General features: G+C 44.0%; 5 protein-coding genes across 5 annotated transcripts; 2 read left to right on the forward strand and 3 right to left on the reverse strand.

The window, feature by feature from the left end:
* Positions 1 to 4,370: 4,370 nt before the first annotated feature.
* On the reverse strand, positions 4,371 to 106,110 carry LOC120840931 (neuronal acetylcholine receptor subunit alpha-7-like). The gene is made up of 8 exons (XM_042290419.1): positions 106,044 to 106,110; positions 105,481 to 105,620; positions 55,372 to 55,416; positions 54,313 to 54,357; positions 45,515 to 45,624; positions 40,280 to 40,536; positions 4,537 to 4,731; positions 4,371 to 4,426 (listed from the first exon to the last, which is right to left on the reverse strand). The coding sequence occupies exons 1-8, from the start codon at positions 106,108 to 106,110 to the stop codon at positions 4,371 to 4,373; spliced, it is 915 nt and encodes a 304-aa protein (XP_042146353.1).
* On the reverse strand, positions 73,119 to 77,840 carry LOC121836189. Its single transcript, XM_042291009.1, has 2 exons — positions 76,327 to 77,840; positions 73,119 to 75,501 (listed from the first exon to the last, which is right to left on the reverse strand). Exons 1-2 carry the CDS (start codon positions 77,600 to 77,602, stop codon positions 73,343 to 73,345), a joined length of 3,435 nt encoding a protein of 1,144 aa, XP_042146943.1. The 5' UTR covers positions 77,603 to 77,840; the 3' UTR covers positions 73,119 to 73,342.
* Positions 106,111 to 109,097: 2,987 nt separating the features above from the next.
* On the forward strand, positions 109,098 to 114,230 carry LOC8029729. The gene is made up of 4 exons (XM_040214894.3): positions 109,098 to 109,279; positions 109,392 to 109,571; positions 110,789 to 110,966; positions 113,175 to 114,230. The coding sequence occupies exons 1-4, from the start codon at positions 109,098 to 109,100 to the stop codon at positions 114,216 to 114,218; spliced, it is 1,584 nt and encodes a 527-aa protein (XP_040070828.2). The 3' UTR covers positions 114,219 to 114,230.
* A 694-nt stretch (positions 114,231 to 114,924) lies between these two features.
* LOC121835877 lies at positions 114,925 to 117,574 on the reverse strand. The gene is made up of 6 exons (XM_042290420.1): positions 117,347 to 117,574; positions 117,000 to 117,204; positions 116,490 to 116,889; positions 116,264 to 116,397; positions 116,091 to 116,155; positions 114,925 to 116,030 (listed from the first exon to the last, which is right to left on the reverse strand). Exons 1-6 carry the CDS (start codon positions 117,572 to 117,574, stop codon positions 115,635 to 115,637), a joined length of 1,428 nt encoding a protein of 475 aa, XP_042146354.1. The 3' UTR covers positions 114,925 to 115,634.
* Positions 117,575 to 140,846: 23,272 nt separating this feature from the next.
* Positions 140,847 to 144,139, forward strand: LOC115317080. The gene has a single exon (XM_040222053.2). The coding sequence runs from the start codon at positions 140,847 to 140,849 to the stop codon at positions 144,108 to 144,110; it is 3,264 nt and encodes a 1,087-aa protein (XP_040077987.2). The 3' UTR covers positions 144,111 to 144,139.
* Positions 144,140 to 144,179: the final 40 nt, after the last annotated feature.

Here is a 144,179-nt window from a genome sequence, read left to right on the forward strand (position 1 = left end):
AGCTCGTCACGGATCCTATATCTTGCAGACCAGGGAACGAAAGGTAGTAATAGGAGTGGCGTGATAATTGGCGACGAAACACGAGAATTATTCTAGGGATTAAAAGCACCGAAACGCGGTACGTGCCCCGGAAGGCCATTAAATTAACAAAAGCTGCGCGTTACGAACGCGCCCATTAGCGGATATTTTTAAAATCATGTATTAATGGCATCCTTAGCCTCCTCATAAAAAAACACCTTATGACTCAGCCGAATCCTGGACATCCGCCTTCAATGATGTGCCTTTTTAAGCGGCTCATCATTATTTTTATAGATTTGATGCACGAAAAAAAAAGAAAGAACGAGAATAGAACGGGACATTCTCATCGAAGAGACAGAACGCGTCGATATTATAACCCGTAGTACCACTTGTCCACACCTGGATAGAAAAAAAAATATTTAGTCACTGACAGCTTATAAAAGACGAAGGGAGCGGTTTCTTATGTTAATGACGCTTTTTGCTGTGTGATTGGTCCGTCGGCGTTCTTATTGAGTATAATGCTGCAATCCCGTTGGCTGCGAGGTGATATTGAGATGCATGTGGCTGGTTACTTTTTGTTTTTGTGAGTTTGCTATCCCAGATCAAATCAATTACGTACAGTAAAAACCGCATGACCCCACAGGTTATTTTCTTTGAGCGTGATTGGTAGGCCGACGTCGCCATGATGGCGCACTTTTCGCGCTACCTGATTAGCTCTCTCGGATGCTGCACTCTAAAAAAAAAGTCTGTCCGTCTACTTTCACGCACAACACTCCGAGAGCCAATCAGCTCAACTTACGGAGGCAGGTCAGCGAATGACGATGCCGAAACATATGTTTAGACCAAAAAAAGCAGTCTGAGTTGTGACATTAAGCTACGCAGGCGTGACGTTTTGCATTGCTTAATGTCACAACTCAGACTGTTTTTTTTTTTTTGGTCTAAACATATGTTTCGGCATCGTCATTCGCTGAGCTGCCTCCGTAAGTTGAGGTGATAGGCTCTCCGAGTGTTGTGCGTGAAAGTAGGCGCACAGACTTTTTTTGAGTGTAGCATTTGCCTGCGGCCGGTCTCTTAGTTCAAACGGAATATAGACTATAGATATACCTTCGCAAGCATCTCGATCTACAATCCTACTCTGTTCTCTTTGTTCGGACCTTCATCGTTGGGAGTTCATCTGCGTGACTTCCAACTCGTTGGTCGGTTCACACGAAATTGCGGAGGAACTCTCTTTTTTTTTGTGTGGCAACAAAAAAACGCCTTGGGCGGTTTACACTCGAGTGCAGCGGCACCGCCATTCGACGTTTCTCCAAAACCTCCTAGCCCTCCGAAATCCACGAGTCAGGTGAACGAGAGAGTGGTCGATAAACGGAGCTCTGCCGGATCACCTCTCTGCCTTCTTTGTGTGATCTTGGGTTCATTTAGCTTTCTAGAGGAAGCCAGGTCTTTTTGTTGCCTGCTCCACTCCTTTTTTACGACTTCTCCCAGTTCGGACCGACCAGCTGTTGCTACGCTTTTGGGATCGGCCGACAGACTTGGAGACTTGGTCAAGACTTGATGGCCTTTCGATGTTTCCCGTAAAGCCTTTGTCAGTTGCTGTTTGCTTCTAAGTTTTATTTTTTCTTGTCTCTTTTTGGTCCTAGGCTTTGTTAGAGTGACTTTGCGATTGCTCCGCCATGTTGCCACCCAGATAGATGAATGTTTTGTGTCATCGATATTGATATTGAAGTCTCTTAAAAGAAAGAAAAATTTTTAAGGTATTTCGTGGGTTATAATCTCACGCTTGAAATTTAATGTGACTCGTTGGAGTTGTAGCTTGCGGCTGACAGATTTCTCCACGTTACATTTAATATGTATGTATTAAATGCAAAAAAATAAATAAAAGAAACTCATATAAATTCTTGTCGGTCAACCGCAATCCCAGAACACAATGTGCTCCTCGATAACAAAACAGAGAAGCTAAATCGTTGTTTGTTTGGAGAACGCGAGGTCGGTCTGTGCATGTATGACGACAATGGTCCACGCTGTAGAAGATACAATTAGCCAGTGCAGTACGACTGCTAGTCTGGAGTCTTCGGCGTGTACTCATGCATTAGTGATCGGAGCACCGCACGCCGGAACGATTCTCATTAAGATCTAAACGGACAGGGTGGAGATTGAGCTCAAGATGCCTTGGTCCTGCAGCGTGGGTTTTCGCTCCAAGTACAGCAATCTGCGGTGCGAATACGTTCAGGAACTAAGCTCCCAGATACTATTTTTGCGGTGCTCAGATGTTTTATTAGGCGAAAATACAACAATTGAACACATGAAATCTCCACAATACAAGCTAAAGGAAAACAAAAAGGGTACATGTAGCAAAAAGCTTAAAATGTTACGTCGCCAAAATAACAAAGCGACCGACCAAGGTGCCTGTAGATTCTTGTTCCTCTGACCTTACCGTTCTGTCGTGTACTGTGACGTCGCGTTATCAATTATATAATTATCTCTTTATAATTTGTTTCGTATTAGCAGTTCTTAGAGTACCACATTTTAACTTAATAATCAAGGTCTTTGATTGTTCCCCTGGAAAGGCTTGGAATCCGGATTGAGCTACGGTTTTCTTCTAGCTTCAGTTGCAAGCCTCGTTTCTATCGTAATCATTTTGTTTTCCTGCGTTCAGGGGTATCGAACTGCGTCGAGATTTCTATGCTTTTGTGGGCTGAGGTATCGACGTAATTTTTTTTTTTTTTTTGCACATCACGAAAAACTAAAGTCGCAAAGTCAGGATACAAAAAATAAATAAAAAAACATCCCTTTTGAAAAAAAAAAAAGGTGAATACGCAACGCGCGTTGTTTCTCCACCAGTTCAAGTCAACTCTAAGCAGAAGATATCGAACGCGTTGGTGAGGATCCCCCGAGCACGGAATGTATTCAGGAAATTGAAAATGCATCTTTGCTCGCCTGGCGCTTTTTCGCTTAGCTTCGTTACACTTCACGTCTCTTTCGAGTGTTCGTATTGAAGATATGGAAGATACGCGCCCGTCTTTATTCTTATGCTGCACATTGTGACCTAAAGGGGGCGTTGACGGGGGTTGGGGTGGAGCACTTGGTTTTAACGGATCCTGACTTGTTTGGTATGCACGCGGAACTGTGTTGAGTTAAGCTATATGTATTTGCCGCGCTGTTTGCCTATCGATGCTTTAAAAGGTTCAGCTTTGGTCGTGGATTGGCGAAAGGCTTTCTGGAGCAAGAAAGTTTTTTGAGCGTGCGTGGTATTGATGTGAGCACAAAAGCACCTTCTCTTTATTTTACTTTAAAGTCTCCTCCTCGTTTTTTTTTTTTCTTATCTGGAAGTTTTGCGGTTTCATTTTATCCTTACTAAGAAAGGATCATTTGCTTTTTTATTTTTATGTGAAATAATCTTTTCATTTAAAGCACGTTGAAATCACAAACGATTCTTGAGGCAAAAAAAAAATATATTAATGTGGCCGGAAAGTATTGCAGTTCTGTAGCTTCATTTGGTCGCTGGTCTCTCGAGGCATATCTGATTTTATTAGGCACGTAGGATTCATACGTTTTCAATTTAAGTTCTTGCAATCGCTGGCTGAACTTTGTTTGAAAGAGCAGTAAAAGACATTCGAAGAGCTGTTCAATTTGGTCGAAAAACTTATACCTCCAAGGCATATTGCTTGGCAGACAAATGTGAAATTTTATATGAGTAGTGTGAGCCTAATTTACATTTTTATATCTTACATTGGGAGATTGTGAAAAAAGGCTCAGGCCGAAGGGTGTTCTGGGAATAATCAATTTTTCTGATGAAATGTGGTCAGTATTGTTAGTTGATCATATGTAAGTGCCAGTCCATACACACACATCAAGGTTGACTTCACATTAGCAATTTCGTATAAAAGAGAGCTTCGGTCCAAGAAACAGAAGCCTTAAAAATGATTGCGCTCCTTTGATCTCCCGGATAAGAGCTCCGGTATGCAGAATGTATTGCCGGTATACTATACGCAGATCTGTGCAGTTTGGCAACCTAACATCACTGTGTGAAGTGGTGGCGTCACGTGAAGTTACGTTACGTAACCTGACGTAACGCACCCTTGTAGCGTGACGTGACATCACTCCCTGACTTCGCAGCTCACGGTTACTGCATGTAATAACGCTCCTGACACTGCGACGCTTTTGTGATGTTCCTTGGAGGGTGCAGATTGGCCGCTGCTGTTTCTTTAAGGAATCTAAAGAAAGGCTGGCTGGAAAAACCAGATATCCGAAGGCTTTTTTTACCACCCTTTTACACTAATTAACTGAAATCCTTTTTTTTTTTACAATAATCTTATTTTTGCGTTTTTGTCAAAGAGGCATTAATCCAGTACTCATTTATATTCTACCTTCCGTATATTTTGCCGTTTATGATTATAAGCACAGTTGCCTTAGGGAAAATCTGGAGAGCTTAACCGTCAGTGAACCGGGGAACCAGTCGACAACGACGAATTTCCGCTCCCACCAAAAGTAGGGGAGGAAGGAAAAGTGGGAACTTACGCAGGGTGAGCCCCTCTCCAGTGTCGGGAGGCAGGGTGAACCCGAGGAGGGTCATGGAGGAGATGAGCACGCAGGGGATGATGAGATTGAAGCCGTAGTACAGAGTCCGCCTCCGGATGTGTATCGTGTACGTGATGTCGATGTACGGCTCCGGACAGCAGGCATACTCTTTCTCGTTACGGATACCCGGCACGGCTGCGGCGTCAAGCCGAGGGCCCCCAGGGTACAGTCGCCAGGGGAGGGGAAGAAAGGGAAGAGGCGAAGAGTAGGAAAAAAAAAAGGAAGAGAAACGGAATCAGGAACACGATCCTAAGGGCCCTTCAAAGGGGAGTACAATTGGCAGGATGTTTTCATTGACTCAAGTCGCAGTTCGTTAGTGCCGGAACAGAGTGATATGGGGGCACCTCTTTATGCTTCTTCTTTATAGCTCGGGTTGAGAATTGGTATGCTCCTCTGCAGGTGTTCGGTTAGGTAAGAAATATATGGCAGTGCCCTCCACCCCTTCCTTTCTGCTCAATAAAAATGCAGAAGCTTTTATCAGGTGGTAATCAACGGTGTCGAACACGATAATAAGAACAATTTGGGCGAGTAATATTAATTTGGGTGTGATTGTGACTTTGCCATTATGATTTTGTATCCAGCCCTTGGGGGGGGGGGGGGGGGGTGTACAGTCTCGTGAAAAAAAGTATATAGCTTAAATGCAAACCCTCTAATATCTTAAAACGCCTTCCAGTCGCTCACTGTGATAAACTTATTCAGACTTTTAGCCAATGTTGGGAAGTACGTGAAGTACGTTGCACTTAAAGTAATATTTTAATTACGCTTAGAAAAAGAAAACATTTACTTTTCTTAAAGTCCAACTTCCGAGTATGCACTTGTACTTTAATTCAAGTATGTTTATGGTGCCTTTTTTAGGGAAGTGCAACTACCGACTTCAAAATACATTCCCAAAATTTTGCATTGTTTTTGATTCACAACATGATGCTTTGTGAACAGGTAACTGCCTTACACGTTTATTGAGTCCAACTGTTCGTCAACGAGAGTAAAACATCTACACTGTGGCTACTTGATGTTATCTAATATTTGCCATTTCCAAAAATGACTGATTCACCCCCGATTAACCGATGTAGGAATGCATACCGTTTAAAAACAATGCACAGTAAAATGAATGGGCATCATAAAACAATAGTGGTAACGAGCTTACTGTTTTAAGTATCCATTTAGCGGGGAAAATATAGGAAGAGAACTAAACATGGATTGTGCTAAAAGTACTTGTAGTTTGCTTTGAAAACACATTGCATATATATTACTTCACTTAAAGTACATTGTGCCCGGTGTACTTACTACATCACTTGATGTACATAACTTCACATTAACTTTGTACTTTAATTCAAATACTTTTTAGGTACTTTCACGAACACACGTCGGATGCGTATATAGTGCTTAGAGGATATATTGTTTGAATAGAGTGAGCTGAGATATAACTAGATGTCCGTGTTTTGGGACAAATCTGAAAAAAAAAAATGAAAAAACTTTCGCCGGTAACTTTTCTGTCAGTTCGAATTTACCCAAAACGCTTCGAATTTTGAGGTCACAAGAATAAAACAAAAACAAAAAGACGATGTTTTATAAACACACTTCAAAAGAGCACCGGGTCACAGGTGCTGAGGTCATGCCACTTAAGTTTTCTTTGAAATCTATAACTATTAGCAAAAGGGGTGTGCCTGCTAGCACGTCAAGACAACGGGTCATAGTACCCGGATTTTTTTTAAATTTTATTTTAAATATAACAACACAGTAAAATAAACGACTAATTTTAAGGAATTGGAAATCCAGCAAAAACCAGCTTCGATAACCTCACAATTTCACCAAAAAATAAATACACACAAAAAAAAAACACGCTTCGAATTTTACGACTGTAGTGGACTATTTCACTCTCGCAGGTATGCGACGCGAAGAGAAAGGATATCGAGACCAGTTTGATAGATAGAAAGAAAAATAAACTTTAGATTTCGACAGATAATACAACGATTAAAACAAAAAGCACAAGATTTAAGCGCGAATGACATAAGTACAAAAAGAAAAGGGAAAAAAAAAGAAACGATACTAATGGAAGTCATACAGTTCACGGATGCGACGAGCTTCATCAGAGTTCATTTTCTCGTTGGTGGTGCAGCGGCGGAGTCCGGGTTTGGTTGTGCCGTCTTGGCGGAACGAGGTCCTCCGTAAAGCTGCAAGACTTCGACATGGGGTGAAGACCTTGCGTATAGCTGCAAGCCTTCGCCCCCGTGAGCTTGATGATTGCCCTGTCCGTCCCGAGAACGTTTTGTACTTCGTCTTCGTCTCTCGTCTCGGTCTTTTTTCTCGTGCCAACTGCTTGCTCTTGTCTTGTTCTCTTCTTCATTTTCTTGCTCCCACCTTGTTGACCCCGAAATCACCACAATCACTCCCCACTTGAGAATGTTGTTCAGCTGAAACAACTTCTAGCACGTTGAAGTCATATTGTTCGCAGTCTATCACAACACAATGCACATTGAAAAACACATCACTTTTGACAGACACAAAAGTACATACATTTACAAAAGTCACTTAATTAGCACCGCCGGGCACACATACAATCCCAAAAATTCAGTAAACTCGTGATATTGCTCCTTTACAAAAAAAAAAATTTTATTCAGCAACAGACATGCGGCTCATGTAATCAGCGCCCACGTTGTTACTACCCTTAATGTACTCAACAGTAAAGTCATATTCCATCAGCATTAGGCTCCAACGTAATACGCGACTGTTTACATGCTTTGCAGAATTGATGTAAACGAGTGGCTGATGATCACTTTGCAGAATGAATGGTGTTCCAAATGAGAACACATGAAACTTCTTAACCGCCTAAGTAATAGCTAGTCCTTCTCGTTCCACTGTCGAGTAGGCAGCTTCACGTGGAAACAGTCGACGACTTGCGTACGATACGGGGTGGAGAACATCATTAAGGCGCTGCATGAGTACGGCTCCTATGCTTCTCGACGAAGCGTCAGTATGCAACACGAAAGGTTCTGATAATTCTGGGGCTTTTAAGATGGGCTGGCTGGACAATAGTTCTTTTAGTTTGTCAAAAGACGCCTGTTCGCTCTTCCCCCAATGCACCTTGTTTGGTGCTCTTTTACGTGTCAACTCCGTAAGTGGGTGAGAGATTTTAAAGTACTGGGGTACGAAATCCCTATAGTAGCCCGTAAGGCCAAGGAAAGATCGCACTTCCTTTTTTGTTTCGGGTCGATCGGTAGCTTGAATTTTCTCCAGGGTTTCGACTTGAGGGCGCAGGAGACCATGCCCAACGATGTGGTCAAGAAATTTGACAGATGCGAAACCAATTTTGCTCTTTGTGGGACGGATCGTTAAACCCGCCTGCTTCACGCGCTGGAAGAACAACTCCAGAGTCGTTAAATGCTCCTCCCAGCACTCCGTGGCGATGAGGACATCATCAAAGTAGTGGTAGATGTTCGAGACCACCTCGACCACTTTTCTCATAAGCCGGGTGAATACAGCTGGTGCTGTTTTGATGCCAAAGGGCATAAATCAAAACTGATAAAATCCAGACGTGGAAGAAAAAGCTGTCATGTGCTTTGAACCTTCGTGCATCGGAACCTGCCAGTATCCTTTAGAGAAGTCAAACTTCGAGAAGTACCGGCTTTTTCCCAACTTTGCAAACATCATGTCCACTCTTGGGATGGGTTCACTGTCGCGAATCAGGACCCTGTTAAGTTGTCTGAAGTCAATGCAGAGTCGCATTGTCCCGTCTTTTTTCTTTACCATCACGATGGGTGCTTGATAGGGTGACTCGGAGGGCTCAATGATGCCCCGTTGTAGGATTTCTTTTACTTCCTCCTGTACCGTTTCTTGGATGGAGAATGGTATGGGGTACTGATGGACTTGAATAGGAGTGTCGGTCGTGACTTTCAACTTGCACTCTACCAGGTGGGTCCTTCCTGGGACATCTGACAGACTTTCCTGGTATGTTGTCAGGAGTCTGGAAACTTGTGCTCGTTGATCGGCAGTCAGCTCCCTTGATATTTTCACGTCTCGATAAGTTTCGTTTTGTTGCAGTGTTGCACACGGGAGGTCTTCTTCCTCAACATTCCCATCATGGAATGCGACCGAAGCTCGTTGAGGTGTCTGATCAACGATTGTCCTCTCTTCGTACTTTTTCAGCATGTTGATATGGAACAAGCTGGTTCTTGTTCCAAGGTCGATGACGTAGTCAACGTCATTTCGTCTCTCTAAAACAGTGAAGGGGCCTTTCCAGGTCAGGATCAGCTTGTTGGTGTCGGATGGCAAAAGGAGCAGGACCCTGTCTCCAACAGTGAGCTGGCGCCTCCTTGTCCTCTTGTCATAATAGGTTTTCTGTGTCATCTTCGCTTTCTTGAGCTGCTCTTGGGCTATTCGGCACGTGTCGTCTAAGCGCTTCCGAAGCTCGACTATGTAGCCGTACGAAGTCTTTGTCTCGTCGTCGATACTCTCTCCTGACCAGAGCTCTTTCAATATGGCCATGGGTCCTCTGACGTATCTACCGTACAGTAGGTCAAAAGGTGCGAACCCGAGGGAGGTCTGTGGCACTTCACGATATGCAAACAACAGTGGTGCCAAGTATCTGTCCCAGCTCTTGGGGCTTTCCTGACACATTCGTCGGATCATTTGTTTCAGCGTGCCGTTAAAACGTTCCACAAGGCCGTTTGCCATAGGATGGTACGGCATGGTTGGCATATGTTTAAGCGAAAGCAACCGGCTGAACTCCCTCATGAGCCCAGACATGAACGATCTGCCGCGATCGCTAATGATTTCTCTGGGAAATCCCACACGTGAAAACATCTCTAGTAAAGCCTCGGCGACTTTCTCCGTTTCGATGCTTGGTAACTCAACCGCATCAGGGTAGCGCGTCGCGAAGTCAACCATGGTGAGTACATAGCGGTTTCCCTTCTCAGATGTTGGAGATAGGGGTCCCACAATGTCGATGGCGACCCGCTGGAATGGTGTTTCGATGACTGGCATGTTGCCCAAAGGTACGCAGCCTACTAGGTGCTTTGGGACAGTTCTCTGGCAGGTGTCGCACGAATTTACAAATCGAGTAACGTCTCCTTGAACTCCTGGCCAGTAGAACTCCTCGAGGATTCTATCTGTCGTGCGTTTAATTCCCTGATGTCCAGCGAGAATCCCCTCGTGTGCCATTTTTAGCACAAAGTTCCGGAGATCGCTTGCAACAACGAGCTGTTCCATCTCCTTCTTTGATGGCAATTTGTACCGCCGAAACAGAATTCCGTTGGTCAGTGTGAACTCAATGTCAGCTGATCTTGTAGCAACTTTGTCCCCGACCGCTTCAAAACATCTTTGGAGAGTACTGTCTTCTTTCTGCTTGGCGCTCAGCTCCGTCGAGTTGATGGCCAATGGATTCACTACCGCCACAGGTAATCGACCAGAGTTTCGGGAGGCCAGTTTAGCTGCGGCTTCGGCCTGTGACTCGTTTGGCTCTGTGGCAGCCGATGAAAGATCCATCTCAATGGGAACTGGTTCAGTTATTGAACTGCCACAGTCGCTTGCCTCAGTAACTGGTGCTGTCCTCTCTCCTTGAAGAGGCGTGTCTTGCTGAATACTCCATATAACGTTACGATTGGAGGCATCCCGCACACCATCCACGTTTCCTAAAACGACATCATAGAGAGGGTTTTTCATACAGGTCGCTGTCACCTTGCCTTGGAAATAGGGGGAATCAATGTCAACCACCGCTTCAGGCAGACACAATTCTGTCCGGTCAAGCAGGAAGATAACGCGGTTTCGTCCTGTAAGTTTGACGTCAGGAACCAGGGACCGCTTGACTATGACCGAGTTACACCCAGTATCTCGCAGGACGGTGACCTGATGACCCTCGAGTAGTCCTGTTGCCGTGGGCATGCCGTCTGCTTGAACGTCAGTTCCTGTTTTGTCCTCTTCAGCTTTCCCAGCAAGGCGTTCGGATGGACGACTTCCAGATCCGTAAACGTTACGATCCTTCCGACGTGTCAGAGAACACGACACCTGTCCACCATCGTCTGTCTTCCTCGGACAAGCCTCAGCTTTATGCCCATTCTTGCGACATTTCCAGCAGAAATTTGTCTTCTGATTGGGTCCTCTTGATTTGGCCCAACAGTCTGCTGCCCGATGGCCTTGTTTATTGCAAAGAAAGCACTGCAGATTTCTCTTTGCACCTTGAGAATCAGACATCCTAACTTGCCCTGTCGGCTTGTCAGTCTCTTCTTTCTTTTTGCCGAGGTTGACGAACCCCTGGGCCTCGAGGTAGTGGTCTGCAGTTTCTGCTAGCTTGTCGAGCCCTTGGCAGCCCCTTTCCTTTATAAATATTGCTAGTTTCTCGTGGCATTTGTTCAGAAACTCTTCGGAGACAATTTTGCCCCGAAGTGCGTCATAAGTGCGCTCCGTCCTTGCCATCTCCTGCCAATGGTCGAAATAACCTAATTGACGACCAGAAAATTGTCTTCCCGTTTCGGAGTTCTCTGGTTTCGCCTCTCTGAACTTGACACGATATCCTTCCTCAGTATATCGAAATCGTTGGAGAAGGGTCTGCTTCAGTTTAGCATAGTCCATGGCATCGTCGGCAGCCGTGCGTCCTATTACACTTAACGCTTCTCCTTTCAAACATGGGCTCAAGGACAAGGCCCATTTTTCCGGCGGCCATTCTTGACTTGTAGCCACCCGCTCAAAGCGTTGGATGTATGCATCCAATTCATCGCTCCTTTCGTTAAAGGGGGGTATAATTTTATGTGGACTCCGATACCCCTGCGCGACATTAGGAGACGTACCCTCATCAGATGCATCTCGAACCCGAGTGATCGATCCTCCTTGCTGCTCTTGTAACCGCAACTTCAGCTCTTGCACAGTGCGTTCTGCTTCTAAACGAGCACTCGTTTGAGCTTCTACTTCTCGAGCCCTGTCTCGTTCTGTTAGACGCTCCTCTCTTTCGCGTGCGCGTTCTTCGTCTATCCATTGCTTTAGCGAAGACCCTGAGAAACCCAATTCTTTTTGCCAATTACCGTTAACTTCTCAAGATTCATTCTCAACCGACGCGGACACTAGCGAGGTGGAGCTCTTTGAGGTGGAAATTAAGAGCAGTCCTGTCGCGGACGCCAGAAATGTAGTGGACTATTTCACTCTCGCAGGTATGCGACGCGAAGAGAAAGGATATCGAGACCAGTTTGATAGATAGAAAGAAAAATAAACTTTAGATTTCGACAGATAATACAATGATTAAAACAAAAAGCACAAGATTTAAGCGCGAATGACATAAGTACAAAAAGAAAAGGAAAAAAAAAAAAAAGAAACGATACTAATGGAAGTTCACGGATGCGACGAGCTTCATCAGAGTTTATTTTATTCTTTATTCTTTATTCAGGGAACTTCTGCAGCGCCTAGAAGGCATTATTGCAGGGGGCGAATAATAACGAAAAGAACATATCAACATTTGCAGCACAAACTATACATTCCTGTAAAGCGTTCCAGTCCTTGACCGTCCTCACAAAAAACGAATTTTTGCAGAGCTCCGTCCTAGTACAGTATTCGCGTATCTTGTGCACATGATCATTACGTTTGGAAAAATAATTTGGTTTTAAGAGGTATGATGAGCTATTAATACCAGTAGCTTCATGATAAATCTTGTATAAAAATTTCAACCGTAAATTTTTTCGCCGAAGATCCAATGACGCCCATCCTAGTGATTGTTTCATGTTAGTTACACTAGAAAAACGGTCGTACTGGCCCAGGACGAAGCGTGCGGCACGATTTTGTATTTTTTTCCAAGCCATCAATGCGATTTTTTTTGGAAGGGTCCCACACAGTGCATGCGTAATCTAGAAGTGGCCTTACATAGGCAAGATATGCTAGTTCTTTTATTTTTTGTGTAGCGTTTTTTAGGTTTCTTTGGACAAAGCCCAGTGCGCGACCCGCCCTCATAATGACATCATCAATTTGCGAATCCCACGTGCAGTCGGATGACAAAATGACTCCGAGGTATTTTACTTTATTCTCATTCGTTACTAGCTCATTGCTTAAATAATACTGTGTGTCAAATTTATTTTTTTTACGTGTGAAGCTAACATGAACACATTTCTTTACGTTAAGTTGCATCCCCCATTCACCGCACCATTGTTCTATTCGATCTAGGTCAGCCTGCAGTTGTCCGGAACCCTCCCCGTTCTTTATACGCGCATACACAGCGCAATCATCAGCAAATAATCTCAGCTGGGAAGTTACGTTGACATGAATATCATTGATAAATATTAAGAATAACAATGGCCCCAGAACCGACCCCTGTGGTACACCAGACGTAACTTCAACAAAATGAGACGCCTCGCCGTTTAAAATTACACATTGCTGACGCGAACTCAGGTATGACTGAATCCATTTTAGTGTGGTAATATCTATGCTCAAACAAACAATTTGTGAAGTAAGAACGAGTGTGAACTTGTGCCAAACACTTTCCTATATTCAAGAAAAACACAATCAGTCTGTTCACCCTTATCTACGGACATGACAAGATCATGATAGAGCTCGGTTAGTTGCGTGACACAAGAATAACCTCTCCTAAATCCATGTTGTGAATCTATGAAAAAATTATGGTAACTAAGATGTTGCATTATCTGGCTGTACAAAATGTGCTCAAGTAGTTTGCAACAAATTGATGATAAAGAAATCGGCCTGTAATTTGTAACATCTTTTTTGGGTCCCTTCTTGTGTATTGGTATTACATGAGCTACTTTCCAATCATTCGGTAATGACCCCTCAAGCAAAGACTGGTTGAAGATTATAAAAAGATATGGGGCAATGGCGTGAGCACAGCGCTTCAGAACCCTAGGCGAAATTTGATCAGGGCCAATCGCTTTAGTTTCGTCTAAATATTTTAGTAGCTTTAGGACTCCCTCGACACCAACCTGAACTGGAGGCATATCATCGTATCTGTTTGTAAGCGTTACTGGCGTTATATTGTTCGCAGGCAAAAATACCGATTGAAAATATTCATTAAAGACGCAAGCTTTTTGACGGGCATCAGTAATTAGTTCGTTATTTACTAATAGGTCAGGTATTCCCATCTGGTCATTTCCGCAACGTTTCGTAAACTTCCAGAACTGTTTATTGTTATTTTTCATTCCGTCTTCGAGCCGCTGTAGGTAATCGCCTTTTGCTTTCCTCACGGTGACTTTGTGCTTTGTCGTCAGTTCTTTCAGTTTCCCATGGTTTACTGCTGACTTTTTCTTTTTGTACCGTGCGTAAGCACGCTTTCGTTTTTTTGTTAATCGTAGAACACTTCCGTTGATCCATGGTTTGGCTCTATTTTTTAATTTGGATGCATCAATACATGGTATGTATTTCTCTGTTAGCTTTATCACTCTCTGCCTGAACAGTAACCACGTGTTGTGCACATCTGTTTCTTCGGCAACGCATTCAAACGAAAGAAAGCCACTAGAAAGCTCAGAGCTAATGCCTTCATAATTTCCCTTTTCATACAAAAACACCTTTCGATCTGAACTCAACTTTACACGTGCAGATTGAAAACGAAGCGTCGCGACTACAGCGTCATGGTCGCTTATGCTCGGTATGACATCGGTTCGTTTAACAATGTCGGGATGATTGCACAACAACAAGTCGAGTATGTTGTGTCCGCGCGTAGGTACAAGTACATGCTGGGTAAAACCTAGACTATCAACCATGCACTTCATATCAATATTAAGTCGAGTCATTGTTTTACAGGCACACCCGTCATCGCTCCATGTCAAGTCTGGCAGATTAAAATCGCCACCAAGTACCACACATTCGTTGGTAACACTAGAAACTATTTCGTTTAGGGTGTCTATACAAGTAGAATCAGAATTTGGAGGCCTGTAGAAAACTCCTACGGTAAAACATAGGTTATTGGGCAGCCTGACCCGACACCATACGGATTCTATGTTTTCAGCTAGATCGAGTTGGTGGCTTTGCAAATTATTGTTAACCAACAGAAAAACCCCTCCCCCGTGTAACGACCTATCCTTTCTGTAGACGTTAAAGCATCTAGGAATACTTCATGATCTAAGATAGAGTCGTCAAGCCATGATTCAGTGCCGAGAATGATATCGGCTTGAGCAGATAGGATTAAACCCGATAATTCTTCTACTTTATTTTTTACGCTTCTGCAATTCACGACCATCACAGTGATATCCTTTTGCACCGCTTTCTTTGAATTCGTTTGACGTCAGTTACGTTGCACAGGTACAACCTCCTCTCTTTCACTGTTCCAAGTAAACATTTTCCCATTAATTACAAGCTTATCGTTCGTTAGATTTACTTTGCTGATACCTTCTTCCCTTCTAGCTTTTGCGTATGTCCAAAGATGGCGGCGCTTTTCTCTTACTTCTATTGAGTAGTCGTTCGACAGAGACACCGTTGTACCCTTTAATTTAAACGCGTTCTTCAAAAGTGCAGCTTTTTCGTCTAGAGAAGAAAAGCGTATTAATATTGGTCGTGTTTTATTGTCCAGATGCCTTCCGAGCCTGTGTATTTTTTCTATCGTTGATACCTTCACGCCTAGCTTCTTGTCAAAAATTTCGGAAACCACTTTCTGGTTCAACGAAACAGGTGATTCAGTAGAGTCTTCCGCCACACCGTAAATAATGAGGTTGTTATGCCGGCTCCGGTTTTCAAGGGCGTCAACCCTTGCAGCCATTGCAGTGACGTTTCTTCCTAAATGCTGGACATAATTCTCGCATCTCTTAAGGTCAGGCTCTAATTTTGAGAGACACTCAACTTTAGTTTCTATTGAGGATAGCCTTGATTCTGTTTGTCTAATGTGTTCGTCAAGTTTACTTTTAATTTCTGATATGCTGTTGTTTAGCGTCCTCTGGCCATCAAGAATCGCTGCCAACTGAACTTCCGTCAGCGGGCCAGGGTTGAGTTCCACATCCCCGCTCAAAAGAAGGACGAGGAAGCAGAGTGAATCAAAACAGGCGGCAACACACTCCAATAAAGCTTCTGGGCGAGGCAGCACTACAAGACAGACATAATTGCTTTTCACACTAGTAAAGGAAGGAGTTTTACCAACCTGGATAGCAAACAAGAGCTGGTTTAGCCGTGGCCGCATCGTTGCAGTGCTGTCTCGCCCACTGAGTACGACGACGAAAGGGGCGGTGCAGGAAAACTTTGCCCCTGTCGATGACGATGGTGCTTCATACAAAGTTGTAGATAACACCGGCGGAAATGTTCCAGCGGCCGCCAAAACACACGGGAGCTCGCTGTCATCGGCGTAGTTCTTGAAGGACGTTGCGTTGAAAATGCGACGTCCTTCAAGTTCTCGTTGGTGGTGCAGCGGCGGAGTCCGGGTTTGGTTGTGCCGTCTTGGCGGAACGAGGTCTTGCGTAAAGCTGCAAGACTTCGACGTGGGGTGAAGACCTTGCGTATAGCTGCAAGCCTTCGCCCCGTGAGCTTGATGATTGCCCTGTCCGTCCCGAGAACGTTTTGTGCTTCGTCTTCGTCTCTCGTCTCGGTCTTTTTTCTCGTGCCAACTGCTTGCTCTTGTCTCTTTCTCTTCTTCATTTTCTTGCTCCCACCTTGTTGACCCCGAAATCACCACAACGACAAATGAACTCCGAAAACACGGAATCCTAAATGTAACCCACTTATCTTGACTCATCGTCAAATGCGATGCAAAAAATATCTGAGCTCTTTTCAGTTCTACACAGAGATAAAATAAAATGAAAGAAAGCATTGTTTCACAACTTATCTTGAGGTAATTTTTCGAAATATTCTAGTATTTGTTAGACTGATATTTTTTTTATAATTTTTCACACTGTAGGTAACAAACTACGGGGTGCTGCCACCTTGCGGAAGTGCTTCTTTTCGCTCGTGTCGCCCTGCTCTTTCTCAGGCAAAATTTATTTAGACTGGAGTAAAACTTATAAAGAATGTCAACATTTGAAGTGCCCAGTGTTCTTCTTTTAATTTTTACAAACGTATTTTATTAGCGGTAGGAGTGCACGAACTTCAGCCGCATCACCAGGGCCAGCTTGCTAGAACAGCGTCTCAGCCGAGACTGGGTGAAAAAAGCACTGCAAAGGATGGGGTGCGCCAGCGTCTTGAGACGCGTTTTGAGTCCCGCTCAGCCCGTGCGCTGGTTTGGCAGTGCTTTCTTTCCCCGCGTCTCAGCTGAGACGCTCTATCTAGCAAGCCGGCACAGGGGACACAAAACATTTTTGTTAAATTCATGTTTGCAGTTTTTTTTATTAGAATACGTTTCTGCATTTCCCCACAAATTCTTCCAGTTAAAACATGCCAACTCAAAATAGTATTATATGTTTCCCACCTGCTAGTAAAATTCGTGTGGAACCTTTATTTAGTGCCATTACTCACTAGAACCAGCCACATTCGCACACTTACTCTAAAAGAGATTTGGTTTGTCCGTTATCTTTCAACGGCAATGACCCAGCAGCACACCCAGGCCAGGAGATATGTCGATGTTATAATTCGTGAAATGTGTTGTTAACGATAGTTACAACAGATAATCAGGGGGCCCTATCAGATGGCAGATTTTCTCCATTGATGTGCCTAGTCATGCAGGCATTCTAATAAAAAACTAATGAGACATTATCAAGACCGGTGTACTAAACGGCCTGACTCCCTAAAGGTATTACTAGTGTTGCTTTTTTTTTTTGCTACCGCGATACTCGGTACCACAAAATTGGTTAAGAAAAGATCTAGTGCAAGAGGAGAGCGCGCCAGAAACATGACTCTCGCTCTAAAATTTCAACAACAACGGCGGATAATTGGCTCACGACGACTGCATCTAATTGTCCCGCGAACAAACAATGAAACTATTTTCCCGCACAAAATGTCGAAATACGCTTCCCTAATTTTGGACCTTCCGAGGCAAGGCAATCTTGAACGTTCCAAACCGTCGCCATAAATGGCCTAATCTGGTCACAATTACGATTTGGAAGGTAATATGGCGAGCAAGTTTCCCTCCCCCTTGCTCAGACTTATGCGAAGAGAACGTTCATCTGCTGCTTTTGCAGGGGTTGTGGTGACGTCAGAACACCAAGCTCAGATTGGCTCTGATTGAAGGATAGTGGGTAGACCTCAAAGCAAGGTGCCTTGAGGTCTACCCACTATCCTTCAATCGTCGACGTACTGACGTCACCACAAACCCTGCAAAAAAAAACAAAAAAAAAGCAGAGGAACGTGCGCTCCGCATTGTAATTCATGGCACCGAGTTTCAATTGGAGAAAATTGTTGGGTCGACAGAAAGACTTTCTCCTGTGTCAACGCATTGTATCCTCCAATCTGAGCGGGAAAAAAAAAGTGTTTTCTTCTTGTGCGGAGAATACAGTGGTGAGTTCCGTCGTCGAATGCTGAATCACTGGCAGTTAAAAAAAAAAAAAAAACGCATGGGATAGCGTGTTTTGTGCCTTTCTATAATCACTCCGACTTCAGTAAGCTCGTTAGCTTATAAAAAAGCGCGAACATAACAAGTTCCTCCTTGAGTTTATTAAGTTCTCAGTGGCAATAGTTGTATAAATGGCTGCTTTGCCTTTTTTGCGGCTTTCAGAAACCCATCGGTTTTTTTTTTTTTTGTTACTAACCAGGACTTGACTTTTGAGAGAGGGGAGTTTGAGATAGTTTAAAGCGTACATTATTACTGTCAACTAACAAGTAACATATGCGCTGCGACGAGGGAGGGAAAAACTTCGGCCGAATTGTTATTGAGTATCATTCAATGAAAAAGAATATGTCTTTCCAGGCGGAACTTTGTCGTCGCCCCCTGATCCCTCCTTCTCATCTTTCAGCGGCGCAATCTGTTTGGTGTGGAGACAGATACCTAGCATTTTCGTACTCCCATTGTCCGGCGCAAAGGGACACGTCTTAATTAACCTTCTTGATTATTCATCAAATCTGAAATAGGAGGCTCTTATGCAAACCTTCAAACATTTAAAAAGAAAGAAAGAAAGAAAACTCAATATTCTTTTTGATTGCGTGCATCCTCTGAATTGACTTGAGCTTTTCTACTTGCCACGAGTGGCGAATCATGACTGCAAACAAGATTTCGCAACCTCAACACCAAGGGTACATAAGTATCGTACAAATAAAAAATTAAAAAAAACGATAGGAAAGAGACGGCTCTCCGGAGCCCGTTTGATATTAAACGCACAGATCGGCGGCATTGGCACGCCTGTTTCAGCCGTGGCAGCCAAAGTTTCTGGAAAGCTGGGAGCGCCGGTTCATCGATTTCAGATCGTCCGTGTAAGTAATTATATTTATATTAATTGCGCTTGTGTTCGCTTATACTGCAACTAAAACTAACATATTTTTTTTACGTAAATGCGCGACGTTGGTGGGCCGATATTTTTGACAGAACTTTAAAACTTTTTCGATCTTTGTTGCCTCAGTTTACTTATTCAGCTCGAATTTCTCCCGCAGAAGATGCGACTGCGTGAAAGAATGTACTTCTAGACTCCGTTTCACTTCGATTCAAGGCGATGCGAAGGTAGCACGCGAACACCCGGCTGCAAGAACATCGAGCATTGCGAAAGCACGCCCGCCGTTGCAGCAATCAGACTACGAGCTCGCGCTGACTACTTTCTTCGCTCGGGCGAAGCAGAGCTTCTGGCCGGCGCCATTTCCAGCGTTCGAGCGTGCTGAAATGCGCGCGCTTGCTTTCCGATGCTACAAACACGTCTTACTATAATGCCTGGGGAGAGGGTGCGAGGCTGTCCCTGTGTCCTGCGCCTTCACCGCGCCCCTTCCCTCCTCTCTTGTCACCTCTGTCACGTGAGCCGCAGCAGCGCGCGAGCTACACGCTGATAAGCATCGAGATCCAGAAGGGCGCGCCTGGCCGCCGCTTTTTTCATTGTCTGCTTGTTTTCAGTTGCAGTTCGAACTTCGCTCGTCCTACCTGTTTCGATCTGTCGCCTAACCCTGCGATCTTATTAGAATGTCTCTCGACAACGTATTCGATGTGCACCAAAGTTATCAGTGTTCGCAAAGTCCTGGACGTATATCGGCAACAAGCGATTCTTCAAAGAAGTCAGGAATTCTTACGGGTTGGTTGGATTCGGCAAATGACAGCTTGTGCGCCGCATCGTGTCGAAACTTCCAACGAGCCGTTCCCTCTCGTTTTCGTGTTTTTGTGGTTGTCCTGCTCTGACCGTGTCGACATATATCACAGATTACATCTTTCAAGTCCGCTATTATTATGGTAAGTGGACTGCAAATTACTTGTTGGCTACGATTGACCGTTTTTCTACGCCTACTCTTCCAGATTATCTATAGAATTATGCAGCGTCTATTCTCGCGGCAGCCGGGAGAATAATTTCCCCGAAAGTCTACCTTTATAGTCTAGGATTACCTTGGTTCTTGTTTGCTTTGAAATCTTCTCAGTTGCATAAAAGCTTAGAGTGCCTCTCACATTTCACAGATCGCTTGCACGTTTGTACTTGTCTGCAGAAGAGGTTGTAATAAACTTCGAGGAGAATTGAAAACAATCTTATGTGTCTGTTTTCCTGTCCATTTGCAAGCACCTACGCGAGCACATTTGTTCTACGTGTTTTCTCCATGTTATAAATAAGTTTATGAGTTTCGGGACGTTTTAAATAGGTTTAAGATAGCCAACCTTCCAGAAGATACCCATTTAGGGCTAACGCATAATATGCATATCCGAATGGCATGTTCAAACGTGTGGTCACGTGCCAGGTCCAAGGGGCACCTGTATCAAGCGGGCATCCCTATCTAACGGGTACCGTTTCAAACAAGTAACGTTTCAAAAGGGTACCGGTATCCCATAATCACGTTTGATCCAAACGGATGGACAACTTTGGCACCCAAACGGATCGACATATTTGGCGTACCCCAAAAAGGGAAGAACTCCTTTTTGGTGCACGCATTAAATCGCCTCAATTTTATTTCGCGCTATAGAAATCCATACCCAAATGACACACTAATTGCGTGGCCTATCATATAATGAAGAAGAAATGCTGCAAAGGTTCATTCTTTTTACATATAGATGTACAAGTGCCATGCCCCTTAAGGAATACCTTCATTATTTACATATAGATGTACGCGCAAACAAAAATTTGAAAACTATTTAGTAATACATAATCCAAAGTCAAGGTTACCTGATATGCACTTCCCATAAATAAAGCAGGAGATTCGGGTAAATTAAAATGTGCACAAAAAGACAAAATACAGGAAAACATGATCAAAGCAGAATCTCGATGGCGATCCTGCCCAAGTATATATTGATCGGATTAAATATATATATATATATATATATATATATATATATCAATCTCAGCAAACCAAGGTCTTAGTTTTGGTTTTTCTTATGAGGATCACGGTAATTATGTGGTTAAACTTCTTAGAGTTATTAAATTATAAGCAGTGTTGTGCTGTCTAAAGGGAGCTGTTCAAAATTCAAACTTAAAAGTCATCAATCACGCTTTTTGTTCCTTATTGAGTGACTGTAAATTTTTAGCTCCGGCGAGCACTTGAACGAGATGTGGCCTTAAAACGGCTGCAAAAGCAGTGATAAATAATTGCCGTGTTCTCGTATGCGAATAAAAACTTTTCTTACGAATTTACGAGTGCGCATTAGCAATCGATCTTGAGACAGCTCGTCACAGCATGCATGGAAAGAAACTCCGACGAGATAGTCCACGCGCTCAAGGAAACTATCAAATCCAGTTTTTAAGTTTAACCCTGCGACCAGGCCATGCATAATTTCTGAAGAGTACATATGTAATATTTTATTTCTGCTCCGATTGTGCAGAAAATTTTTTGAGAAGACGCATAAGTGGACAACACTTTACTTCATCTCATAATTGATCTACTTAGTTTTGAGTTGCAAGCTAGAGAGAGCGATAAACATGAGAAAAGTCCTAAATATGGTTGCTCTCTCGATATTGCCCTGTTTAGTCTGTACTGCACTTCGGTTAAAAGGGGTGGCTGCTTTCATGACCTGTACAACGACCAATATGCTTGACCTCTAAGCCATTTTCATGCAGCTCATTCTGTTTCTTTGTGATGCTTGTTAAAAGGCCATATACAGTTCGGAACCGTTTTAAACAAATATTTGCTTTGTTATACTCACCTTTTGGCGATGCGTTTTCAAAACTAACCACAGGTATAGCTCCATGTATTTTGTTTCTATTTTAACGTGAGCTCTGCATAAAAATGACCCATTTCATGCCTAATTTACCGCGAATTTCAAAGATACACAATTTTCGCAACCTACAAAAAACACCTTGCAAAAAAAAAAAAAAAAAAAAAAAAAAAAAAAAGCTCAAAATGTAGTGTGTTTATACTGGTAATGGGAGTCAGATTCTGGGCACGTGAAAGTTAGGATTCAGTCTCAGAGCGCAGTAAGCTCATCTTTCGAAAAGAAATTGTTACCGCCACTTTGTAATTAAAGTGGCAGCACAAATATTTTCAGACTTTGACCCATTTTTTGTAGGAAGCCTTATAGTATCATTGTAAAATAAAGAAGTGCAGTCTTCTAAACATCGGACATATATGAAAGAGTCATTCCTTTTCGGTCACGAGAATTATCACTTTTGTGATACAAATATTTGAAGTTTACTTTAATTTTTAACGTGACAAATTTTTTGTTGAGCAATGATGATGTAGCTGCCTTCTTATTAAAAAAATATGCGTCATTGGAAGCTGAATCATCGTGAGTACTCAGCTCCTCTAAAATATTTTATGTCTACAAATTAAACATAAACGTTTCTCAAGCCACGGTCCAGAATAACGTGTCATAAACTGAATATAAACATCTTTTATTTCTCAGTTCAATATTTAATACATACTTTTTAACCGATTATGTGTGAACTCCGGACGGGCTGGTGTAAACAAATCAAATGTTTAATCCTCACCATTCGAAGTTTTCTCAATTTCGCACCGACGAAAATCCGCGTTCCTCCTCCGCCGCGAAAAGAACATCGATGCAGCGAATCTTTTTTCTTGCACTCGAAAGCGAACGACCGTTTCCTTATGCCAAAAAATACTCACAACAATAAGTGTTAGGAAAAACAAGTCTATAAGAAAAGTAAAAACCCTGTAATCTTGGTGTGAGAGAACTGTGGGTGAACTTCGAAGCACAGATTGGATTTCTAGCAGACTCGCAGCTGTATTTGTAATTGCATCGATGAATACCACACCCTGAGCTTGTGGGCAAATAAAGGAGCACCTATACAATTGTCGGATAGGAAACTAGGAACAGTTCAAACGACCTGCGGCCCTTTTCTTCGGCCTTCACCGCAGCTGCAGCCTCTTTGCTATCACAAGCTCGGTGCGTGCTCTTCTATCTTCGCGCCTCGGAGCGTATTCCTCGTACGGCAGGAGTGTGGCCCCTGTCCTGGTTCAAGTCTTTCATATTGAAATGAACAAAGAGGAAAGACGCGGATTTCATTTAGTGTTTGATAAGCCACTCGAATGTTAGCGTTTTGTAGTGAGATTGTCGCGAAATCCAAGGTTATCTCTACTTCCCATCAATTTCTGTGGAATTGTTGCCTTCCAACCGAATACATTTGTGCTTGAAAAAGTCAGATTGGTCATGTTTGCACGCGTGTGTCAGCCCCGATATAAAAAACAAAAACAAAAAAAAACTGAATACGGGAGTTTGTAGGGGTACGTTTTTGTATGTCCTCATTCGTGCTTCTGTGTGCGCGCGTGTTTTCGTGAAGTTTTGTTGGAGTCCTATTTTACGCAATCGGGTGTTTGTGCGTAACTTTTTAAACAATAAAATGCGCCGGAATTGTATATCTGGATATGTTTGCTTAAGGTAGAAGACTAATATTTTTTCCTAAATGTAGTAACGTGCCTAAACAGAATGCTACTTTTTACATTCTGTTCAAAATAAGATTGCATTACACTCAACCCACCTAGCTAGATGTGATCTCAGTGAATGAATTGATGTGTGAGTTAAATAAAACTTCACATGATCCGGGCTATCCTAAAAACCAAAATTATTTGCTCTTTATCAACATGACCTGCCCGCGTTTTACGAGAACTTTTATTGATTATAGGAAAAGGTAATTTAGAGGCGTGATTTAAAGGAAACAATACCATCTGACTTACTGAGGTTCGCTTATTTAAATTAAGAATGCCTTCAAGAGGCATGGTTTCTTGCTTTTTAAATATATAATTGGAGCATTTGTTAATTTAGTGTCTCTTTTTTTAGATGTTAAAAAAATTACGTTAATATTTTACATAACTCCTCCTAAAATGCGTTAACGTAACGTTATCTCCCACATTTCAGACACCACTCATTTAGCGTAACAGTATGTTGATGGTATCTGACAGAGCCATTGTGATAGATGTTTTCCTTGTTCCAATAGTTCAGCTATTAACTGAATCACTGCCTCTTTTAAACTATACCTTCTTGTATACAATCGTGAAGCTCTCTATCTTCAAACAGAATATAATCAAAGAAGACTTTTAGCCCCAAAAATGCTATATCGGTTGTTTGATGTAAATTTGCGGCCAAGGCTTATTAAACTTTACGATAGTGGAATAGGGGGTACCTGTCTCGGTTGTTTGTTTGTTTCATTACGTTTTCAAAGGCAAATATTGTTTCCATTGTGAAAATATACCTGTTCTTTTAATATCATATTTATTGGGAATGCCTCTGCTAGATTAATATTAAAGGGCCCTGCAATCATAATTAAGCGTCTACCTTTTTTGCGGTTTTCACGTTTCTTGAAGTTCGGGCAAGCCAGCGGGCACGGAGAGAGTGACTAAATATCAGTGCGTCATATTTTAACTGGACGACGCGGAAACCTCCTCCACCGACGAGGGCGACCTGCGGTACCGAAAGCGCGCAAAATGTGACGTCTTTGGTCCTGGGCTTACTACTGGTCAGAGCCGCTAAAAGCTTCTTTTTAGTCGAAATACAAAAATATAAGTGGCGCGAACCGTTTCAATTATTTATAAAAGTAGTTTTTGTTCAGTATTTTAGATCAGAAAAGAAACGAATGCAGTTCATAAAGTACGGAAACAAGAAATGACCGGTCGACATACCCGCCACCAAGCGGTGGGAAAGGCGGCGCATACTAAAAAGGACTAGTGGGGTCTGGAGCCGGCACGGAAAGGTCCCGGATGTACGCGGCGGCGCTGCGGTCGTATCGGCAGGAGGATCCGACCGGCTCCGAGCGTTCCGAAGGCCTTCGGTACCTTCGGCGAGCAGCTTTGTCTTGCTGTTTGGCCGTTTCGCGGTGTGGCAGCGCGAAGTGGCTCACATTTTAAACTGATCTTTATTCCATGTTTACTATCGTTTGTGGCCAATGAAGTGTCATGCCGAATTAGTGTTTAATCGCGCAGCAAATGCAATGAGAGCCGCTCTGGCTGCCCGCTGCATACAGCCTATCCAGAACATGCTTTAGTGGCGCCCTCTCGCGCCGTCGACACGGAGTGCGGCCGCCGTGAGCGCTCACGAAGAGCCGACTATCCCTCCTCTAGTTCACGGCCACTCAAGCAACCAAGGACGTCATGAGGAAGGTTATTTCTTGCTTGTTTTTGTAATTTTAATTTGCCTATAACTTTTAAAATAAAGCGAATTTCGAGAAAAGAAACGTTTCACTGAGTTACTACCTTCAGTGCGCTCAAGTACGGTGCAAATTAAAAATTAGTAAAAAAGTCATTGCAGGGCTCCTTTAAGCACTTGTGAGATTGAATCAGTAATTACTCTGAAAATACTAGGTGTGATATTCTACGAGCATATGTTATGGCACGCTAATATTCAAAACCATACTATATCAATACGAACTATAGGTGTTCTTCTCAAACAGCGGTATAGGTTAACAACCCAATGTAAAACTCTGAATTTTAAATCATTATTCGATATTGATTTATCTTATGGTCACATAGTCTGGAGAGCTACAACTTGCATAAGCATAAATGAATCGCCTTTCTGGCAAGAAAGGCCATTAGCGGCGCAGAAAATGCGCCACGTTACTTGCACACTGAACCATTCTAACATATAATTACAATAATAGAAATTGAAAAAAAAAACTTTTAGTATAAAGTGGCTACAACGTGTGCGGAATTTCTTGAAATTGCAAATTATGAGCTGGAAAAAATCAGCAAAATTTACTTGCAATAAAATATTGCATACGGAGTGCGCAGCGCTGTGTCCTGGAGAGTGGTGCGTCCTGGAACAAGCTACGGCCTACAGATGCTTCAGTACGCACTACCCACTTTATTAAACGTTTTAGGCGAGCAAGGCGTTCCCATTGAATTGGCTAACAGAATGGCATCGTGCATATGTTTTTCCCTCTGACTCTGTTTTATTTTTGATATAATTTTTTTTTTTAAATTCCTGTTTAAATATTAAATTTGTTACCTTTTCTGCCTACCAAGCTGACAAGTGAAGAAGGTAATGACCTAACAAGCTGCATTATTGCAGAGTTTTCCCCTGTCGCCTCCACCCGCCTTCTTTCTGCACTTAGTGTAAAATAACTTGAATTTAATTGTTTATGTGTACGCTGTAAAAACCTTGAGGCTTATGCCGCAGTCTTCATTCAGCTAAGGGGGAATTCTAAGGCCTTCTTGTAGAATATTTCGTGGAGTAGCAAAAATAGGTTAAATAACCTATTTTTAACTTAACTTAAGAATGAAATGCCCGTAATAACGACAAACCGCTCCGCGGAACTGTTTCAGTATTAAATGGGAGATGTAATACAATTTGTATTTTCAGTAAATATCGCTTAAAAATATTCCTAAACGTTCATACATAAAAAAACACTTCTTGAATGTAATCTACACGCAATACAATTCTCAGAAAAATCTACCGAAAGACAAACAACGTTCGCATTCTTAATTTGTAGCCATAAGAATCTGCCACGTCATCAGGAGCCTATTATATGAAACCAATGTTCAGCACAGCGACGCGCTGAGGGTGGAAAAAGCAGAAGACACGTATCGAGTTCCAGAGGTTCCTGACATAGCAGGGATTGAACGCGATCCAACAATACCCGAATGCGTATCGAGGCGCTGATTGTCACAAGCCCAGATGTAGTGCTTGCACAGTGTTCCTGTCCCGTCTATAAGCCGCATTTGAATATCGTCACTATGAGATAATTTCCGTGACTGTGTGAACACTGTAGTCTATGTGACTATGCCATCATGTTTCGCAAAGGAGAGAACGAAAAACAAAAAAAAGAGTCTTTCTTCTTGAAATTACACTGCCAGAACTGGATTTTTGGTCACGGGCGTTGCCCACAAGTACTTACAACCGCTAGAGCAACCTTGGTTGCTCTAGTGGTTGTAAGCGTGAGTAAAGCGCGAAACATTACAATCTAATATTTTTCCGTGGACCATTTATGGTTTACAAGTACTGTATTAAAAAAATGAGGTATATACAAACAGTACATATCCGCTTTCATATTTTGATGTTATAAATACAAACCCATCAATACTGCATGTCTAGATTAGTATATTACCATGTACCCATCAGTGTTGCGGAGTTGCCACTCCGGAGTTGGAATGATTCCGGAATCATTCCTCATTTTCGCGACCCCGGAACGGAATGGGAATGGAATAGCGGCAACGTTCAGGGGAATGGAATGGGAATGGAATTAGATACCTTTTGCCCGGAATGGAATGGGAATGGAATAGGCCAGGTCCTTTATATATTCTTTTTTACGAGCTATACCGAGCCATTCAGGGAGTCGCTTGTTCAGAAATAAAATGAGTGGGAAACTGCGAACCGGCGTAAGGCCCTAACAGACTTATACGCAAAAAATGCAATACAAAAAACAGGCGTCGAAGCAAAGAACAGAGGGGGGGGAGGCAGGGGTGGTGGTAGCGCCTTTTACCAGTGAACTTCAGCACATATCCGGATGCATCTCCGCTTGTAATATCGCACGGCTCAAGGGTACCATGCATCAGCCGACGTGGACGTGACCCGCTGCTCTGGTGATCCGACACCCAGGAAGGAGGCCAGATGTGGCCTCGCTGTGCGGACCTATGCGGACCCAGTCTTCGTACACCTGCGACTCGTCTCGAGCGCGCTGTTTCTCGGAGAGCTCGCACCTGTGCCGGCCATCTCAGGTCGCAATCAACGAGGTCTCTGTTTGAATGATGCTCGGCAAAACTTGAAGACTGCCATACATGCGTTGGAGGCGGAGAGTCGTCAGGAAGGACCGTCACAACAGGGATACCACCGTGTCGATTTTTCAACCGTAACAGAAGATAAGACATGTGCTTCAGGATGCTTCAGGTGGTCCACTTTTCTCGAAACTTTCAAATGCAACTGCCTGCATGGTCTACAACGAGGTCACCTACAACGAAAGTACGTATTGTCCTTTCATACTGCAGCGTGGGTAAAGTTTCATGTTCAAGGCAACACCTCCAGATTCAAGAATACAAGTTCATCCCACCGTGACGTCATGTGATCAGTGCTGACAGGGGCGCCCTTATTGGGCAGAGAAGTGGTGATGTTTTGATGGAATTTATTTAGAGGTAGAAGTGTTTTCGCATCACTGGTCAGAAGGACAGGATGCCAGGGAAGGGACCGCGGTCAATCCTTGATGGAACGTTTTTTAAACCCATTGAGGACTCTTCGTCCGGAACCACTACCTTCAAGGCGAAGTGCCAAGCCTGCGGGAAAGTAATTTCGGGACAAAAAAATAAACTTCCACTTCAAACTTCAAGCCTCATCTCAGTTGGCGTCATCAAAGAAATTTGAAAAATGTATTGCATTATCAGATTTATATTTCTGCCTTCCCTAGAATGTATTCTTGTATTTCTATTTCCAAAGACTTTTTGCCTCTTTTTAAAATGTGTTTCCGATATGTATCGCGATGCATTTGTAAAGATATATTTGAGACTTTAAAATAAGTATCTTAGCAACTATTTTCATCTATCCCAGTATTTGTATTTCCAAATATATTTTTGAATATTTCTGCCTAACCCTGCAACGTAATGCAGCTGTCAAGTGACGCGTTTAGGAATTAGAGGAATGGAATGGAACGATTCAGCCATTCCAGGAGTGGGAATGGGCCCAGTGTCCCCATTCCTAGGAGTTGAAAGGAATGGAATTATCGAAAACGTTAATTCCCCGGAATGGAATTGGAATGGAATGGGGGTGCCCATTCCGCAACACTGGTACCCATAGTCACATTTATTTTTTCGTGAACAAATGTTATTGAGGTATTTTATATACCGATCGATTCTCGTCTTATAATAGGTTGTTTTTATTCTAGGCCCGACAATAATAAAAATATATTAATATATTCTTCGATGCAAGCTCAGCGTTTGTCTCCCGAGAAGCATTTTCGAAGAAAAAATTGCGTAAATGGATTCAGTAAAATAGTTTGGAGCTGGTTCCTACTCATTCGTTAAAAATAAATAAAAGGTAGATTCTATATCTCTGAATATATAAATATATCCGAATAATACTCATTTGAAATGCCATCCTATTTAGAGGGAAAAAAATGTTCCCTGTGTGCGTGTTGCATATAGTGGTGAATTGAGTCTAAAAGAATTTCAAATATTTATGTGGCAGTCCGAAAAAGTAAAGAAGGCATAAAATATTTCATTAGTTTCAGCCCGTAAAGTATATAATACAAATACTTTTTTTTTTTTGAGGAGGCGCTTTGCTTGGCTTAGTCGAAAAATCTTTTTATATCCCTCTGCAAGAGTGGTGGGCCCATACAACATCATGAGAAAGTAAATACAATCACCATATCAACCCGCTTCCACGGTTTCTCATTACTGCGGTCTAGTCATCCGGAAAATTTTGTTCTAAAAGCAAATATGTTTTTCGAGCGCAAACATTTGAAACCTGCAGCAACATGAAAAAAAAAGAAAAAAAAAAAACCTCTGAATGAAGGGTGAATATCCATAACAATGTGATTGACGACCAAATTCTCCCTTAAATCTGAAATCATCTCGGGAATTTTTTAAATGCGCCGCCAAGATTTCATTCATGTGTAATAAGAATTGGGTGTTTGTGGATAAAAAAAAGGGGCAATGATAGGACATACGACGCAATTTCCAAGGGGGATCAAAACGTGGACAGGCCGTATAGCATCCCTGAATAATGTCTTTTCCTTGATCGTCGCTCTTCATGGTGGTCTTTGTATTACTAGAGTAAATATATTTCTTTTTTTATTATAGGCTGATATAATCTTCGCTCGGAGAAGGGTAGGTTGACACATTGCGCATAAAAAATACCAGAACCCTCAACAACCATGTTCATTCAATACTAAAAATAATGTAAAAGACAAATTACAAGGTCTACCTTACTGCAGAAATAAATTACGCATTGCGGAACGCTCATTTTACGCCCGAATGTAGCGCTAGCGGTTCAGAATAGGCGCCAAAGTGTCAGAACGAACCGTCATCTTGTTAAACAATCATGAGACATTTTCTGCATTTTGCAATGGAGAAATGGCGGCCGCCAGAGCACTCGAACACATTGACTGGAATTGCCCCCAGTTACAGAAAACGAATGAAAACTGGCCCACTTTTCTCATTGAAAGTTTCAGAAAATCACTTCTAACTTCTTATTGACAAAACGGTTTGTCATAAAATTTTTGGCTTTTGAATCAGACCTTTACCGCAACATATGGGCGGAAAATGAGCGTTTGGCAATCCGTGGTTCATTTTTACAGAGAAAATACCTGTGTACTTGTGTTTTGGGCCACCCTGTACATTCATCGTTGTTGTGCACCTCGCTTTGCAGGTGGAGGGTCAATAGATACCATAATCACTGAAAGCATAAGAAATGCGGGGCGTGGTGAGCCCCGCGAGTCTTAATTATTATCACTTTACTTTTAATGAGATTGCTTGCCTAATTAGTTGATAAAAGCGTCAAAAGACGAATCAGCACGAACATAAAAAGCCATGCCTCGCGTCTCTAAAGTTGTCTAGACTATGCCACCATCTGCCGACCGCATTACTTGCTTAGAAAACTATATGATGGAGATTACCCACCACATTTTTAATGTCCCTCTACGTATTGAAGTAGCGCCGCGCTGCATCACACCAGGTGTGATGTTAGTTTTTGAGTTAACCTTATGCCTCTTGTTTTTTTTCTCTTCAGCTATAATTACGTATCAAATGTAGTTGTGCAGTCTAAGTTTGGTAGTTCAGCGTATGAGAAATTCTTTTGATTTTAGACGAAAGTTTGTAAACACTACACCGGATAATATTTTTCTAATTCAGCTACAAAAACAACAATTATGTTTTGTTAAGTCGCAGATACGCAGCGATATTTTAGGATTCTTAAAATATTTTTTTATGAAAAGATTGCACTTCCACATTCCTGGTTCGCGGCATCTATAAGCACCATGAAAAAAAAAATACATACCGATATTGCGTTCCTCAGTGGTACAAAAAAGCCCGAGAAGCTTGTGATCAGTAGCAAGTGTATGCGCAAGCAAAATAATAAAAAAATGGTTCGCTTTTTTTTTATTGTTAAGTCACGGTGTTTGAAAAGTGAAGTCGAAGTTCTTTTTAGACTAGAGTTTCAAGCTTTTCTTTAAATATAAAACAGCATTATGCTGGCGGCTTGAATACCATGAACATGCTTGCGTAAGCATCTACTGTCCTGTAAAATACCTGGGAAGCGTCGAGTTTTTGCCTTCCGTTCTCTGCACGAAGCACCCGAAAAACGGAACAAAACCGCACAAGATAGCTTCACCTCAGAGAATGGTATGCAAGATTCCAAAGGGACGCTACATATTTAACTCGTTTTTCTCCCTATAATAATCGTCCTGTTGCAAACACTGTAGTGCACATCCACACACCTACACGCATGTGTTACAGATAGCCGAATGACATTTGCAATATACTCACTATATATATATATCGCTTTCCGAATAAAAATTATTGATGTTGTGTCAAGCAGTTCCACCTGACAGGATTAACGCGATAGCTTCGTTATGTGTCAGCCCGTATGTGATCGTCGAGTGGCCGAAAGGCTCAACTTATTTTGAACGAGGACAATTTTTGCCTGCCATTGAAGGTTTGTTGCTTAAAATTGTCATTTAATTTACAAGATTGCTGGGCCATTCTGTTCCATTCCAAGGAACATATATTGAGACCGCTTTGAACGTGCTAAGTTGTGAATTTCCGAAGGGCTTTCATCGCCTGTCAAAGCGAAAATCTCGTGCAATGTGGAATGAACGTCATGCGCTTGGGTTTAGCCCATCTTTGAAATGTCACTGAATGGCTTCCAGTAAAATTTTAATTTAACACTCTACCTCCCCCCCCCCCCCTCCCCTGTTTTTTACTTGACTGCATTAGTGCTTAAAATTTTAGAGCTAGTGTCGAACTAAATATCTAATTTATCTTTCGGAAAGATTAACCGAGCTAGGCAGGTTTTTCCGCTTGAGGTATGTTATGAAATGACACTCACATTCAACCCCAAAGAACCAGCTAGGAACACATAAAGTGAATTTAGTGCATAGACTTCACAGAGTTTTTCCTAGATACGAGCATACTATACTCCTAGAAGTGAAAAAAACATTGATTTAGAGGGTTTTTATGCTTGACTGAAGAACAGCATCTGGCTCGCCCGATTGAAAGACCGATTGAAAGATTAATGTTGATAACCCGGAGAGATGCATCACTCTATAGAATGTGCTTGCGTTATTTTTATTTTATATATGGTGTTTTCGGCATTCTATGAGCACTTGCTTAACCTGACAATTTGTTGACTTTTTCTCTTTTATGATTATTTTAAATAATAGTGACTCTCTGAATAATATTTTATTAAACTGAGCCCAGAGTAACCAAACGACTATAAGACCAGACGGTTGACATTAATTTGTAGAATGCATTTATTTAAATTGAATCATCGATTGATCGATTAATCTCGTGATGTGCAATCAAAACTTTCAGTTATATTGTGATCTCGCCCGAATCACCCTTCCATCAAATGGTTTTTGCCTCGAGCGAGATTCGTATTCGTCGACTGGAACCCGTGGACCAACACTTGTAGAAATCGGGCATAATATTTGAACTGTGAGCGGTGTCCAAAACGGGTGAGAAAAGCAAAGGTAAAGCTCGTCTAAAATAACTAAAAGACTATGCACGTCTTGAGGCAAGTGTTTATCACATTGTCTCAAACCATTCTTAAAGACATTGTTTTCTTTCTTTTAAGACATGGAATCGCGTAGGCAGTTTCGATCGAGTAAACCGAACATTGCAATAACCTGCCATTCTTAAAATTTTAAACACACAATTGTGTTGAAAATTGAGATATTTTTGAAAAGGCTTCACTGTAAATGAGATGAGAACATAATTTAGCCCGGTCAGCTGAAAGCCTTCACATTGGTGTAAGCTTTAAGTGTTACATTACCTCTTCATGCTATACTCGATAAAAACGTTTGAGATATTTCTTTAGCTAAAAAAAAAAAATTGGCTATTTGGAGTACCTATATAGGGGGCGCACAGTGACTGCGTTTACGTTACACCGCATGTAGAAGCACTGCCCGCTTCGTCCTCTTCTATTCGCGCGCAGCTTCTTCTCCTTACCCCCCCCCCCCCCCCCCCCCCCTTCCCCGGCTATTTTTCTCCATATCGCTCCGGAGTAAAAACTGTCAGTACGTTGACGTTCAAAACCTATATCCACGTCCAGCTTTGCGCTGGGTGTGTTTTTCGTCATTCAACCGGCAGGAGTTGCTCGGAGCTCGGGTTTGATCGTGTGTCCTGCAGTGGTGAGCGGCAACATACACCGCCACGCTGTTTTCGTTTATCCTCCCTGGAGGGTGCTCCTACGAAGCGTTTGTGCGTTTTGACGGCTCTGAAATCACTCACTCTACGGGGACAAGACTCACCATTGCCGTTAATTCATAAAATCTACATGACACGTACTTTTCGTTCCTCTTATTAAGGGATTGCTCTTCGCTCGCTGGCGGATCGAGTAGACGTGTACTGAAATTGAGACGATTGTGGCGGTTTTTACCGGCGCATGGAAGGTATCGGTGTTCTCAATTTACAGGCCTCGCATAAAAAAAAAAAAAAAAAAAGTTAGTGCTATCTGTTTCCCCGAACTCTGACGTATGGCGCTGTGCTAAGGTAAAAGTTCATATTGATTAGAAACTGAGGCTGGCTGCTACACATGATATCTTTGCCAGTCCAGCCGTGGTCTATGCGAAATGATTCTGGCAAGGAGCCGCCCTGTGACGCCACTGATTTGTCGCATGCTTCCAACCCGAAGCGCAGGTTTGTCTGCTTCTGGTACAGGGGTTGCGATGATGTCAGAACGCCAAGCTCTTATTGACTGATCGAAATAAATAGTGGGTAGACCTCAAGGCGCCTTACATTAAGGTCTATTTACCATCCTTCCAATCAGAGCCGATCAGAGCTTGACGTTGTTCTGACGTCACCGCAACCCCTGCGCAAGAGGCAGACGACTTGCTCTCCGCATAGTCGCCGTTAGCTTATGAAACGCAGAGCACGGCCAGTTCCGAGCGTCTAATTACCGCCCAGCAGTCAACGAGATTATGGCTTTCGCCGAAACGAACACCGGATGATGAATCATAAAGTAATACGCGTGAACGTATTAACTTCCGCCAACCGAAATGCGTCTGGCCGTGTTTTAAAATTTACTCGATCTTACACCAGAGTGAGGGCTTGGTACCTTTGCGTTTGAAAAGCCTACCCGCGTCCAGCGTCGTTCTGTCTGTGATATCGCGTGACATGACACACCGGAGTAACTCGGATCTATTTGGGTAAGATTTGGAACACAGCCTTTTTTTCCCCGCTGGGGCACCTGTGAAAGCAGGTGTTTGGAAAGTGGCGTCTCCACGGACCCAGACCCCCGCAGGGGGCGCCTGCAGCTTAGGTGCTAGGTGCTTGTTGAGTAGCGTCACTACGGACTCCAGCCACGTGGGCCACCATACCCGCACGCAGGGGGCACCTACTTTATAGTAGGTGCTTGGTGAGTGGCGTCACTACGAACCCCGAGCCATGTGGGTTCGCCCACCCACGCCTGACTGTGCGTGGCTTAGCCCATGTCCGGAGAAAAGGGGACCCTGGTGGTTGAGCTGAGCCCTGGGTATGTTTGGACCCTTCGGGGTCCCCCGGGCCAGGCAATACACCGCTTCGGCCCTTGCTTCTCGTAGACGGGTGTCCTGGCTTGGCCCGACGAGGATGATTCAGTCAGTCCCTCTTCTACCCTCTTCTTCCTTCTTTCACCTTTCCTCCCACCTCTTTTTCTTTTTTTCTACACTCTCTTCCTTCCTTTTTCACCTTCTTAGGCGCAAGGGCTAACCTTGTGTGGAAACAGGACCTGTCCCTGCAACCACACTAGGGTATAGTGCCCGGGCAGCATTGGTAGCGTAATTGTGTCAGCCAAGTCCTCTTGCTATGGCACATTACCTACCCCCTTGTTGGGCTCCGTGGTGGGCGGTACACCCGGGAACTGAACTTCCCTTCCCATCTGTATGGGTACCAAGCAATAAAAAACCTCTGATCGGTCCCTGAAAAGGGTCCGCAACGAAGAAAATTTCCCTCTTTTGGAGTCACGAAGCAACACCGACTCTATCACCAAATGTTTTGTAGTTCATGCTGATGACGCATCCAAGCCACTGTTAAGATGTCACCTTTTCTTGTTGGAAAGGTGCTGAAAGGTCTGTTAGCGGAAAATTTCAACTGCAAAAAGGTGTTTACTGGTGACCTCTTAGCAGAGGTTTTCGAAAAAAACCAGGCAGTGGCTTTGCACTGCCTTAACGATATTCAGGAAACAAAGGTAACGGTTTCTGCTCATCGTACACTGAACACTGTCCGTGGTGTTATTTTGGAGAATGACCCGATGGACTTTCCCGTGGAAGAAATTCTTGAAGGTATGCATGGCCAGGCCATTTTCGCTGCCAAACGTATCACCATCCGAACAGATGGAAAGGAAATCCCTACAAAGCACACCATCCTCACTTCGACATGCACCGAGCCGTACGAAAGGTTCGGAGGCATCAGTAGAGGAAATGGAGGTTACCCCGTCACAGCGGAAGGTGCCTCCTCTCAAGGGAGGCGTCAAAACCCACCCAAGAGAAATGATCCAAAAAAGACAATATCCAGAATCACTGGCCCATAATTCACAATCCCCTTGGTCTTGGTTTTTATGACCAGGGACCTTATGCAATAGAATTGCAGAGGAGTTTTTCACAATTTAGATGATGTAAATTTTCTCCTGCAGAAACATGAGCCAGTAGCACTCTGCCTTCAGGAAACATACTTAAAACTATCAAATACCAATTTTTTAAAGTCATTTCAACTTTTCAGAAAGGACCGTATAACCTCTTCCTGCTCTTCAGGAGAGGTTGCCATTGTTGTGAAGAGTGATGTCACAGCCTATGAAGTAACTCTAGCCACCCCTATTGAGGCTATTGCAGCACGTATTTTACTTGATCGGTTGGTTACTGTTTGCTCATTGTACATACCACCTTCATTTGCTTTATTAGCGAGAGATCTTGAACAGTTGGCTGATCAATCGCCAGAACCTTTTTTTATACTTGGGGATTTTAATGCTCATAACCCACTTTGGGGGAGTCAACGGTTTGACAGTCGGGGAAAAGTGATTGAACGTTTCGTCTCATCGAGAGTGCTGTGTGCGCTTAACACCGCTGAACCAACATATTTCAGCTCATCTCACCGATCTTTTTCCTGTATCGATCTTTCCATTTGTTCCCCGGATATATTTACCTTTTTTCAGTGGAAAGTGATTGATAACCCATATGGCAGTCATCACTTCCCGGTTCACCTGGCCCCAACGCAACTCCCGCCGAGATTGCAATCGCGTCCTCCCCGGTGGAGGCTAGAAACCGCAAACTTGAGCTTTTTCAAAAGACTGCTGTGTTCTCCCATGACCTTCGTGACACGCTTTCTGTCGATGAAGTTACTGACGACATCACAACAATCTTAATAGAGGCAGCACGGGTTTCGATCTCCCAAACGACAGGCTATTTACCTAAACATCCTAAGCTTTGGTGGAACGATGAGTGTCATGAAGTAAAGAAAACACAAAATAAATTCTGGGGAATTCTGCGCCGATATCCAACAGCTCTAAATGTCTTGTCTTTTAAGCAGAAGCAAGCTTTCGCACGCTATGTTCGAAAGCGGGCAAAAAAGAAGTCCTGGATTGGCTATACCTCCTCCATCGATAGCTCCACACGTGTCAAGGTTGTCTGGGACAGGATCAGGAAAACAGAGGGGGACTACCGTCAGTATTCAATTCCCTTAATTTCGTCACGGTGATACCCCCTCCTCACTGGAAGAGCAGGCTAACATTCTGGGCAGGCGTTTCCAAAGTATATCAGGATGTGGAAATTAAAGCACTAACTTTTTAAGTCACAATGCGAGGGCGGAGAAGGTTAGGCTTGTTACTACTGGCAGCAACAATGAAGAGTACAACCAGCTTTTTACAGTTGCTGAGCTGCGTCACGCTCTTGCATCATCAAAGCCTTCAGCCCCAAGTTCCGATAGAGTACATTACAGCATGCTAACCCATCTCGCTGATTCATCGTTTGATCTTCTTAAATTTTTTAATCGTGTATGGAGAGAAGGGTAGCTACCCAATGAGTGGAAAAAAGCCATTATAGTCCCCTTTTTAAAACTAGAAAAAGACAGATCTAATGCCTCTAGTTACCGCCCTATTGCGTTGACTAGTTGTCTGGGAAAGACTTTTGAGAGACTTGTAAACAACAGGCTCGTTATTATTTTAGAAAGCAACAGTCTTTTAAGTCGTTTTCAATATGGTTTTCGCGCTTCGAGGTCTACAACTGATCACCTTGTCCGCCTTGAAACTGGTATCAGAGAAGCTTTTGTTAACATACAGTTTTACCTTTCGGTGTTTTTTGATCTCGAGAGGGCCTATGATACCACCTGGCGGTATGGCATTTTACAGGATCTTGTGCATGTTGGTATACAGGGAAGAATGTTCAACTGCATTGCCAACTATTTAAAAGATAGAACCTTCCAAGTGTGTTTAGGAACTACACTTTCTGCTTCTTTTGTTCAGGAGAATGGTGTCCCTCAGGGCTGTGTTCTCAGTGTGACATTGATTGTCTTGAAAATCAATTCATTGTCACCGGCGATACCACCAAATGTTATGCACTCGTTATATGTCGACGACGTCCAGATCTCGTACGCGTCTTGTAATCTCTCCATTTGCGAGCGCCCATTGCAGATGACTATCAATAGAATGACGAAGTGGGCCGATCAAAACGGGTTCAAGTTTTCGGCAGAAAAGACTGTTGTTGCCTGTTTCTCCCAGAGAAGAGGACTATTTCCGGACCCCTCGCTGCATTTGGCTAGGGCAGTGCTGCCAGGTAGAGCCGAACATAGGTTTCTTGGCGTCACCTTTGATAAAAAGCTTACTCTTGGATCACATATTAAATCGCTCCGATTGAGATGTCAGAAACAGCTAAATATGGTGAGCGTTCTTTCGCACAAGTCCTGGGGTGCAGATCAAGTCTGTCTTTTGCGCATTTACAGAGCAGTTGTACGCTCAACTTTGTAATATAGATGCATCGTGTATGGGTCCGCCAAAGCAACAACTCTCAAGGTGTTGGACCCCGTCCACCACCAGGGTATTCGGCTTGCAACGTGGGCATTTCGTACATCACCGGTTCCTAGTTTATATGCAGAAGCAAATAAATGGTCTCTTGAGAGGCGCAGGCTGTTTCTTAGTGTTCAGTACTCTTTGCGAATTCGCTCTTCGCCAAACAATCCTGTCCACTCCATCATACAAAATAAACAATATGAACGCACCTTTCAGAATAGACCATCTTTCACAAAACCTTTTGCTTTGCGCATAAAAACACTGACTAAACAGCATAGCCTTGAAGAACCTGGTCCTTCTGTTGAACTCCAGCAACCACTGGCCCCTTGGAAGAACAATGATATAAACTGCAATCTCTCATTGACCAAATATAACAAGAAAGTAGTGTCTGCAGATGTTATAATACAAGAATTTCTCGAAATGCATGCCAGTTATGAAAATTACCGTACTTTGTTTACAGATTGCACAAAGACTGCAGAGTATGTCGGATGTGCTTTTGTTTCGGAGTCCATTCAGAGTGTTCGAAGAATAAATAGAGATGACACAGTGTTCACAGCTGAGCTCTATGGTTTAATAATGGCAGTTGAGCACATTTTGAAACATAATTTTTTTTTTTAAATGGTAGTTTTCACCGACTCGCTTAGTGCAATAAGAGCCCATAAATCTGTAGGAAGGAAAAAGAGCCCTCTTATAACAGATTTACACCGACGAGTGCTTAAGGCACTGGAGCGGAAACTAGCCATTGAGTTCTGCTGGGTACCCAGCCACATGGGCATAGCTGGTAATGAAAAGGCCGATCGGGCTGCTGCAACTTCGGCTGATCGCAATGTTGGTATTTTTGCGATACCAGCTGCTGATTATAGTGCAAAATTACGAAGGCAGAAAACAAAGAACTGGCAAGAGGAATGGGACACTGACACTCACAATAAGCTTCACGTCATCAAAAGAACTCTAACTGAGTGGAAAATTTGCAGGCATCGTGAGCGTTTTTACAAGGTTATTTTGTGTCGATTGCAGATTGGACATACACATCTCACCCATGGACATCTTCTAAGGGGGGAAGAGGCACCCGAGTGTGATTTCTGCTCTGAAACCCAAACTATTCTACATATTCTCTTAGTCTGCACGAAATTTGAAGGTGAACGTCACAAACATTTTGCATTGTTTTACCAGAGCATGTTCCATTTCACCTGATGATTTTGCTAGGGGAAGAACCTCTCAAATGAGATAAACTGGTTTATGAATTCTTAAAGGATATTGGCCTTATACACCGTCTCTAAATTTTTGTGCTGCTTTACGAGAGCTGACTATGTTGTCAACATGTCCTTTCTATTTCTTTATCATAGTTCTGGCGCACTATGGGCTTTGTTGCTGATGCGCCAAAAAAACCCAATTTCATTCTTTCACAGCCTTTTTCGGCGGATGGGAGAGGGAATGATGATGTGTGCGACGAACGCAACCAATCGCCGCCCCCGTAGCTGTTTGGTCTTCGGTAGGGACGGCGGTTGAGAGCAAACGACATCTATGGTCCTTGATTTCCTCGTTCGTTGGAGCGCGTCTTATAGTCATTCTTGGACAAAAAACAACAAAACATTCGAGGAATTTCCATTCCCCTTGCTCGAAGGCTAAGTCCTCGTTCGTGAAAACCAATGGATTTCTGAAAGCCATAATGGAAAGGTAATCAGCCATTGTTACGACTAGCAGACGACACTGGCGTTCGGCGTCCTAGCGGTGACCCTGACGCCACTGCTGCCTTTGAGCGAGGAGCACACGACACCCTTCTCCGCTCTTGCCGGAGGAATATTGTGGGTAGAAACAAAAATAGCTAGTCTTTCTGTCTAACCATCATCCTTCTAATAGCAATTGGCGATCTGACGTCACTGCACTCGCTGCGCAGAAAGCGCAGCGAGTGCAGCGACTTTGCACGCCGCATAGGTATTTTAAAGCGAATGAATAGACCCTTTTCAACAATTCATCAAGCAACATTGGTAATCAACATTTTTTGGGCACGAAGCGTGTGATTGTATCCGAGTCTTCGGCGAATTATCACGCAGGGCTCGCGTCCATTGCACGCTCAGAGTACGTGCCCAAACATTGGCGCACAGGCGATGGCGCCCACTTTCGAAAAATAGTGTGTTGCGGATTCCGAGTGGACGCAGCAGAGGCAGAGTGACTCACCAATGAGGTCCCATTCGCCGTTGGAGATGTAGGAGGATAGGTCTCCTCCCTCGTCGCTTTTGACTCGCAGGTCCAACTGGTAGCCGCTGTGTGTCCACGAACCGAATTTGAGGTCGCACTTCTGGTCGTCAAAGGGGAACCAAGTAATGTCGATCTTGCACGTGCTTTTAAATATACCCAGTAGGATGTAGTTACAGCTGCCGTTGTGGCGGACAACAACGTTTCTAGGATACGTCCCGTCGAATTTTTCGTCCGCGCTGTGCGAAGAAGAATAAAAAATGTGCGGGAAAACAAAATGAGACACAATTAAAAAGACACACACAGAGGAGGTAAGAAAGCGCCACACCCGACCTTCAAAAGTATAACCTCGCAACATGTTCTTTTTTTCTTTTATCGCAGCTATAATGTGTTTAAATTTTGGTTTCTCGTCTTATTTTGTGGAGGTCGTGTCAGAAACAGGTGGGTCATTTAGTCTGTTATTACATAATTAACTCCTTTGATCCTTGGTTTATACTCCATAGTATACGAAGTTAAACAAAAAAAAAAAAAAAAAAAAATATTCAGTAGGCAAGCACACGAACCGTCTTGAAGCTTTTTGTTTTATATCTTTGGTCAACTTGTCGCGCGAGGCAGCTAATGCCACCTTCAAAAAGGTGGGACTGAAGAAACTTAAAACGACGACCGACGTTTCTCATCAACGGAATAGAGACAACTGTCTATGCTAGTTGAGCCGCCTGGCAAAATCTCGTTTCTAAGGTTAGGTTAAAGGGACCATGAAACCATTTTGAAATCGAGTTTCATCCACCGCACGTCGTAAAAGACGTGAAAAGAAAGCCAAAGCGCAAAAATTGAGAATAATAAAAAATGTTTTTCTATTAAACTTTAAAAAAAAAAAAGCGAACTCTTTTGTACCCTCTTTCTTTCGAAAGCTCTCTGCCTTTTCCCTGCGATGCATCCGCGGTGCCACGGCACATCAGTTCAATCCACATTGCCTGTTAGATCAAAGCCTACCTCACCAGCACCGCGATCATAAACAATAAATTCCTGGAGATGGTTTCTTAGAAGTTGTGCTAAAGATTATTCTGGTCCCCATTCTGTGTAATAATTAGCGATGTGACGGAAATCGCCGAATTTTATAATACTCGGGCTATACGTCATCTATCGTGTGGTAAATGAAGCAAGCGAATGATCAGATTGCGCCTGCGCATAGTCGCTTGCTGCTGAAAAACATGGCGTCGGTGGTGGTGATCGACCTGGTCGCCGTAGTGGAAGCTCATCGTTCCGCGTAGAGCGCTATGCTTGCCTGAATTCTCGTCGCGGGTCGCTATGATAAGCCAGCACGTCCTAAAAGGAAAGATCATCTACTCGTGCAGGGATATTGCGGCGGCACCCTCGAGACAGCTAAAAACGCTCGTGCCGTCGTCTTTCTATACTTCGACCAGAGTGGTGCTTTCTTAGCTTTTGTGTCCTCGAGCATCGCCCGGCTTTCTTATTTTGCGCATTCCATGCGTGTGATCAGGTTCGAGATATTACTGGTGCGTACGGTATTTAAAGACGTGTATGAAGGATGCGAATTTCGACGCGTTTTCATCACCCGAGAAAAGTGATTATTGTTAGCATTCCTTGAACGATCGCAACGTCTATGTGATCATGAAATTTCATTTCTACGTGGCTATATTTTTTGCTAAGATTACATTGTCTTTTGCAGTCGTAGAATAGGCGTGTGACTAGATTTGTACTATCAGTAAAGTCGTGTTTTAATGTCCTGATCGTCCAAGACGGCATACTGCATTATTTTTTTTTAGCCACTGTCTCCTGCGAGCCTATCCAGACAAAATAAAAGTTCATTAAGCTTGAGCCCATAGGAGACTCCGTGCAGATTCTGCCACGCCAGTGAGTGACAGCGCGTCCCCTACTTTTAAGAGATATAGCGGAAATGGCTGACGGCGGCGGAGAAGCGACTGTCGTGCTGACGACCTCCTGCGTTTCGTATGGGACCAGTCCCATGCTCTCGCTGTAGCGCAACATATCTAATTGAATTTCGCTCATATGCGATGTGTTCACGGCTATCTCGGTGAGGAGAGGCGCCGATTGAGAAATTATGTCGGTGGCATCGGTGCCACCAGCGCAGTAAAACCTACCGGCACACCGCCAGCTCTCAGCTATCGCTCCCAATCTACTACTGCCAAGAGAACTCCCGTTTCTGGTGACAGGGCACGTCACAACCGTCCAAACTGCGCTGCGGCTTCTTTTGCGATGAGTAGGAGAGTAAGAAAAACTCAATATTTCAATAATTGCTCGTGTAAAAGTTAATAAACCGAAGCGAAAACGGATGCCTGTTCGGCGTTTAGTGAACATTGAAGGTTTAATGTAAAAGTTGTTCCTCAAATGCAAAAAAAGGTCATTTCATGGTCCCTTTAATTCCAGATTTGTTGCTTCTAATAGTAAAAACTAATAATCCAAAGACAAATATAGTGGCTTAGTTATCTCTCTCTCTCTCTCTCCATATATATATATATATATATCTCTTTTTTTTTTCTTTGCCCTCTATAGCAGTGCCGTTACAGATAAAAGTGTGTCATACCAAAACACGCTTCAAAAAAAAAAAAAAAAACGCGTGGCAGCGATATTTATGGTAAAATAAAAATTATAATGTACAATTAAAGCAATGGAGTTTATTCGCGTCATTTCTAAAATGATTGCAAAACAGTTGGTTCAATGTCCAGGAAGGTGATTTTAACTCAAAGGGAACAAAAAAACTGGCAATGTTCCTATGGTCAATGGGCGTCGTAATGAATCGAGGTCTGTACTCATCGACAACTTAAGAAACGCAGGGCGCGTCGCAGCCGATTACATTGTTGCATTAGCCGATAAGAACGCAGCAGAACGATTCACAAAGGGCGAGCTTACTAAACCTTTACCTGCGTTTCTTAAGCTGTCACTAACTATGGTAATAACTAACTGATTGGAATACCAGTTGAATTGCTACACGGAGCGCAAGTTCGTCTGCCTCTTGCGCAGGGGTTGCAGTGACGTCAAAACGCCGAGTGCTGGTTGGCTCTAACCGAAAGGGTAGCGGCTAGACTTCAGTGCTAGCTGCCTCGAGGTCTACCCACTATCCTACCAATCGTAGCCAATCAGAGCATGGCGTTCTTCTGACGTCACCGCAACCCCTGCGCAAGAAGCAGACGAACTTGCGAACAGCATTGGTTTTTGGAGAGGCACAGCCAAAGATTAGTAAAGGGTAAGGTGGTCTTCATTCCAATAACACTGAAGGTGCTGTGGCAGATGGTATGAAGCCTGAATAACAATTAGAAACAGCTTTCGATTTCGAAATGAGCAGGTCAAGACCAGCGTTTCGGGTAGGTCCTCTGTATACTCTAGAATTCCGACATCATTAATACGTAATTTTTTTTCTATAACGATGTGTATGCCCGGGTGTTGGTGCTTCTGACAGCTCTGTTCCTTAGCCATATATTTGGATGTCTGTGCCTTCGCGAAATATTTTTTTCTCTCACTCTTGATAACTTTTGAAATCCGATGAATGTTTCATGCCTTTAAACGTAGACAGGTGTCGCAAAAGTCAAATCAGATCTTTAATTTAATTTTCTTCTTATAACCTCCGCTGAATAGCAAAATATTCATTTTAACTGCGCTCGAGATATAAAGTTTACGAAAAATATATACACATTAAAAAAAGTAAAAAACTTAATACAAACGAATTATCCTCTTTTTTTCTTCTAAAACGCCAGTTTTCGTCAGATATTTTGGTTATTATTAATTACGGATTTGAAATAGGGACGTCGACAACTTGTCAAATGTGTGGCAGAGCCTGCTTTTGAACGCCGCCAATAACTGTTGCTCAGTATTTATAATTATTTTTACCTTTCTTTTCTTAATTATAGCGGAGACAAAGTACACTTTCTCACGGGAAAGATTATGAGTGTGCAATTATACGCTTGGAAATTGGGCTCAATAAGTGTCCGCCAATCAAAGTGTGCAAAAAATTGTCATTAAGTTTCTGAAGACTCATTTTGCTAGAACTCTGTTTTGTTTTTCTGTTTTCTGACGAACACTCGAATTCGAATCAATAACATTTATTAACGTTTTTTTTTAACTTCGAAAAAGCGTAGTGAAGCGTTATTGGAACAAATGCAACATGTTAGGGGAGCAGACAAACGACTGCCTTTCAAATACGTGACCAGAAGTTAGCGAACAACGCTTGAAAGAATGAATCTGCTTTAAACTATGCTTCAAATTTTTAAGCGATAAAAATGCATGTATCCTTAAGCGCCTACAGATTTTGAGCTGTCTTTTTGCGAGTTTCTAAGATTGCGTTATCCATTCGTTATAACTTCCTAAATCTCTCCCCAATATGTGGACTTCTGAAAATATGGTCGCTCAGCAAAACCCTCGCAAAGATTGCATCAATATTAAAGGTAACTCTAAACCAACACTTGTATCGTCTCCTTCCCTTTGTTCTGAAAAATGCACGAAAACATACTACGGAAACTTCTTTGCATTTCGTTATATGAACGACAAAGTTTTAGCAGAGTTTCGGACTTAAAGAGGTCTCCTTTTACGGCGACTGCTTCAGAATGCGTTGTACGCTAGGATCAGTGAGTTAACAATACAAAACAGCTTACACTTTTGTGTTGTAATAATACTAACGTGTGGCGCGATGGCTATACGGGTTATTTACGTTTCTATATCAAAATAGGCGAAATATGCAGATGAATGAACCGTACAATTGACTTTGAATAAAAGTTACAAAGCTGCCGAAGGGCAAAGTTCGGTGCAGCCTAGATCTGAACCCTGGATCAGCGTGATTACCGGCGAGGTATACTACATATATCCACACGCGTCGTGTGGATATATGTGGTATATATCCTGCGCGCGATGTACGCACCATTTAGGTTGCCTCTGTTCACACACAAACACCAGGACAGCGACTACAGAAATAAGGGAAAAAAGGGGTTGTGAATGATATGAATCAAAAGTTAACCACAACTTTGGCGGATGGTAGTTGAAATCTCGGGGTGGTGTGTGGTACTAAATAGCACTTTTTTTTTCATCATGTTCTTTGCCGCGGTATAAACATTTACATACACTTTTTTTCTATAAGATAATACAGTAAAGACAGATCCGTCTTCGTAGAGCAAACGTTATGGCACCACTGATTGCACACATTTCTATTTACTCGGAAGTGACGTGAATAAAGTTGGCGCATCTCACCTGTTGTACATCAGCACGTCGGGTTTCCAAATTTTGCTCGGCGGGATCCGCACTTCCTGCACTCCGCCGTAGAGCTTTGGATCCCAGCGGAGGTTCACGTCAATCCAATCCTTTCGTCGAAGAACTGTCGAGGAACACATTTTCCGTGCGTAAGGGCGCCCGGGGAAGTGAAGGGAAAGACAGAAAGAAGAGGAAAAAACGAAGAGAGGAAGAGAGAAAACAGGTATAAGGGAAGACAGATAATGAGAGAAAGAGAAAGAAAGATAGAGACAATATAAAAAAGAAACAAAAAAGATGAACAAAAAGAGAACGAAATAAAGGAAAAAAATAGAAATAGGAAAGAAAGCAAGAAGGAAAGGGGGAAAGAAAGAAAAAGGAGAAAGAGCGAGGCTATGAAAAAATGTCAGGGAAGAGAGTTCCGCCACCACGCGAGGATTATAGAACGTTCAGAAAGTAACGAGAAAGGGAGACAGAAAGCGAAGCAAGGAGGAATTGAGAGAGGGAAGATAAAATCATTGACAAAAGATAAAGAAAAAAGAGTGAAATTCGGTATTAATTACGGTCAACTGTCCGAGTGATTCTGCTGAAACAATGAATAGGACACCGAGAAACTCCGATATGCACGCCAGTTCTGAGAGTGTACTGAAGGAAGCGAAATGTGGCGGCCAATTTGAGGAGGGTATGGATTAATGACAATGGAGGAAAAGGTGCGAACCGGAAGGGAGGGAATCTGAACAACAGCAAACAAATAAGTGTCGGTATCAAAGGAGATTTAGAAGAAAACAAACAAAAGATGTTTTCGCCTTCCATTTGATTGCGCTAAGTCTCAGTGTGAAGCATTCATTACTCTTGCTTTACAGACAGTCTGTTCTGCTTATAAGGGGGGCCGCTTTCAGCAAGCCACTTCACAGGGGCGATGCTTGAACCAGATGCTAATAGTTTTTTTTAAATTTTAAATGCACCAGTAAAGCTGCCCTGTGATGAAGAAATTTTGTTGTTAATTGTGATTCTGCCGCTGTGAACTAATAAACTAAAAACAAAGGGGGTGGAAGTTTCAAGTTTCCTTCCAGCAAGCAAGCTGTCTTCTCTAATGGTCCAACAGTGCTATCCCGTTTCAGTCTTGCGTAAAGTTAAGTCGCCGTCTCGGCACTGCAGAAGCCAGTGACCTCGTACTCTGTGGTCAGGACGGCCAAAACGCCTCCCAGGCGTTCTTTCCAGTTAATGACTACAGATAGCTAATTATGAATTCTTTAAATAAAGCAGTAATTGTTGGTAATCGCTTAGGACTGAGTTTTTCTTTTATGAAAACTAAAACTAAAATTGGTATTTCAATTTATTTTCAGAAATTGGAGCTCGCGGAAACATTTTGCTAAAATCTCGTTCTAATGTTTTATGTTCGTTGTCTAAATTCCTTAAGAAATCCTTTAAATGGTCGACACCTGCGCATTGGTATATATTGTCGATTTGTTTTTAAATTTACCTTTAATCACGGAGTGTTTATGTAAAGAAATAATGCCCTTAAGAAAAAGAACGTTCTTTTAAAAACACTGTGCCCCTCCCATTTTACATTATTGCTAACTGGCAAATTCAACGCCGACGACTTGTTAGTTTGAGAAACAATGAAAATAAAACTTTATTTTTTGTACCTTAAAGACAAGCTTGAGTTTCCCTAAAAAAACTTTTCTCGCCAGGGTTGTTTCAATAGTCGTCAAACTATTTGTAAGTGAAGGGGTAAAATTAATTTTTAAGATAGATCGTCCACAAACAGAGACAAAGACGACACGTTTGTTAGCAGCGCTGAATGACGCTTTCAGAATTGTGTTTGAGCCCCACGACACTCAAATGGAAGGCGCCATTCCAGCTACGACTCTTGGAGCTGCCTCAGAATATGTGTGCCAGTACGTTATCATATTTCGGGAGCTGCATTGTGCGGTGAATAAATATGCTACGGTCAATTTCTTAGCGCTTCGACCCGGCTGAATATGCACAGAATTTTAAATATTCTAAACCTAATCAAAAACAGCTCAAACTTTTCCAATGCGCCATATTGTTAGCCAACAAAAATATAAATATCGAATTATTTTCGACCGTCTAAGGGCTGTCTAGGACAGTAACTACAACGAACATAAAAATGTGGGGCATTGACTGCCTCGCTAAAGCTTTCTACCCGCTGAACTTGGTGCTTTATTAATTGCGCCGTTATGTGCAGACATAGATGGATGGATGTAAATAACTTTACTTATTTATAGAGGTGAAGGCGGTTATGTCCGCCCTCAGTCGGCAGTTAGTCACACTTGGTGGCCGGGAGCCCATGTGGCCCGGCGGCCTCGGCATCCCTACGGACCACATGTAATTCGGTGGTCAGGTCTGAGCCGTGTAGCGCAGCGTCCCACCGCTCCTTTGATCGGAAGGGACAGGGAGGGACAGGAATAAATTGGGAGTTGAATTGCTCACGGAGATTTATTTTAAGAAAGTCTTGCTTGTAGGAACCTCAGTTTGCTATGTAAGACTGCAAAACCAAACTCGAATTCTTTTTTTTAAAGTAATCTACGTAAACCTACATTATCGTGCCACTCTTGCACAAAATAGCGATATTCTTTTACACCTAGAACTTTGCTGGAGACAAATTATACTAAAACGAAAGCTAACTTATACAGATTTAAATAGAAGTACCATAAGACGCCAAAGCAAAGCTGAAATTCAATCTAAACAAAAACGAATATTATATATATATATATATATATATATATATATATATATATATATATATATATATATATATATATATACTTTGCAATGAAAGAACATCCGTTACGTGCGAAAGCAGAAGTGGGTTTCCTCCGCCTGTGATCAGAATACACTAAATAGTTTATCGCAATGCAATGGCTACGGCGCAATCACAGATGCTGAATGGCTGCTTACAGAAACAAAACGGCTGCCTCGCTCTCTGAAAGTATTTGATATTTTTATTTTTGTTTTTACTCTCCCTCTTTGAGTACGAAATCGAAGGCTGAACACAAAGTAAAGATCGAATGACCCTTTGGTAACAGATAAAATATAACGCCATTTTTCCCAGATGTTTGCCTCTTACCCTCGGAGGATTAAGTGGAACAATAACCTGCCCCCTAAACTTTCCTTCTGGTGCTTTCTCCGGTTGCTTTCATTATGTTCTTTGCTTTATACACTGCATTGTGGGCCTTTTAAGTTTAGTAATGATGGCAGCCTCATGGGGCTGTAGCGCGTGTGAGATAATGCCGAATAGACCGCGGTTCACAGCCCCAATTAATCCATGCTAATGAGACTGGCACGGGGTCCTATCTTCCTTTTGAAATAAGAATGCCAAGATCCAGGTGATTCGTAATTGCTGTCGTGTTTTTTGATGTGCGGTAATGTGTCCCTCTGCACAGAAGAGATGAGTAAAACATTCTTCTGACATTCGTGGCCTGCCTTTTTCGGCACAATTTGCCTTTATTTTGTTTAAGATGCATTGTATCCTAGGAGAGCGACTGCGGGGATACCGTACTCCAACGTTTTATTTTTGTTTTTTTAAAGGTTATTTAAGAAGTAAGGAAAGTTTAGTACCTTCATACCTCCTTATTTTACATGAATTAGGCGATTAATATCAGCTGAAAATTGCAAAATATGTTGGAAAAACACAAGTTGCTTTTAGAGGCCATACACTAGAGCGCACATATTGCTACAAATGCAAGTGTTTTTTTGCGCAGCGATTGAGTCGCCCACACTTGATTTCAACTAAAGACCATGTGTGACGTCCACTGGGATTGTTTTTAATTTCCTAGGGTCCTGGCACGGGCGAAATGCCGAACAAGACATTGTTCCCGCGTCAGTTTTTATTGGGAACGCTACTAGACCTCGTTCATTGCTCCAGAAAATTACACTTTCTTCGCTTGTTTCTCTCTCTTGGGTGGTGTGCGCCGTGGCACCATGCCTGCCCCCTACGCGGTGAACCTGCGGAACAGATCAAGAACAAAATGCCTTCTCGCTTTACAGTTTGTCCGCGCAGAAGTTTATGCTAATTTGTGCAAACTCGCTAACTCAAATTTAAATTCGATTTGACGCGAACCATCGTGATTAAACAATTTCAAACTTTTGGAACATTGGCGAGGAAACGTCTGTCAAAGGGTGGTCAGTCGCTTAATGTTTTTTGTCACTCTTAATGATATACTAGAAAACAAGTTTTATGGCGCCGTAGATTTTATTGGTGTCAAAGTGTGCTGTATATATATTTTTTTAGTTTAGAATACGAACACTGAAATTAAAACGCAATGGAATGCCGAGATTCACAACAAAAAACATAGAAAAAGAAAACAAAAGCAAGGTTTGTGAAGATTGAAGTTGAAGGCATCCACTCCTGAACGTTCAACACGAAACTACGAATAGAGTTCAAGTTCGGCGTGAACTAACGCGCTTTGATGACTTAACAATCCGGGACACCGCTGGGTTGATTGGTCAGCGAAGGTTTGTCATTAGCATGAAGCACAAAGAGCGCATACGAAGGAACATCGTGGAGGAGGAATTGGTCTTCTAATTTGATGGGGCTCCGGAACAAGTAGCTGCTACTTCAGTCACTCCAGCAACAATCATCTCACTGCGGCCGGCGCCGTCGCTGGCGTTGACACGAAGAAACTCACTCTTGATAAGATGCTTCTACGTTAACATTAGGTGAAATGCAAGGAAGGTCCCTCAAACGCAATTTCTACAAATCCTCCTTCTTTATACGGTGTACTTGACGTCCCGGTCACATTACACCTGCAAGTCCGGCGTCATCTGGTTGCGTGTTGTCGCCGTCTTCCGTAATTCCCTGCGCGTACCCCTTGCCCGCCGTTATAGTTTCATAAACAACGAAATTTCGATTCGGAAACTGTAATCTTGATCAGAGCTTAGAGGAAGTCGGCGACGGGCTGTACAATATTATCCTCTTATGAACACTGGGACGAAAATTGCGCATGGCACCCTAATATGTCTCAAGAAATCGAACAGCAGCTGTCATCCTATTATTTGAGGCGTACTAGCAATAGCTTGACAATAGGACGGCAACGGTCTATTATATTTGAAAGTACTTTGTAATATTGTTTATTTTCACGTACACAGTTGAATACGCGATGTCCCAGCCCATTTACACCGACTAATTAAAATGTGTTCTGAATAGTCCAGGAATCCAGTGACTACTATTGCGAGAAACATGAGAACCAATAAAGCAACAGTAATTTGGGTGCTTCACTGAATAGCCAGCATGTTTTGTAAGAATATTGACACGTTATTGCGATGCATGATCCTAACAAGACTTGGCTTCACGCTGAGTGGCTGCTACAGATTTCATCGCCTTATCGAGCCTTTGAAGTTGTACGAATATATTGCTGAATGTAGCACGGTTATTAAGTTCAGTCTTTTATATTCCGAACTGAACATCACTCTGAAATACGGCGCCACGACAACATTAGGAAGGAGATGGGTTGAATGAAGATGAGAAGTGTCGTTTAAGCCTATTGAACTGATATTGAGATTACTGAACTGATCGTGTGAAGCACCCTAGCGCTAATTATACTTGTAAAATCTATCTATTGATGGAAATACAATTCGAGCATTATCAGTCGTATTAAATAGTGGGATGCTCTCCGCTAGTCAGCTGTGAAGGCAGCCTCCAATGAAGCGAATTACACTGAGAGTTCGGAAATGGTCTAACCTTCCACACCTCAATATCCAGTCAACTCGAAGAGAGCGCAAAATGGCTCCGTCAGGTCTCTAACATCTTGAAGAGAGATGCCATCACATGCTTCTGCATCGATAACACAAGAAAGCTGACAGGTTGGTGTACCGTCGGTTTTCAAAATCGGAAGCCCTTATTGCCAAATGATCGGCCTATCCAACAGTAGAGTAAACTGATCTGCATTAAAACGTTCATTCGGGCAAATTTTTTACTGCGACAATACATTCCACGCAAGGCTGATGTTTCGCCCATGTCGAGGTGAGATTCTGCAGTGGAGTTGTTTGGTCAAACGAGCAGTAAAATAATGACATGAAATCCTTCTAAACACTGGGGGCAGAAAATATGTGGGTTCATTAAACTTAATATTTCCATATTACTAGAGGAGAGTCCTCATACCGTCAAATTGTTGAACTCGAGAACAATGAATTCTAGAGCCCACACTGCCGGAATAAATATGTCTATTTGTTCTCCCTTTTATCGAAACAAAATGTCTATTGCTATTTTTATTTCTCCTCTACAAGCGCTTCTCAACATGAAGGGCAAAGTGTGGCAAAGACAAAATATGATAAATTGTTTGTACAGATCCAAAGTTGATATTCTTTCATTAATTTTTATCTAAAACACTTATATTATTAACTAGAGAAACAAAGTATACCTTACAAAATCAACAAAAAAATGTATAATCACCCGCAGCCTAAGTATGCAGCATTATAGTATATTGTTAACCAAACATTTGGTTGTCAGTGAGTTAGTGACTTAAAAATATTGCAGTAATTGCCACCAGATATATTGCGCGACAGCCAGAACATCTATAAAATTGAAATATGCGCGAATATTTTTTACTGGCGACAATATTTGAGGCATATCCTGAAGGCTTGCGTGCAGTTTTGGTAAAGCATAGCCAACATTCACAAGCAGAAGCGCAACATCGAAAAGCGTGGGAGGGTAGAAAATATTACTGTGTTCTGGTTGAGTTTATTTTGGTTTTCATTATAATTTTACATTTTTATCGAAATTGTGTTTTGAGTTTGTATGATTCCTCATATACTTTTTGTTTCAAAAATAACCATCAAGCTTCGACGCAGAAATCTATTCGAATATTACCTTCATATTTTAAACTGTTCTTTCACTTTTACTTTCGGAAACCGCTTTGCGTATTTTTAAAGAGTTCTTTGTAACGAAGTGAAAAAAAAAAGACTCAGACTATTAGTGCAAAAAAAAGTGTTTTACAGATGCAGAAAACAAATTAACATGATATACTAGAAATCTAATAAAAATACAACTTTTTGTTAATATTTATTCAACCGCGGCATTCATTATAATAAAAGGTTAGTCCGGGGATTAGAAATTACCCTTCGACCAGGTCGCTGTCCTTTTTTTATAAGAATCCAAGATGGCGAGTACTGCTCCTTTCTCCTATAATTTTGGTAAGATGACGATAGGTTTCACGTGCATTGTTTATTGAGTTAATCCAAATAATATTTCACTCTCGTGTCCTTAATTTTGCGCACAGTTACCTTCATCGAAGGGCAGTTTACAGCGACCCTCAGTTTTGTTTACTCTGAGAGGATGAGGCTTTCTTTGCACTAACAAGAACAGGTTTAACTTCAACGTGTTATTTATTTTAATTATACCTTGCATTAGATTTTACATTAAAACCCATAAATATCTCTAAAGCAAACGCAGGCACCCACGGATACTGTCTTAAAATATAATTTAACCCAAGTTTTACTAGGAAAAACAAAACTATTTTAATTTCGGAATAAAGTGTGAACGAAAAATAAAACTCACTAAAGAACCACTTTACACGTTGTAATAATATATTGCAAATTCTTGGTTAATCATTTTGTACTCTTGTCGCAATGATTAAAGCAATATGTACGAGTCTCAAAAAGGAAACTCTCTGGTAACTTGTTCAGGAAAACCCCGTCATGATTCCTCTCTAACATTTTCAAAAAATTCAGACATGCACTCACGCTTGCAGTGCCACTGAAGTTGTCTATATGCCTTGTATATGCTACTCGAACATGATATTAATGTATTTGAATAGTTACTAGTCAACGTGCACTATCTCATAATTTTTAAGCCCCTTACTCTCTCCAAAAGGGTCATGCATTGATCGGGAATCTGCAAACCGAGGAAACTATCCTATTTGCCGTCTACAAAAATAAAAGGAAAATTAAAACAGGCGTGAGCGTGCGGAGAAGAGCAGGCTGCATGCATTGGTGGGCCTAACAATGTAGAGTGTTAGCTACGGCAAGTGACTTCAAAGCTTCAACAACCTGAACATTTTATTGAATCTATATCTGTCGATCATGCCGTTAGAGTTAGTTCAAGTGACAACGTATGGGACTCTTCCTATTCATATTGCTCTGCAAATTACAGATAGCGTCTTCTTCCATGAGCTCTGTTTACTCTGTAGTTCTTAGGCTTAATAAAAGTTTACAGAGCAACTATTATTTATTTCAACTATGATGATTGACAGTGTGCTCAGGTTATCTTTTAAAAGGGCAGACACAAAAAAAACAGCTTCTTAGAGGATAAATTCGGTTGGAAGAAATCGGTTTAGTGAGCACTCATTTTTTTCGGCACGAACGCCTATCAATATGAGCGCACAAATACATTTTTGTTAGCTCCTTTTAATGGTGACAAACGTTTTTATATCAAATTTAACGTTTTCCAAAAGCATTAAAGCAAAAAAAAATCTGATATCTCGAATTAAGCGATTCTTGCCATCTGCTCTGTCTATTTTGCATAAGATATACCGGTTTAGTTTTCTGGTTTGTTTCATTGCACCCACGCGTCAATGATACTCCGCGCATATTTGTAGGTTGTATAGTTTGCTGGTTTTATTGAAGTATTCGCCGATTTGAATGAACAACCACTCGGCGAGAAAGACCCCTTCAACCTCCTTTATCCTCTAAATTGAAACAAATTATTTCTATTCTGCTTAAATGGCAATGATCAGACTGGCCTTGGTTATAAAATTGTTACGGCGTAAATTTAAATTTAAAAACTGACCTAACTTCTAAAAAAATTACGGCACGGGGTATTAGATCGGCGAGCTTACCAAGGTTAACCAGATATTTGTAATAATTAGTTGATTATTTTCATCCTACAAAAGAGGTGAAGTGAAGAGAAGGCAGGCGTCAGTATCGCGAGCTATAGTCGCGCCTCCTCGAACACGCGGACTCAGTGCAACAGACCGTGACATCACATGGTATCTAACTCGTGAGGCAGGACCGGCACAATACAGCATTGATAGAGGATTCACAAAAAATGTCAATTAATTGGAGCATTTTGTAAGTTTTGCTTGTTTTGCTTTGCATGATTTGCGACACCACAGCATTAAGCACTCAGGCCTTCTATTCAAGAAGGCGCGATGTTTCACATCTTCTGCGAAGGTTTTGTATAGTTACTGCATAGTGATGAAGCAGAAGGCATTCTCTATAAACTTAGCGAAGATGGAATGAAATATTCACCAGTAAGAATGCCTAAAATGTATTTGTTTTAAAATATTATATCTTAATTATAAGCCGCTTAGCCAATGGCTACATTCGGTACGCGGGAGCTCCAATCGGCACCCAAGACTGACAATCTTTATGACAATCCGTGCGGTAGAAGGCCGAACACGGACTGCTTCAACTTTCTTGGAATAGGAATGGAGCACACTTCCCACCCTATTAAGTTGCTGAACTGAAGAGAATCATTTCTAAGTTGGCTGAACGGCTAAGCTGATCATAAGTGATCGAATAATGAGTGTTTAACGGTCAAAATGACACGCTCATAGGTATTGTTAGAGCGCACGCAGTAGGGTTTGAGTGCATCAGGAAAGATAGAGGGAGATAAGAGTATGGGCAAGGTAGCGGGAGAGCGAAAGAGCTGTCTTATCTTCCAGTGCCGAAGTTAATTCCGTCCATTTAGGTTTTCTCTATAGAGAACTTGTTTTTTCTAATAACTATTTTCACCTGTCTCCACAGAATATTTTTTTGTTCCAAATGTTTGCCTGCTTGCGTATTGTGCATGTGTGTGTGTGTGTGTGCGTGTTTCGCGGGGAATAAAAAAGGGAACCCTGCGTAACAAGACGTTCTCCACACTGCACATCACGTAGGCACTTGGAGCCACTTACCAGGTTTAACCATAGGTTTGTTGTTATTATCTGATTTTTTTCGTCCTACGGGGAGAAACAGAGTTCGACACGTCTTAGCGCACGAACCCTTTTTGTTAAACTTCCGAGGTCTACTGCACTGATTATACAGGTTGATATGTTTCTGGATTACTTGCACTGTTTTGTTTCTGGAACGATACTATTTGTACTGTAAAGACAAAATCGGTATTAGGTTTTTTGTTTTTTTTCCGTATCCGTGTTTAGAAGTCCACGATGAATATATAAGGCTCTTCAGTATTTGTTGTTTTCCCCCAAATACTGAAGAGCCTTATACATTCAGAGCCTTATATATAAGAATATATCATTCAGAGCCTTATATATAAGAATACTGAAATACCGCCAGCATGTAATTTTGTGCTGGTCGTCTTAAGTACTATCGTCGTCTTAAGCGTACATCTGGGGATGCAATTTTTACTTTTAAAAAATATTTGTTGAAATGATTCCTCTTAGGACCTTAGCTTAGCCACCGGGAAAAATTGCAAATGCTCGCTAAATCTATACACAAATATTATGGCTCATGAAAACAAGGGTCGTTTCTAGACCGGTAATTGCTTTTTTTCAGATATGTAGAAAGCAATAAAAAAACTTTCCAATTCCTTTGGTAATCAAAAAGTAACAGTGACGCAGATCACAGTTAGTTCTGTGTGCTATCACGAATTTGAGAGTTTCTGTATGTGTGTACGTGAATATGCGCCTGGGTATGTGTTTGTGAATATTTTGGCTTAAATCATAAGGCGTTTTGCATTTGTGAAACTAAGCTGTTTGATGTGTTACTTTCTGTGTAAGCGTTTTATTGCTAAAACAGGCACCATATTCACCGAGTGGGTAAAGCGGTTTTCATCGATAGGTAGAAAAAGATTGTGCTCTGAAATGAAGACAAAATAGGGTGCATAAAAGGCTAATCCTAAAAGCAATGTTAAGAGCTCTGTCAAATATTAAAAAATCACACTCTCTGAAAAAAAGGTTCAGATACAACACTCACAAGCAGTATTTATACAATGATACTTTTCAACTGCTGGCCACTTTTATATACCAAAAATTTTGAATAAATTTGTGGTTAACCATACCGTACGTCCTGTAATTGTCTTAGATTTGGTTCAATTTGTAGTTCATCAATGTGTGGCGTGCCAAAAGATATTTGATGATGTGAGACAATTTTAATATGAATATCATGTTGGTTAATTAGAACGATTGTACCTCACGAAATTAAGTTACAATACATTGTCTACTTCACGTGTGTCACAATATTGTGACGGAAAAGAATACATCAATTTTATAATTTTAAGTTAAATTCTTACATAAAACTGCATCCGTCAATATCCTTTTCACAGTGAGTAGTAAAATTCTTAAAACAGTGGTTGTCAGATTTGTTTTAGAATGTTTTCCAAAAATGAAAATAAAAAAATTAAAATAAATTGTTCTTTTAGAGGGAAAGTGTTCTGCGTAACTTCGGACGATACAGAAAGTTGAAGGATTCCTTTGATTTTGTTTTAACAGGATATCGGAGTTATGCGATCCTCACCGTATTTTGCCACTTTAGTTCAACTTAAAGCTCGACGTCCTACAATGTGTGAGGAGTGTCTGGCGAAGGACTATGCCAGGCGCACGTGCCGCGCACGTGCCGCGAGAGGACGAACACGGAATGGGAAAGACGACGAGGACGGATCGGGGAAAACGTGCAGTTAGGTTCTGGGATTAAGGACGGACAGTAAAGGTTCCATCCTAACAAGTGGGGGCTCGTCCGGGATCGAAGATGGACAACCTGGAGGTGCCAGATGAACTGATAGCCCGCCTTTTGAGACAAACCTACGGATCCGTGATGCAGCGGGAGCGAGCTTCTGTTCAAGTGCGCCAACTGCTACTGACTGCTGCAGTGCCCCCAGCCAACGAACCCGAGGTGAGCGCGGCTGCAGTCCACCCGTCTGGCGGCCCTCTGCCGAGAATTGCGGCGCAGTTGCCGAAGTTCACAGGCTTCAGTGATCGACAGTCGCCCGAAGAATTTATCGAGAGGCTAGAAAACTTTTGCTTGATTACGGGAGTCACAACTGAAAACCGTCTCAGCCAGGTCGTTCCGGCTGCACTAGATGGGAACGCCAAATTATGGTGACGTTTTATCGGTAACTTCGGCAGTTGGGATGATTTCAAGACGGCGTTTCGTGCCGAGTTCGCCTCAATCGACGCCAAGCGACGTCTAAAGGACGAGTTGAGACACCGCAGTCAACACCCCGAGGAGAACCTCAAGGAATTCATTTACACGATCGCCGAATTTTACGAAAGATTCGGGGAAGAGGTGCCCGACTCAGAAAAGGTCGACCGCGTGCTACGCCAAATGCATCCCCAGCTCCAGGATTTGGCGGAAGGGACGCAGTACGCGAATTTGAGCGAGCTCGCCAAGGCAGCGGACGGCCTCAGGGAGCGTGCCTGGTGGCGTCTTCAGTACAAGCCGCCCCCCACAAGAAGCAACCAGGTGGCCCGTGACCTAGCTTTCCGGGCACAAGGTAACAGCGACTTCCCCGGGACGGAAACTGCAATTCCCGCTACTTTCGCACCGGCTCTAGTAGCGCCTGTGTGATCTGCAACAGTCGCTATGCAGTCGACGTATCGCTGGCCACCCCACCCTGCGGCAATCGAAACAGCCTACTACAGGGACCAGCTTTCAGGGCCGTTTGGTGTTGCAGGTGGTCCAGCCTCCTTTCAAACGCTGATGGACAGAGTCCTGAATGGAATCAACCACCAATTTGCTATGGCATTTATGGACGATGTACTTGTGTATTCAGAGACGCTGGACAGCCATGTTACACATGTCCGAGAAGTCCTGGAGCGCATCAGATCAGCAGGACTCACCATGAACCCCGACAAGGTTCAGGTGTGCTGCCAGTCGCTGAAGTTTTTGGGCCATGTAATAAGCCCTGGACAATGTAGGCCGGACGAGGGGAAGGTGTTGGCGGTGCTCGACTACCCCCGACCTACCACAGTCAAGCAGCTGCAAGCCTTTCTGGGTTTGGTTGGCTATTACCGGAACTTTATCCAACAGTTCTCCATTATTGCCCGCCCTCTCAGCGATCTCTTGAGAAATGACCGAAAGTGGATCTGGAATCACCAGCAGGAGCATGCCTTCACCCTGCTCAAGGATGCACTGGCTCACGATGCGGTGATGAGTTTGCCAGACCTGAATCGGCCCTTCGTCGTCGAAACAGATGCCAGCGGAGTTGGCATAGCTGCAGTGCTTCTACAGCAAGGCCCCGACCAACTGCAACCGGTGTCCTTCATCAGCAGGGTGCTTACTGAATCTGAGCGACGTTACACCGTCCAGAAGTGGGAGTGTCTCGCAGTGGTCTGGGCAGTAGACAAGTTCAGACCTTACCTCGAGTTTACCGAGTTTGAAATCCACTGCGACCACTCCTCACTATCCTGGATGTTCAGCACCGACCAGGCCTCCCCAAGAGTCAAGCGTTGGGTTCTTCGACTCCAGGGCTTCAACTGCAAAATCAAGCACCGGAGAGGGCTTGCGAATATCCCAGGAGATGCCCTCAGTAGGGCACCTCTCCAGCAGGTAGACATACCTGATCAGAGCCTGCCTGAAACGCTGTTTCCGATCTGTGCACCAGAGTCGGAGCCTCAGATCACCTTCGAGGCAGCTGCAGCAGCGTCCCTGATCGACGATGTCACCTGCTTGAGCGACAGAGCAAGATTAATTGACGAGCAAAAGCAGGACACTCTTTTGTCGAGGCTCCTGAGTGTTAAAGAAGGCATGAAGCTTCCTGATGATGACCCTGACCGGCGCCTACTGGCGGACATGGCGGAAACAACAGAAGTAGAAGCCAACGGCCTCCTCGTTCAACTACGCGGGGAAAGAAAGGTGCCCTGGCTCCCTACCCATCTTCGCCAATTGGCACTTGAGATGTCACATGACCATCCCACAAGCGCTCACGCAGGTTTTTTTAAAACTCTAAAACGCGTCTCTTCCCGCTTTGTCTGGTTGGGAATGAGAGCTGACGTCGCCAGGCACGTTCGTTGCTGTCAAGTGTGCCAACGCACTAAAGCCCGCCGCCAGAAGCCACAAGGGCTTATGAGCAGCCAGTGGGCCACTGCACCGATGGAGGAGCTAAGTGTGGACATTGTAGGACCTCTGCCCACCACACCTAGACGCAACAAATACCTTTTGGTGATAATCGACAAATTTACAAAGTTTATTGAACTTTTTCCTTTACGAACAGCAACCAGCAAAACCATTATAGAGTGCATGGTGCAAGTTTTCTGCCGAGACGGCACACCTGTTTTCATCTCCAGTGACAACGGCAAACCATTCGTCAAGAAACTGTGGCGAGGTCTCCTAAGCCACTGGGGGACCGCCGACCGCCACACTGTGCCATACAGACCATCAGGACAAATGGTAGAGAGGCACAATGGCACGGTGAAGGAGAGCCTTAGAGCATATTGTTCCACCCACAGAGGCTAGGACCAGCACATTCCTGAAATCGCTTTCGCGATACGCACGGCAGAAAGCGTCGTCACCGGATTTACCCCAGCCTTCCTTTGCTACGGCCGAGAGCTTCGCACCCTATGGGAAGTGGCGGGACTCAAGGATGACAGCGAGCCACCAGCTTCAGAATGTCATGCTTTTGCGGCGGAAGTCACTCGGCGCCTGCACGACGCACTCGATTTCGCTCGCGATCACCAAGAGAAAGCAAGGCAGGCCCAGAAAACTTATTACGACCGGCACCGGAAGCCTGCAACAATACGTCAAGGTGACCTTGTCCTCCTTGATGCCCACACATTGAGCGATGCGGCCAAAGGCATTACTGCGAAGCTTGCTCCACGCCGCACGGGGCCCTTCCGTGTGGTCCAGTGCCTGGGTGCTAACGACTTTGTGCTTAAGGACCCAGTTACTGGGCGAAACCGACACATGGCTAACGTGGACCAGCTAACACCGTACCACGAGCCAGTTCCAGATATACTCCCGTCTGGTTCACGTCTCAAGAGGGGGAGACCTGTGAGGAGTGTCTGGCGAAGGACTATGCCAGGCGCACGTGCCGCGCACGTGCCGCGAGAGGACGAACACGGAATGGGAAAGACGACGAGGACGGACCGGGGAAAACGTGCAGTTAGGTTCTGGGATTAAGGAAGGACAGTAAAGGTTCCATCCTAACAAATGCCACCACTTTGTAAGTTGGCGATTGATATTATACTAGTATTTACTGACCTCATGAGAACATCTAGAAAAAGTCTGTACATCTGTTGAGCTGACACGTCCCACTGGGTATTACTTGTTATGGTGGCGATTTTTTTCTAACTAAAACCAGAAATTTCCAGCCGCTGTTCATGTAAAATAACGTTATATTTCTAACCACAGGTTTCTCTCTCAGGTCGTTGGTGATCACTGAAGCTCGCAGCTGCCGTTGTATCGCCAACGCTCCATAAGCAACAACCAGTGTTTTCTCCTAGATAGACTTGCAAAGAGAGAGGTCTGTATAAAATAACATTGTTTTATTTTCACGTTGTAGCCTTTCGATTAGGTTATACTAATGTTTTCAATAGATTTGTAGTTGATTATACCACAACTTTTCATTGAATTATGCTGCGTAAACACCTTTTAATACTCACTAAAACGAAAATAACCATAACTCAAATGGCATATTGTCATACGGTAGTGCATGCGAAAAACATGTGGTGTTTTTTTTATGTTTTGTTTTGTTTGCTAGCGGTACACCCTGACGCGTTTTTACTGTTTTTCTGCAGAGTGAGAACAATAGAAAATGGTTGACGCTGATGGGGTCTTTGTAACGATAAATCTTGAAGCTTTCGGTGGCCGGTACGATGTACCTTGGATAGGGATGCGTAATTTTTGTGTAAGTCTTGAGCTTCATGTTCGCGCACGAAGAAATTCCACGAAACTATCGGCCATCAACAAATTAGTTGGCAACGATGCAATGCGAACGGTCACGGAGCTCGTTACTGCAATCTACTAAGTTGATTTTACATAAAGATGATTCGTCTAGCATATTAACAAAGTGGCTTTGGCAGGACACACATTTCCAGACTGTTAGGTTGTGTTAAGCAAGAATTCATTTTGTGTGCGATTCTTGAATACTGAAAACACAATACGACGTAAAGATTCGCACACTTTTCAATTGCAAATATTTGCATTGCTTTTGCACATAAAAAATGTGGGAAGCATCTGTCAACAATTTTATGGTTAACTATTAGAAAAAGCCGTATAGTAAAACCTATATATTTATGTTTTGAGTGGAGGAGGCTTAAGGAGTCGCAATAGGATACAGACTGATAAACTTCTTCACAGCTACGAGAACTTGCTGCGCACTTTGAATAAGGTCAATGTCGGGCAGTTTTGAACACTAAGAATTTTCAAACCGGGAGAAGCAGTTTGTACTACGGGATTCTGGAAAGTTCACAGTACACCAGGATACACAGAGCACTACAGCATATACTATACCACAATCCAATACTCATTACAAGCACTAAGTTAATCAAGTGTCAATGAAATAAGGACTCGTTACGTATAAGAAACATTAATGCTATTATTACACAAAATATAAATAGTTTGTCTGCTCTAATATTCTATATTGCTTAACTTATTTTTGTATGTACTCGTATGTTGAAGTAATACCACTAGAGAAGTTATTAAAAATAGTGTAAGCCGAGAAAGCAAGAGATGATACACAATAAAAACAGCATAATCTTACATATTCGTTTTTGTTAACCTGCGACAACATTAATACTACTAAGTTTTTATCAGTCTATCCGTTTTAGTACGCCATTTCACACAAAACACAAGTTGTTTTTTGTTTTGTTTTCTACAATCATTTTATTTTCAATAATAAGCGGAACGAGAAAAATCACTTTAAATTGGGAAATATAAGACGTGACATTTTGTTCCTTAAAATATGGTAATTTTAACTTTAATCCCAATATTACGAAATGTTTCAGATGATATTTTTTTTTCGATTTTAAATGCAAATTGGCGAAGGGGAGTGGGAAAGGGTCGCCGCAGGAAAAGTCGGGTTCATTCTGGTCGAGTCAGGCAGCCTGATCTCCCCCGATTAGGTGGAAGTAAAGACATGCGAATGATGCGTTCTTTAGTGGACTTCCATTCTAACTCGTCGCGAGAGCTAGGGCTTAATGAGGTCATAGAACGAAGCGGCAGAAGCCTGGAACGTAGAGTCACAGCGCGCGAGCATTGCGCTCGTTTTATAAGACGGAGCCAAGGCGTCTAGACTGCGCCTGAGGCTATGCGGACGCGCGCTATTGACAATTCCAATAACCATCTCTTGTACACCGCCACCTTTGTTCCCTGGGCAGTAGAACGGGTTCTGAGCACACGCGGTAGCGCTCCTCTCTGGAATAACAGACGCCGCGCATGCGTCCACAGGGTCTACGTACACAGGACATTTCTGGCTTGGGTGATAAGCTCTTCAAAAAAGTACAGGGCGGTTTCACGAGGAGCTTTAATTCGCTTTTCTTCTATCCATTTTTATTCGTTTACAAACGAAGTGATTCTTCATTAGCGTAAAGTTTGGTGCTGGTAAAATGCAGAAGCATGATGAGTATCCCCACTGACGACAGAATTTCAAGATACACGATTGGGGAGATCTTTGGAAGCGTTCTATAACTTCCCCAAGTACGTCCGAGCCATTTTCGCGGGCATTCCCAGATAGGAGACAATTAAACTCGGACAATTAAAGTAGTTTGTTTTATTAGATCAAAGCGTCGACCTCAGACAAAAAGATACGTCATCCTTGGATACGTCATCCTTGGAGGACGCGGGTACATTCTTAAAGGCTCTGTTATACTCCGATGTTGACAGCAGTGAACGTAGCGTAGCGCTGAGCGCGGGCTTTTGATTGGCCGGCCAGCAGGAACTCGATATCTGCGACCTATCAGTATCGGCGTGCGCTGCGCTACAGCGTGCGTGCTACGCTCGACGACGGAGTAGAACAGAGCCTTCATAAAGTTAGAGCGACTGCTCTCCCACAAACACTTTGGAAGGTCAATCACCGCAATTCATCTAAGTAACTTGGTGAAAGACGAGACAGATAATATGCTTACACCTAAAAGAAAAGAGTCTGCGATGTAGCAATGAATACGGGGAAACCTCGTGCTTAGTGCCACAGCGTAGAAAGTTTTTATAGAGGTCTAAACATATCTTCAGCCTTATCACTCGCCGATTTATCTCCATAGATTGCAGCGATTGACCATTCTAAGTACTTTTTGGGGAAGTAGTTAGTCTGAACTTCATGAAGGGTAGCTTTTTGAACGCCAAAGTACAGAAATTTTACTCTTGAGAGAGATGGAGTAAATATTGGAACGCGAGCTTTTTGTCGCGTACACCAATGAGTAATTCGTTATCTCCACTCCCTACCCCCCTTACCCCCCCTACCCCCTCCACCTTACCCCCTCGCTCCCCCCCCCCCCCCCGCAACTTCGGCGTCGTCCCCGGCAGTATCTGCTGGCGCCATTTTTGTCACCGTCGGCTTCACTTCGCGGGCGCGGGCTCGTCTTAATTTCGAATAAAGACCGCAGGTATGCTAAGTGCCAGGCGATTCTACTTTATGTCGCGCATCACTCCGGTAACTGCAATTCATCACATCACAATATATCATGAAGAAAAAAAAAAAAGAAGGAAAAAGAAAGCTTTCCTCAATTTATAGAAGTTTGTAGGACAAAAGTTCTCTGGATTCATTTCCGCCATACTTTGATGCGGAAGTAGTAGGCCATGCACGAAACCGCCCTAACTATGCAGCGTAATGGAACCCGCGGTTTCATTTCCGGTGCATAGTTTTCAAACACTGTCGTCAAAAATTTAGTCATTTTCTATATTTGATTGCATGTGTGCAATTATTCACCAGGGTCGTTTTTTCTGTTTGTAAATTTCAGAAGTATGACGAGTGGCCTAACAACAACGGACTTCAAGAAGTACGCTCGGGAACATATTTTGGTGGCAGGAACTCATGCTCAGTTATTCTTTTAATTTCCCGAGTTCATCCGGGCGCATTCGCTGGAACCATTTTAGTCGCCGACGAGCCATCCTTCGGAGCGCCGGCCTGTCTTACCTAGGAATCACCGTGGGCACGTTTGAAAATTGGGTTAGAGCCAATGCTCCTTTATATTTTGACTTCTCTGGTTGGTGCCGTTAATCATAAAACAAATAAACTCCAGTGAAGGGTGAAAATGTTTCTTTCGCATATTAAAAGACTGAGGGGTAACTTGTTCAGTCCCTGGATGTGTTTTATTACATCTTTTAATACAGACAACATATGATGAACACAGCTAATTTGACGGTATGTGCCGATTTTGAAAAACAATTTTGGAGGTAACAACTTTTGTGTCTGTTGTAAGCACGCCTAAATCAAACGATAAAAATACGCCGAAGTCCTGTTCGCACTAAAATTGGCGCACGGTGAAACGCGAAACCACCCTATAGACGACGCAGCGAAGTTTTATTAGTGATAACCCTAGAGGAGGAACGACACAGACGTTGTCTTCTAAAAAGTATGGGCAAAAATTATTAAAAAATCGAATATTCCGTCCTTCACAGAAACTTGCTGGTTGAGATTACGGCACACGTTCAGGAGCTCAAGCTCAAGTTGTCAAGGAAGTTCATCCCTTTGCAATAGTTTCGCATTTTTAATGTTTGGTGGCTTTTTGCCTAGGAAGTATTAATACTTCGTTTCTTCCCATCTACATTCATGGCGGAGGTCGAGGAAAAAAGTTTTGAAATACAGCTTGACAAGGCCTTCGACCCCCTACATAGTCACAACAGCAAAGGTACAGGAATAAATGCTGCTTCATGAGAAAGAACAAAAGAGGTAGAAAATATGGGGGTACAACACACATATCAAAGATGATTGAATGATCCTGAAAATACTAAACAAACCCCCAGATCTCAGGTATTTTAGCTATTTTGGTTTACTAAGTATTCTCTAAGTTGCTTAAATGTCATTTTAATCAGATCCAACTCATTGGAATCAAACTGCTTGAGCAATTTAGGCAACGTATGTCTAATAATCTGAGAGCTGTAATTTGTCTTCCGAGCTACCGTCTCCCAATGTTCTGCGTGACAAGTAGGCTAAACCGGTTCCTTCACAAATTGATGTGCGAAATTCGTAAGAAAACTCTTGTTTATGTGGCTTTCCAATTTGAACATATCGCTAAGTCTATAGTTGCATAAATTGTATGTATTAATAACGCGGGGATGCTGTGAACAGACCAGCTGTATCAGAGTCTAATGAGACGCCACCGATAGACCTCAACACCCTTTGTTCTTGAAGCAAACTGATAGTTCGAGTGTCCCACCCTTCACACAGCATTTTAAAACAGAGTTTCGAGAACCGATAAGCTCAGATCTTTTGCTGATTGAGAAGCAACTATGAATATCCGGCTGCGCATTTTTACCGAGCGTGCAAGGGGTTGCAAGAAAGCGCTCTTTTCTACGTTAGGTTGAAAGCTTAAATGTGTAAGTTTTAACGTGAGTGCTTCGCCTCTCCACGTGTGTATATTGTATGTAAGTATTCAAGGTGTCGGGTGACCAGGGCTTCAACACAAAACTATCCGCAACAGCTACTAAACGTTTAAAAAAACCCAAGCATGGCGTAAGCTACAGGCTGAATCTTTTTAAGCTTAACATATTGTTTAAGAAAAAATCCGTGAAGGCTACACTAACGTGGTTTGTGCAGGTGATTTATACGGCCAGGGGGACATAGTATGTGGGCTAATAGTAACGATAAGTCGGCTAATTAACAAAAAATATGTTAATTAACCTTTGAATAATTGAAAATAAACACATGCCTGGAAATGTAAACTTGCTTAGGGTCTTTGAAGACCACTAAGCCGGTCGATATCAGAATAACTTGGAGAACATGGGAAGCACGGTAAAGTGCTAAAGTTACCAATCGTGAAGCAGAAGCAAAGCTACCGGTGCGATAACGTTTCCGCGCGGTTTATCTGCCTCTTATCATCGGCGTTTTCTCACCCCAGCCTTGAGCCTGATGCACGACTGGTAACTTTAGCGCATTACTGCGCTTCCCACGCGCTCAAAGTCTTTCAAGAAATTACTGATTTAATGGTTTTCGATGATGCTCAGCAAGCCTAGAATGTGAACCATATGTATATATTCACTAATTAAAAGTTAATCAACAAATTTTAGTTAATTATTTGAATTACTCTGATGATTGGCATCCTATATTATGTTGACTTGGCCGTATAACTGCTACGTAGCAAGCGCACATACGGTGCGTGGACGACTGACGAGACCAGCGCTGGGGGACTGGAAAAGAACGTTTATTCGTCCGTGAACAGAGTATTTAACGCAAGCAAGAGAGAGGGAGTTGGGAAGGGAGAAAGGGCGAGGAAAGACATAGCGCTGCTGTTGTTGATACGTCACACGCCTGGCTCAGGCGGCGGGAGATAGCATATCAAGATGATTTACAACATTTCTCCTCCCTTAGTATTGAAGACGCTGTACAGGCTTCCCTTCCCGAGTAGATCGTCGCAAAGCTTGAGGGGGTTCCTGCGCCTTCTGGATAGGCGGCGACGCTTGTGCCGGCGCCACCTGGTCTGTAGGCTGCTCGTTCAAATCGCCTTCGTTGTCGGTCGGTGCGGGCGCAGCTGCAGCCGAAGGGCTCCCCTCGTCTTGGTCTCGAACGCCGCTCCGAGCGGATGCCGGGCTCGGCCTGGAACGCACTTGGTCTATGTGACGTCGAACCACCCCAGTAGGCGTTTGTATGGTGACCATGCGTGACCCTGTAGTGGACTGCACTTTCCCTGGTGTCTATTTGTCCCCCTGGCCGTAGTTACGGGCGTACACGGCTGTGTCGGGCGGCAGTGTCCACTCTTCCGTCTCCTGGGTTGACCCTGGGAAAGGCGGGAAACACGAGTCCAAGCGCGAGCGGATCAAGTAGCCGAATAGAAGTTCGGAAGGGGATTTTCCCTCGTGGCACGGCGTTCTCTTGTAGTTGAAAAGAACTTTGACTAGCTTCTCTTCAAGTGTGCCTTCGCTCATCTTCTTTAGCGCTTCCTTAATCGTACGAACAGCTCGTTCAGCAAGTCCGTTAGACTGTGGGTGATACACAGCCGTACGTAGGTGTGCGATGTTATTGTTCTTAGCAAAGATGGCGAATTCTTCGCTAGTGAACTGCGTGCCGTTGTCCGTAACTATTGTGCGTGGAACACCGAATCTGGCAAAAATGCTGCGCAAGCTGGCAATCGTAGATGACGTGCTTGCCTGCCTCATGGGCACGGCTTCAATCCACTTAGTGGCAGCATCCACGACTACCAGTATCATGCTGCCTGCGACCGGCCCGGCGAAATCGGCGTGGAGCCTCGACCATTTTTCCTTAACGGCTGGCCAACTGATGGGTTGAGCAGAGGCCGGCATAGGCAGGTTTTGAACGCAATTGTGGCACGACGCTGAGAGGTGTTCTATCTCTCGGTCTAGTCCCGGCCACCAGAATGCCGATCTGGCAACCGCCTTCATGGCCGAGGACCCTTGATGCGTTTCATGCAACATGTGTAGTACCCGTTCTCGTGCTTGTGTGGGAACAACAACTCGATGACCCCAGTATACCAACCCGTGAGCCACAGGTAGTTCCAACCGGCGTTCCGAGAATGGCGCCAATCCCGCGTCCTTTACATGTGTAGGCCAGCCGTGCTTCGTATACTCCACAACCTTCGTTAGTAACACGTCCTGCGCAGTTAGCTGTTTGAGTTCCTCGACAGACACAGTGCCATCATCGAAACTTGCCAGCGCGTGAACATACTCGGGGGGTTCGCTCCTTGCTGGTGGTTCTGGAGTGTGCAGCGGTAGCCGGCTGAGTGGGTCGGCGTTTAGTAGCAGCTTACCGGGCGAATACTGAAGTTTGTAGCGAAATCCACCGAGGTAGAGAGCCCAGCGCTGTATTCGGGCTGCGGCCAACGCCGGCGTAGGCTTGTCCGCTTTCAGCAGGCCCAGGAGCGGCTGATGATCTGTGACCAAGGTGAAATCTCTGTTTAAGAGATAGTCGCGAAATTTCGACACCCCAAAAACCAGAGCCAAGGCCTCACGTTCTAGCTGAGAGTAATTCCGCTCGGCACTGGTCAGCGTTCGCGACCGGAAGCCAATGGGCCGGTTTACTTTTCCGACCGTATGAAACAGCAGAGCACCGATGCCATGCGGAGAAGCATCACACTCCAGCTTCAATGGTTTCCCGGGGTCGTAGTGAACGAGTACCCCTGCCGCAAGTAAGCACTGCTTTGCGTTGGCAAAGGCGGCCTGCTGAGCTTCTCTCCAGACCCAACGCGCATTTTTCCCCAGCAACTAGTACAAGGGTGCAAGCACGGACGACATATTCGGCAGGAACTTGGAGTAATACGACAGCATGCCCAAAAACGAGCGAAGTTCCTGCACATTTGTCGGGTTAGGAGCGTGGGCGATTGCTTCCACATGTTTCTCAGTGGGATGTAGGCCGTCTTTGTCGATTTGGTGCCCTAAATACGTGACTGAAGGCTGACTAAATTTGCATTTGTCTCGCCGGAGTTTTACACCGTGCTCGCGGAAACGCTGCAGTACCGCTCGCAGAGTATCGTTACTTCCTTGTCGCTCCGCAACCAGCACATCATCGAGGTAAGCTTGCACGCCTGGTAGTCCCTGCAGGACTGTTTCGATTTTACGTTGAAAGATGGCTGGGGCAGACGCTATGCCAAAAGGCAGCCTCTTGAAGCAAAATAGCCCTCGATGCGTGTTGATTACGCATAGCTTCTGTGATTCTTCGTCAAGCGGTACTTGGTTATACGCGTCACGAAGATCGAGAGTACTGAAGTACTCTCCCCCGTTTAGGCACGGAAACATGTCGTCAATCACCGGCAATGGGTACTGCTCCAGTTCGCATACAGGATTTAACGTGATCTTGAAATCGACGCAAATCCGAACTGTTCCATCTTTCTTTAAGACAGGCACAATGGGCGTAGCCCACTCCGCATGCGCAACCGGTGATAACACGCCAATTGCTACCAGTCTGTCTAGTTCTTGAGAAACCTTATCACGGAGAGCAAAAGGGATGGATCGTGCCTTACAGAACTTTGGTGTCGCTCCCTCCTTGAGTTGAAGGTGTACAGGGGGACCGCTGATGCAGCCGAGTTCCGCACTGAAGACGTCTTGAAACTCGTTGGCGATGTCGTCCGCGGCTGGGAGACTCGTTGGCGATCCGGCTTCCGCAGTCGTGTGAAGAATAGGTGACCCTGCTTTGCTCAGCTGAAACAGTAGATCCCGCCCGCATAGACTAGGACCGGGGCAATTCAATACAATTAGGGGGCACTCTACTACGGCACCCTTGTAGGCTACCTTCATGTCCAATTGTCCTAGGACGGGGAGCTTGCCAAGATAACAGGACAGCTTGACACCTGAAGGTTGCAATGGCGGCCATCTCTCCCAGTTCTTTTCATAAATTTCGCGGGGCACAACACAGACGGGCGACCCCGTGTCTATCAGCATTGGCATGTCGACACCGCACCACGTGAATGTCCTGTGAATTGGGGGCTCTAATTGCCACTTTCGAGAAGAAGTCAAAGTGCAGAGGTGCATCGCTTCGTCTACGTTCCCCTCCGCACAGTCTTCCGCCATCGGCAGTGCTCGTCCCCGCATGCCTTGTGTCGACGCTGTTTCGCGTTTCCTCGGAGCGTCGCTCGAGCACATTTTCGCAAGATGACCCGGCCTACCACAGTGATAGCACCTGCTCTTGGCCCAGCGGCATGCGTGGCTGTTGTGCTTCTTACTTCCGCAACGCCCGCATTTTAGAGTCGGCTCGTTCGTCAACACGCGCTGCGCGTCAACCTTCAGTACGGTGGTCGTATCGCCCGATATCTTATTTGCGTCGTCATCTGCCGTTTCGGCTGATAGTGCTATCGCTTCGGCCTCTTCCAAAGTCAAGTTTGCTTTTGCCAAAAGCTGTTTTTGCAAGGCCTTTGATCTGACGCCACAGGCTATACGGTCGCGGAGCATTCGTTCCAGCATGCTGCCGAAATTGCAGTTGTCTGCAATGCGTCGGATGTCGACAAGGAAATGTTGTAAAGGCTCACCTTCGTGCTGACATCGATTGAAGAACCGGAAGCTTTCGGTGATCTCGTGGCGCTTTGGGTCGAAATATTCATTCAGTGTTGCAACTACTTCTTCGCAGGTCAGACTGTTGGGTTTCTTCGGAGCGACTCGTCCCGCTAGGATCTGCACAGTCTTTGTGTTTAACGCTGCTACGAGCAACGCCCTTTTTCTCGCTGTGTCGGTAACTCCCGTTGCCTCGAAATAAGCTTCTGCCTTGATGACGTACGCTCTCCAGTTGTCCCTTTCGCCGTCATACTCGGGAAGATGGTGGTGAGCCAAGGCTGGCGTTGTCATTGCTGCAGGTTCTTGAAAGGCCGTACCGTGGCTTTGCTCGCCGTGATCTTCTTTTAGTGCATGGGTTCCTGTCTTGCTCGTCGCCACTGCTACGTAGCAAGCGCACATACGGTGCGTGGACGACTGACGAGACCAGCGCTGGGGGACTGGAAAAGAACGTTTATTCGTCCGTGAACAGAGTATTTAACGCAAGCAAGAGAGAGGGAGTTGGGAAGGGAGAAAGGGCGAGGAAAGACATAGCGCTGCTGTTGTTGATACGTCACACGCCTGGCTCAGGCGGCGGGAGATAGCATATCAAGATGATTTACAACAATAACCCACCGGTAAAAAGCGCATTAGTGTAGCTTTAACGGCTTTCTTTCTTTTTTAAACAAAATTGTTAAGTTAAAAAAAGTAAAAAAAGACACCCTGTATATACTTATAGGAGCATATGACGGGCACGTTTCATCATCTTACGTGATCTCCAAAGATGAAATATTTGGAAATATGCAAAAAAAAGGGACAGTTCTTGAATGAATGGAAGGGGAGTTTCGAAGCCGCCGAAGGACCAAATCTCTTTTCGGAGCCGGGATTCGAGGTCAGGTGTCCCAATATCCCGTGCGGTATGTGCAGTGAAGTGGCTAGCATACTTGACCGGATCTTGGTAGATCCGGAATTCGAATTCCGGCTACGCCAAATATTCTGTGGTGGCTTAGCAACTATTGTTGTATTCAATGAAGTACGTTTTTTTATCTGCATTTTTTTTAATAGACTGGAGTGTAGACCTTTTTGTATGAAGTGACTCCTGATGTGCAATAGTGCTTGGTTTGAGATATATTGCCAGAAGTAACTGTTTTGTCTGTTTGCAGTGCGGAGGTGGTTGCGCGAGTGACTTCACAAAGCAGTAAAGCGTCTTCTTTAAACGAACATGTTCAAAACACACACACGCACACACACACACACACACACACCTACACACCAGACCGGCACACACATACACACACAGACGCCATTTCAGGTAGGTTGCTAATTCAGTCTCGTAGCTTTTTCTCTCTATTCTAGTTTAGACGAGACGTAGTACGTTGGTTCTTGGTCGCCCCCCAAAAACGATTGTTCCGAAAAAAAAAAAAAGAAACTTCTCGCGTGCACTGCTTCTGCGCACCAAGTCCCTGATGGGCGACTGTCGCCGCTCGCACAGTGGACACCCCCTTTAATATTTGACTCAAACGGGAGCACTACGGTTCCGTTCTTTGCCCTTATCTCTCATTCAGTTTCTGAGAACCTCAAGCATGCCTAGGAACATCCTTTCCACAAAGCACGTGTAAGGTCTGACACCACCTGCAGCGAGCCAACTTTCCATGGGCCTAATGACTTCTAGCTGTACGCGCCAATTAGCCCCGAGTAGGTTTCAGTCCAGAGTCGCTGCTCGTTAGACATGTGGTAAGTTGCCTGCCATCCCCGTGACGCCGTTTAAGAATTTCTAACTGGTGCACTTGCCAGTGGCGGCTATACGCCTTTTTAAAGGAAAAATCGCTTCTACAAAAAAAAAAAAATCTCCCGCTCATAATTTAAAGTAAACAATAACAGATTGGTTCGAATTAATGACAGAATTTGAATATTTCATTTCAGAATAAGATTTTCCAAGCCTCAATTTGTATGCAATTCAATTTGTTCTCTTATTGAAACAGTCGCGTATTCCGGAAGAACGTTATTAATTGTTATCGCGTGCTCATCAAATTTTAGACGAAATGCATCTTGTAACCGTGATAGCATATAGTTTTTTTTATATTTGTACATGATACACCCGAGTTCACGACCTTCAATCGCATTTTATTCACATTCTTTTGAAATAAAAACTAAAGGCGTTTACTATTAATAAACAACTAGAATTTTACTTTAAGCATAGTTACTTAAGTAGAGTTATTTTAGTAGTGATTTTAAAAATAGTCACGTGAACAGTTTGTTCACGTGACCTGTACCGCCAAGGGAACATTGCATAGCGGGATAATTGTTACGAGCAGTGAACTAATTACGCAAAATGTGTTAATAAACTTTCTGAATACTGAAAATAGGCATATGCTTTTAAATATAAACTTTCTGGGCGTCATTAAAGATCGCTAAATCAGCCATTTTCAGAACGTCGTTGAGCACGTGAGAAGCACAGTAGTACCAGCCTTGTACCTGTTGCACTTCGGATAGCTTCAACGCATTACTACGTTTACGAGGCGCTCAAAATATTTATAAATATTATTGATCTGGTTGTTTCGGATGACTACCAGCAATTTTCTAATTGAAACCATATGTCGATTTTCCTATTTAAAAAGGTAATTGTGGTGTAACCCGGCGAACGCGGCCGGAAGGCCGCAGAACAAGAACTGACACGAGGCAGGCACTGGACGCTGACTGATCTTTATGCCGATGGTGATGCTCTTATATACAATTGGTAATGCATGAGTTCAGCGCCCTCTATACACAACATATTTCCCCCCTTTAAATAAACAAAACCCCAGTAACTAGAACACAATAATTACAGTTATTCACATAGCTCTGGAACCACTATAACAGATCATTCTAGTGTAAAACATAATCGTTGTATTTTCCGGGCATTCTTCTTTGTCGCTGAGGCCTGCTGTACGACGGTGCCGTGGTCAACAACTCCTGTTGGCCGGAGATGTCCTGCGCTTCGACTTGCTCTGGTGCCGGCGCCGACTCTGCTGGTGTCGACAAGATTTCAGTCTCCTGAAGTGTAGAGTCTGGAAGTGTCTCAGCACCCCGTGCAGCTCCCGCTCCGTGCGTAGCGACGGTAGCGCTGTCGTCACCTGGCGATAATGTCTCTGGGGTTCTGGCAGTTGCGACGTCCCGTGGTGATGGTAGTTGTGATGCCCCCTCTTCAGTGGGCAAATCCAGGTCGCCTAACTGGTCTCTTACCGCTCCACGTCGTTCCATAACTTTTTCTACCAAGTTCCGGGCACCTGGTGCTCCTCCTTTGGCCACTACTGTCAATTTGGCAGCGTTCCATTTCTTCCCATTGTCTAAAAGGAAGGAATTTTTTCCCACGCGTTTTTTTACTTCTATTGGCAAAGAAAACCTCTGCTGTCCTTTTGGTCCTCCCCACCTCTTTATTTTTACGAAGTCGCCGGGTTCAATGATGGAGTGCCTGGCACCCCGTCTTTCATCGGTGTATTTCTTTGTCCTCTGCTGTCGCTCTTTGACACGGCGTTGCAGTTCGGCGACGTGAGGCCGCGGTTCATCGAAAAACCCTCTCTCCGGTAGTCCCACGACGTCCAGTCTTGTTCGTGGCCGCCTTCCGTGTAGCAAAAACGCCGGAGACATGCCGGTGGTCGCATGGGGAGTTGCCCTGTAAATACTCAGGTATTCCAGAATTGCCTCCTTAAGTGGTCTGCGCTCCAGTGCCGCCACCTGAATATACTCTTTTAAGACGCGGTTAAATCGTTCTATTTGACCGTTGCACTGCGGGTAGTACAGCGAGGCCACACAGTGTTCAATTCCTCTGTCTTGTAGGAACCCTTCAAACTGTGTCGACATAAATTGTCTGCCATTGTCAGTGACAACACTCTTTGGGTATCCTTCCCTCGCGAATAGCTCCAGTAACACTTTCGTCACCGACTGAGAAGTTATCGACGACACAAAAAAAACCTCCGGCCACTTACTGTGATAATCAATCACAGTTACTGCAAATCTGCACTCTGGAGGGGCTCGTTCCATCGGGCCCACAATATCCATGCCCAGCTTTTCCCAGGGCTTTTCGGGCCATTGCACTGGTTGTAGAGGGGCCACCGCGGTCTTTGCAGACTTGTCTGATGCCTTGCACACAGCGCAGCTTCTAATGCAGTTTTCCACGTCTTCGTCCATCCCAGGCCACCAATACTGCTCCCGGAGTCGCTGCTTTGTCCTGACGATGCCCGGATGCGATTCGTGGGCCATCATGATGAATCTGGACACCAATGTCGATGGAGGCACCACCCGCTCTGCACGAAACAGCACCCCCTCCAGAACAGAAAGCTCTTCTTGAATCCGCCAAAATGATAGTAGCTTTCCTGACAGACATTTCTTTTCTGGCCACCTAGATGTGACATACTGCATCACCTCCCGTAACACGCCATCCTTCTCTGTCTCCACTTGCAATTGGTTCTTTGTTACCACGCTTGACACCACAGCAATGACCTCCTCTACTGGGTCGCACTCTGTGGACAGCAAGGGCAACCGGGAGAGTGCGTCAGCGACTACATTATCTTCTCCTTTCGTGTATTGTACAGTAAAATTGTACCTCATCAGCCTTGCACACCACCGCTCTATCCGAAGTGGCCGCCTTCCGGTGCCATTAGTAGAGAGCAATGTTACCAATGCCTGGTGGTCCGTTCGCAGCACAAAATTTCTGCCCCACAAGTACACATGCCAGTGCTCGCAAGCCCACAGACATGCCAGGGCTTCTCGTTCTCCCGTAGAGTATTTGCGTTCCTGTGGCGTCAACGTCCTTGATGCAAATGCTATCGTACGCGTCTCACCGTCGATCACCTGTTGCAGTACCGCTCCCAGCCCATATGCCGATGCATCAGTTGTTACCTGTACAGGTAAGGACCGGTCAAACATGGATACTGCGCTGCACGACGCTAGTAGGTTCTTAGCCTTGCCGAAGCTTTCCTCAGCGTTCTGGTCCCAGATGAACTCCTGGCCCTTGCGAAGAAAGCGCCGCAGTGGCTCCACCACTTCTGCATAATGAGGGAGGAAATGAGAGTAGTATCCCATGAGCCCAAGAAAAGAACGCAATCCCACCAAATCCGTTGGCGTCTGTGCATTGATAATCGCGTCCACTTTTGATTTGAGGGGTGCGAGACCCCTTGCGCTCACATGGTGACCCAAGAACGACAATTCCTCTACCCCGAAGACACATTTCGTGTTCAATTGCAGGCCAGCGGCCGCTATTCGCTGCAAGACCTCGCGCAGATGACTGTTGTGTTCTTTCTTATTTTTGCCAAAGACAATAATATCGTCAATATACAATAGGACGCCCTTGCAACCTTTCAATATTTCTTCCATCATCCGCTGAAACGCGGCGGGCGCCGAAGCAAGGCCAAAACAGACTCTACGGAACTGAAACAGTCCCTCATGTGTGGCAAACGTCGTCAGTGCCCGGCTGTCTTCTGACAACTCGACCTGGTGATAGGCTGACGCCAGGTCCAGTTTAGAGAACCATGCTGCTCCGTTCAAAGCGTGCAAAAGCTCCTCCGTGTGCGGCAACGGGAAGCCGTCAACGACAATGGCCTTGTTTGGCTCCCGTAAATCTACGCAGAGTCGGATGCTCCCGTCTTTTTTTTTTACCACCACTATTGGAGACACCCACTCAGAAGCGTTTACCCGTTCGATAATGCTTTCACGCTCTAATCTTAACAACTCAGCAGAGACTTGTTCTCGCAACATCAACGGTAATCGCCTAGCTTTTGCTGATACTGGTTTGACGTTGGGGCGCAGTTTAACTTCGTGTACCACGTTTTTAGCAAGTCCCAGTTTCCCCGCAAAGAGGAATGAAAACTCACTAAGTTCAGGAGGCAGAGGTTGTGGCCCCGCCGTTGTCTGTAGGCACGCCAGCGATGCGCCGTCGATATGCAGTCGTAGTTGTTGCACCGCATCCAGTCCCAGCAACGCCATGCCCCTTGACACCACATAGAAGCGAATGTTTGACGACACGCCTCCACGTGCCGCTTGAGCCACAAAACATCCCAAGACTGGAATTCTTTGCTGTGAAAAGTCCCGCAGAGTCACCGTTGCTGGAGCCAAGGCGAACCGTCTTGCAAATTTTTCTTGATAGATGGTTGCTGGCAAGATAGACACTGACGAGCCTGTGTCCACGACAAGCTGAATCACTTCGCCCTCGACGCAAACGTCGACTATCAGAGTGGTTCGCTCGTTCCGTGTGACTGTTAGGACACCCAACTCTTCGTTTCCGTCCGTGTCCTGAACCGCTTGCACCCGCGCTTGCCCGGTACTTCTACATACCGCTTGAAAATGTCCCACCTTGTGACACCTCGAACACCGCTTATCTCGCGCTCTGCATTCCCGTGCACTGGCTAGGTGTCCTGAAGCACCGCATCTGTAACACCTGCGGTCCGGAACTGTTGAAGAACCGCTGACTCCTGTTCCTGAACGATTTCTTGCCCTCTCGACTTGCTGAACCATGGCAGCGTCACGCCCCTCCTCGTAGACACGGGCACCTTCCGCTGCCTGCTCGAACGTCTGTAGGATGTCCATGGCCTGGCCCAACGTGAGCTGTGAACCTTTCATGAGCAGCTTCTGTCTTAGCTCCACGCTCCGTACTCCGTCGACGACTTTATCCCGCAGCGCTGCCTCAAGAAAGTCCCCGAAGTCGCAAGTACTCGCGAGCTGTCGCAGGGCACTGACGTACGCGCGTATCGGTTCCTCCTGACGCTGTCGTCGCAACATGAATCGCCGTCGTTCGACAAGCACATTCAGAGTGTTCGTGAAATGTCGTTCCAACAACCGAAGTGCATCGGTGTAGTCGTCCGGCTCACCCCCTTTTGATGTGGTCTTCTCCGGCGCACTTCCGGTTGCAGCAGCAGTTATCGGTGGTGCAGGTGCAGCCGCAGGCTCTGGAACCAACGTGCGAAACACTCTTCGACCTTCCACCCCCAAACACTGTAGAAGTATCGCCTTTCGTTGTGCTGGCGGTTTCGCGTCCATTTCCGTCGCCTGCAGAAAGATCTCGAAGTCCTCTCGCCATTGCCGCCATGGCACTGCCGGGTCTCCCGGCGCCTCCAAAAACGGGGCTAACGATGGCAGCCCGAGCGTATTCATCTTTGCGTTAATGGGTAACGCCCCTCGCGTACTAGTTGCGAAGAACGGCTGTCATCTTGACTGCTGCCGAGGTTGTGCTTTTGTCGACTGCGCCAATGTGGTGTAACCCGGCGAACGCGGCCGGAAGGCCGCAGAACAAGAACTGACACGAGGCAGGCACTGGACGCTGACTGATCTTTATGCCGATGGTGATGCTCTTATATACAATTGGTAATGCATGAGTTCAGCGCCCTCTATACACAACAGTAATTAAATGTTTAAGCTTAATTAGCCGACTGATCGTTACGATTAGTTCCATATTCTATTTCCTCTTGGTCGTATAAGTCACCTGCACAATCCGCAAAACGTAGCTTTTACGTTTCTTTTATGTGAAAAGCTTAAAAATTACACCATATACTTCTATACAGCCAGCTTGAGCCTTATACGCGAATACTCGAGAGAAATTAGCTGACGTACACCTCTTCCCCACGCGTGCACATTGTCTTACGTAAAAGCGACGACCGAAAGTAAGGCTTCGCCATTAGCGAGAAGTAGAAATCACTAATGATGTCTGACTTGCGTGCTCCAAATGCAAACGTGGAATTTCCGTTGACCCGGACAGCCCTAATGGAGTTCGCGTGACCGCCGCCGTCTCTGGTTATCCATCAGCCGCTTTTCGGAGCATGCATCGTGCTACGAAGGGAGCAGCGCTGTCAGTAACACTCCTAGCGTCTCGCAAGTAAACAGGGTGTGGCAAATTGACTTGACCCTGCGGCGTCGAGGCTGGGGCGACAGAAAAAGCCACGAGGGAAGCCCAAGATACATTGAGCTTTTAAGAAAGAGGTTGGAATGAACTGCAATTTTTTTCTATTGATGCAATGTGGCAGTCGCTTTTATAGCTTGGAACCCCGAAGCCACCCGATGCGGAATTTTACCTCTTTCAACTAGTACTAACCGCACATTTGTAATGGCTGCAGATCTTATTGCCGTGAGGTTTCTACAAACCGTTGACTTCACTATCAAACTCAGACTTTTTTTTTTTTTTTTTTTTGCATGAGGTGAGGTTTACTTTTGCGCTCCCTACTCCTACTGTTGCACAGTGGTCAACTTAGTTGGCCCGAAGTCTCGACTTTTTCCTTTTTTTTTTCTTTTCTAGGCTAGCGGGAACGCTGGTCACGCCTAAATCAGTGCAGTATCTTCAGGGGGCGAGCGCTTACAAATTTTAGTTGTTAACTTTAATTGCAGGTCTAACTTGCACAAGAAGCATGGGAGAGCACAGCGTAACAAGTCTTGTTAAGCTACGTTTTTTGTTGTTTTTAATTTGGTCGCAGACTATATTATTATTTTGCAGAGTCTAATGGTAAGTCATTTCGGGTATAAGTCCGAATACGGGACTAGAAAGCTTCAGAAATAATGGGAAGTAAATTGAAAATGTTCTTTTTAATACTCTTAGGCTTTTGAAACTAGAAATGTCTAGCGCCTTAGCAGATGAAATGAGGTTCTCCTAGTGTCTTTTTTAAGAACTCCGAGCATCATTCCTAGTGAGTAGTGTGGCTCGACTACCATAGTATCAAGTTTCAAAAAAAAGAAAAAAAACGAAAAACATTCTTGGCCAAGATATTGGAGTATCTGGACAGAACCCCGCTACGTGTACACGAATAACTAAATAATTTCAGCGAAAGCACGCTTCTCGTTTTTTTTTATATTTACTTTATTGCTGTTTTTTTTTTAATTTTCGGTGCAGATTAAAATGCTTTTTACCGGAATTCAAACACTGTGGATTCCCAAAAGGACCACAAAATCAAAGACAAAAAGGCAAAATTGCCAACAAACAATTGTCCTCGTGTAAAAACTTAGAGAAGGTATACGAAACTCTTTGTGTATCCAACACGTCGAGAGAAGAAAGATCAGGAAGATGCAGTATTACAAAAATAAATAAAAAATAAAACGGCACACACAATTGTAGGTGTGATCCATCGAGTGCCTCGCCAAAACCCGGTCTCGCAGAGAGTACACAGCGCTGCGTTCTTTCATTTCTGACAACGTTGCAGCTCGTTTTGTTTTTATCCTTTGTGGCCAGATTTCTTTCACTTATGTTGTTTCGTGTCGTCTTTCCACATTTCTCTTTTGTCTGGGCGTTGTACCTTGTGTGATTCGGCCGTATCTTGATAGAAGGCCCCGGTGTTAGTCTCGAACATGCCGGCGAAGTGGTTCTTCCCTCTGTGCTACAGGCCGTTTGTTACCCGGCCCCGACTGCTCCTTCGCTCGGCAGGGGTTCGGTAGCAGAGCGGTGTTTTGTCAATCTCCTCGCTTAGAACTTTATGTATCTGTATTTTGTGTCCCTCTTTTCTTCTTTGTTTCCTTTTGTGGTAATTTTCCTCTCTCTACACCATCCATTTTTTGTTCTTTTTTCCTTCACATGGTTAAATTGATGCCACGAGCGTGCATTTGTGAGTGTCGAGGCGTCGCTTGGCTTGTTTCCCTCGATGGTGATAAATGGGATGGTGTCGAGGTGAACAGCAAGTTTTTTTGTGTACACAGTCAATCACAAAAGAGGAAAAACTTGGTTACGGTGTTGATGTTGTTTTGCATTGAGTCTAGTAACAGTCTACCTGAGGTGCGCAAGGTAGTTCGAACTACCCTGTCTGTTATTTACATCCGCTGCCGAAAAACTAGACGTGGCAAGTTTTGAGCTGCTCTTATTGGTATAAATACGTGCGTATATTTGTTTGTTTTAGGCTGCCCTGTTTTTTTTTTTTTGTTGTTTTTTTCTATGACGGTTTTATAGGACGTATGTTTGCAATTGAATGTTCCAGTAAGAGGGGTATGGTGTTTCGAGGATAGTTGTACGTATAGAACAGCTCAAAACTTGGTCCTCCAAGCAGTATTGTACTCATTTCCAAATAAAAAAAAACAAAGAAGTGCTCAATTAAGTTATTTGATTACTCGAAGAGCAAAGTAAATTAACCTTACTTTAAAACCGAGTATCCGTCCCTTTTCTGATTACTTCAGAAACTCATCACTAGCAAAAAAGAAGAATTAATGTAAGATTGATAGTACCTCGTAAAGTAATTCAATGTCCCAGATACCATAAAGACGCGAATCGATAAACCTTAGCTCGATGTGCTTTTTCGAGTTAGAGAGCATAGCATTAAGGAACAGGACAGTTGTCCCTTAGGCTTACAAAGTAAACACTGAAATGTAAGGTTGCCATCGCCCCGCTTTCTAGAGCGCAGCTCTTAGGCGCCCGTTTAAGCGTATAGCGGCGTCGCCGCCAACGTTGTTGTAACCGCCCCGCTAAATTTAGCGGGACATTGAATTGGAGTTGACGTCACGTGACATCAATTTTCCCGCTAAATCTAGCGGAGAAACTAAATTTGTTCATGGGTTACGTGAGACGAAGTCATGTGACGCCATTTTCCTCGCTAATTTTAACGGGGAAACTGAATTGGTGTTGGGGTCACGTGATGTCATTTTCCCAGCTAAATTAAGCGGGGAGGCTGAGTTTGTGTTGAGGTCAGGAGAAAGGGAGGATGAGGGAAGGAAAAAAGAAAGGAGGAGGAAGAGAAGAGGAGAAGAGGAGGAGGAAAGAAGGGGAGGAGGAAAAGCAGATGAGATGCGGAGGTGGACGGGAGGAAGACAGGAGGAGGGGAGGCTATGGACGAGGAGGAGAGGCATGCACTCTCTTCAATACCCTCCACTCCTCCTCCTCAAAAGCTGCGCTCTAATTTCGCATCACAAATATTTGCAAACGTCTTTCATTTTTGAACCCAAACAAACCTGTCAGCGTGGGCCACAGTGGCACAGAGTCACGACTCTTAGTTATAGCAGCAGCCATGTGTGTGCCACGGGAATGGAACAGATTCGTGAGATTTATAGATGTTCCAGCTATTTAACCCGGAAAAACTCTATCCCTCCCAGATTAACAAATAAATGGCGATCTATTTCTACACTCACACTCAACGGGTGTTACGAAGATTCTGCTAATTATAGTATGACGCATACGCTTCGATTATACTGTGAAGTTATGAACAAATTTACCCATGTAAAAAAAAAATATCTAGGTAAAGCTCAAAATACAAATAAATGACAGTAAAACATTTGTTCCAGGATGTCACACGCAAAAAAGAAAATTTTTTTTCTGACTTTTGTAAATAATGCTTATCTGTAGAGTAGAATCACAGGGCTATTAATCTTAACTATTGTGGAAATCCAGCCACTTGGATGCCACAAAGAGCTCAGGTTTTGGACACACATTAGCATTTGCATTATCTGGTTTTCGTTTTCTTGAGGGAACAAAACTGAAAGGTTCTTTGAACCTAATTTATACTTTCGTTTAAGAGAAAAGTGGTGGTCTGTTGAACAGCTAGTATAAACGCAGACTCTAAATTAATCGTCGAACTTGGGATACAAAGACTTTTGTAGAAAACCCGAACCTGACGGACCCACCTCGAAACACACAAAACCCCTCTGTAAACGGCCCCATACAAAGAGTCTTTCCTCCTCTCGTACATTTACAGATCTCGGTAACAATCCTTCCATTCTTTGTGGTTCCGCATTTTTAAAATCTGATAGTGTGACATATCGCAGCACTGGCTCGGAATGTGGTGACAAAGTAATCCTAAACACGGAAGTCGAGATGGAAGAGGGGGTTTGTAATGGTTACAGGTAATTTTATAACTTTCAGAATCAACGAGGTGACTTTTGCGATTACGACATAATAAAACGTAATCAAACTATTATTAAAGTACTTCAATATGTATTCGAATACTAGTCGTTTGATTACTTGTAATAAAAACCATACAAGCCTACTTAGAGCAAGGGTGGTTAAAATGGCTTATGAAACCTTCCCTTGATTGGTCAGGTCTCTCTGATGTACTCTCATAAATGCCCGACTAGTCATAAGTATTTTTATACAGTGGCACTTGTTGTGTTTCTTTCTGCCAACTGTCATGCAAAAAAAAAAAGAGCAGAAATGTGGCCAAAATAGCTTAATTGGGTAGAGCGTTGACTTAGAACAGGCGGTGTAGCAGGTTTTATTCCAGCTGCCTTTTAAAAATAGAATCTTATCCTCTCGCTCAGATGCCTTCACTAGAAAGAAGCGATGACGCACACATTCTAGACCCTTTTGTGTACAAAAGTTTTAAAAGCACGATCACATACGCCGCTCATATATTTAAGATGGGCAAGCCAAACTCAGCTGGGCCATTAATTATACGCCACGCACTATTGACCGCACCCTTGACTTCGGTCAATTAACTTTTAAAGTTGGTAGATTGTTTTTGTTTTGAAAATTATATCTAAGAGTCTTCCGGCATGTTCAAGCGCTTAACGAAAAAAAAATGACTCAAAGTATTTCATCGTATAATCCTAAAATGTCAAAGTCAATATTTATAGCATGGTGTCCAAGTCCTGATTACAGGTTCCGCACAAACTTTAATCCGTCTTGCTGAGATGATATATTCGGTATACTTAATTACCTCTCAACTTGAGTGCACTTTGAAAGTTTATATACGGGGATAATCATGGCAGTTTGTTTGGTTTTAAGCTACGTTTAAACGAATTAGGATCCCGGACATAAAACGCATCAAAAGAAGACTACATATAAGCTTTTTTGTATATTTTCGACTTAATTTGAACAAAGTTTGACACTAAGCCACGTCGACGAGCTTCCACTAGTGCTAGGCATTCCCTGATTGCCTGGATTTTTAGAAAAATGTCTGATCTCAATCTTCGCTAAAAATATTAGTTTTTTTTGTTGTTAATAGGTAGTGAGTGGCGTATGTCTTATTTTTTACATGTTACTATTGACAATATTTTTTTGCGCTCTCGGACATCACTAATTACTCTCCATCTTCTTTCTATCGTCCACGTAGTTCCAATTTAATCGTTGTAACCTTTGTCTTTCACGGAGCTTCCTATAAAGAGGACTCATCTAAACTAGTGTAATAATCGTGATAGATAGAGCTTTTCAATCACTTATCAGATCCGTAATCCATCAAAAAGTAGTAGTACCGTCCTGAGGATCACAAACATTAAAATTGGTCCACTTAATACATGCAGAAGTAATCGGCCAGACGAGATTGAGTAAATATTCAAAGCAACCGATTTCTAGTTCTCCAGAGTGTTTGCCTTCCAATGGGAAATACATTTTTTTAGCTTAAATTTATACACTTTCGCTGCAATGTTCACCTTCAAGCTGTTGCAAACAAAGGAGACGTGTTATTCGTGAGATCAATATCACTCAATCATCCTTTGCACCTGCTCCTACCCAAGGTTGCAGTCATGCTCCATGCAAGCAAAGAGAACGGAAAGTTTGGTTATGTGGGAAGGGAGCCAACTCATACTTTCCGAAATTGAATCACGGTATGAAAAAAAAAAACACGTGCATGTGGCCTAAACCTCAGATACTTTTGCCTCTGTATATGCGTTTGAGCATCTAATTTGCAAATCCTGGGCGTTCCATTCTAATTATATTAAAAGGAGCTATCGACTCTGTTCCATGCTACTTTTGGTTGTTGAATATTCTTTCAAACCGGAGGGAATTGCTCAAAACTTAAAACTCACTTGCCGCAAGAAAGGGCGGCATATTATTTGTTACTTCGAAATATAATATATTTGATTAATATGTCTAGTTTTTTACACACACCTTTGTAAATAGTGAAGTACAAGTTAAAGCCAATACAAAAAGGAATAAAAAAAGCAAGAAACCAGAAACACACGTACCCTCCGCGACGCTGCTAACGCGATCGCAATGTCCAGCGCTATTTGGCACTTAACTACAAAAGGGCACTGGCTCGCATCAAACCTTACAAATTATGTTTTCCAGAAGTGAGCACTCCCCCCCCCCCCCCCCCCCCGCCCTCTCCCAAGTGGTAGCTTTGACGTCAGCCTTTCAATTTTACAAGCAAAAAAAAAAATGCTGTCACTTGTTTGCGTTTACAGTGTCGGGCACTGTAGGTCAACTTTTCTGACGCAATTAGGGTGTATTTTCTGAAATTCCTCCATTCTATGCTGGAGAACCCATCGAAAAATACTGAAAACCGCAACTAACAAAACGTCCCTCCAAGTCACGTGTCACACTTGTGCTGATAAGATTAAGAATGAGTTTCAAACCAAACACATAAATAGCGAACGCGAACAAATTAACGAAGCAACATCTTATAAATATTTTACTGCACCCCATTCGCAAAAGAGTGAAACCAATCAGCACAAATGTCGTAAGTTGTCGCCTCAACATCGTTAAAGGCATACTGATAAACAATCACGGTGTTCCTTTCTTTATTTAACATAAATCTAAAACGATTCGTTGTCTCTACCAGTTAACGATAGTGACAAATTTAGAAAACATTAATTAGTATCTTGCATGTACTCAATAATTTAGTATTCTTTTTTATCAGTTTTCTTGTTTATGGTTCTTGATGGATTTGTCTGCCAATTCGGAGAAACGCTTCTAGACGCCAATGCGACGAGAGACTGCGGGAGAGGAGGATACGAGAACTCGCGGGGCAGTCAGAACGTCGAGCTCTGGCTTCAATGAATAGGGGGTAGACTCAAAGCTTTGTCCTTTGTCTCGACTCTCTCTTCGATAGCGTTCGATTTCCGAACGCCTTCCAGTCAGAACTGGTCCGACCGAGAAAACAAAGACCCGGCCCTTTTCGATCCGCATAAACAAACTACGCATCGCGGAAAGCCGAAACTTCGAGATAATGTGACGTTAGTGGTGGTGATAAAATGAGAAATATTGAGTGCATGACGTTACTTGAATCGAAAGATACAAAAAGAAAAGCAGTCATTTATCTACGAGCCGACGTCCGCCTAAGCCTAATATTCATCAAACCGAAATTTGAGACTGTTGACAGCTATATCAAATATTTTGGTAAAAAAAATATATATATATATATATTCTTAGCAATAAAGAAAACAATATCGCCTTTCGAACCGGCAAGTGTTTTTTTTTTTTCACTGAAATAATGGCCACACGCGCCTACAATCTCAAATTTCAATTTAATGAATAAGAATTTTAAACGGACATCGAATCATAAAAAAAAAAAATTGTTATTTTTTACTTTTCAGTCCAAGTAGTCAAGTGCGGAAAGTTACGTATTTTATCACCACAGCCAGCGTCACATTTTCACGGAGCTTTAGATTTCTGCAATTAGTAGTTTTTGGTTTCCGGTCAGAGCAGTCCGGTTTGCTCGATGGAACCCAGTATATTGTAAACCAAGCTTTCGTTGAACTTTACCACCGGATTCCCCTGCGCTTTCCAAATCCTCCTGGTTACGGGGGAAAGGACCTACCTTACTCAATTTAATGTATTTCAATAACCTCACTGCAACAGAGTGATTCGCACTGCAATAGTTTTGTTTTTATAATATTGCATTAAAAGAATAGACACATGCGTTTTATTCTTGCCTCAACAACCGTTACTAGACCAATAGTATCTTCTTAGCCGAGACTGAATATATTCAAAATAATGCTCAGTATTAACGAAGAAGCGGTATGGAAGTTTCAGCGTTTTCTTTTGCAGTGTTTATGACACCCAGTGAGTCCTGCGTTCTAATCCCTTTCATGCCGTATTTTGACGAGGCTCTGAAAGTATTGCAAAAAGGGATGAAACAAAGAAATATATAAATGCATAAATAAATATGCGCAACTCACGTTACAAAAATGGCCTATTTTCATATGACAAGATCCAGGCTAACCATCACCTCAATATTTCAGTGTGATCGTTCTGCGTAGAGAAGTTCAAGCATAAGGTATGTTTGCACCATACTTCTAGCCTAAAGCAATGATTGCCAAAATGTGACTTTCAGGGAAAGTTTAAAGTAATATGTATCATTGCACATGTCCAATATTGAACCTGAACACTGTTTTGGAGCAGTGTTTTACATGCACCTGAAACATTTTGGAAAAAGTGCAACACGATTATGCTTTGTACATTTGCCTAAAAGAGTCAAAATTTCATAAATCACGAGAGAAGAAACACGGATAGTTTGTCGCCTAGAAAATGTGTCCACGTTTCAGAAAAAAAAACACACACACACACACAGCTAAAATTTTACCTTCAGCATATACTGATAAAGGGAGGCGCTGCCAAAGCAGCTGTCGTTTATTTATTTATTTAGAGTGCCCTGATGGCAGTACACTGAAAAAGGGAATTAGCTTAAAAAAACTTTCAAAGTGCACTAAGAAAAGTCTTAAGCGAAACAGTATGGGTGATGTTAGCAGACAAAGCCGGATGGCGGTTCCAATCATTCGACGTCTGGGGTATACAAAATACCGAAGAGATGACGTTTGAAATTTAGGAATACCCAGTCTTGTAAGCGTTACTTAAAAATAAGTAATCCATTTCAATTACAATTACTTTTGGTTAAAAAGTATTCAATTAGGTTACTTAATTACTCGATAAAAAATGTAATATGTCGTTACTTTAAAAAAAAGATACCGTTACCTTTTTGATTACCTGAAACATTCAAATCGACGGATTTTTTTTAATTTTTTAGATTTGAAAACGTGTTTTTTGTACTGTGCAATATTAGGGAGTTTTAGGGAACCGTTTTTGCACATCCGTTACGGTACGATGGGTGCTGCGGTGCGGACTGCGCATTCTCGAAAGCAGAACACTCGCACATGCACAGTTGTTACCGGAGGGCTCATCTACAGTATAGTATGTGCCAAAATCGGTTCCCCAAAACTCTCGAATATTGGATAAGAAGTACCCAACTAAGAAATGCCTATCTTGTTACTTCAACAATTTCGGAGGACCATTCTCCCTTCGGGGACATGGTTCCAGTACTCCGTGGTAGGAGACTCATACAGAGGGCCCCATTACGAAGGGAAGGTAATAATAGTAACTATTACAAAAAATTGTAATAGTACAAAATGTAATAAAATAATATCGTGATTACCTCCTGATAAAGGTATTCAAATGATTACAAATCACCCTGAAAAGTAATTGCTCACAAGTATTTGATGACTTGTGATGAGTGCACCATACAACTGGAATTACCGGCGATCAATACGAGATGGGATGTGGTATACGGTGTGCAAAGTGCAGTATCTTAACGGAAGATTTCATTAAAATGACACAAACAAATGAGTTTACGACGATGCACTAGAAATGCGAGCTACAAACGTTTTTCATGGTAGTAACACTGGCAGCGTACGGTGAGAGTTGATTAGGATGAAGTTTGTTGAGAAATTTTGGACTGATTCGATTGGAGTGATTAGCGATGAAAGACTGGACTCCCACACAGCAGCAGCAGCAGCATATTCTAATGTTGAACTCATAAGCGTTTTGTACGACGCTAGTTTCAAAAAAGACGGAACAAGAAGTAAGTCTGTTTTCAAGTCTCCTAAATACGGCTAGCACTCTTAACCACGTGTTTGACGTGAACCTTCCAAGGAAACTTTGTCGTCTAGGGAACACCAATATATTAATATACACACACTGAAGCGAGATGTACGTCGTTAAGATGATACGCATGATGCAAAGATTGAACACTTGACACCTTCACAGATTTGCATTTGGTAGTGTATCATTAAGTACTGGTCGCACCAATAAAATAATCGATTAAGGTCAGATAGTAGCAAAATGACATCAGGTGTACCAGTAACTTTCCGATGAATGACGCAATCGTCGGCTACTTGAGTATTGTAACAATTTACTTTCCGGAGTGTACGCTTTTATAACGAATCAGTTGCATAACAAAAACATCGGACTCGACCACTATGGTCCCATTCAATAAAATTCAGACAAGCACTACAGCCCAAGTCAATCAGGTTAACTTTGTCCTGGCACAGCGGACGACAGCAGTCAACTACCGTACTCACTGTTGACTCGCATGCCTCAAGAACCGTACTGAACCAACTCAAAGGCATTTAAGGGCTACCGCTCGGATGAACTCAAACAAGAGCGCCGGCGACAAATTAAACCAAATCGGGTTAGGCGACTCTAATCTATACCACTCGCTCCGAGTCATCGCAAACCGCAAACGCGACTAAAAATAAAAATTAAAGCAAAAACGCTGTTGAGTTCTACAACTAATTTCTGATTTTCTTTCTTACGTTACGCGCTTTTTTCCTCTCCATGTGGAAGCGAGAAGTTATCAAAACAGCAGCCGCCTTCCGCCTACTTCGCGCCAGCGGGAACAGCGTCAGCGAGAACATAGCACCGCCGCGACAGGTAGGGAGGTCCTATATTCCGTTCGTCTCTAAGCTGACCGTGGGGTAGGAGCCACGAGTTCGCCAGACCAATAAACCGCCTCCCTTTCATCACATGACATCTCTTTGCGCTGGTACGGTGGGAAAATAGAGAGAGAGCGTGATCACGTGACATAATACAGGCGCATGACTGGTCGCAACGAGCACGTAGCTTCCACCGCACTGTCAGCTCATGGGTGGACGAACGGCCCATAGTCCCCGCTTCCCGTCGCCCCAAGACTCTGGTAGGCCGGAGGGGGTCCTACATCGATTTCTGAGCTGGTCTCCAGCGCCTGCTTTTCTTCCCTCTCCTTTCCCTTCCGAACATTTTCGTCTTCTTTTTCTTTTAGGGAGGCAACCGTAGCCGCAATACCAGAAGGGCGGACCCTAGAAAAATATCTTACTCCCGTCTCTCTCAGCTCTTTTCTCTTGCCCTCTCTTCGCCTGCCTTTTGTTCGTGGAAGAGGTGTGCCTTCCGTTACCCTGGTTACGACGACTATGCGTGCGTGCGCGCTCCTCGTTTGGAACCGTAATCTTTCCGGGCTCATTCCGGTGGCACCTCCAAGCCCCTGTTGACATTGTTTTTACTCTATACGGCCGACGGTGAGTGTTTTCAAAGCGCCCTCGCTGCGCAGGGGACTTGCGATTGTCAAGGGAGGAGAGGGTTGGAGAGGGGGGGGGGGGGGAGGAAAAGGTTCCGATTCGCGCCCATAATTATTTTTTCTTTCATTCCTAGCGGACGGCCCGTTTTCTCCCTTTTTTCGGAACATTTGAACAGCGATCGAAACTCATCTACAGGTTCGAGTAGCGTCCGGCTGCAACCGCCGCTGCCTCCAAGAAGAGAAGGATATTGTATTGGTCCCTGAACGCTGCGAGCGCCCTCCTCTGCTGCAATAAGGCTTTAATCCGGCAGGTGCCTCCTCCCCCACCCTCACCTCCACTCCACTCCCCCCCCCCCCCCCCCCCCCCCCCCCCCCAGGTTTCTTTCTGTCGTCTTGTCTGTTTCCATTTTCGCTTAGCTGCATCGAGCTATTCAAGCCCTCCATTTTGCACGTTGCCTGCTCTGAAGCAGGCCGGATCGTTACAAACACCCGTGGAGCGTGAGGATTTTTTTTTCCTAGTTTATTTGGTGGATATTTTCATCGCCTCGCTATTTCGCAACTTTCAGCAATGATGGGACCGCTGTGAGAATCGCGCTGCCTGGCTCCTGGGCTTCCGAATGAAGGTGCTAGCTTACCCCTTCTTAACGTGGGAGTATCAGGTGGAGCTCTTATAACTCTCCTGTTTCACAAAATTAGATATATTTACGCGTCGCAGAACCAACGCCGTGAGAGTTGCGAATTTGGCTTTCGGTGCGTGGAACGATGCTTTCCTTCATGTAGGCAATATGTTGCGTTTTTTGTTGCACGTCGCTAGTAACGAACGTTGTGTATGTATGAGTCTAGCCATCTTCCTGTTTTGTTTTTGGCGTTTTAGGGCTTAGAGGGTGCTTTAGTGAAGTTCGTGGGGAAAAAAGCTCCACGACAACGAGGATATTGCGTTCAACGTCATTGATTCTTATGTTGCTTCCCCCTTCCTATCTCTTTTCGATAAACACCTCTTACACGTAGACACTTCTAAAAAGGGCAAAATCTCAAATGCAGGCACTGTAGGGCTTGCTAGTTAGAATTAATAGATTGTGTATTAGCGCTTACGTCCCACTTACGTACAGCTAATTTTTTTACCCCCCGCCCCCCAATCCCCTCGTTTATTAGGATTTAAAAGAAAAGGGTCCAGAACAAGAAGATTGCAAAAATGGATAGTTGTGTAGAAGATGGACATTAAAGCGCGAAACACATGTACGACGAAACCGTCCGATCCGACGTCCGACCACGCAATACGACGGTCGGAGGCGAGGGTTTTCAACGCTCTCCGATGCTAAGAAAACCCTCGTCCCCCAAGTTCATTCCGGCAGTCCGCACGTCGGATCGGACGGTTTCGTCGTGCATGTGTTTCGCGCTTAATTCCACCCGCTGGCGCATGGCCCCCAGCCGGGAGCCAAATTGAGAAATTCTGGTGGGATTGCACAACGCAGTACAAAGTCTTAATCGAGAGCCTCGTGAGAATCTTTTTGGCGCAAGGAATCAGTCTCGAAAAGTGAGAAAAAATATTAAAATAACAGAACAGGGGATTGTTTAGTTGTGTAGAGGAGAACTGTTTTACAAGAAAATTTGATATATGCTCAAAATCTCGGCTGGGAAATTATGCGAAATTGTATTTTTCTGTAACGATATTGAAATCAAGAGCTTGTGTCAAAAACATGCTTTGAAGTTCCAAGCTGAGTGGTATCGGGTCTTTGAAATCAACTAGTTCTAGCTCACTATTGTTATTTTTTATTAAACTTCCTAGCTGTCAAGTGCCACAGCGAGTAAAATCACCGCAGCAAGACCATTAATGCATACGAAAGTCGGTGTATATTAATTTTTCTATCTCGGTTCATGACGGAGAGAAGAGATTACCACGTCAATATCTTCCTTTAGAGCTGGAATGAAACAGAACACCAGTTAATTGTATGCATTTTTAAAAAATGGGCCAGAGAGGGGCTAGTTAACAACTTTTAAATACCACTGTAAGTCTGCTAGTGGCATGTAACGTGCTGAATAACACGGCAAAAGAAACGCGCTTGAACCTGCAAAGTTGTTGTTTGTATGGCATTGCAGCCTCAAGCACTGCTAGCATTTCAAGCATAGAAAGTCTACCTAAAGAAAACGACCGAGAGTGAATTTGGAACAAGAAACAGTTCCCTTTTCTAAACAGAATTAAAAGCTTTCATATACACCACTTTTATGTTTGTGATCGCTTGATAACTATGGTAACTGGACTGGCATGGTATGGCGCGGAGAGCGGAATGAAAGCGAGGTGCATTCCCCATGCAGATTATTTTCAGCTGAATGATGTCAACGTCAAGATCTCGCTCATTTTGCAAGTAGATACTTTTTGCCCTTTCAATCTAGATCGGCTTACTCTAAGCTCTATCCTATGCTCTCGGAAGTTCTTGCGCGATAAATGCGAGCATATCTCGCATTTCTCGGTGGGGTGTGTGTGTGTGTGTGGGGGGGGGGGGGGGGGGGTTGGAGGGGGGGGAGGGGGGAGAGGGGCGAAACACAGGTCTCTTAAAAATATAAAGACCCCTCGGCCCTAGTCCGGCTTAATGGCCAAAACTCAGGCTACCCAGTTTTTCTGTTCAAACAACGTAGGGCCAGCGGAGCATGACACCGATCGCCTTTCTCGCAGGCTGGACGGTTTCAGAGAATAAAACATTATTAGTGTTTCGAGTGCATTCCAGTGTAGAATACAATCAGAGAGTTCTGAGAATCTAAAAAGGGAGTGCTATACAGAGAAAAAAAACGAGACAAGTAGGAGCTCGTTGGCGTTCCAGCGTTTCCACTGCTTCATACTAAGTTCGCAAAACCTGTGTCGAAACTAATATTCGAGCCCGTATTTACGCTATTTAGGGAGCTTTAAAATAGCCTAGCAAAACGCTTTGCGTACAGAGGCAAACAGCATCATCGGCACTCCACATGAGACGAGCCCAAACAAGGTGGGGGTTTTGGGTACGCACGCTATTTTTTAAATATAGCGTCGGTACCGAAACTCGCTTGAAAGCCTTTGGGCAATGCACCGCGAAACTGAGGGCGAGTAGGAGACGAAATACTTGAGGGTCGTCAGAACGCCAAGCTCTAGTTCGAACGATTCGTGGGCAGACCCATAGAGTGCTCATGATGTTCGTTAGACGTTTAATTGGCGCTAGTGTGCTTTCCCAAATTGAAGCAGACAGCAACCTGTCGAAAATTGACTTCCGGTAAGGCGTTTCTATGAGGAAAATTGAGTGCATTTTCTCCTTGCGCTCGAATAAAAGAGCAAATATCCCGAATAATTTGTGCGTAATAGGTAGCTTGGAACATTTTTGAGTCAGGCAGACGAGATAATTGGTCAGCTGCGGCGTTTTTCTTTCAAGTTAATTGCATTAAAATAGTGCTAAAATGGCTTCGTACCTGTGTTTATGTTCCCTGTAGGAGACTTAGCGGAGACACGGCGTTCATGCTTTTTTAGCATAGGGGATATGCGTGCCAAACGAACGAAAGTTATTTGGAAAACCAAGAGAAACAGCAAGAACTAACCAGTAACATTGTATCACTAACTCTCTGTGCATGTAGGTGAGCAAAATTAATTGAAGGCCATGTAACACAGTTCGGTTTCAAATAAATAAGTACTGCTTTATTCTTTCTGCTCATGAATAAGTACGACGATGCTTGTTCCGCGTTCAAAACATCACCCGCACACTGGAAAATAAGGAGACACCAAAGAACAAGCGCCCGATAAAAGCGGCCCGGCATAGGAAATAATAAAAGAAAAAAGAACACTTTTATAACCCACGTACTTTATACCTTACGTTTTGAATGTTTTACCGCTCGTAAAAATACACGACGGGATCATATTGATATGATGACCGGAAGGAATATTAGCAATATATGAGCTCCACCGGAATGCTGGCGAAACTTGAACACGCTCTACATTTCTTTTGGTTGTTATTTTGCTTAGAAACGTCGCTCCTTTTTACGCAACTGCTATGGAACACAGGTTTGGACTTTAAATATAGCGAAGTTTCAAATCGTTCACTGGTAAAGAAAAATAGTGTAACTAAACCAATTACACTTCTACGATTATAATAAAGGTACATACTATTCTGTACAGTCGGCACAGAAGCACTGGGAAAGTAGACTGGTTTCTGTCCGCTTTAGTTTGCATCTCGGAAGTCATATAGACACAAGCGCCAGTTTAACCTCTGGCGTACATTTTAATACCTGTGTGGTTAGACCTAAAGCTAGCTGACTTTTTTTCCACAGGTGAACTTATGAAACACCTGGGCTACAATATAACAAACCTTACTCCCATTCAATCATGAATCCCACCTAAGAGTCAACTACTCAGAATCAAAGTTGATCCAGTTAGTAAATGTATGCGTAAAATAAGAGATATAAACGGAAAAATCTATCGAATAAAGCGCTTAGAAAAAGAAGCCTAACACTTAAACTTTACAATCAATTATACGAACGGCACTTTTAAAACAGAAATGCACGCTAGCAATATTTGAAGCCAAAAAGAAATCATGACACGGGAGTGCCAGCGATCGAGTTTCTAACCCCCTGAACGCTGATGCTAGCCATAGCCACGGCCATAGCCGAGTTCATCATACACTAAAAGGAAGAAGCGATAGCGAGAACGGAGATTGAGCATGCCTGCCGAGTTTTTCTAGACAATGAACTACCCACATACATCTACATCATTCTGCGACGACACACGCACAAATATCTGCTGGTAAATATTAGGAGCGAATGGGTCCCAGAACACAAGAGTTCTGATAAGGAAGAGCCGAGCTGATGAGCTCACCCGCGAACCGAGTCCGAAACACCGTCTGGCATGACCGACAGTGAAAAATATGAACCAAAATCGACATAAATATTAAAAAAAAGTTCTTGGGGATAGACGGAAAGCCTCCCCTTTTCTACCCCCAACCTCACACACTCATTCAAAAGAAGAAGCGTTCCTCATACGTAATGCGCAACCACACTCTCTACTTACCCCGCACTATATCCATTGCATTAACAATGCTGCAGGTCGACCCGCCCGCTCCCACTGCGGTGTATACCCCTGTAACCATCATCCACACTCTGGGACGGCTCTGCATCCCCCCAGAGATGCTATCAGTCGCTCTCCCATCTACCCCACCACCTCATCCAAAACTGTGGAAGGAATGGTCCTCCTTCCCTCGAGAGCTTCAAAAGCTGAGGTGGGCGACGAAGGCTGTGGTGGGTGACCCTTCCTTCGTCGCATTCAGAAAGTGGTGGACGACGAAGCTCCGAACACATATACCGAAGGCCCGGACCTGGGCTAAGAATCGAGGAGCATCTTCGATCTAAATAAAAGTTTTCTCTTTATTTCTCTCTTCTACACTCGTCGAACGTGTTCAAAAGGAAGAGCGAAACCTCGGACGCCGGCGTTCCGCGTTCTAAAGCGTTCGACGGGTGCAGTGGCGACCAATACTACCTTTGACTCCACTATGGTACCTGTAACGCGTGTCCGACTGGTGCGCGTACCGCGTCCAAACAAGTTAGCCCTCGATTTCTGCCTTATGGCGTCAGAGAAGTGGCATGCTGTCGCCAATCGCGATCCTGGTGGTGTCCCAGCAGCTGTGGTGCACGTGGCAGGCTGCATGTCGCTCTCCAGCGTGGCAGTCCACGACATTCGACAGCAGGGCACTGCGACTTGAGTTACGTTGTTTGTAAGCACTTCGGGACCACTTTTGATCTATGGGCGGGATAGGCTGCTAAACACACCAATGAGAGACGCCCTCCAGGCACCATGCCTCCTCTGCACTCGTCGAGCGGGTTCGAATGCGAACGCCAAACGACGCACGTCGGTGTTCCGCGGTGTCCAACGTACAAACGCCCTTGTTTGCCTACTTTCTTGTCCCCATGTTTTTCTTTGCACTTGCCTACGTGTTCCGCCTCCTAGCGCATTCGATGAGTGCAGTGAAGACCAAAACACCTAGTTCTAGGTCCACCCACGAATCATTGCAACCAGAGCTTGGCGTTATGACATCCCCGAGCGCTCTCATCTCCTCCCCTTCCTTAGTATTTCGGCGTATACCACCTAGAAGAGTAGGCCTGCGCATGATGCAATCGCTAGGGATTCCCCGAAGCGGCAAACACGCATAGGTTGGCTGAAGGGTAAGCCAAGCCAGAACAAGCTCCGTTCGAAAATAGTGGGTCCCAGACTTCGTGAACGCGACCTCTGCAGCGTCCTCGCGACCGGGATTTTCAAAAGGGGACGACAATGCCCTTTCACGCCAGGTGCATGAGAAGTGTTTCGAAGATCCAACAAATGGGCGGCAGTCGCCGGAATCTTAAAGGTCCAACCGCATGGTTGCGTTTTTCACGCGCTTCATCGGTGTCCACGTCTCCCTACGTTGACACGCCCCTAACACGAGAAACGGCGAGCAGCGCCATGGTGACCCGCACCAGCCCACGCAATTCGGGTTTTGCGCAGCGTCACTATAGAACGACCAGGCGTGAAACCTCAGAGAGCCGCCGACAACCCCCTGGTTACGGTGTATTGGTGCTTCACAAAAAGTTAATTTAAAACTCATAAACCTTTTGTTTTATTTTACGTTACACGAAATTAACTACCAATTCCGAAACAGTCGTGTACCTTCCTGCACCTGCTGCGCGGAGACTGACTCGGATGTTCCAGAGGGCGGGCTTGGCTACACTTTAGCCACGCGCGACTCTGGTTAGTCTCTGCCTGGCAGGCCACTTCCGGAGTCGACGCCGAGATCTGTCCTAGAGAGACTATGGCGCCTCGCGCGCAACGCATTGCTGCGGGTTACCTCGTGCGACGCGCCCCGACGAAGGGAGACGCCGACGCGGAAGAGACGCGTGAAAAAACGCCTTATGTGGTAGGGGCTTACAGCTCCGGTTGGACGAAGACTTTACTGCGAAGGCCAGTATGGGTCCGCCTCTTACCTAGGCGACGAGAGTGTTCGATCGGACCCGACTGGTCGACCGCTCAGTCATTATTCTAATGTTTAAACGAATATACATATTACGTTTTCTCAAGACCAAAAAACTATTTATTTTCTCAAGTTAAAGCATTTCGTGCGTGCAATGTTATTGCATCTTCGTGGCGCTACACGCGAGAGATGCTTGGGTCTTCAGTTGCGACGGAGAAACGCTATTCTAAATCTCTTTTGCATAACATGCGCTAACGTTAGGGTTCGTTATTCTAAAACTTTCTATTTACACCACCGACCATCGTCAGACTGGCTCGTCATGAAACTGACAGGTTTGATATTCCAAACACTTGACTCGAGTTAAGTCACCGCATGTTAGCCTCGTTTGCTGAAATGCAAACAGGCAACACAAAATTAAGTTATCTTGGGTGGCTTTTATGTTATTTCGTCGAACGGCTCCAAAGTTACTCCAATCGGGTTGTTCTTTCCCCCACTTTTCTTGACGGGCCGGACACGTGTGAGCAAAACCTCATTAAACCTAAACGAGGGGGCCTCATTGACTGTCCCCGTCGTTCAGGGGTTGTGATTACCGTGTTAGGCGTTCACTCACCGCCAGCCTGTCAGAAGAAGGAGAACGCTCGAACACTTGATTTAACACGCCCGCGTTAAAAGTTGGTCCGTGCGAGGTGCGAACTCCACCCGTTAATTGCGTTAATTAAGCCAATATCGTAAAAGCAGTACATTGCCTATCAAACTCATCATATAGCTATTATCGTTAGCCGAACCCGAAAAAAAGCTGGAATAAAAATCTTCGCTATTAATTTAATCTGAGTGTAAAACGGAGGTGTCATTTGTTGTTCTTTGCTACCCAAATTAACTTAGGTTTTAACAATGCCATTTCCGAGAAGATACAATGCCAATCAAGATCTTGTTAAATTCTGGTTAAATTTTCTTTAAAATCGGTTACCTCATTTAAGCTAGACACGCCCTCGGTTTCTAAACAATATTGAAAGGTAACTTAGATGAATTATATATTTAGCTTAACCGGTCTAAGTTACATACACGTCGCAATTTAATTAAGTCTGTAGAAGTGTTGAAAGGAGGTCAAATTTGGGGGTTTTGCGTGCCAAACCAACGACGGGCATCTGGCGCGCCCCAGCGGAGGACTGAGGTTTAATTTCGGCCACCTGGGGATCTTTGGACGCGCAACCGAAAGCTCGGTTACACGGTGTCTTCTCCGCAATAAGCCTCCGTCAGATTGCGGGCACCTCAGCCGGGATTCGAACCCGTCTCATGGGGATCCGTAGGCCGGCGCCCTCGCCTCGGAGCCACCGAGGCGGCTGTTGAAAGGAGGGCCCGTTGGAATGGATGTATTATGTATAAAATGTTTCAGAATGCTAGAAGAAAAAAATTAAAACTTACAGCACAGGCAAACACTTGTCTTTCCGTGTGTTATTATTTTTGCCTAATGTTTTTATCTTTTTTTTCACGGTCTTCATACATAAATAATTATATCTGTGTGGTCGCCTTGTGAATTCTGACGTGACCCGAGGTTGAGAAGCTTAATTTTGCTTTTGCATTAGATTTACATTAGCGAGATCGGTCGCCCTTTATTTTACTTGACCCTGTGTAAAGTGTTTCCTTTCTTTGAATTTAATTTCTTTTTAACGTTATCCTAAAATTTTCAAAGATACTTTTATTAACGTATGATCTAAAACTTATCCTTATACTTTAATGAATTATTTTTACTTCGGTTATCATCCCGTTCCAAAAATTATTATTTTGACTAAAAAGCTTGTCTAGTCCAGGCAGTTAATATGTGAATACATAAACGTTAACCCGTGCAGACGATAACGAACTGATCTTTCGCGAAAATTCCTACAACTACACAAGAGCATGGACAGTTAAGGGCGTTCATATAGCTAAATTATGTTCGTTATTGTTAATATTATAATAATGTAAAGTTCAACTAAGCGGGGTTTGAGAAGCTCACAAAATCTGGTGCACAATATAGTGAGAAGCGCTCCAAATTAGAGTACCACCGAAGGTTATTTCTAATGCTGAGTCGTTGAGTGATGGCGACCAGGTTCTTAATTGAACATTTTCGTCTGATCGCTCACATTAGTTTAACTATATAAACTGTTGGTAGTTTCACGTTTATTAACATTAAAATAATACTAAATAAGATAATAACACATAAAATAACACTAAATAACATAATAACACTAAATAACATAATAACACATAAAATGACACTAAATAACATAATAAGACATAAAATAACACTAAATAACATAATAACACATAAAACAACACGCCTCTCGCTCCAATGCGCGCTTATGGATAGTATTGCAATACAGGTTAGAGGGATCATAAAAAAATGTATTCGGGTTTTACGAAAGGATTCTAGTGCAGAGAGAAATATAGACAAACGTAAACACCATATTCTAAAAAACGATAATCTTTTTTTTTTAAATTTTAACGTGAAAACGTTAGTTCCCACTTTATTACAATGCGTCCGCAGTTAACACAAACTGGTACTTCCCATCCCAAGACACAATATTTGAACGCTGTTGAAGTAGCGAGCATACCTAGTGTGCCATCGCTATGCTTGTGGTCAAGTTAGTTTAATGCATAAGCCGGTATCCTGTTTCAGGCACGGGGCTAATCAATGAAGCGACAAATATCACCGAACTTTAACACTGTCAAAAATATAACATGCACATTGTTCACTGCAAATCTAAGCGCGTTGCTGCGATGAACATTGGAGGCGCGAATGGGAGACAGAACACGGAACAAGAGACTTACTCCTTGTGCGGGACACACGCATGAGAAGGTGGTTCTATTTTCTGTTTTTTTTTTTTTTTATCAGCTGCTGCACAGAGGGAAATTATAACAGCGTATTACATAATATTTAAATAGAAAATTTAGCTACAAGGTATTTAGAAAAAGCGAGAAAGTCCGTTTTCTAGTGTCTCAAATGGCAACAATTTTTACTCGCAGGTTTCCTGCCCTGTACGGAAAGGTGGCTTCTTCTCAAGAAGACCCTTTATGCGGCAGAGCTTTTCTCTCAGGCCAGAGGAACCGGCTGATGGTTGGCGGTTTCATTTCCATTCGTGTAGGACAAAAAGAGGTTCTCATCTCAAAAATGTTTTATTAGAATATACTTAGTGTCACAAAAGAACATTTACGCGGTTTTTCTTACTGCGAAAGTAAACTAGGCATCGCCGAACGCTCATTCTCCGCCCAAAGGTCGCAACTAGAGGTCACAAAGTTTCAGCCAGATCCGATACCTTATTCAATAGATATACGTGATTTTCTAAAAAATTCAATGTGAGAATTGCGGCCGACGGAGTTTTGGAGTACATCTGGCTCTATGGCACGAAAAACCGAAAACAGGCAAAAATGGGCTTTATTTTCCCATTGAAATTTTCAGAAAATCACTTAAAACTTTTGATTAAGTTATCGGATCGGGCTGAAACTTTGGCATATGGTTGTGACCTCTAGAGCTTTCTTCGGATGAAGAATGAGCGTTCGGCAATGTCTAGTTTATTTTTACGGTAAAGAAAACCTGCAAATTTTCTTTTCTGACACCCTGTATATGCTGGGCCAATCCTTCAATAGAAAAAATCTTTTAAGCCGTTTTTGCGTGATATGTTTGATTTTAGTGTTTTACTTTTAAAGGACCAAAGGCGAATTTTGGAATCAGGGTGATCATCACAGTATGCGTTTTTGGGATCGTCTGCAGGCTCAAATACCTTACTCAAACGAATGATGCTTTTTACATGGCTTTCTAAATTACGTTAGACTCGCAAGCCGTTGATAACAAAAATATCGCGTTATTCATTTTTATAAGAACTTCAAAACTTGTCTTCTTTGATGATAATTTACCAGGTTTGGATGATGATAACTTTTGTAGCTTTCAATATTATGACATAAATTATACATCAACTGCAACCTTAAATAAATACCTATTCAACGAGCGCAATGTTATATCATTCCATAAAAGTTAAACTACGAAAAAAAAAAGCCACTGAGTTCAAGAGGAAACCGTAAAAATAGAAACTTCTTCAAGTTTCTCAGAAAATCGATCACTAATTTATTTTTCGTATGAAGAACCTTTGGTGTGGCCTAAGGTTCAATAAAAGACGTATATGTGGTTTGGATACACAAATCAGTACAATCGGAAATACGTTATTTTTTTCATTTCTATCTTAAGATACTAAGTTGTGCCATAAATACTCTAAACGACTTATTTTTCGCGGGCTCTACATTTCGCGATTTTTGGTCAAAGCTGAAATTTCGAAATAATTCGCGGGCTCTAAAAATTGCGACGCGGTGGAATCTCAATATAAATTCTAATGATTTTACATTTTACCGGAATTGTTCGCGAGACCTAGTTTCCGCGAATTGCACGCGATTCGCGATATTCGCGAAATTTAGGCCAGTGCGAAAATTAAGTTGTTTACAGTATGTGTTTTTCCAGTTTGTTAATTATTCGTTGGCACTTACTCATATGTTGGATGGCTTTAATATAACAAAAAAATAAGCTTGTTATGCATAATATATGAAGGTTTGCATAAACATATCCGGCCTGTTTATTTAAAAAAAATAAACCAATTGACAGTAAAAAAACATTTCCCTAGCTTGAATAAGTAACAGTTTATAAATACTACCTTATAAAAGTCCTATCCGGGATACTGTAGCACTAGAGACGAAAACACACAACGTTATTACTGATGCACCGAGTATCCTAACACAAAAGTTCGCTTTTTTCAAGTTGGCGCCTCGCCAAGCAAATTAGGCCTAATAAGAAGCTGTGCACGTTTATCCCCTTAATCTTCGCTTCTTCTTCTTAAAAAGAATAACAAACAAAAAACTCGCATTAAGAATGTGGGAGCACAGTGTTCTCCAAACGTAACACTGTCATGAGATGGTCCGGTTTGGGCACTTTTCATGCTATTTCTGGGTTATACCCGTCCAACTGCGTGGTGTCGTTTTGATTTCCGTACACAACCTAGCATGGTGAAAACATTCCAGCTGTTTCAGTGATCATTTTAGCTTTGAGTAGCCGGCAATATATGCATAATTGGGTAACTGACTGTCGGCGTTGTTCCCGGAAATAGGTTTTGTTTTTCTCAAACACAATATTTATCAGGGTTTTTAAAAGCCTTCGTTAAAACACCCGGCGTAATCATAAAACATTTTCCCTAGGTAGCCCTATTTGAGCAATCCGGAACTCAACTTACGAAAAAAACATTGCAAAAACTCGTTAACACCGAAATATCACGATATTGACAGTTCTCATCTGGCCTAAGCAGTCAGTGTCATTTCTTTTGTTTACTTGTGTATATTTCTTCCGATGGAACGCTACAACAACCAAGGGCATGTTCATTGCGTTGTGACGCTCGCCGCGAATTCTTTGCAGTGATTCTCCGATAATCCACGAGGTAGCAATTAGGTCGCTGGAAATCGCTGCTAATCAGTCGAGCGGAAGCATGTCGTGCTCCGCCGCATCGATAAAAATGACTGGAAACTAGGGGAGAGCCGCGTTGCTTAGACCATGGCGATGCACGCGTTCAAGCTAAGTCTACCAACGTCGAGCGATGCCGCATTATGAAAGGGCTGGCGTTTCGTAACAGGTCGGGATGAATTTACGGTGATATGAAGATAAAACGTCTGGCGGAGTCAAAAATTGAACAGGTTAGTGCAGAAGCTGTTCTTGAAAGGCTCGCCTCTGCTTTTAATGAACTCCCAGGGTGGAAGAAGCGCCCGCTCTGTCCTCTAAAATTAACCTGAATATGAAAAAAGATCTTAATTGTCTTAGCATCAATTTAGTTTGCTTGTTTAGACATGGCTCTCAACAAGTATTTGCGCTGCATCTGATTAAATCATTTGCGTAGCGGGAGATGTAGTTCCGCTATAAGAGACTCTAACTTACCTCTTCTTTTAATGACACCCTATCGAGGGAATGTTTTCTTTATAGTAACTTTCTTATAGCGCAGCTTTTAGGCGCCTGTTTCCGGCTTAAGCGGCGTCGCCGTTGCCTTCGGCGTAACCGTTCCTTGCATTATGGGACCTTTCCCATAATGACACCACATGTGACGTCACGTGTGACGTCACGATGGTCACGAGTGACGTCACCCTCCTGACGTCACACGGTTTCTAAATTTGGCGGAAAAGTTTTCCGCCAAATTTAGTGGGAAACTTTTCCCGCTAAATTTAGCGGAAATTTTTCTCACTAGGTTTAGCCGGGAAATTGTTCCGCCACAATTAGTGGAAAAAATTTTACCGTTAAATTTAGTGGAAAAATTTTCGACAAACTTAGCGGGAGAACTCAGCGCCAAATTTAGCAAGGAATTTTATCTCTAAATTTAGCAGGAAAATTTTTCCGCTAAATGTCGCAGAAAAAATTGCCCGCTGAATTTGGCGGAAACACTTTTTTGCTAAATTGGGGGAGGGGGGGCATTTTCCCCGCTAAGTTTGGCGGGACAAGTTCCCCGGGCAATTTTTCGACATATTTAGCAGAAAAATTTTCCGCCAAATTAAGCGGGCAATTTTTTTTTACTAAATTTAGCGGGGAAATATTTTCTGACAGATTTAGCGGGAAAATTGGCCCGCTAGTTTTAGCGGGGAGAACTTACCGGGATATCGTCCCACAAATTTCCCATGAATTCCCCTCCGTACCCTTTCCTCCTCCTCCTCAAGAGCTCAAACTCACTCAAACTCTTTATTTCTCTCTGTTTGGAGAGGGAAGACAGAGAAAAAAGGCAACTCAGTGGTTGAAGATTTACGCCGCTGCGCTCTAATATGGCATCACATAAAATTGTAAACGTCTTTCATTTTTTTTAAAGTTTTATTAGCCGTCGAACCCTAATATTTTGCACGACCTGTAAGTTTAAGTCAGATAATATGTCAATTTTAAAATAAGTAGCTCAAGCGTAGAACAAATCTATTGGAAAAATATATTAAAGGGGCACTGACACCCCAAAGGTCGTATTTATTTTTATTGTCTAAAACGATGCAAGTTGCAGTCATAAACACGCAAAAAAAAACGCATCGCGAAAAAAAATTTTCCCGCGCGCGCGCGCGCCTTTTTATTTTTGGCGTTTGATTTTCCCGCCTCTCGCCTCCTCGCTTCTTTTGATCGGTGACGTCAAAAATCAGGAAATTTAGAAGCTTTGTAGGCGACATCTCTATAACATTTAATTACGGCAATCCTAAAACATGTTTTTTAACGCAATTGCGAACGCACTACGGCTCTTCTTTTTGAAAGACCAAAAATCGGGAGTTCGTTGTGGTGCCGTCTCCTGGATTTGTATCCTCCAACGGAAAACAGACGACACCGCTCAAAACCGGTCCGCCGCAACGCCGGGCGCTCGCTCCTTTCCTCCTCGCTTTGGGTCGCCATGGCAACAGCAGGGAGTGGTGACAGGAAAGGGGACTCTCAGGTCTCCGCAATTTTTGACGTCAAGGCACCGGTGCCGATCGCGCGGGAACTTCGAATTCGGCATTTGGAAATTGTTTTTTTACTTCACGAATACTGAATTCCCAAATCTCAAATTTTGAGGGTAATGTCCCGGCATCGTTTTCAATCGTTTCGGATAATAAAAAAAATATGATTTTGATGTGTCAGTGCCCCTTTAATGTAATTTTGAAGGATATTGTCATCTGATGCCCACGACTCTAGTCAGGAAACGTCGTCATATGTGTTGAATGTACGCACGCAAAAACTCCTTTCACCAAATCATCTGACTTCGAACAACGCTGGAGAAAGCGTTCATACATTATCGCTGCTACCCTTTCATGTCTTGTGGCTATAAAAAATTAAAAAAAGAGATTGTCTCCGACAGCTACTCTTGACATTTCACGCCACGATATATCGTGATATTTATGTAGGTTGGTGATTTGGGCCAGTTCATCATGTCGTGATATTTGTTTTCGGCTCATAAACAACATTTTGTAAACACACAAATACCTGACGCTTGTTATTTTTTGGTTAACAAACTGTCAGCAAAACGCAACCATTTCTTGATGGATGTGGTATAAGGTTTGAATTATGGTAGAAAATATGCTGTTGTGCATCTTTCGAACTATTGAATATAATGAATACATATTGTACACTTTTGCGAATTTGTTTATATTGAGCGTTTGCGCGTGTGTACGATTGACACGCATTTCAAAGAGTCCTGAGCCAGTTTCATCTCCTGGACCGCTTTTTGACGCTTAGTTCATTTTTTTTTTAATTCACTACATTTGCGCTACATTCATAGGTGAGTTCACGGAGGCAAAAATGAGGAAAGAGGGTGCAAACCGATAGGTGATATAACCAGTGCTTGACGTATCATGACCTAGGATAGCAGTAACGCAGCATGTAATAAATAAATATCTGCCACGTAAAATGAAAATAAAATAAAGAAGGAGATTTCAGCTTAAGCTCTTCACTTTCCATTTTTTAATCGTTTTTTTTTTTGTTGCCATATAAACGAGAGAAATCTAACTCACACCGATTGACTTATAAATACGTTAGTATCTTAACGTGACACTCCAACCTGGGTTACACGTTAATCGCCATATCCGCCGTAATCTTCCACCAAATTGAAACCAGTTTGGCGCTTGTAGAATACGTTTTAATACACAAACAATGTATCACATTAAAAACAATTTAGAGTAGTAAAAAAAGTTATCTAAAATGTAAATATTAAGGTATGGCGCAAAAGACGTCTAATGTAAGAAGTTCTTTTTTTTTTTTTTGGGAAGTGAATAGTACTTAAGACAATCCACACTCGCGGCTGTTGTTAACGAATTTAGATTTCTAGCTAGACTTTGTTGAACATTCTTCGTCGCGCGCAACAAAACAGCTTTGCGAAAGTGCCGACTTAAACGACCACTCGATCAGCAAACGCACAACCTTTGCTAGAGTGTCTTAGCAAACTATAAGCAAAAAATACGAAGCACTGTGCACTGCTTAGGAAACTTCAGATAGCTTCGCACCACAGCCGCAAGCGATCACAGGAGACGTGCAGGATCGGGACTCCTTTTACAAAGATCGTGAGCCACGGCTGAGGGTCGAGTACAGAGCCTCTCACTAGGAGGCAGCGTCTATATTCGTCGCAACCAGCACGTTGGTTGTTCCACTTACTACGTCGATAATCTGCTGCAAGGTGAGACCGAAGCTGAGGATGAGCGGCTCGGACTCGTTGAAGACCGGGCGCTCGAGCGTGTTGTAGTTGGCCAGAAGATCTCCGAGGAGCCGGCGTTCGTGGGCACCTTGCTCCGTATCTATAAAACAAGAGAGGACAAACAGAGGGTCATATATATACATATCCAGAGTATGATGCAGATCAACAAATTATAATCCAAACCGTAAAAAAAGACGGGGTTTGAGTTTTTTGAGTTTTTCTATTTCATTTCCGCTTCGTCCAACAATCGATATGGGGGAGTGGCTGGCCCGTCGCACATTTTTTCAGTTATACTTCGCTCGACATACCGACGAGATGCTATCAGAGGAAATATATGGTGTCACTTCGTTTTTGCATTTAATACCTAAAACACGCTATAATCAATAGATAATACTGCATTAGTCTATCTTGTATATGGGACAGTTTTGGTGTTCAAAACTTTATTATAATTTTTGATAGAAAACACTCCATCTGGGAAAATTTGATCTAGGTCATTTATAATTCCATCAACGGTTGATAATACTTGTATAGTGTTTTGACCTGTGCCACATAGAATTGTAGACATTCACATGGTGTTTATGTGTACTCATGTTGTTACGCGTTATATTTTTTGGTACTTCTTCAAAAAATGTTGCTGTCTGTATGCCTCCCCCAGGCACTCACTGTGTTGGAAAATAAAATGAAATTGAATTGAATTGAATGATAGGAGATCTCCACTTGTTTTCGTTAATTCTGGTATACCACAGGGTTATGTACTGGGTCCATTAATGTTTCTTATATATATCAATGATTTGCCATATTCCATTTCTTTTTTGCATTAGTTTATTCGCTGATTATTGTCTTATTTACGGAGAAGTTGCTAACACTTTGGATACTCAGAATTTACACGAAGATATTAACGCATTCTCTAACTTGTGTGACTAATAAGGGATAAAACTTAACACGACTAAATGCAAAGCCATCAGAGTATATGGTGTTAATCTAATATTCCTCCAACTTATTTTCTTGTAAGCATCACCTTACCTTCCGTGCATTTATAAAAATACTTGGGTGTTCATATATCTGCAGATATTTCCTGGTAGATACATGTTGATAACGCAGCACGATAACCGCATGCTGTGTTATTTTAAACAAAATTTATTTCGTGCTCCTTCTCTGGAAGTAACTCTGTATAAAACACTTGTTCGCTTTAAATTACAATACGCTTCTGCCATCCGGAAGCCTGATCATTAGAAACTAATTAATACTCTAGAATCAGCATAAAAGTGTTTTGCTTGTTTTATTCTTAACACATATCATCAAACCACCAGTATAAGGTCTATGAATGCCACTCTATCAATGCCTAATCTTGCTTTACTCCCTAAAAATAGCTCGCTTGTGTTTCTTTCACAACATATGCCATACTAATCTATTACTTCAAGATCGATTGCTGAAACATCCGTTTTATATTTCTTCACGGTTGGATCATATATATTGGGTAGGCATTCCAAAATGAAACACTAATAGATTTCAAGGGTCGCTCCTCCCAATAAGTTTTGTGGACTAAAACCATCTTCGCACACCGATAGCGACAACTGCCGTAAATATTATAAACCGTTCCGACTGATTATCAAAGTGTACTGGCCCCCACTCCGTTCTGTAATGTCGATGGCCCTGAGAGTATTTGAAATAAAATATAAATAAATTATATATATATTAAAGATGGAAAACGAGTCAAGCAACATAAAAAAGATTGCTTTAAAGGGTCACTTCGGTACATTTTCTCAATTTTAGGACTAAGAGTGTTTTCAGTGAAGGAAGTGTCCCAGAATTACAAGTTGCCTAATTTTGTTTTATGCCTTGTGTAGTTCTATAGATATCTTATTTCAAAGTTTTGTTTTGAAAGTCTACGGCGAATCCGAAACTGTCGCCTCGGGCATGATGGTAGGTAGCCCTTGTGATCAGCTACATGGCCATCGCGTAATGTAAAGCTGGTACCGTGGTACAGCAAAACGTACGACTGGCTTAGTCGGAAGAGCAGTTTTGATCAGTCAAGTAATATGCCATGATTGTTTTACTGGTTTGCTTCGTATATATAAAACGTCTGTAACAAGTTATACACGTTCTTAAAGTTGCCGGCCAATGCAAGTTCAATGAACGCAGGCTCAGCGCAGGGTCAGAACAAGCCCCACTTACCGTCTGAAAAGAACTACGATCTTTGCGGTGTGCCATGCACGTTTCAAAAGCGTTGTCGAAAATAATCGCAAGCTCCCGCACGGCAGGAAGGGACTAAACTATGGCCGCCAGTAGATGCCACCTTCGGCACCATGGAGCTTGAGCGAGCGGGGAGTTAATAATCATTGTTCGCGATCGCTGAGGAGCACTTACAAACGGCGGCCCATAAAGCCGGGGGTAACACTGCTTATGCATTATTCAAAGACATTTTGCATACACATTCGAACGCGAGTCACCACAAGATCCGTGCTTCGAATGCCGAATGGCAATGAGTTCAATGAGAAAACGTGTCACCACGCGGCATTCGAACCATGGATATTGCGGTGACTCGTGTTTGCAGACTGTCTTTTGTAGGATGGGGGGGGGGGGGGGGGGGGGGGCGGGGGGGAGGGGGTATGAGCAGTGTGACCCCGGCTTACGGCATAACTTAACAACCGGAAATCTTTTGATGGGACGGCTGAAAACGCAGCAGAAATACACCGCAAAAGAAATGGCAGTACAACCACATAACCTCCATCAGTACGAACACAACATCGGGGTACAAGTATGCTTGGTAAAAAGTTAACCGGCTGAGTGCTCGTTGAAAAGCTAGTGGTAGCATTTTTAACATCGGTTTTAGAGTGGGTCGCGACTTCCGATCAGCGTAGTATTTTGGCAGTGCTCGTATTTAGATTCTGTAAGTCGATATTCTTCATTTAGTTTAGTTCGACTTTTGATCATTGTTACCCTTTGAAGAGAAGCCGAGAAGGTTATTGAAGAAAACGAGTTAGAGGTGAATTCTAGAGTATTTTTGTCCCGTGAATAAGAATATCACGCTCGTTTTTACCGAAGATGTACCTAAACCCGTGAAAACACGAAAAACCTTTCCCCAATCCTGGATATCTTGGCCGCCAAGCGCGTGTCGTTTGGGTGGGCAACACGTGCAATATACCTTTTGCTGAATAACCTTCAAAAAGAATGTCGGGAATGTAGGTACACGCGCTGCATATGCTGGCGTCTTCACCTCTAACTGATCGAAAGCAAAAATCTAAAACAACTGGCACTTCGCACGCGTGTTCCACGGACACATAATTTTGGTGATTTACTTGTTTTTTTTGTTTGTTTTTTTCTTGTATAGGGTAGGAGAGCACCTGCAGCGCGTGTACCTACTTTCCGAACATTCTCTTGGATGCTTGGGTAATATAGCGAAAGGTCTATTGCAAGCTTGTCAGGTATACGCTCCGGGCGCTGGTGTTTTGAAAAAAACCCGTGGCGCCATCTGTCCGACGAAATAAAAACTATTGGTATGTTACCGCCCTTCCCGACTGCTTTCGCGTTAGGCTTGCCAGGCGTAAAGTGCAGGCGTACCCCGGCTGCTTTCGTTATGCCGTCCGCAACAACGCAGGCGAAAAAGCGCACTTCTGTTTATTGCTGTGTTTACGATTGCCACAACAGCTACGGAAACACAGCTGGGAAGCTCCCAGTGGTAGAGTTTTACCGCTTTCCAGCAAAGCCGTACGAGGCAGAGCGTCGACGGAAATGGGTTGCAGCGGTGCGGCGCGCAACGTAAGGAAACCTTTTTTTTTTTTAGTTTTGTCGCTTCTCGGTTTTTGTTTGCTCTCCATGATACAGAATTGTTTCTCGCTGGCACAGTTAGACACTGCATTTTTGTGTACAGCGGAGACGGAGACTCCTGGGAACCCGCGAATGGGCAGGCCAGGATTTGCAGCTGCCACTTCGTAGGAAACAAAAAAAGCTCCATCGCTCAGCACCCCGCTTACATCCCCACGATCTTCCCTTCGTCGTACAAGGCGAGATGCAATGTGACGACGGAGACACAACTGCAACGATATGCACGGTAAGTGTGAAAAATCTACTTGGTGCGACAAATCGAAAACCCCGTAACGCGTGAAGCGCAAACGTTTTGTTGCGCCTCATCTCTCGACGACTCGCAAACCACCCGAGGTTCCAGTCCAGAAGGTTTCAAGATTTCCAAATCTCAGTAAAATTTAAATTAAAAAGTTTTTATTAATTTTTGTTTTGTTTAATTTCTCACTGAGCTTTGAATTCGAAATGGTAGCAATTTTCGGACACCACCGAGTTTCGAATTTGCAAATTTCGATGCTTGCAAAATTTCTCGTCTTTTTTTTTTTTGGGGGGGGGGGGGGGGCATTGTGTTTATTATGTTTCAAGAAGTTTGGGTTCAAAGTCTTCAAACTTTTGTGGACTGGAAGTTTTAAAAATTCGAAGATTTCTTGTTTCTCTGGAAATTAAAATCGTACAGTTCAATGATTTTCAATTTCTTTCAAGTGCATGTGTGCAAAGTATTGTTGCCACAGAAGTATCTGCTCCACAGTTCCAATTTCGAATAACGTTGTCAGGGGTTCATGTTTAAAAAAGTGTCAGGGCGGTATTTTGACGTGAAGTTCGTCAGCCAATCAAATGGGTGCAACTCATCTTCCCACTGTAGAGGAGCAATGTTTGTAGGTGGAGTATGACTGTTAGCTTGGGGGGTTCAACACCCATCATGCAGCAGTGATTACACGTTCGGGTTGCTGTATGATGCTCATCAGATCGAAACGACCAGGGGCGGCTAAATGGTTAAGTCCTGACGAGCCTTAAGCGATCTGGCGAAACTAAAACAAGTCAATTACCTACGGCATCCGTTACAAACAGAAAAAAGTTTTTGAGGTGTACGGAGACGCCACCTGAGAGCATTTTAGTGAAGCTTCAAGGCAATATTTGCATTCATATGCGTTTTCTCATTGCTTAGTTTGGTCGTCCAACCTTCGGTTAAAAAAATTTGCAGCACCCCTAATTGTAACAAGACTGTCTCGCCTAGAAATGATTAGCTAGAGGTTGCAACTAATTTGACCACCTAATTTGACATGGCTGAGCATGCATGAAGCGTAGCTTCTGTCCGGGTGGTCTAGTGAAGCCAACACAAAAGTATAGAAAATAAAACTGAACTCAATATCATTCAGGTGAGTCATGATGCACAGAACAAACTTTTGTTCGTTGGTTTGTAATTGTTTGCGTACCATTGTAAAATATTATTTTTATTTCGACTTATAGCTGGCAAAACAGGAGGAGCTGGGGAAACTCAGGTGTTTCCTCACAACCTGCAGCTTCAAGGGGGGAACTAGCTGGGCCCTCGACTACAGCAGCTGGGAACTCGGCCACTGAAGACGGTCCGGAGGTCTCTGCTGAACCGCCACTGTCAGAGGGAGACGCCGTGTGGAGTGTTAACGCAGTGAGTCAAGTTGGAAGATATGTTTTCTTGAATCCCCTTTCTTTTTTCTCTTAATATCATTCAGTGCAATGCGCGTGCTAGCCTTGGGTCCTTATAGGGACCATGAAGGCAATTTAATTTTTTTTAAAGGTGTTTTCGGAAGCATTGGGGTCCTAGCATGCCACACAATTTGTTTCTACAACGTTGCGACTCTTATTTCTGTACCTGCAAATAAATTTGCTAAACCGAAACAAACATTCAGATTTCTTCCTTCGCCTCTGGAAAGAGAAGTGACATCAGAGAGCACTGTCGGCATCGGTAGGATTTAGTGCACACTCAGTGTGGTTCCCGTGGTTCGCTCTAGTGCACGGCGGTCTGTGAAGAAAACCTGGAAGAAATGGACGACAACGTCGCCCGATCGACCGCACGTCTTTAGCCGACCTTTCGCGCATCCTACTACTGCACATAAACGCGGCATGATTGGTGACACCAGTTTGCAAAGCGAACACGAGACGACGCACGAAACCAAAACCAAAAGTCGCCGCCCCCGGCGCTCGTACCTTTTTCTTTTTTTTTGTCCATGGTTGCTCGATGCTTGTTACGCGCCCGAGGTAGCAGTACAGGGTGCGTTCAACCAGTGACAAACGGAGGGATCGCTTCAGATTAGGCTTTTATACACGGTATGAAACCCTTCAAAAAAAGATTATCCAACGTTCAAATAAAAATTTTTCATCACATCTCACCACCGAAATCGAAACCAAGAGCGCGTCTATCGTTTGAACCAATCGCCAGACGAGGAGCCCGTTGTCGTCACGCTTCGACGGCGCACTTTAGTTCACCTTTCTGCCGCCGCCTCGGTGGGGTCTCGGGCATCGTTCCCGGAGCTATTATTACCGCGCCTGTTTGCTCGATTGGTGCGGCACCCAAACTTCTGTTCGGGCTAGAACTTGGTCAACAGTATCTGAGACGTGCCTGACGTCCATTTCAATCGTAGAATAAAACTTCGAAACTTCCTTCATGGCCCCTTTAAGGCGGTAGTGAATAAAAACCAAAATATAACTATCGTGTTCAGAAATAAGTTAAACATGATCAACTCTGCCTGCTAATGACAATCGCATGCTTATATTTCAAATGAATGGCTGTATTTTTCGTTGTAAATGTTTGATTCTGCTGAGCTTCAAAATCAGGCATCGAAGAGCATGGTGCGTCTCGGGACATTCGTCACACCCCTCGACATCATCGGCCTCCTTATGGCCATGCATACCGTAATTACGAGCGTTGACACTTGGTGACACTATTGCGTTTACTACCTTTCTTAGTCAGAGTGCCCAAGGGCTGTAACAGGGAGATGCGGAGCCTGCGGAGGTATTGCGTCGTCTGCTCCGCGACTAGGTCTATATGGCGACATCGGCAACGTTGGTTTCGAGCACGCTGCTCTTTGGACGGGACGGCATCGTCCCGTCCAAAGACCTCTGTTATCTCGCACGAGGCGAGGTGCTGGTAATTTCCTACATCTTGTCTATGGCAGGATCAAGTGCGCCATTGATAGGACAAGTCAATTACTGCTCACCTGATTTACCACCGACTGATCACAATGACCAGACTCGGCGAGTGCACCCGCTTCACGGATAAATAAATATTGCTTTGAAGGCGCCACACTAGCAGGCCGAGTCCGCTGACGCAGCATGGAGGTGGCATCACTCAAGTATTTCACGTAGCGTATCGCATCGACAGTGGTGTGACCATTGCGTTGCCATGCCACCACGAAGAAGCACGTACACCACAACGATTTTGCGACATTCCTTGTCACAAGGGCAACCATTAAATGAACGAAATGAAGGCATCGCCGTAGAGGAAGCTTGCACTGGTCTCAACAAGATGAGCATGCTTGTCCCTCTCCTTAAACCTTGTCGTTACACGCTTTTTTTTACCTACATTATGTCTAGCCTACACCAATTAGCCCAGCTTATAACTTTCTTACGATACTGCATTCACCTGCATGGTTTTACCAAATTATGACTGACGTTGTAAAGTCAATGACAGGTTAAGAGAAGGTTTCTGGCTGGAGAGGTGGAAGCAGACGGAATGCTGAAGAGAGGAGGTGGTTTCCCTGTCTCCTTTCAGCATTGTCTGCTTCCTCCTCCCCTGTTCTCCTTTCCCACGAAAACTTTTCTTAACCTGTAACTATAGCACATGCAGCAGATTCATGAAAATTATATTTCTTTACAGTTCACACAGACCGAAAATGATGGCGGAGTTGGAGCCTGCAGCTTGTTTTTGTCCGTCGCATCGGATGGTGAGGCATCTACCCAGGTGTCCCATGCTGTCACTGAAAGTGTTGCTGTCCAAGCATCAACAGAACGTGCAGAAATAGCTGTGGGACCTGACAGCCGTACCTGCATTTTTGCTGGGCATGATTCTCTTGTGGGGAAGGTTGGTGCTCTTGAAGAGCTCTGCTCGGTGAGCACAAATGTTTTCGCTCTGCTACTGCATTTGCTTTGTTCTATCGTTGTCAGGGAGACTGATGTCTCTATTGAAAACAAACTGATCATATTTCTCGTGAAGTTGAAGCTGGGCATTTCATTCACGAGCATTGGCGTGCTTTTTGGCGTGCACAGGACGACAGTGAGACGCATCTTCTTTTTCATTTTGAGGAACCTGAGCTCTGCCACAAGCTCTTGGATTCCACATCCATCTCTCTTCGCGGTACAGGCAACGATGCCAGAGTGCTTCAAAGCACACTATCCTAGGTGCCGGTACATTATTGACTGCACCGAGGTGAGGACGGAAACTCCTGCAACAATAGAACAACAGCGGGCACTCTTTTCACATTACAAAGGATGCCACACGGTTAAGTTCTTAATTGCCATTCTTCCCAATGGAACTGTCACCTTTATCTCGGATGCATATGGGGGTCGGACGTCGGACACTTACATAACCATAGACTCTGGGTTTTTGGAACACATAGAACCAGGAGATGTTGTGCTGGCCGACAAAGGCTTTCCCGGAATCAAGGCGCCAGTTGAAAACAAGCATGGGGTTATGGTGTTTCCCCCATTTTCGAAAGGCCAGTTGCAGTTCACAAATGAGGAGATGGAGATGACGTATCAAGTTGCACAGGTGCGAATTCATGTCGAGAGGGCCATTCAGAGGGTCAAAGTTTTCAATATCCTTAATAGCAGAGTCCCGACCGAACTTATTCCTAGTATGACGGACATTGTACGCATGTGCTGCGTACTCGTGAATTTGCAGCCACCAATTATTGCAAAATGACTCTGCGACCTAGAATGCTGTTCTACTTGTGTGCTTCGAGGTTTGTTCTTACTTCCCATGTGGCTTATTTGAAGTAGTGCAATATCTAATTTTGTTAGTGCAATATCTAAGCCTGTCAGATATTTTTGTACAGTAAACTCCCACTTGAGCGAACGTCGGTTGAACAAATATTTCAGAACAACAAACTTTGAAAAAATCCCCAGCGGTTTTTCTATGCGTTTTATGCAAAAATGTTAGTGAAGTGAAGCACAGGATATTTCAAGCCAGTGGACTATGCCGTTGTGGTATGGGTTTGTCACAGCAACAAGCTGTGCCTGGCGAAGTACAAAAAAAAAAAAAACTATCTCTGGACAGTTTTGTTACTTCATGCGCCTTGAGAGTGCCGGGGCATATAAAGAATATATGTATATTATTTTTTTTTTAAATGAGAAAAGCAGCAATGTAATTTTTATTTACTTTGTATATATCAATGTACATGACTCCATAAATTGCATTTCACACTTGTGACTTGATGTATGCTGTTCCATATTCTAGTGAATATATTCAATTTAGTGAACCATTTCCTTGGGTTTCTTGGAGTTTGCTCAAGTGAGGGTTCACTGTATATCTGATTTCTCTGCATCCTACTTTGATTCCCAAAGTGATGTTCTGTATTGTATGACACATTGCACAAAGCTTTTTTCAGTGAATTTATTGTCTTGGTTGCTTTTACAGTAAACAAAGTTTTTCAAACACTACATTGTATATCACAGTACTTAATTGTCCTTTTGATTGATAAAAAATAAAACAATTCTGCTTCTCTTGTGTGTAGATGAACACCTCGTCCTCGCCTAACTACCCAGAACACAATGTGCAACTTGAAATTTGTTTTCTTTCCACCCGAAAACCGCAGATTGAGAACCGGCTGGTTTCAGTTGCGCTCGCTCTCTTTTCCGTGGTTAGGTGCCGTTTTCTATGGTTTAGACACAACCACCAAAGGTAACCAACCAGTCATGGGTCACCGAAGGCACACACTCAATACTAAAAATGGACACAAAATATGATACCCATTTGTTGTGACTTCTGAAAAACTGCAAATACGGCGATTGAAAGAAAAAAAAAAAAGTTCCACAGTCGCATGACTTTTGGTATGTTTCTCCACCTCTATATTTCCTTTTCCTCCCCAGTCCAGTTCCGGTTTCGAGCCGTGGCACTACTTGACTTTATTAAAAATATATGTGACACTGTAGCAAAATAATGATTGGGTAGTCTGACGTCGTAATAAATTGCCTGGCAGGACAAAAAAAAAAAGGGGGGTGTCGGCGTCTCTTTAATGTTAAATGTAATTGATGGCCCATGGTTTTAAGCATCTATTTTTTACCTCAGTTGCTGTCGCTATATAAATCTGGTTACTGCAGCGTTACCACCCAAATGTCGCTAGACACTTCTCTGGAATGCTTTGAGCATGTACCGAAAGTAGAAATTCTCTAGTTTCGGGACATACTCTGCAAGGAACTGCTCGTCCCGGGGCACTGTGACAATGATGTGCTGTTTCTTTGAATACACAAAAAGATATGTTTCAACTACATTCAAGATATACATCATGACCATAACCTGAGTGTAGTAACTGTGGCTCTTTTTCAGGACGAGGTGTCCATCTACATACTTGACGTATTTCACAAAGCTCGTCTCTTTGTGATAGTCAATTAACTTTGAATCTCGAAGAGAGTATGGGCACTTCACTTCCACTAGGCGGTACCCATCGTCGCAGCACAGAATGCCGTCTGGACTGCAGCTCAGCCATGGTTGATCCGGGTGGATCACGAGTCCAACCTGCACAAATTTGTTTTGAATTAGCTGTTTTATTCACAAATTCAGGACCAGAAACACTACCTGGTGCACGGGTTTTCCAAGAGCTCTCGCCAACACTGCCCGTGCCTTGCCCTCGGTTGCCCTGCCTGGTTTTGAACAAAAAAAAAATTGTCACACCTGCTGACAAGATTAAAGTAGGGGGAACAGCTTTCTACACCCTTGCTCCAGAGAAATGGGCTTGCTGTATTCATTACCATATGATGTGGCAGCCGAAGTGAAGGTCTTGGGATGAGCCAAGGAGTTGGCAAGCCGATGAAACTTGGCCCGCCTTGTCTTTACTCCATGGGCTTTCGTGCTTGTTAAGCGAAATTTTCGCTCTTGGGCCCACCTGTAGTTGCAAGCAGGACAAATAAAGCGTTTGTCATATCAACCACCTACCTATGCAAGACACTGTTTTCTATGTTATCTTTTAATACAAACCTGCTGGCAGCTGCCTGACCCCTTGTCATGAGGGCGATCTCCAAAATCTCGTCGAAATTTTTACAGACAAATGTTTCGTAGAGTGCCCGGCTCTCCTGCGTCATATCCAGGAGTGGATCATGCTTCTGTATGCGTAATGGAAGGAGGTTGACGATCTTCATCACTCCGTACACCTTTTTTTCTCCTTTCAGTAGGTCAGTCAGCATCTCGGTGTCGCACTGATCTACCACATCGTTAACCATCTCTGACAAGAGGGTGAAGCAGTCCCTGTCAACATCATCCTTGTTTTCTGCCTGTAGTACCTCAGCCAAGGGGCACCTTATTTCACCAAAATGGCCTAGCAGCAGCAGTGATGGTGAAGCCGGCGTCACCACAGGATTGCCAAGCTGACTCTTGTAGCCTGGAAAGAGTGGCAGTATCAAAATAGATTGTGAAAGCATGAGTGCGGTTTGTCAAAGATATATATATGTATTTCTTCCCCGCGTTTGGGGTTGCTGTTAGATTTCTTACGTGGGAAGAGCTCATCAATCCTTTTTTTTTTGTCGAGAACGGGCCGCGAGGACGGCTTCCCCCAGGCACAAGGGCGGTCCGTGCACGCAGTGTGCTTCTCGCTGTTCACAAAAGTCGCGAGCGCTGCTCCATGTTTACACCACCCACGCACGCCAGCCTTGCAGGTGCAGCTCGCGCCCACGATGAGTCTCGGGTGCGCTGAAAGCTGCCGTAGCAAAAAAAAAAAAAAAAAAAAAAAAAAAAAAAAAAGAAATGTGTGTAATGCACGGTTGAACCGAGAAATGAGAACAACAACAAATGAGGAGTGGAGGTGGGGTACGCGAAACCGAACCGGGTGGCACGCTCACCTGAAGCCGGACGTTGTACACAGCAGACTTCATCTGCGCGAGGCATTTCCCTACAACTTCGCTGGGAGCTGTGGGATGAATGACTTCTTCTTTCACGCCAAACACGTGACGGCCCGCATAAAGTTGCTCCCCTAACTTTAGTGACTTTTCTTTGAAATATTCTGCGATCTTGTCAATCCTTCTGAAGCCGCAAAAGAGCACCGTCGGATCGCACGTGCGAGCCGCCATTTTCAGATGGGAACATACCAATCGTTCTTAGGTCGACCACGGGCGGCGCTGGCGAGCGCAAGCGACGGTGGCGCCGGAGTGGCCGCCCGGAGGGTATATTCCACACACAAACACCAGTCGTGACGTCTTTTTTTACATTTTTAAAAATAGTAGGAGCGCGCATGCATAGCTTTGATACGCACTGAAGGTACGCGAAAGCGGAGATTTCGAAAACTCCTTTTATGACGTAACGCTCCGGGAACATGGGGCTTCAGTGGTATATTGAAAATGATTTTCTGCTACTTCCGTGCTGAATATTGAAACAAGAAATCTCAATATTCGTGAGCCTGGAGGCCAAATGAATTCCATTTAATTGTTTTTACTCAAATAGAAAACCGCTTCAGTTTACCTTTAGGTAAGAGTGAAGAAAGCGTTGTAATTGCCTACAATAGGTAAGGAGAGGAAGAAATTCAGAAGCTCAAAGCGTGTTCATGAGATTTTATACACCAAATCAAAGCTCAAAAGCATTTTCCGAAGTCGCTTGAGAACTGTGGATATTGTACATATGCAAACAACGAAAGATGAAAATGCTCCTTTCGAACGCCATCGTCGCCGTTTATTTTTTTATTTTTTTCTTGGGTTTTTGCTTTTTTGGTCATTGAGAGACATTTTTTTATTTACACGCAAATGTAATACAAAACTTTCAACTGTAAGGTGACAAACCTTGTGTAAGAAAGCAGTGACGCCAGACAATGACAATTTGTTTTAATAGTACTTCATTTATTAAACAGCTTACTAGGCTTATAAAACAACTATGTGTGTTATTACAACGGGCTTTCTCATATTGTAATTTTCAATGCATAACTTAGTAGGAGATATGTTTCTTTCGGTCGTCGGAAAATAAATAAACTGAACTGAAACTGTGTCGCGCGATGCACTTATCAAAATTACTATCGCTGGTGCTTCCTTGTCGTTCTCGCCATCAATAATTAACACAAGTGACCACAAAATTGTCCTTTTGAATGATTTGCGATCTCACTAAAACGATTTGTACCCCTATAAAAATGTTTTTTTACTTTTTATTGAAAACGTGTTGACTTCTTGTTGACTCTGATTACTTCCTTTTGACTTGGACTTTCTGTCGACAGGGTCAGCAGAAAGTTTCTTGACTTTGTGTTGAAACTTTTCTGATGATTTTCTTCAGCCTGAGTCAAAAGAAAAGCTGTTGACTTTCTATTAACTTTATGTTGACTTTTTTTCTGCTGACATTCTGTTGACAGTGTCATCAAAATGAGTGCAGACGTTCAGTTTACTTCGCGATGAAAATTTACTGTTGACTCTCTGTAGCCAGTGTCATAAGAAAAGCTACAGGCTTTCTGTTGACATTTTATTGAAAATTGTACACCTCGACTTGAAGTCAAAAGTTGCTGCGTTTTTCAATAGTCTCTGACAAGGTGAGAACGGGATGCAACTTCAGTTGTTCCGCCTCCAGCGCGAGCCTACTACCCTTGACAACGCTTCGGCGTTCGCGCACCTGGAGCGCGCGCGTGCAGTCAAAGCACGATGGAAGGCATGGGGCCTTCCTTCGTGGAGGCCAGGAGCTCGAAAGGCATGCCCTGCCGTTCTGACTGTGTAAGTGACCATAGTGACTATAATGACCATATTGAATAGTCAACTAGCAAAGAAAAGCAATATAACTATTTGAAAGCGTAAAAACTGCCTTTGCTCGCTTCGTCCTGAAGGGTCCTATGCAGAGAAGCCATAATATTTCTTATAGAAACCGTTGTTGTGGATGTTGTTTTAGCGACTGCGCCAAATTAGTATTAGTAGTACCAATGCTTTTTAGTAAGAGATATCGTCCAGGAACTTCGAAAGACTGTTTTCCCTTTGAGAGACTCCTGAGGAGGAGTTTAAATACTTGGAACCTTAATAAGTCCTGAGGGGGCCACCGGCCAAATGATTACCTTCAATATGCAGGTTATATAAGGCTCTGGGGCAGTCAAGGGGTCTGTGATTCAGGTGTTCAGTGCAAATAAAGAAAAATAATTCATGTGTTGAGGGCTTTGTGTTCGTTCCTAATGTCTTTGTGTTTGTGATGTTTCTGTTCGTTCCTAATGTGTAGTTGTGGGGTGACGTAGTAGTGACTTCAAATACCACAGGGACACCATTTACTAAAAAATATATTTAAAAAAAACAAAATTGGCCTTTTTTTTTACTTTATTTTGCTGCAGCTAGTTTGGAGGATTGGAAAGCCATAGTAGGCTTCCAAAACATTGTTGAATGAATAGCTAAGCTGCAAACAATTTTTTTTCTTTTTAATCTTCTGTAGCTTCTCAGTTGAGAAGCTGCAGAAAAAGCATCTTGGAGGCGACAGAAAGTCTCTTGACTTTCTTATTACAAGGTGGGCCAATATTCAAAAGGAAGTCAACAGAAAAGCTAGAGAAAGTCACATGAAACCCTGTTGACATTTTATATCCTCATGACATTTTTCAACAGCTTTTCAACAGAAAAGGATCACGGGAAGTCTGTCGACTTTCATTAGAAAAGTGTTCCAATATTCAAAGAAACTAAACAGAAAAGCTGTTGACATTCTATATCCTCTATTGACTTTTTTCAACAGCTTTTCTACAGAAAAGCATAACAATTTTTGTAAGGGTACAGCGTGAGTCAAACCATGAAAACATGCTCATGCGTGTTTGAAAAACGTGTCTTGCGTATATCCTTAATCAACCATGTCTAGAGCAAAGTGAATAACATCGAAAATCTCATCCGCCAAACACACACACACAGCACACAAATAAAAGTAAAAACAAAAGCGTGTCGGACGAACGAATAATTCTAGCAGTAATGATTACCCCTCACGCTTGCGAGCACTTGGTGGTCTCAGGTCGCTGTCTCTTTTCCGCGCTTTGCGCTACAAGCCTACATACAAGTTCGCATCAAGGCCAGGATTCTCGGACATTTGCTTTAGTTCTCCGGGGTGCCCCCAGATGGCGCGATGAGCTGAGTAAGTGGCGGAGAGTGGAAACGGCGGGCCGCTCCCCAGCTGCTCCGCTCTCCCTTTCGGGTGCCGTGGTCAACTCGGTGGCTCGTTACAACAGTGGCGTATCGTTACGCTGGTCGTCTGCTTGAGCACATTGCTACATCCATTTTACCCTCTTCGAGAGGAAGAGGCTCTGAAGCAATAAAACGCACACGTTCTTTCGCTTGTGTTTTTATTCATAATTTTTTGTAATGAAGGCTCTTCCTGCTTGCTAAAGATGTGTGGCTCGTCAATGTGTATTGAACCTAAAATATTAAATAGGTAAGAAATATTACTAAAACGGGATAATAATTTTCTTTGCTCCTAAAGTGAGAGCTCTCCGGCATAGAGGAAAGGCACAAAGTGTGAGATCTTCCGCGGTTCCATGCCCTTTCCCCTTTCCTCTTTCTTATTGGAACTATGTAGGCGCTGTTTTGTAACGTAAAATTTAAGGCTGTTGTAATTGCAGCAGAGTGCACAACTGACTGCGATTACGGCGTCTCTGGAGATTAAGTTTATGTTTGTTTTCACGTTGGTCAACAGTCACCACATCCCAGTGACGTACCTGGAGAAGAGATTTCTGAGCCCCTTTCCTTCCGTTTGACTACGACCCCCCCCCCCCCCCCCCCCCAAGAAAAAATGCCTGGCTACGCTACTGCCAAACACTACATAATATTTTAGTCGCGGTTTCCACTACAGTGTGTTTTCACCCACAGTCGAAACTCTATTTTTTGGCTCAGCATCTGCATGCTTGAAAAGAATTTTTCGACTTTTATATGCGATTTTTTCCCCCACAAAGAAAATTTTCATGACCCGGCAACACTGCAACCCATCACGAAATATAAGCAGTAATATCGTATTCACAGTGGCGGTTGAGGCGCTTTTGCGAAGCGGTTGCGAATACCGTTCGAAAAGCGGCGTCGTTCACATACACCGAGCCGCTTTTGGCGGTTGCTCGGTAGTTATCCATTTCTTTGAGAGTTTACCAGACTTCCATCGGGCAACCTTGTTTTAAAATCCAAAATCCAGTTTAGTTTTCGATCCAAATCCAAAATATTTTCTCGGAAAGCCCCGCACACGCCGCACACGGCAGAGCTCGTATAGCAGCATTCTTTTTGCGCGCATCCGGACCTCGAAGATATCCGAACAAGTATTTTTTTTTTTCGATGTGGACTCTTCTTTTGTGAATAGGCTGACCTCAATCTCTAAATTAAAAAGCCAGCTTTGTCCTCCCGCTTCCCCGCGTCGCCCGCTTGCCATCTTCGGAGTGGTGTGCGTCTGTGTGCTTCGTGGCGAGTCATTAGTCAGAACCTTCTAATTATTTAGCGAGTTGGTTGTAGTTTGGAGCGGATATGTCTTCGTCGGTCTGATGCTGTTGCACCCGTGTGTTTGTGTTTGTGCTTCATGGCGTGTGGATTGTGTTTTGAGGCGGATATATCCTCGTCGGAGTGAGGTATCATGGGTTGGATATGGTGTTTGTTTGACATAAAGCTCAAATAAAACGTTTACGGATTACCTTCTCATCATCTGGTACATACTTTTTTTATTTCTTAAGTTGACCGACTGATTGAGACGTGAGTGAGACGCTAGAGTAGTAGACCCCACCAGCGTAACCAAATTGGGTGCTACGTGATTATGCATTTGACATCTGCTTCGCCCTTCGTATTGACAGCTTTCCGAGTTTTGCGCGAGCAACGAGGCGGTCATAGAAACCTGTCACTTCGGGCGATCGGAGCCGTATCTTCAGTTTGCGGGGAAATTCAAAACGCGGCGACAAGTGTTTTCTCTTTCTCTTTTTTTTTTTTTTTTTGGGGGGGGGGGGGGGGGGGGGGGGGATTGAAGTTTTGGGCTATCTGATCCGAGCAAAGCCCTTTTGAAGGACCGACCGTGTATTATTTTTACTTATTATCGCTGCGAACTCGTTACCTGCGTGAAAATTACATCGCATCGTTGATTTTGTTGCTTCATTGGAAGCTTCCCAAAAGGCGGAAGTCATGTTGCCTCAAAGGCGAACACGCCAGTCGAACGTCACATGAGCGCCGAGCTGCGATTGGCTAGTCATCTCGCTGCTGGCAAAGGCGGCTGAGAAAGTCGGTCCCGAAGCGGTTGGCCAAAAGCGGCTCAACCGCGCCGCTCCAGCCGCCTTTGCGGTCGAAAACGGGCCCGTCCGCTTTGCGGTTGGTGAACCGCTGCCAGTGTAAATGCGCCATAAGCGATCGATTTCTGCTGATTCAGACTTGATTCAAATTTAATTAAAAAAAGCTCAAGACGGTGCATAACAATGTCTTGGGGTTATGGTGACTCTGGAGATCGGGATACAGGAACTTTTATTTACCTTCCCACATAGGCGTTCACGGGCTAAAATCTCTAAATATTAGCAACGTCGGTGCAATAAGCCTATCCTACATAAAGAACAAAAACATTGCTTTGGTGAATACCGTTACAACCGCAGCGAGAGCTATGAAATTTGTACGTCTATATTGTTTACGAGCATACAGTCGAAAACTCGCAGTGTGCTCCAGGGAGTTACAAAAACGTTCACAAAAAAAAAAAAGAAAAGAAAAACACACAAGTCGAACATCTTTCACAGTTACGACAGCTGATCCGACAACAGTTGCAGGAACTTTTTCTTCTTCCAATGTAAAAATCGACAAATGAAATAACAGCAAGTCGGACTAAATAAGCTTACGACAATCTTATATTTCATGAAAGGCGATAGGTTGCCGTGCAGTTAAAGTGAGTTCACGTATATTGAAATATTCTCTTTTTAAATGAGTATTGTTTCTACTTAATTTTTGCTTCTCAGCTCTTTCTCGTGCTATTTACCTGTGCGACAATCCCGCTACTATGCCAGAGGCGTGGGCTCCTTGCTCACGGGCGCACCTCGGCTACACAAACTTTCGCTCAGGAGGAACAACTTTAAAGATAAAGAGCTCGAGTCATTAGCAATTAGCATTGAAACAGATGTATGTTACGGAAATTATCATGAAAGCGAAAAGCGTAAAATGAAGAAACAATTTTAGACACACTAAGTTTGAATAATTATTGAATATTCACCGATTAATTACCGAATAATTACCAAAATGCAGTCTGATCACCATGATCACCTAATGGTAAATTCTGCTCGTAGATTTTAAGCGATCCGAAAAAGATCCGCGCTCGTGCGTTTAGAGTAGTGTAAGCTAGCTCGCGTTTGCATGAACAGAAAAATAACGAACAAAGACCTTCAAAACCACTTCAAATCTACGAGCGGAATTCGACACGTGTATGGCATCCAAGTCATGCTAATGACGGCCGGTCCTTCTTGTTCACCATCGAAACCGAAACAGATCGAGAAAGAACTTTATGATGAAAAACACGTGCTTGTCTGCCGTTGACGCAGGAAAGTGACGCTGCAGGGCCCAATTGATATATTGCATTCGGATTACCGCCCTTAGCCTGTCTAATGTTAAACTGATGCTTGAGCCACCAGATGGCACTGCGGAATTTTCGAAAGGGTCTGCAGTGCCACAGGGCTACGACAGTATGCTTGTTCTCTTGATGCATTGAAAATGCGAGTACATTTACGGAGCGGTGGCATTTTAGTTTTTGGTTACGCCGTGTAAACAAAGCAAAGCTAAAGATAAGCGCCACTGGCCCTTTGAGTTGAATGACTATTTCTCCAGGAAACATTTTTGAGTTGTCGCACTTTGTTGTGCCCAGATGCACTCAGGCTCCCCCCGACCCTACGTTGTTCCTCGACCTTTCTGTGATGAACGATGGGCCCCCACACTCGAACGAGTCTGTAACCTCAGTCTCATTTTATGGGTTATGTTATGCAATTCTGTAAATGTTCACCCGAAAGGGATAAGGGGCGAGATTAAAGGCCGACCTACAAAAAGCTTTTCCTAAGGAAAATCGTCCTCGTTATCTCTACAGCGGGGGACTCCTTTTCGTTGCTGCATCTTGGGGTGGGATAAGCCGGGATAAGCTCATTATCCGGGGTTAAGGGGGGGGGGGGGGGGGCAGGGCTAGACGACGGCGATTTTGTGCCTTCGAGAAATCTTGCTACGTAACTCGAGTCAGCAGCCGAAATTTTTCCTCCGTAGACGCCTCGCCTGTTTGTTTCCCACTGCAGTGCAAGGTTTTCTACTGGACATTTTGGCTATCATTTTCAATGCATTCGAACATGGAAGTAAATACATCGCATGAACGTTGCCCTGATTACTTGCAAACTAAAAATGTGGCACTATACTGTTGCAACCCAATCAATTTCATCATCGATCATTTTTTGGTATGATTCCATGGTGAAAGTATGTTCATCGTGATTCCACAGAAGTGCGTCGTTTCAGAGGCAGAAATAGGTCGTTGTGTTTATTTTCTGGAAATACTCGCTCCTTTGACGCTCGAGTGCGTAAGGACAATACACTCGAGGGAGTGCGTAATACTTTACAATTGTCGTTGGCGGCGATCAAGTGTCTGAGGGAAGTGCACAACTTATTTGCACCATATTGGATCGCCTCTGAGCAGCTTTTGTTGGCTTTCGGATATCGTGGATATTACTTACCGTGAGCCTGGAATGGCTGGTCGTCCTTTTATTTCGCACAACACAAGGACGTTTTTCAAGCGTCATTAAAAACTGAAAAATACTACAATTGCAAAGAAAATGTAAAAAATGAACTTGCAAAAATTGTTTTCTTTTTTTTATTTTTTTTTTTTCCGTTTCCGCGCCAATACACAGAATAGTGACCGAGCAACGAATTTCCGCAAAAACATTGCTCCTTGGAGAGAGGACTCCAGGGTATGTGGTAGTGAACCTGTCATTGAGTTTGTGGAGCTAACAGGCGACCTTTGAATGTAGGCTTCCTCACAAACAATGCCCGGGATATTTCCATTTTCTTGCCACGCTATTGAAAGGCATGAAGCTGGGAAAATTCATGTGCACAAACGCGCTGCTTGTAAGCGTGAGTACCTGGTTTATAGCGCAGGTCAATTTAGATGTAAATAGTTCAAACAGTGTGCACAAACATTCGCGTCCTGGTGGAAGACATGGAAGCATGGCGAAAAGCAGTTTGCTGAAAATTCGTCTCCATTGCATTGTACTGGTGTGAAAAAGTATTACGTATTTTTGTTTTATTTCCGGGTGAAAATAATAACAGCGTTGAGAAACGGAACACTGCGTTTTAGTAACGTCGAAAGGACAAAACAAAAACAGGACAAACTATACGAGGCGTTTTGCGTCGCTCAGCTTCTCCTGGTTCCTTTTCCGGAGCCTTTAGAAACGGGATCAAAAATTATGAACCTACTGAAACGACTTACCACATTACAGCAGTTCATTTCCATTTCGACAAGCCCTTTTCAAGAGTCTTGCATAGTTCAGCTTGTACTGTCCCTGTTTCCATTTTCGGTTTATTTCAATAAAGTGAGCATGCAGCAACTGGACCAACTTACCATTCATAATTTGCGGAGAAGAAGCGGAAATGCGACAAAATAAATTGGTGTTTGCAAAAAAAAAAGAAAAATGTGTGTTGGAGAGGTGAGTGTCGGAAACATGGCGAATGATTACAGCAGCGATGACAATCAGGAAATAAATTTAAGCTTTACTCATTCGGCCTTTTTGGCCTTCGATGATCCCGTACCAGTCGATGCTTCTTTATGTCGCCCACTTATCCGGCAAGCGAAGTCGATCGAAATGTCCTTGAGCATGTCGAGAAAACAAGTATACCATTTCCCGCACTACCGTAGCAAGGCGGTGGTAAGAGAGAATGTTGTTGCACAAACACGAGTGGTACTCGCGCTGTCGAAAGAGGCCTATGCACGATCTTTTTCGTATCCCTGATGATATTTATATAAGCATTCGAAGATGGCAATTGCATCGAATTATCATACACTGACCTCACCTTACCGGTATAAAAAAAAAAGGGGGGGGGGGGGTTGTTTTGGGAAGGTGATAATATTTATTCTAACTCAGGAGGGCTGCGGATCATAATAAAGTCGACTCGCTCATACCTGGAAAGCCAGTGGGGCCGGATCTATAGATATGAGTAAAATGTTTTATACAGGTTACAGGCTACTGAGAATTTATGATAGTGCAAACGATAGGCCGTCGTGATACCCATCTTACGACGGTGCCGTCTTCATTAGAAGCCAGAATTTCGGTTTGCTTGTTCCACCCTCCTGACGCCAGTGTTGTCCAATATTGGCTAAATCCGGTAAAGCGTTGATCGCACAGGCCTGTACTAAAATTTAAAGGGCCTCTATCAAGTTATTAAACAGTCACCAAGCAGAGGTAAAGACGAATAAAGAGCAAAATAGTCCAAAATAGGATGAACAACTTATGAGAGGATATATATGTTTCTAAGAGCAATGAAGAGATTAGGGAAAGCCACTTGATTGATATGTTTCGGAAGGAACTATCGACGACCCGAACCCTTTATTGCGCGAGCCAATCCTTCCGCAGACACGGCTCCAGCAGCAGCGCGACCCCTGCAGCTGCCCCGGCCCCTCGATCTTCACCGACCGAGCGGCCTCGCGCCTGCAGAAAGCGTTCGGTCGCGCTGGCTTTCTCGCGAATTGAGCCTGCCTGCAAGGCGAACACCAGACATGTACAAATTACTCAAAAAAGTTAGTTAAGTTAAGTTATTGAGTATCGATGCCAGAAGTAATTGGAGTAGAGTAGAAATTACGCATTGGTAATAGTAATTGAGTCAAATACTAACTAATGTAAAAAAAGAAGCGAGTTACTTTGAAGTTACTTTCGAAGTTACTTTTTATATATGTGTGGTAGCAAAATGAACAGAAGTTTTGATCCGTGAAAAATCCTGCGAACCTAAAATTAATGCAGTAATTTTATGGTTTGCGTTTTCACCAAAATAGTTTATTTGCTCGCAGACGCAATTGTCTTTCAAAGTTCTTATCGCGGAGTTTTCCGCTTTTCCTCCTAAAGACATCCCCAGTCAAGCTAAAAAGACGTTCCACCGTGGCGCTGGATAGAACGGCAGCGTTGAATTTCAGAAACAGACTGTGCAGGGTCGGGTATGCGAGTGTCAGCATCTTTGGTGTCTATGACGAAACATGTGAAGTTTGTCTCGGCTAGAGGGTCTTTTATAACAAACTCGCCTCCTTTTTTTCTTTTTCTTCGGCAAGTTGAGATTGTTATGACTGGTTCCTCTTTATTCCCACGACGCTCGGAGAGTACGCTGAGTGAGCGCACCTGACCGTCATGGGGTAAAGCTATGGGTAAAGTCTCGCGCCACGACGTTGAGATCATCCGGATGACTGAGCGTCTCGTTCCAGTCCTAATGCTACGCTACAAAAAAAAAAGAAAAAAGTTTTTTTCGAAACGAAGTATGTTTCGCCACTGACGCCGGGTCCAACAAAATGTTCTCCCAATGGTGACTCGCAATCCTCGCCGGCGATTACGGTATCTTGACACGCCTGACAAATAAATCGTCCTCACCAAAGAGGAGGTCTCCCTGGCGTGGAAGTTCGGAAGGACGCGAAGGATTACGCGAACAAGCATCCTCGCTCGTAGAGTTGCAGGTCGAAGCGGGAACGTGCTTGCTCAAATGAACGGATTATCTGTGTCTGCGTTTGTGCGCGGGGGAGTCCGGCTTCGCAAGGGAGTATGCGCTGACGACAAGGCGACCATGGGAACAGTCGCCCAGGTGCAAGGTCATCCCAGTGGCGTCTCCAGTGGAACCCCCAAACCACTTGAGGTACTCACTAAAAGCAAACAACACGCAAAAAAAAAAAAAAAAAAATCCTTGGAGTGTTTTTTTTTTTTTTTTTTACGGTTGCAGCTGAAGGCGCGGCGCCTGTGTGCATTGACCGGATTAGGTTAATACCCGACCAAGGCTTGTTAAGCATCTCTTCCTCCATTCGTGCGCGCCAGTGTTATGTTTTGGCTGCTCGTCGCCACCTTGGCCCAAGGACGCCTGTGATGCAGTTTCTACGGCTGCCGAATAACAGTGCGTAGGAACGGAATGTGAGGGGGCCCCTTGTTCGGGAATGCCACTTCATTTGCCGGCAACTTATTTACTTCTGTGCTCAAACTTTTGTGATCAGCAAAATTAGTACTACATTTCGAAAGTAGTACTAATTTTGCTGCCTGTATGCTGTGGAATAACGGAAAGCGGAAACGATCTGCTAAAACTCCCTACTGTCTCTATGCTGTGAAATAAAGTAGTACTAATTTTGCTGCCTGTATGCTGTGAAACACATGAAACTATCCTAAAACCAAGGTTTGACTCGGCTCGGGGTTCTAGTCTTTGGGCAGGACGATTGCGCGTATGTCGAAAAAGTGGTCTTTCTGATATAATTCGCGCCTTTTCTTGGCAGAGTAACCTTTCTTAAATGACCAGATTCTAATTTATTTCTGCCGAAATCACGTTTGCACTCGGCGGCACGCCATTTTACACACATGAAACTATCCTAAAACCAAGGTTTGACTCGGCTCGGGGTTCTAGTCTTTGGGCAGGACGATTGCGCGTATGTCGAAAAAGTGGTCTTTCTGATATAATTCGCGCCTTTTCTTGGCAGAGTAACCTTTCTTAAATGACCAGATTATAATTTATTTATGCCGAAATCACGTTTGCACTCGGCGGGACGCCATTTTACACACATGAAACTATCGTAAAACCAAGGTTTGACTCGGCTCGGGGTTCTAGTCTTTGGGCAGGACGATTGCGCGTATGTCGAAAAAGTGGTCTTTCTAATATAATTCGCGCCTTTTCTTGGCAGAGTAACCTTTCTTAAATGACCAGATTATAATTTATTTATGCCGAAATCACGTTTGCACTCGGCGGGACACCATTTTACACACATGAAGCTATCCTAAAACCAAGGTTTGACTCGGCTCGGGCTTCTAGTCTTTGGGCAGGACGATTGCGCGTATGTCGAAAAAGTGGTCTTTCTAATATAATTCGCGCCTTTTCTTGGCAGAGTAACCTTTCTTAAATGACCAGATTCTAATTTATTTATGCCGAAATCGCGTTTGCACTCGGCGGGACACCATTTTACACACATGAAACTATCCTAAAACCAAGGTTTGACTCGGCTCGGGCTTCTAGTCTTTGGGCAGGACGATTGCGCGTATGTCGAAAAAATGGTCTTTCTGAAATAATTCGCGCCTTTTCTTTGCAGAGTAACCTTTCTTAAATGACCAGATTATAATTTATTTATGCCGAAATCACGTTTGCACTCGGCGGGACGCTATTTTACACAGATGAAACTATCCTAAAACCAAGGTTTGACTCGGCTCGGGCTTCTAGTCTTTGGGCAGGACGATTGCGCGTATGTCGAAAAAGTGGTCTTTCTAATATAATTCGCGCCTTTTCTTGGCAGAGTAACCTTTGTTAAATGACCAGATTATAATTTATTTATGCCGGAATCACGTTTGCACTCGGCGGGACACCATTTTACACACATGAAGCTATCCTAAAACCAAGGTTTGACTCGGCTCGGGCTTCTTGTCTTTGGGCAGGACGATTGCGCGTATGTCGAAAAAGTGGTCTTTCTGATATAATTCGCGCCTTTTCTTGGCAGAGTAACCTTTCTTAAATGACCAGATTCTAATTTATTTATGCCGAAATCGCGTTTGCACTCGGCGGGACACCATTTTACACACATGAAACTATCCTAAAACCAAGGTTTGACTCGGCTCGGGCTTCTAGTCTTTGGGCAGGACGATTGCGCGTATGTCGAAAAAATGGTCTTTCTGAAATAATTCGCGCCTTTTCTTGGCAGAGTAACCTTTCTTAAATGACCAGATTATAATTTATTTAGGGCGAAATCACGTTTGCACTCGGCGGGACGCCATTTTACACACATGAAACTATCGTAAAACCAAGGTTTGACTCGGCTCGGGGTTCTAGTCTTTGGGCAGGACGATTGCGCGTATGTCGAAAAAGTGGTCTTTCTAATATAATTCGCGCCTTTTCTTGGCAGAGTAACCTTTCTTAAATGACCAGATTCTAATTCATTTATGCCGAAATCACGTTTGCACTCGGCGGGACGCCATTTTACACACATGAAACTATCCTAAAACCAAGGTTTGACTCGGCTCGGGGTTCTAGTCTTTGGGCAGGACGATTGCGCGTATGTCGAAAAAGTGGTCTTTCTGATATAATTCGCGCCTTTTCTTGGCAGAGTAACCTTTCTTAAATGACCAGATTCTAATTTATTTGTGCCGAAATCACGTTTGCACTCGGCGGGTCGCTATTTTACACACATGAAACTATCCTAAAACCAAGGTTTGACTCGGCTCGGGGTTCTAGTCTTTGGGCAGGACGATTGCGCGTATGTCGAAAAAGTGGTCTTTCCGATATAATTCGCGCCTTTTCTTGGCAGAGTAACCTTTCTTAAATGACCAGATTCTAATTTATTTATGCCGAAATCACGTTTGCACTCGGCGGGACGCTATTTTACACACATGAAACTATCCTAAAACCAAGGTTTGACTCGGCTCGGGGTTCTAGCCTTTGGGTAGGACGATTCCGCGTATGTCGAAGGAGTGGTCTTTCCGATATAATTCCCGGGTTTCTTGGCTGTTGGAACTTTTTTTTTATGACCCTACTCTAATTTATTTACACAGAAATTGCGTTTGCACTTGTCGTGACACTCTTGTGCAACATGGAACTATCGTATATCTAGGGTGTATACTTTCTGGTGTTTATTTATGACGAAAATCGGCGGATGTTTATCAGTGTTTATTTATTTCTAGAATACCAGTGGTTTTCGCTGAATTCTCTCGTGCAGGTGCTAAAACGGTGATTATCGGGAGGAAAAATTGCGAACGTAAACAACCGCTGAAGACGAAGAACAGTTCAAATTTTATTTACATCTTTTACAGAATCTCTTTCACATAATTCTCCCGTTCTGACTTGTATAGGACAAGGGCATTGAGGAGGTTGTCCTCTCAAGAGAACAAGAGCACCGGCTGCACCGGCACTAATAGTGCCGGCTGCACCGGCACTATTAGTGGACCTCTCGGTCCACTAATAGTAATCTTGAAGGTCGATGACCCAGGAGGGTCGCTGGCCTCAGGGAACAGTAGAAGAAAGCTACTCTTCTCCAAGAGTCCAAGAACACGTAGGTCACAAAAGAAAGACAGGCAAAATGCATGATTCCGGGCAAGATAATGTGTTTGACGAAAGTTCGTGTTGGACTTTTTAAGTGAAAAAAAAAAAAACGACAAAAACATTGCTAGAGAAAAATTATATGGAAACCAGGGTATTTTTGTTTTGAACGATTTTTTTATTTCCGTCGCCGGCGGATGTTTATCGGTTAAAACTACAGGATTTATCAGTGAAAAAAAAAAAAAGAAACCAGCGTTTGCTCGAAAATATGTAAAAACCGGTGTTTTTGGGCTTTAACCGATTTCGTACTTTCGACACCGGCGAATGCGAATCGGTGTTTTTCGGTTAAAACCGGAAAATATATAGCCTACTCAAGGTTATTCAAGGTTTGACAGAGCTAGGAGTTCTAGCCTTTGGGTATAGGAATGCGCGTTCATCGAAAAACTGGGATTTCAGATCCATATCTCGCCTTTTTAGCTGTCTTACCGAGGTTTGAACCCCACGAGGGGTTCAAACCTCGTGCGGTATCTGCGTGTTTTGCCACTTTCCACGCAGCGGCCACGTGTAAGACGGTGGTACATTTTAATGGAACTAAGATACAGATAAAATAACTATTAATTCTAAACCCGGGCTCAAACCTTGAGTACTGTGACTGTGGTATTATAGGCTTTGTTTATGTAAAAGTGATGGTGAAGAAGTTTTTTTCTCATGTGTTAATTCGGCGCACCACAATCTTCAATATGCTATTTGCAAGCCGTAAACAGGTTGCGCAGCCGGCGGATGTTTATCGGTTAAAACTACAGGATTTATCAGTGAAAAAAAAAAAAAAGAAAAAAAAAAAAAAGAAACCAGCGTTTGCTCGAAAATATGTAAAGACCGGTGTTTTTGGGCTTTAACCGATTTCATACTTTCGACACCGGCGAATGCGAATCGGTGTTTTTCGGTTAAAACCGGAAAATATATAGCCTACGGTATATTCAAGGTTTGACACAGCTAGGAGTTCTAGCCTTTGGGTATAGGAATGCGCGTTCATCGAAAAACTGGGATTTCAGATCCATATCTCGCCTTTTTAGCTGTCTTACCAAGGTTTGAACCCCACGAGGGGTTCAAACCTCGTGCGGTATCTGCGTGTTTTGCCACTTTCCACGCAGCGGCCACGTGTAAGACGGTGGTACATTTTAATGGAACTAAGATACAGATAAAATAACTATTAATTCTAAACCCGGGTTCAAACCTTGAGTACTGTGACTGTGGTATTATAGGCTTTGTTTATGTAAAAGTGATGGTTAAGAAGTTTTTTTCTCATGTGTTAATGCGGCGCACCACAATCTTCAATATGCTATTTGCAAGCCGTAAACAGGTTGCGCAGCATTCCCTTTAAATATTCGGAGCAATGGCGGTCTACTTTAAAGTTAATTAAACTAAAAATGAAAGTTACTAAAAGATAGCTGAGTCCCTTGGCAACCTGTTACTGATGAGTGCAATCCAGTATGGGAGGATGTTTTCTGTAGAACAACGATCTTTCATTAAAACTCGGTCTTTTTCTTCGGGTCTTGCCATAGACGCAATGTAAATATTTTTGATCGTCATTTGGCTGTGTATAACGTGATCGTACGATTTCTAAATTTTTCCCAAAAAGTTCGGACACCGCACCTAACACAACCTTAATGAGTGCAAAGCGATTATTGGCCGAGTTTTTGAGTAAGTGAATATAAACGGTTTTCGCCCATTGAGTTACGGTGGCCCCCGCTTTTGGTAGCCGATAGATGGCGCAAGTTGTAGGGACGCGCCGATGTCCACCAATCTTGGGGTTGACTATCCGTAAACAAGACACAAATGTAGGGCTTTATGTCCCTGAGCCTCACGTAGACACGCTTTTTATTTTACTTCCCCAACGGGCTGGCCGTTGCCAGCCTCTCCAAGCAGCGCGGCCTCCGCCAGAGTTGTTCCGCACGACCGCTCAGTTGCCCCGGAGAATCTTACCTTCTCTTTGTTGGACGCCACCAGACCTATCCACCGATTTTATCCCCCCGGTTCACGAAATACACATCCTCCCACCCCGAACAGCCGATTCTACCGTTTTTCTTGTCTTTCCTTTCCCTCCTCGTTTTTATTTCTCAATATTATTATTATGCGCTCATTGTCTGACCTCCGTCACGCCCGAATCCTTTGCGCCAGTAAGCTTTCCAAAGCTTCTCGGGCATTTGCTGGCACGCTTCATCATGCCGGGCCGACTTGCTTCTTTTCCTCCTCACTCATCCGCTTACGCCTTTTCCTATACTCCGTTCGTCCCTCAGGTGACAGTGTGGTCGAAGCTACGTGCTCGTTGGGCAGGCGTCCATCTTTGGCCACGCGAACTCGCTCCGGCTCATACCCGTGGGCGGAAAGGACGGGCTCAGGTAATGAAAGGGAGGCGGTCGATTGTTTCGACGAGCGCCTAGCTTCCACCGCACTGTCTGCTTAGGGTTGAAAGGAGCATATTCATTCTTTCTCCTCAACTCCCGAAGGAAGAAGGGGACCTTTGAGCACGAGCGATCGCACGTTCGAGCTTTTGCGTGAATGAAGAACGCTGCAGCTTTTATGGGAGACGGGGGACGAGCAGGGAGAACTGTTCGAATGCGGGTTTGACTGATTTTACGGTCTCGCTAGCGCTCCTTCCCCGCCGGGTTTTGAATAGGAAGTTCTTTTATTGCAGTCATCCATCTTGATTGCAAAACAGGAATAAGAAGCGTGTGTGTTGGCGGTGGGGGTGGAGGGGCGGCATTGGTATGTATATTGTAAGCGTACGTCTGGTCCAGCGTATTTATTGTACATTATTAATTTATACTGTTTCTTCTCTTTCTTCTTTTATTGAGACGGATGTGATTATTATTTTTCAGGCAATTTTGTTGTTGAAAATTACGCAATTGGTGTGGAGATAATTAGCCGATCTGTGGGCGTGATCAAGAGCTTCGACGAATAAAACACATCAAAATTAAACTGCGGTACATGAGTCGGACGCTCAGCATTATTTAATTGTCGTGAAGTTTCGTAACATTATAACACTTTCAATATTACAACTCCCTCAATCAGCACTCCTTGTTGTACTAGGGCGATTTGTACATTCCCTCATTTTGTGACTCAACGGATTACGTGATTTCTATCTTAGTGATTTCAAACTCCGAAAACGTTCTCTCGACACCCACACTCAATATTGAGAGAACCTTCCAATATTGGATCGCGTGGGCCCGCGCTCATACGGTCAATCTAGCGATGACTAGATTAACCAAATGGGTGGAATCATGTGGTGAATCTAGGCTTGTGTAACTGTACATGCTAGCTGCACACGTTAGAGTAACTGTATACGCTCCTCAAGCAAATTATGCGGACTTACTCTAGCGAGGCCGTGCGCTGCACTGGTCCGTTTCGTTCTGTCGAGCTCTGTACGTTTGACGAGGCAGGTTCAGAGAATGGGTCGCGTTCATCACCCGATATATCTCTGCCTTACAAAACAAATGAACACTCGCGAATGTCGCGCTAAAGTAATTTTAAATTAATAATTGTGACGACTCCTACTTTTGATGGAGGGAGCTTTTTAGAGAAAGAAAGTTGAACAATATTCACAGACTATTAAGATTTAAACTTCCCTAACACGTTAACAGGTCGACGTGGTCGTTGTTGTTTGGTAAAGCATGCCACACATAATTGGTCAGACGAGATCTTGCGAGAATAATTTAACTTGAAGTTCTGGCTCAGTGCCACAGTGGCTCTTTCTGTTCTCTTAGCTCAGCATTAGAAAAAAAAAAAAAGTTCTTATTGTTCCTCCCTCTTGCAACGCTGGATATTGGCTTTAACCGCAGAAAAGCCTAGTCAGTAAGCGTACCGAACGGAAAAAGTATATAATAGAGTCGGCACGTGTACCTCTGAATCACGAACATTTCAAATGGCATTTATGCCAAATGCCTTTGACCAGAAGTGACTCAACCCGCAATCAAGACTCTATGTGCCACTGTTTCTGCAATTCTTCAAAGCTTTTAACTATAAATGTCATTTTTAATGCCCATGAGGCGCGAAATTTATATACCTGCTTTACGGTGGGCATCCCAAAGGCCAATTGAACGAAGAGATTCATAGAATCTGGAAACCATCTTGCGGTTTTTACTCTCCGCGTACCTCTAGGTTGTTCGCTAATTCTGTGAAAGCGTTAGGCCAGAAAGACGATTGAAATGCCCCTGAAACAGGGGTGTTAGTGTACAAATTACACTAAAGTAGTTGAGGTAGCAACTAATTTTATAAACAAGCTATGTTTTTTTTTTGTGTGTGTGTGTGTAGAAGTCGACATGAAAGTACTTTTTTTTCGATTTTAATTCAAAATTACTTTGTGATCTCTTTGACTAACGTAGAGACGTAAATGTTTCGAATGCAAAGATAAAAAAGAGGTCGTGATTTTCTCTTATTTTTTTATATTGTTTTTAATAATTTACCCGTTTTTTTAAATTGTTATTGCTCTGTGGTTTTATATGTATCTGGTAATCATTAAAAACAAAGTTTAAACGTAGCGTGCACAGACTAGAACACCTGCTTTGTTTCAATATCAATGAAATTTAAACAGCTCTGGTTTTTTTTTTCTCGATCGGCAGTGAAGCGTTTGTTGTATCTTCTATCTTCACAAAATTGTACGAAGACTACGAACGTGCGGCGAAGCCGGATTTTCAGGAAACTTCTTTGCCAGTAGGAAAACTTCGACGAAGGTCTGCAAAATTGTATTCCTTCTGACTTTTTATTTTGTTGTTGTTTTGCTGGCCACTAAAAAGAGAGAACGAGATATTTCACCACCGCTTGTGCTCAACCCGCCAGATACACGGAAATAGTTTCTTGTTCGGTATAAAGAGGGGTCAACAAAGTCTGCTGATTTGAGTCAACAGCTCGGCGATAACGCTTTTTGAGTAGAGAAAGAGTGGAAAAAGTAACAGGGAAGAGCTCGAGAGAAACAGCCTTTCGGTTTCCGGAATTTGCAGCGGCCTCAAAAAGAGGCATCACAGGTACGGCATCTTCGCGAGCGGAAACTTTCTTTTTTGTTCAGAGTGAAAGTATTTAGAGGGCTTCACAAATTCAGTCCGACTGATTTTAAAGGTTCTAGATTCGAGCCAAGAGGATTAGCTCTTGTCAAAGCGAGGCCACAAAATAAGTTGATGCCAGGTTAGTAGTAGTAAAAGTGTACCAGTTAGGCCAACTTGTAAACAAACCGTTGCTAGGGGCGTTGCCCGTTGCTAGGGGCGTTGCCCTGTGGGCGGGGCCCGATCCGACCAATCACAGCGCCTACCCCGATCCGACCAATCACAGAGCAGTGGGGCGGGGCACCTGCCCCCTCTCCCATCCCAGTGACCAATCGGAGCCCATCGAGGTCCCGCCCTCGAGTCACGTACGTGGTATAGGTGTGAGGTCACGTAGCCAATGTTAACACCTCGTTAAGGATGTTAACACATGCTTAACAAGGTGTTAACAGCCGATGTTATCAGTCACGTACGCGGCGCGTGCCAGAAGTGTGGGAAAGACACGTACAGAGATGTCGTCACCACCGTGATTTTCCCCGGGTTCGAGTTGCGTCCGACAGAGGGCGCTCACGTGATCTCACACATGGTCCGACTTGCGTCCGACAGAGGGCGCTCACGTGATTTCACATAGGGTTTGAGTTGCGTCCGATAGAGGGGCGCTCATGTGATGTCACATGACGGTCACGTGATATTATTTGAATCGCTGCGCGGTAAATGGCTTTTAATCGCTAAAAAAGGCTCTGCGGCGGCTGGGAATCGACCTCGCTACCTTGTGCACAGGAGCCCGACCCTCTACCCCCTGAGCTAGAAGCACACTGCTTCCCAGACGGCTTAACTCGTCTTAGTTGTCCGTGTGTGTGTGCAAACCAGATCACGTGCTTTCCTGCTACCTGGCTTTTGTAATACGATTGAAAAACAGCATACGACATTGCCGCAGGTCATGTGACGATGGTCGTGTAATATTATTTGCATCGCCGGGCTCTAGCGTTGCTCGTCTTCTTATCACGTGATTTCGCGCGATTCAAACGGTGTTCGCGGACTCGTAGCCTCATGGCGCCCCCTTAGCTGATGCATTTGGGGTCTTCGACCCGCTAAATTTGGGCATCATGTGACGGTCCCGGATAGCAGCAGCTGGGTCCCGCTGAATGGTTGGGGGTTGAGGTGACGGTAAAATTTTGGAGCCCGCGGATCGTGATACATCTTGGTCCAGCGTAAAGCTTTAAAGTAGCCCTGCTAAAATTTGGGGCGAGCTCGTAAAACTTTGTAAAGACCCAGCGAATTTCGGGAATAGGCGCCATCTAGTGTTCAAACTGTGAAGTGGTCCTCGTTAAAAATTGAGTGCCATCTGGTGGTAAAAGCTTGGACCTGCTATAAATTTTGAGCGTCGTGTGAAGGTCCCAATTAGCACCAGCTGGGTGCCACTGCATTGGGGGTGAGGTCACGGTAAAACTTTGAAGCTGGCGGACCGTGTTAATTGTTGGGCCAACGTAAAGCTTTGAAGTGGGCCTGCGTAATTTTGCGGGCCAGCGCAAAGTCTTGAAGCTCAAAGACCATGCCGGACCCAGCGATTTTTTTTTAAATTTTTTTTATAGGCACCATCTAGTGTTAGAGCTTTGAAGAGTTAAATGCTAAAATTGCTGACATCTAGTGGTAAAAGCTTCGACCCGCTAAATTTGGGCGTCATCTGAAGATTCCCTTAGCACCAGCTGGGTGCCGCTAAATGTTTAGCTGGGGTCACGGTAAAACTTTGAAGTTCACAGGCCGTGCTACATCTTCGCCCCAGCGTAAAGCATTCAAGTGGCCCTGCTAAATATCATGGTTCTAGCTTATGTCAGCAATAGCCTCGCGTCCTGGAAATTGACAAGGAGAGAAACGTCAAGTTTGCCGGCTAAAATGGAAGAGCACGAATTTTACCCAATGTTCGCGGGAAATCATTGCACGCGTCCCTGGTTTCGTGGCACGTTCGTGTGCGACGAGATTGGTCAAGAGACAGCATCACCCGGTCTTTACGTAGTGAATACGGCACCGAGGTCTTCGTTCGGTGAACACTGGGCTCTTCAAAACATTCTCGGCGAGCGACTATACCGACGGAACGACACACACACATTTCCATACTCGTGCGCAAGCAATTTTCCTCTCCCGCTTTAAAGCTCTCCTGCTGCTCCGCCCTGTAACCTGATCTCGAAATAAAGCCACAAAAAGGACACAAAGCGAGGATGGATCTTTTTCTTTTTATTCAATAGGCATATATCTAAGAAATTCTCGAGACACGGACAAACAAAGGGAGCGCGACAGCTCTTTATACAAGCATCAAACACTCGGCGGGGGGGAAAACCCTCGCGCTAAATGAAAATCACACAACAAAATGGCTCTTTACACAACCCTCTGCGTGTACACACACGGACGCATCAGTCTGAAATGATGGAGATCAGAGAAAGCAGTTCACTTAGAGGCTCCAATGTCCGAAAGGAAGAGTTGAAACGCCGTCGGTGTCGATGAAGCGCTTGTTGTCAAACGGGTTGAGTCCTATCTTCTCCACGGCAACAGTCTTGTTCTCGCACAACTTACGAGCGATAGTCCGCTGCGTGATCTTGTGCAGAGTTTGTTGCTCGAGAGTTTGAACGTAGAGCTCGTAGGTTAGCTTACGGGACTCGCACCTTTTCACTCCTTTCGCCCTCACATAGTGCTCTCGGGAGGCTAGTTCGAGCGAATAGAGTTTTGGTTTCAGACAAACAAATCCAAGAATGTGATCTTTTGGGAATTCATTTTTGAACACTCCTAGTTTCATTTTGTTTGCGGGAGAAAACAAGGGGTGATCGCCCGGGTACCCAGAAGTATCCAGGTGAGTTTCGGCAAGGGTCGCGAGCTTCGAGTCTACATCCGGGTCGGGGATTTGGAGAATGAACGAGTCCGTGTCGCTGTACGCTGCGCGAGCGTCGGGGAAAACGCGCCTGACCTTGTCCAGATCCGAAGACATGTCGGTGACCTCGCGTGCTACGCTCGTAGACGAGTGGAAAAAAAGGCATCGCAGACACGTTTCTAAGTACTCGCGCGAAGCACATTCCCGCGCGGCGCTCTTTAGCTTCGCGATAAATGCTAATTTAAACACGCGTCGCAACACTGCGGTTTATAGCGACAGCGCGTACGCGAGCAGCGATTAACAGTGATTAAGCAACGAAGGAAAATAAAAAATAAGCGGAGGCTCTCCAAGGTCCGAGTTGACCGCTCGCTTCAAAGTCGTCTAGCAGGAAGTATATGCAGGTTTGGACATGTCTCGAAAGCTCGGAATGCGATTTTTTCTTATATGCAAGTTGAATACGTTGTTTTGACGCTGGCTCGCTAGCTCTTTTGTTTTCAGGCTCGGTTTTTTTCTTTTCCTACGCACGTGTTGCTTGCACAGCGAGTCGTCATTACGCAATCCGCTCGGTATATATAATCCGAGGTATCGTCCCTTAAGTGTCTTCACTGCTTTCTCTCCGGAAGAAAAAGGTAATGCTGAAAAAGAAAAAGCTTTGTAGGGCCGCCGTATACTAATGTGTCATTATTTCCAGACTGTCGTCCCACCTCGAGCCATCGCCGCCCTCCGGTCAACCCAAAATGGACGGGGTCCTGAACAAGCTGTCGTCACTGCGAGCGTCGTCGTCGTCTTTGTTTGTCAGCATGGGCGCCATTCCGTGTAACGTCAAGATACCCGTGCTGGAGGTGAGGCGAATGGACACCCGTTACGGGCCATCCGTTTGTGTGACTCTGCAGCTGGAGAGCAATGTGGTAAAAGTATTTTTACCCAAGCGGTTTGCCGAACTGAATGAGGAAGATCTCCAGAGCATGAGGGCGATGAAGGGACTCACGATGGAGAAAACCAGTGGTGACGAGCGGTCACCGGTCATCACTTTCTCGTGCTCTGACTAAAACAAAATTGTGAGCCGCTCGGGACAACTCCAGAAAAAAAAATGGTAACCTGCCACTTGTGTGATGCGCGAGAGCGGCAGCAGTACTCCAGCGCGGAGTCGTTACAAGTTCATCTGGCCCAGGTTCACAATATCCCGCCGCAAGATTGCCTTCCGTTCATCAACTCACTGTGCGCCTTTCGAAACTTTACCGCGCGTTATGATATGCATTTGCACGAGCGCGACGACGAGTCTCACGATGTATCCACACTTTTTCGGCTTCAGTCCGACGCAATGGCCAATGTTTTTAGGCATTATGAAATGCCATTGCGGTTTTTCATCACACTAACCGTGGAAATGACTCGTCTCAGCGGTGACGACGAATTTGAATTCAGCGTGCACTACTTTCATTCTTTAGTCCACACGGTTTGGGCCGAAGGTAGCATTCGCGATGCTCTACAGACTGCATGCGCCGAAATCTCTGCTCGCCTCGAACAGTATCAAGAACGAGGATCTGGGCTTGTCGTCGTCGCCATTCAGACCTGCACCATCACCGTGGGACGTTTCATTCCGCCCACGGTCGGTTGTGCGCGTTTTGTGTTACCCGGGGAACTACCCAGCAGAAGGTGTCTAGTGAATGTGACCGAGCAACTGAAGGAGTCGGAGAAAAACATGTGCTTTGTGTTTTCTGTGCTCGCCGGTCTCCATCCCGCACCCTCTAATCGATCGAGAGCTTCTTGCTACCGAGAACATTTTGGCAAGTATTGGTTCCCCACCGCGTATCCAGTGACGTTTCCGCAAGACGTGCAGGCTTTCGAGAGAAAAAACTCCGTGTCTGTGAACGTGTACGGTTATGATCGAGATCAAAGGTTCGTCTACCCGCTCAAAGTCAACGACAGCGAGCGGGAGAAGCACGTGGATTTGCTCCTGATAGACGATCACTTTGTTCTGATCACCAACTTTGCCGGACTTTTCGCGAACAAGGAGAGTCACCGGTTTCGCTGTAAAAGGTGTATGATGGGCTTTCGCTTTCGCACTGCGCTGGGAAGTCATTTATCGCTGTGTAAGGAAAAGAAGGCAGTCCGAACAGTGTGTCCTGCAAAGGGGGACGCGCTGTATTTCCGGAGCCCACAGGCGATGGAACCTTTCCCCTACTTTTGCGTCTACGATTTCGAGGCCATTCTGGAAGCGGAAAACATGGGTCAGGCTTACGAGAAGCACGTCCCCAGTTCCTTTTGCATACTCGTAATCCGATCCACGGACTCGCGCATCGTCGAGCAGTTTTTGTACCGGGGCGAGGACTGCGTGGAAAAGTTCATTTCCATCCTTAATCAATTGTCCAAGCTCATTGGCGAATCGATTCGAAGTGAGGAAGTGCCAATGGTGAGCGTGGACGAAGAGGCTCACGCGTCTGCCTCTCACTGCGCGATTTGTGGCGAATCGTTTGGAAATCGAAAGAGAAAAGTCAGAGATCACGATCACTTTAGCGGATCGTACAGGCAGTCGTTGTGTCAGGGATGCAATTTAAATCTGAGAGTAAACAAGAAAGTCATTCCAGTGCTCGCGCACAACCATTCGTATGACCTGGCCTTTATACTACCCAAACTCGACTTATTCGAGTCTAAAGATATTAAAGTGCTCGCCACTAGCTGCCAGCAATTTAAGCGACTCGACGTGGGTAACCTGCGGTTTCTCGACAGTCTGGCCTTTCTCCCCGCCAGCTTGGACGCGCTGGTTCAGGACCTCCGTTCCAAGGGACTAGAAAACCTGTGCTGTCTAAAGCAGGCTTTTCGGCAGCACGTTGAGCTTCTGGCGCGGAAAGGCGTATTTCCTTACGACTATGTGACCAGTCTCGAGGCTTACCGGGAGCCCGAGCTACCGCCCCGCGAGTCGTTTTACAACAAGCTTAACGACAGCCAAATTTCGGAGGAGGACTACCGTCACGCCCAAACCGTCTTTGAAACATTCAATTTCAAAAGCCTAGGAGAATACAGTGACTGCTACCTGAAACTCGACTGCCTACTTCTCGCCGACGTGTTCCAAAATTTTAGGAAATGGACTTTAGACACGTACGAGCTCGATCCGTTACACTACGTTTCCCTGCCCGCGCTCAGTCTCGCCTGCGCACTTAAACAGACTGGGGTAAAACTGGAGCTGCTCGACGATGTGGATGTGTATCTGTTCATCGAAGCTGGTCTGCGCGGAGGAATCGTTCAATGTGCCATTCGTAACACGAGGGCTAACGTGCCAGGAACCGCATGTTTTGATCCGAACACGGCGGTTTCTCAAATTTTAGACCTCGACGTGAACGGCCTGTACGCTTCCACCATGCGGCAAGCCCTTCCATGCGCAGATTTTCGCTGGCTAGACCGCGAGGAAATCGACGCTCTCCACTTCCAGCAGGTTACCGACGACGCGCCCGAGGGTTACATTTTAGAGGTGGACCTCGACTATCCTCGGGAGCTACACGATTCGCACGCGGACTTTCTCCTGGCTCCCGAGAAACGAGGAGTCCCGCTCGAATGGCTCTCACCCTATCAAAAGGCGCTCGTCGAAAAATTTCACCTACCCCAGCGAGAGTCTGAGCGAAAGCTGCTTCTCACCTTTTACCCGAAACGGAATTACATCATTCACTACCGAAATCTCAAGCTGTATCTGGAGTTGGGCTTACAGCTAAAGGCCATTCATCGCGTTTTAAAGTTTTCGCAGAGTGCATTCCTTAAAGATTTCATCGACTTTAACCACAACCTGCGAAAACAGGCGACGAATGCTTTTCAAAAGAACCTATCTAAACTCATTATGAATTCCATTTATAACAAGACAATCGAAAACCCACGCCAGTACAATAACGTTGTCATTAGCGTGAGCGAGGACGAAGTGCTCAAAAACCTGCAGAAGCCTAACCTCAGGCAGTTTGCGGCAATCAGCCCGACCGTGGTGATCTTTCAGTTTTCCCAGAGAACGCTACACTTGAACAAACCCGTGTACGCGGGTTTCTCTATCCTAGAGATGTCCAAACTGGTCATGTACGAATTTTTCTACAAGCAGGTCAGGCGCGTTTTCCCCGACGCTCGCGCAGCGTACAGCGACACGGACTCGTTCATTCTCCAAATCACCGACCCGGATGTAGACTCGAAGCTCGCGACCCTTGCCGAAACTCACCTGGATACTTCTGGGTACCCGGGCGATCACCCCTTGTTTTCTCCCGCAAACAAAATGAAACTAGGAGTGTTCAAAAATGAATTCCCAAAAGATCACATTCTTGGATTTGTTTGTCTGAAACCAAAACTCTATTCGCTCGAGCTAGCCTCCCGAGAGCACTATGTGAGGGCGAAAGGAGTGAAAAGGTGCGAGTCCCGTAAGCTAACCTACGAGCTCTACGTTCAAACTCTGGAGCAACAAACTCTGCACAAGATCACGCAGCGGACTATCGCTCGTAAGTTGTGCGAGAACAAGACTGTTGCCGTGGAGAAGATAGGACTCAACCCGTTTGACAACAAGCGCTTCATCGACACCGACGGCGTTTCAACTCTTCCTTTCGGACATTGGAGCCTCTAAGTGAAGTGCTTTCTCTGATCTCCATCATTTCAGACTGATGCGTCCGCGTGTGTACACACAGAGGGTTGT

This window comes from Ixodes scapularis, unplaced genomic scaffold (genome assembly GCF_016920785.2).
Source record: "Ixodes scapularis isolate PalLabHiFi unplaced genomic scaffold, ASM1692078v2 PGA_scaffold1__304_contigs__length_218370807, whole genome shotgun sequence".
NCBI classification, from domain to species: domain Eukaryota; kingdom Metazoa; phylum Arthropoda; class Arachnida; order Ixodida; family Ixodidae; genus Ixodes; species Ixodes scapularis.

Bases quoted from the DNA above. Each gene is read 5' to 3' on its own strand.
- LOC8029729 (XM_040214894.3), top strand. From the start codon at position 109,098: ATGCCGTCCGCAACAACGCAGGCGAAAAAGCGCACTTCTGTTTATTGC. The intron at 109,280-109,391 runs GTAAGGAAACCT...TTTTGTGTACAG, and splicing joins GCAGCGGTGCGGCGCGCAAC to CGGAGACGGAGACTCCTGGG. The intron at 110,967-113,174 runs GTGAGTCAAGTT...ATTTCTTTACAG, and splicing joins CCGTGTGGAGTGTTAACGCA to TTCACACAGACCGAAAATGA.
- LOC120840931 (XM_042290419.1), bottom strand. From the start codon at position 106,110: ATGAGTACACATAAACACCATGTGAATGTCTACAATTCTATGTGGCAC. The intron at 45,625-54,312 runs GTAAGCTCGCCG...CTTCGACGAAAG, and splicing joins CAAATATCTGGTTAACCTTG to GATTGGATTGACGTGAACCT. The intron at 4,732-40,279 runs GTGAGTCACTCT...TTGACGCCGCAG, and splicing joins CGGCGAATGGGACCTCATTG to CCGTGCCGGGTATCCGTAAC.
- LOC115317080 (XM_040222053.2), top strand. From the start codon at position 140,847: ATGGCCAATGTTTTTAGGCATTATGAAATGCCATTGCGGTTTTTCATC.
- LOC121835877 (XM_042290420.1), bottom strand. From the start codon at position 117,574: ATGGCGGCTCGCACGTGCGATCCGACGGTGCTCTTTTGCGGCTTCAGA. The intron at 117,205-117,346 runs GTGAGCGTGCCA...TTGCTACGGCAG, and splicing joins TGTACAACGTCCGGCTTCAG to CTTTCAGCGCACCCGAGACT. The intron at 116,398-116,489 runs GTTTGTATTAAA...TTGCAACTACAG, and splicing joins GGTCAGGCAGCTGCCAGCAG to GTGGGCCCAAGAGCGAAAAT.
- LOC121836189 (XM_042291009.1), bottom strand. From the start codon at position 77,602: ATGAATACGCTCGGGCTGCCATCGTTAGCCCCGTTTTTGGAGGCGCCG. The intron at 75,502-76,326 runs GTGAGTTTTCAT...CTCATTATGCAG, and splicing joins ACCTCTGCCTCCTGAACTTA to AAGTGGTGGAGCCACTGCGG.